This window comes from Candoia aspera, chromosome 2 (genome assembly GCF_035149785.1).
Source record: "Candoia aspera isolate rCanAsp1 chromosome 2, rCanAsp1.hap2, whole genome shotgun sequence".
NCBI classification, from domain to species: domain Eukaryota; kingdom Metazoa; phylum Chordata; class Lepidosauria; order Squamata; family Boidae; genus Candoia; species Candoia aspera.
This window is the reverse complement of record NC_086154.1, coordinates 25787821-25931999: the sequence shown is the minus strand read 5'-3', so window position 1 is coordinate 25931999 and position 144179 is coordinate 25787821.

Sequence of the window (144179 nt, the reverse complement as noted above, 5' to 3'; positions counted from 1 at the left end):
GAGTAGCTAATTCTTCTGTAAGATTTGATGGGTGGGTAGGTGAAGGTAACTTTTAATGAAAATGGCATACATCTTTCCCTAGGTCAATAACTTGAAACATTTTATTCCAATAGGCTTTAGCTTGGGGAGCCATGACTGATAAAAATAATTATTTGTTTACAATTTTATTTATTTTAGTAATTCTATGCCAATTATTTGATCAACTCTAGGTGGTGTACAATTTTAAAATATCAATATAATCCCTAAATAATATCCCGCAATTTCCCAGAAAACTCAGCCTAATCAACTCCTAAATAAAAACAATATATAGCCTACAATGGCCACCCAGTTGCCATTACTTTCTGTGCCAAATGTGCACTTAGAAAGAAATGTCTTCATTGCACCAGGAGCAAAGGGGCTAAGTAGACCTCCATGTGCATCATGTTCCATAATGTTGGGGCAGCCACCAAAAAGTCCTGCCTCTGGACTACTCTCTTTCCACCCCTGGTGGAAGAGGAGCTTAACAGGCTTTGTTTTTCAAGTTTTAGTTCAGTTCATTTTGTATCAAAATCACAGAAGCCATATATTCTGTCTTGATAAGCTAAATAGATTATTAATCTTTCTGCGCAGTTAATAAGTGACCAAGCAATTAAATTAGTAGGAGAAGGCTACACAGGCAGGACCCGTTCATGGCATTTAGCTGTCTGAATCAAAGGTCAAGATCTTAACTCCATTTCATTTCCATCTACCTAAGCCAACTGCTGAATTTTACTTCACTGCTGGCAATGAGGTAAGATCTTTTCCCAAGCTGCAGAGAACAGGCTAGCTTAGCATGACAGGTAAGCTAAGTGGTACACTCTGCTCTACTCTCCAAGGCAAGGAATACCTGGAGGGGTCCAAAAGAACTAGCAAGGAAATATATTGTCACTACTTTTCACTACACATGTAGACAATATTTTAAAGTAACCCTAATTGGAATTTTCCTACTCATTTACTGGCTTCCTTATTTAGCAAAGTATGTATTTGTGAGTACAAGTAAGCCAATTAGAGACAGATGCTTATGGTCTAAAATAACAATGCTTGTTTTAAAAAGTTATATGCTTCAATAAAAAAATCTGTAGTGAATTGGGTTATTTTTTTTATTGTTGACTGATTAAGCATGCCTGTGATCTTGTATTGTTGCCCAGTTGTTTTGGCCTCCTGTATATGTTGTAATTCTTGCAGAATCATTGGAGTTAAGGAATTTCAGAAAAACAAGCAGGAGAAAAACCTACTCCAAACTCTACTGTCTTTTGTTGATCAGTCAAAAATGCCCAATGCTACTTCTCTGAGTTTTATGTCCTCTGGGGGGTGGGGTGGGGGGAGAAAGATGTAGTCTATTTTTTCCTGTAAGAAGCAAGCTGAAAGGAAAAGCTTAAGAGTATCAGTCTTCCAATCAGGTGAAAGTTGAGCAGAAACCAAGAGATGGTCTCTTGCTTGGTAACTCTTCTCTTAATGCCCCCAGTGGTCAATAGGATAAAACTGTTGGAGATGTTAACAAATCAGCATGCCTCAATTGGCATGTAAATTGAGTTTGTCCCATGATGCAACTCTCCATTCTTGTTAGAGGAAGCTGTTTGTTGCCACTCCTACTTCCTCTCTCTCTCTTCCTCCTTCACCATCTGAGAAGCATGTTTTGCTTCTCTCTCCATCTTGGGCCTAAAGCCATGTACTTGTCCCTTTCTTCTGTGCAGCTCTTAGTAGCTATAGGGCTAAGAGTTCATTAAGTTTAGGAAAGAACAAGGAGTCTTCATTTTCCCCCCAAAGATAGATGTAACTGAACCAAGAATAAAGTTAATAAGACTCTTTTTACTTATCTTAAACCTACTTTGTCTAAGCGTGCAATTCTTTCTGCTTGGGAGGGCTAAGTGTGTAAGATCAATAACCTATGGTTCTCTAAGGTGCTCATTAAAGCGATTTAAGATAATATTCTTTTTCTGTGTGCAGCTTCTCTGCTGTGTTAAGCTCTGCTCCACTCAGTGGTCCCAGCTGTCCACTAATGGCTTCAAAAACACGATGCAATGGTTCTGAGGTTATGTATTGCTTTACTCTGCCTAGAAGCAGGATTAACTTCCCACATACTGTAGATAAGTCCCACCCATCATCAGAACTACTTGCCACCTTCCTCCTCTTGTCCAACATGCATTCTTGTGAATGAGTTCTCTGCATGATTGTCAAGGAGCTTCTACAATAGTATGCACAGGATTCATTCCTGCAAATGTTCAGCAGGCATTCATCCAGCAATGATGGCTTGGCATGTAGGTTCATGAGCGACCATGGCAAACCAACACAGCGCCTTCATTGCATGGATGTTTTTTGTGTGTTTCTCCACCACCACCTAGTTCATTTAGAACAGGCTTTTATGGGCAAGATATTTTCATGTTCGCTGCACATTCTTCTCTTGAGCCAAAATAAAAATGCCAGAATTTGTCCTTCTATAGTTAAGCTGATTTTAACAATGCTACTTCAGCAGTGGACTTAAAAGCTTGTTCTCACCTCATCAGTCACTTACTGATGAAGAGGATCAAATGTTTGGAGGAACCATTACAAAAATGTTTTGCTCCTATAAGGAATATGCCATTCCTCTGATAGTTACCACAACACATTCATGTGAAAATATGTAAAAGAAGCTACTGTTTGGGGTAGGAGGAATGGAACTGTTTCTATAGTAAAACTCAACAAGGTTGTGCGTGCATACCTGTATCTTAGCAACAGGTATATGGAATGTCTATTTGGCATAATATGCAACTGTTTGACTAACGTTTGAACTCAGTTTCATACTGATGTATCACATAGGACCCATGCACATTTATATTTTTGCCCCTTTCCATTTCTCCTTTTTGTAACTGAGTTTTTAATAAAGAGGGTGTGTGTGTGTGTGTGTGTGTGTGTGATAGGAGAGAGAAAGAGAGAAACAACATTTAAAAATCCAGAATCTTACTATAAATATATGTTACACAGATGTACACCTACTTCTGAAAATGAGAAAATTCAGGGACTGCTCTCTGTTTCCTTTTCAGTCTTGATTCCAGCACAGACTAGAACTCACTGCATTGTTGAACTGCTGCCATGTGACTTCTCACACATATCTAGTACTGGGCATTTAGTAAGGTTATTCCCTGAAACTACAAATGGTTTGCTATGAAAGATGACCCCAAGGAACCTAGAGTTGAGAATATGCAGTAGTCTTCAATAAACCAAAGCTGGGAATGAGGAGCTAAAGAATCATCCATATGGAGCAAAACTGATAATGGAGTCAATACTTGGGACTAAGAAGAAGGCAAGAAGTCAGAGGCACGGCACAAGATCAGAAGCCAGGAGATCAGTGTGAAGGACAAGCCAAAGGAATGCATTAGAGCCAGGAAGTCTTTGTTGCTTAGGCAACAAAGGAGCAATATAATCATTTATAGTGCTTCTTCTGCATGATAAACTAGAGTCTTCAATCGTTCAACTTCATCACAGGTAAGTGGTTGAAGAAACTGAATATATAACAGAGAGCGAGTCTGTAGTCAAACTATACCTCTGTTGGAAAAATTTCCCAAGTGTTGTTGTAATCTAAGGGTACTTGGATTGTACGCTATCTGGACAAGGGTAGCGTAATTAATATCTGCTTCTAAAAACACATTTAAGTTGTTTGTTTTTTAAAAAGAGTGTGTGCACTCTCAAGTGTCTTTTGCTTCCTCATTTTCACTCCCTCATTTGCCACATCACCATCTTCTTTACTAGGAAGCTACTGTATAACTGGGTTAAAAAAATCAGCTGTTGGTTTTATGGTTGGAGAAGGGTGTGGGGATTCATACTTTAAATTCACCACATAAAAAGACATTTATTTGGCTGTTCTTTAAACATATTTTTGTTATTTTGGAAGCAAGGCGACAGAAGGTTTTTGTCTTCTCAAGCATTTTGAAGTAGGCATATTATAGGGACAATTTATTTGTCTGGTTGGCCCATAAAGTCTGTGGAGAGAGAGAGAGAGCTAACATCATTGTGTTATGACTCATTTCTTTATAAATAGCCCTTTGTCCAATTGCAGCTGTGGGCTCCATTGTCTCTCCTTCCCTCCTTCTCCCAAAATCCATAACAGGCAAGTGATTCCCCTTTTCTATGCCCTGAAAAATGACCTGGAAAGAAATGCACATCAACCATAGGGTTGGGGTGGTTGTTGTTGTTGTTGTTGTTGTTGTTGTTGTTGTTGTTGTTTTTGGCCTAGGATTAAATCTGATTCACAGTTTCCCAATGTGGGTGACAAATACACCAGAAGCACAAAGGTCAAAGACTCTTAAGGGGAGAATAAGGCCACAGATGCATAAGAATGGGTGGAAATTTACATTTACACTTTGTAGGAATATGTTTGCTGAAATGTCAGTCACCTTTTGAAGTTTGTAGTTTTCTGAATGTTGATATACAGTTCTCCAGTCAAAAATGCAAGCAAAACTATGTAAATTATGGGAAAATATGTGCAAAAAATATTAGTGATTAGGATAGGATAGGATAGGATAGGATAGGATAGGATAGGATAGGATACTTTATTGGCCAAGTATGATTAGACATACAAGGAATTTGACTTCGGTGCAGGAGCTCTCAATATATTTACATAACATCAAAAATAAACAATAGTAAAGTAATAATGTTATTTACTAAAACTATACAATCAAGAAAGAAAAAAAAATTGAAGGAAAATAATACTACTTTGGCTATTAACTAACAGCACTCATATTTAAAGGGAGAATTAAGGGACAGTATACTGCATCTGTTGTCTAACGTATGTTCACATTTAACAGAGCATTACCGGTCACATCTTAGCAGTCTGTCTTACCATACATTGTCAATCATTATATCATGCTGCATTAATTAGGAGTTCAACAGAGCAATGGCACGAGGGAAAAAACTGTTTCGATGTCTAGATGTTTTGACATACGGTACTCTGTAGCACCGTCCTGATGGTAGAATATACAAGTTGCCTGATATTATGGAAAACAAATGTGTATATTTGACAAAATGGTATCAAAAGCTTATGCATTTCCATCTGAAAGACTGGAAAAATAAGAAACTAGAAGGAATCCAAGCTGACACTTTCCTCTCTCAGCTGAAGACTAAGTTTCTTCTAGCTCTAATTGGATAGGCTTGGAAACATGCCAAATGATTTCCTCAGAAATTGGGAAAGAGCTCCATTTATTTTTGAATTGAATTCAGACTTCTAAATCTCTGTGCTGTTTTTCCTGCTCCCACTTCTACACACTTCCTTCCTTTCTCCCATGCCTCTGAATCCAGGAATCAGGAGGCAGAAGCAAGAGAAATTTCTTCCCTTTTCTGACTCTGGTACATGTCAAGATGCTTCATAGCAGCAAGGTCTTGTGTTTTTTTCAAAGACATCAAAAGCAGAGCAGAGCATAACATTTCTTAGGGTGTTTCCAGTATTCTAAATATGGGAGTGTGAAGAGAGAAACCTGCCTTTTTTCATGATTCCCTCTGAAAAATAGAAGCAATGGGTTGGTATTAAGAGCTGGGAGGAGGTGAAGGTAAAGGATTTTATTTGCATTAGCAGTAGGAAGTGAGAAGTTGGAACAGTTCCTCAGACCAAAATATGAGCTAAAAAATATTTTAAGGCTCATAATGTTCAACTCATATTTGAAGAACACGGTCATCAAATAAATCTATGAACCTCAAGTAGGTGCATAAGATGTGGCATTCCAAGGCAAGAAATGGCTTAGTTTCAGGATTGATGTTCAGCATCAGGTATCTATGTTGTAATATGGGAAGGAATAAGATATCTGTACAGTTGACAGAATGTATAATTACTGGAAAACCAGAATGACAAATGGGTTAGAGTTAGAATACAGTAAAGACAACCTGTAACCATCTGCAGGTTAGGGCAAGGGGTTGGTGGTGGGGCAAATAAATAAGCATAGGTCATGATGCAAACTCTTCCCCTTATATCTTGCAAATGATGTCATGACACAAGTATGAAAGGGTGGAGCTTGAGTTGGTTAGGAACAAATGCCTATGAGATACCCCTCCCTCAAGTTGAGCGCTACTTCTGATGATTACATGGATATAATACATAGCTTTCTGGCAACTATATGGAAGTGGTCTGCCACTGCTTTCTTTCAAGTTATTTTTTTAACACCTCAGTCCAGCCGACAGCCTGGGATTTCCTGGTTGTCTCCCATCAAAGTACTATCCAAGTCTGACCCTGCTTAGCTTTTTTGAAAACAGCCAAAGTCAGCTAGGTACATTGTTGTTGTTAGTTGCCGTTGAGTCATTTACGACTCATGGAGACCCTATGTATAACAGAATGAAATGCTGTTTGGTCTTGTGCCATATGCCTGACTGTTCCAATGTTACAATAAATTCTTTAAAAATGACATTCAAATCTGTTCTTTGGAGGGTCACAGATTCCTAGACTTTTGATATTAGCTGAGAAAACAGCACTTTGGACACATCTTGTGTTCAGTATGGATGTTTTCACTATAGTTTTCAAGTTTTTTTTTAATTGGATTCTGTTTTCTGCCATCATCTTTTCCATCCCATTCCAGCTTCAAGTTTTAAATACTATGCTCATTTAAAGCAGATTGAAATATTCAATTATTATCTTCTGTTTTAGTGGGGTAGTAGTGGAGCATGAATTTCCAAAATTTCATTCACATTGAGGAGGAAAATCCATAAAATATATGAAAAACTCACTCGGGAAATTGCGAGTCATATTAAGACCTTTCCAATACTATATTTTTACCTCAGTATATTGCCTGAAGTGGTAAATTTGACAATAACAACTAATCTGAGTTCTGTATCTAGTAATATTAAATGGCTCTAGAAGAGCTAGTGGAAGCATCTGTGCTAGACATAATTACATATGGTCTCAAGGGAAGTAAACTAACTAATTAAACTATGAGAATTATTTGCAATGCAGAGAGTAAAGTCAAACTCCTGAATACAGCATCTCAGTAAGTTGCCTCCCTCCCCCAAATCGATACGGTGCAGAAAATGTAAAAACAAAGTTTGAAAGAGCTTACAGTATATTGATTAAAATAAATCTATTCACCATAATGCACATAAAGCATAAAAAAGTATTTTATATCCTGCTAAGAATTATGCCAAGACCCTCTTTATGGGAGACCTTTAGTTATTCATTTAGAATTCCTTGTATAAACTTATCCTATAACTTGAGCTTCTCTGAGTTTTGAAAAGAAATTCTCCAGAAGGTACTACCAATTCATCTTCCACCATTACTGCTACTACCCACCCTACCATCACATGTCACAGGGCTTGTTCTCTGTGCATTGTGGTTTTCCTATAATGATAAGGCTTGTGATGATTGTCCATACTTTCCTGGCCCTGTGTAATCTCTCAGCAGTGTTTGGTATCAATCATGGCATCTTTCAAGACTAACTCTAGAGCTTGGGAATTGGACACTGTGTACATCGGTTCTCCTCCTTTCTCTGGGGTCAGTTTCTGTCAGTGTAGGTGGTAGGGAGAGACTGAGCCCAAGGCCCTTGTTTTGAAGGGTCCTCCAGGGCTCACAACTCTCCCCACTCTTATTTAATACCTACATGTGGCCATCAGGTGAGATCATTGTTAGCACAGGATCTGTCATGAGTAAGGATGGCGAGCAGGGGGCACCCATCCAGGCTGTAAAGCGCATGCGTAGCATTGAGGAATTAGGTAGCCATTCCAAGAGACACCGATTGGGCCCGCCTTAACCTTTGGGGTTTATATGTCTGGGTTTTTCCCACGCTTCTTCAGTTTGTTAGGATTTCCCTGTTATGTAGCAACAATAAAACACTAGAGACCTGTTCCTTGTCTCAGCATGGTTCCTGGCTGTTAGGACAGGATCAACTATAATGAGCATGTAGGTGTTTCCTATTCCAAAACATACAATCAAGAAACCTCCGCCATAAAATCCCTGTAATTCACCTATCTAGAGGTAACACGCTACAAGGGGTAGTAACAAATGCACCACAAATAATACAAAGGACCTTAGTTTCAGTCAAACCAAATCTACACAAAACTGCCTTTGAGGCTGAGGAAAACACCTGGCAACCATATTCCAACAAAGGCCTAAGAAAAACAGGATACATATCATTAAAAGAGACTCCCAATCTGCCGCCATTGATGAAATGCAGTAATTGAAGATTTGCATGATTTACACCTATCCTCAACATATTGAACATGGGGAATCCAAGTCAATTTATTATCAGAAATTACACTCAAGCATTTAAAAGAAGAAACCAATCAAACTGGAGAACTATACAAAAACAATTCAGGAGCTTTCAAAATCTTCCCCCACATAAAGACCATCCCTATAGTCTTATTTTGAGAAAACCTAAAACCTCAAGCATTCCCCCATTGTTTCAAATTACAAAGAGTGTTATCCAATAATCCTACCACTTCCCTCAAATTCCTATTCCTAATCCAAATTGCACAATCATTTGTAACCATACTACAATTTATCCTTTGAGGCAAAACCTGAGGTAAATCACCATTGTATTAAATAAAGAAGGACTTAACCCAACCTGAGGAATACCATTAGTCACATCCTGAAGGTTAAAAAAGGAATTTCACACCCTAACCCGAATCCAGCTTCCACTAAGGAAGGATCACCATAAAAATCTCCCCTGAATTTCCCACTGATATTTGCGTAGCACACCCTCATGCCACACCATGTCATACACCTCTCCCAAATCCAGGAATACCACGTTCACAAAATGTTGATACAGAGGGCTCTCCAAATACCTGTTTCCAAACTAACCACATGATGCAGTGTTCTATGACCCCTTCTGAAAACCACATTGAAAATCCATAAGCAAACAATGCTTATCAAGGAATGCCATTAACTGTTTGTTCAACATACATTCCATAACTTGCCATAAACAAGAAGTCAAGGCAATTGGTTGATAGGCTTCTGGAACTGACTAATTCTTGCCACGCTTACCCACTGGAATAACAATAGCCATCCTCCCAGAATTAGGCAAAATGCCCCTCTCCCACACCATATTATAACACCTCACCAAAATTTTCAAAGATTCCTCAGGCAAATGCCCCAGAATCTCATAACTAAGGTCATTTTCCCCAGGAGAAGACTTTGAACCTAAACCCAAAGCACTCTGATCCTCCCAAAGGGAGAAAAAAAAATCTCCAGATCTAGGATCAGTCCTCCAAAAAACATCTTTATGCAGGTAAAAAAAAACTCTTCTGATATTCTATAAAACTAGCTGACCAGTTCTCCACACACGTTGAAAAATAATTGCCAGTGAACATCCCCCAACTTCATCTTTTCATTCATTGCCCAAACAATCACCATAGAGTTACCCTCCTCCCACCTTCCCACAGCATCCAACTGCAGCTCTACCAAACCACCATGCATCTTAGATCACCTTTGGCCAACTGAGAGTCTCTCCCCATTTCCCCAACTGGATACTGTCTCTTCCCCTCATCATCCCTGAACCTCCCCTATTATCACCCTCTGCCTCAATTTCTTCTTCTATCCCCCTTCCCCTTCAACTTTCTGTCTGGCCCTCTTTTAAGTTCAAATCCCTGTCTATCTGCTACATATGACCCAACTGTACTCTATCTCCACCCCTCTCATTTCCTCAGAAGTTTGGGGAGCCTGATGCTCTTTCCCTTAAGTTCTTAACATAAATATACAAAATAAGATGGAGGGATGATAGTACAATGAAAAATAGGATGCTTAAAGGACACCTTTACCTAGACAAGTCTCTAGAAGTCTCTGTTGGATTAGAATGAAAACAGGTAGAAGTGAGTGTAACGTAATTTCTTCTACCTCTGGTTAAGAAGCTCAGGAGGACATTTGGCTTGAAATTAAATAACCAGGAAGGAGCCTGATAAAGGTTTTTTGTCTCTGAGTCTTCCAGGGAAAAAGCAACAAGAAGAAATAAAATAAAAAACCCATTGCATGTCAGGGGAGTGAATTTTCCAGGATTTTAAGAAGCAGTTGATTGTGTCCAGAATTATAGGCTCAGAAATTAATCTGGTAGACTTCTGTTAGAATTTGAGTCTCAGAAAACCTTCTTTAAGTATCCCTTAATAATCAGCAAAACTGTTTTTATGATCTAAACAGAAACTATAAAGAAAGCTCTCTTAGTATCTGTTTGCTCAAACCGTGATACATGTATGCATACACATTTGTAATATGCAATATAATGCCGTACCTTAATTTTAGGTATTTCCTGTTTTAGTCTGCTGTATATGCTTTTTTCTGTTTACTTTTTAAAGTTTGTATTGTTTGTATATTATTCTTTGTACAGATTTATTATAAACATTTTGAACACTCATGAAGAGTAGGGACAATTTATGAACACATAGAATGAAATAAGCACATGCATACTGTTGTGTGCATGAAAAGGGATGCAATTTGTTCAGTTTCCCTTCTAGTATACATTTACTGAATTTGCTCCCCCACCCCCAAAGACAAAACCTGAAATGCTGTTACCGTTCAGTGTTTCTATTCCTCAGAATCATGATTACAGTTTACCAAATAAGAATAAAAAAGCTTTTTAAAAAATCTGTTCAGTTGTGTCCGATTCTCGGAGACTACCTGGACAAGTCACTGAAGTTTTCTTGGCAAGGTTTTTCAGAAGTGGTTTGCCCTTGCCTCCTTCCTAGGGCTGAGAGAGAGTGACTGGCCGAAGGTCACCCAGCTGGCTTCGTGCCTAAGTGGGGACTAGAACTCACGGTCTCCCGGTTTCTAGCCTGGTGCCTTAATCACTACACCAGACTGGTTCTCAAATATATATACAAGTGAGTAAATTTGAAGAAAGAGTAGATAAATGTATATAAAATGCATTATATTATGTGGAATAAGTCTTATTGTCTTATCCCACATAACTCCTTCTTGAAAGATGGTCCACAATTTTGTAAGTTTGCCCTAATAAAAGACTGCCTGCCTTATTGTGGATTTTGGCACTTCTCTCATAATTTATGAATCAGATAGTAAGCTGTCCTTCCTTCTTTCTTACCTTTACCTCTGTTCTTCTTCCTTCTCTCTATAATTTTTCTGAAATAATTTATTAAGCATGGATTTTCCTGTGCACTTGTTAACATAATGAACAAACTATGAGTTCTAGTACAGGGTGATGACTCAATCTGGGAAAGCAGTAAACAGACAATTCTAAGAATATGGTAGATAACAAAGTAACTGCTTTGTATAACAGGTTGCGTGGAAGACCAGGTCATAAAAACTTTTTTTTTGTCCCAGTATTTCCAAATAAAGCCTGTTCTGAGAACTTTATTAAACACTCAGAAGGTTTTTTAGATGATTTTTCTGTTTCTGAAAAAAAGTGTAGTTTGAGACTTTGGAAGAGCCTTAGACTGTCATTTTAAACTTGTTCACTAAGAAGCAAGCCCCTTTAAACACATGTTTATCTCCAAGTAATAAGAATATGGTTGGGGTCTACCCTGCCCAGATATGCTATATATTGCTTGAACAAGTTTTGTGAGCAGAAGCTATTTTTGAAAAAGGGGAAGGTCACTTGCTTCTGAGGGGATGTTAAGCACTAGAATCAATGCATAAATCAAAACAAATATTGTTTAAAAAGTAATATAAATTCCACTTAACTCTGTGCAGGCTAAAATGTCTTTACTGGGGCTGGACAAGCTTTGAAAATTGTTCCGAAGTGTTTTGGTTCTTCCACAAGTACATTTGCTGTCTGCTATTTTTAAAGCAGATAGACTTTTTCCACACTAGTCTGAAAAAGTTGCCACTTCTATAAGGAATCCATTCACGTGACTCTTGAGGATACATCTGCAGACATCCTTAGGATATGCCGAAAGGAATCTAGGTTAAGTTGCTCCAAGTTTTTATTATTAATCTTTTAACTCTATTAAGTATTCCACCTTTTTAAGTGAAAAGGGGAAGATTTGTCACTGTTGATGCAACAGTCCTACAGGAGGTGGAACTAGACCTCCATGTCCTGCAAACCTGGCATTCACACATGACAAAAACTGGTGAGAAGGTGATTTGTTTTGCTGCTTCCCATTCATACTTTCTTGGTTAAATCCATTACTGAAACTTCAGAGGTGTTCTTAATAGAAGGAGAATCATGGACACCACATTTTAGTTAAATCACTATTTATATAACTTCCATTAGTTGCCATTAATAACAAAGAAAAGGAAAATACTAAAATATGACATTAACAATTGCCTACTTGTTCCCAGTCACATATCAGGATTCATTCTGTAGGAAGCAATCCCTGGAATGTGTAGAAAGCTGCTAGAGTTGGGAAAGTGGATATTTGCACACCTAGACAGGTAGATGTTGTGGACGGGTTGTTACCATCTTTTCTCTCTGAGGTGAGAGCTTTTTCTAAGACTCTTATTTACTTGTTTCTAAAAAATTCAAGAAGGAGCATCACCTGTTAAATCCATAATGTTTCCATTATGTGCGTGCAGATTCATTTTTCCAGATTGGCTCTCATTTGGTTTATGCATCAGCTTGAAATCAGCCCATGTGCAGAAATTCCCTGTTCTTTCTAACTTCTTCCTGAGTTCTGTTTGCCCGTTGACACACCCATGTAGGAGAAACTGGGAGTTCCTGAGGCAATCTCTTCATTATTATACTATTAGCATAGTTAATGACTCAAATGTTATTTAGAACCAAATCAGATCTCCTATCAAAAGTTGCTTAGTACTCCAGATCCTGAAAAATTGTAGTTAAGTGCTCCTCAAACAACATACATATTTTAAAATTTCTTCCTAGTGTTTTTCTGTGGGTGCAGGAGCTGCTTTTTTGGTGGGGGGATCAACCAAATGTTGATCCATTGGTGTGACAGGAGTTGATCGACCAGCTTGTCACCTGAGCCTGACATCGTGGACTGAGAGAGAGTGACTGGCCCAAAGTCACCCAGCCGGCTTTCATGCCTAAGGTGGGACTAGAACTCACAGTCTCCTGGTTTCTAGCCTGGAACCTTAATCACTAGACCCAACTGGCTCCCTGCTCCTCAAACTATATGCTTTTTCAGAATTTTAAAATTTAACTTAGAGTCTCTGCACCTCTGAAAAACATGCAATTTCTCTGACTTTTGGCTATGATCACAGTTTAAATACAGAATTAGATTTAATTATTCTACCTGCTTTGCTAAATCATGCTGCCTACTATGAATAAATTTATCCCAAACCTTCTAGCTTAAATAGTTATGCTCTCCCAGTCTTCAATGTCAAACTATTCTAGGTCACTGAAATTATTGGTATTATGTTCTGAAGGGAGTGCATAACTTGATAATGCTTTGAAGCTCAGTTTTGGGTATAGTTTCTGCTTTTGGATAGAAATTCTAGAAATAGGCTAGTATTGACTTCAATACAGAAAAAAATAGGTTCAGCTGTTACTGCAGAGTGAATGGACCTCAAACTAAATGAGTCCATAAGCATATTATAAGTCAAGGAATTTATTTCCAACTAGAGTTTGGCATGTAAGAAAGGCTTTCTCTGGTTTTTCTTCTTTTTTCCTGATGTCAAAGCATTGTTCTGGGAGGCAAGAGGGAACAATGAAAGATCAAAAGTGGGAAATACATAACATGTTTCTTAAATCAAGTATGATTAATAGCCTCTTGAAAACCTTTAAATGTAACACTGTACTGCTAAAGATGGGGGGGGGGGTGCCTACCCCTTATTCCTTTTAAGTCTGAACTTTAAAAACCAGCATTTTTCCATATTTGAATACTTACTCCTTTATTTCTATCCAGTTCACATCAGAACGTAACAATATGTTTAGCACATAATAAGTCTATAAATATATTTCTTCCTCCACCCTGCTGCCTTGGATGTCTGTGGCATTTTTTCACTGTAGATAAATATGTGGTTTGTTAAACCAACTTTTTCTGCCTGTGTAAGATCACCAAATGGAGTCCTTATAGTATTCAGTTCTAATAATATTTCTGAATCAATTTAGCCAAACATTTGAGACCTGATGCTAGTGTTCATTTTTTTTTTCTCTATACATCTTTGTGGTGGGTCCCAAAGCTAGCTCATTTGGATCCTTATAAAGTTTACAGATGAAAACAGGAAAGACAAAAAGGAAATACTTTTTCACACAGCACTAACTTCAGAAATCAGTGTCATAAATTATGGTAATTGCCTTGGGGTAGAGGATATAAAATGGGATTAAATAATTTATTAGACTGGGGTCATTAAGTTTACCCCATGATGGCTTTATGCAACAGGCTAAACAATGGGGTATCTTCTCCATCCTGGTCTCTTGTCATAATTTCCAACCAATGAGTAGGGTAGAGGATTGTAGACTCTGAAGTATAACACAATGGGAGAGAAACAGGTTGGAAAAAACAGCAACTGGTAGTTGTCACGTGACTGTTTCTGTCACAAATTGATGGCCTCTTTGTGTGACTACAGCATACTTTATTATACAGATTAATTCCTCCTTGAAAGTTTGACAAGTGCTGATGCCAACATTGGAAATATTATTTTTCCTGTTAACACATAATAAATAGGTGAAAAGATTCTAATAAAATAAAATAGAGTTAAGCACCGTAAAAGTATATAATTAGTTGTATTAAGGGATAACCTTGATTATTGGCATACCTAATAGCAAAGCATTAAGTGAATGTACCAAAATATTGGATTTAAAGATGTAATGAATTATAGTACTGCTGAAGCAAATATAACCTGTACAACATGGGACATTTGATATGTGTTATACCTTTTCTTTTTTTCTTCCTTGTCTATGATGAAAAGTTTTTTGGGGGGGGAATTCTAGGGTTGGTGGTCTAGGGTGGTCTAGGGTTGGTGGTCTAGGTTTTATTGATTATAACAGTAATGTAAGCTTTGACTCCTTGTCCTACTTTTGAATCAGTAATTATCTTTTTATTTCAATCCCACCATATTTTATTCCCAGAAAAAATGTGTATAAATCCCTCTCTTTTTCAAAGCAGTGTTTGTCCTCACTTAATTCATGACTTGTCTACCAAACCATCAACATTTTAGCTAAAATGTTTGCAGATTGTGTGCTTTTTACTTAGAATCAAAGAATAAATCTTAACCAGTGATAAATAGCCCTATTCTATATATTTGTGTGTGGGTGTGTAATAACAAGGAAGAGGCTGCTAGCAAGGCTTTGTGTAACTAGGTCAGATACACATGCTGTATTTCCTCTAGATAATTTAAAGGAAAAAAAATGTTCCCTTAACATTTGTGCCACATTTGTATCTGATCAACAGCTGTTGTAAAGCCTAATCCTTTGGTTTAGCAAACAAAGTGCGGGGGGGAGGGGTATGTGTGTCTTCCAATAAGCATTACACTAATGCAAATGTATTGAATGAATTAGAATTGTAGGAACAGTTGACCTGTTCAGAAAGATAGAACTTCAGCAAAGGTATCACTGGACAGGAAGAAGGAGAATTACTTCAATGAAGTTGTATTACACTACTGGGAATGGCTTTATAATATGGGTGTTGGGTTTCACATGCTGATCTTGTCAGTCTGTTTAGACTAGCAGCATTCAGCAGATCTGTGTAAGATTCAGTATGCTTCCAGTGAGTTAGCCCTCTTTTTGAAACCTCCTATGAGATGGATAGATTAACATCCATGGTCAGAAATTATCCAAGGCTCATCTCCATGCTCTGCTTGCCTGGGCTAGGACAGTCTGCTTACTAATTCTGGAGGACATGAATGTATTATGTCATCCTTAGCCTTCCCCCAGCTAGTGGGAAGGCAACTTTAGCTTATATTTTCTTGTTTTGCATCAAAAGTTGTGTTTTCTAACTTCTGCCAGCAAAACTGGTACTGATAGACCATCTTTATTTCATAACTGACAATGCCTCTGCTTCAATTGGCTAGTGTGTGCATGCCACCTCATATCCAGTCCTGGTCACTGCACTCCACTGCCATTCTGTCCTGGGCTGCTGAGCTGTTGAAACAATGAACCTGCCAGGTCTCCTGGACTAGAGTCCAACCACATTTTTAGCTTGCTGAAATTCTTTTAAGGGCTTGCCAAGCCAAATACTGGAAGATGCATCTGTTTGGAATGTGTGCATGGGCTGAGATGAATCTGACAGAAGTTTCCCCTTCTAACTCAAAGGGCAGCAAGAATAGTGAACAATGAAACAGTGCTGTTTGGCCACAATCCCTGGTCCACCTGCGGACCAATGGAAAGCTCATCATGAGCGAGACCTGCATTAAGCAGGGAGTTGGAATAGATGTTCTCTAAGTTCCCTTCCAGCTGTATAATTCTATGTTCCTATGACTGTCTAATATTGTTTGCTCATGCAAATGAAACCTGCATGACCTCAGAGATCTGCCCATGAAAGGGAAAGTGATTGGCTTTCTTTTCATAACGTAGGTGGGAATGGTAAAGAAGCAAGGGAAACCATTAATTGAGGGGCCATGGTAAGCCTCATCTAGACAGAATATGCAGCCAGCTTGTTGCCAAAAGTGGGGCTGTGATTTTTAAAGCCAGATTCAATTCCAGCTGGTATCAGCAAGGGAGATAAGGAGCTTAAGGCTGCCATGCAGAAGAGCCCACAATGGTAAATGTTCCACTTGAAATACTACCCAGGTGCAATTATCGTGGTGCAAGTCTGTCCACCTGACATAAACTTTCTGGAATTGTAGCTTAATAATAGATGGGACAAGAGCACGATAACTCCAGATTTGCCTCATGTTAGACAGGATCTATGGAGCCTGGAGACACATCCATTCTGTTACATCTAACCTGTAAGTTATATAGGCTGCCAGCACATGGTATATTTCTTTCCTATCTTTTACCGCCACAGCAAAGATGCCTTTGTGGAGCTCTTCTTGACAGCCATGCTAGGATGAACCCTTCTAGGTACCCTTCCCATGGAGAGCACCCTTGCATTCTGCCTACATGGTCTGCTTCTTAGTCAGTCTCCTCCTGGTTGTAGAGCCAGGCGTTGTTGATAATGGGAGAGATGAATTGTGACTTTTTATATACATAAAATTGAAGTCACAAGGTCGCAAAGGATAGGGTAACCCTAAGAATGCCATTTATTTAATTTGTATTAATTAAATATTTAATTGCCTGACTCTCTGCCCTATGCAAGTCCAGGTCATCTGCTAAGAACCACACCACTGCAGGGTGCCCTCTGCTATTCTCTGAAGTTCTGGGTGTTTTTGTTCCTTTTCTGGGCTCTGCTGCCCTCTTCAGACATGCAAGAAACAATAAGATCTGAGGCAATGGAGCATCCTTTTCTAGCCCTCCACCTCAGTGCTCACCTTTTGGGTACTTTTGAGCTGAAAGTGAGAAAAAACAGTGAGTGGGCAATAGTATCTTAGAGCAGTGTTTCTCAACCTTGGCAGTTTGAAGATGTGTGGACTTCTTCTAGAAGTTTAAAAGAAATTATTATTCATTTAGAAGAAGCTGTTATTATTATTTAGAAGAAGTTATTATTCTAGAAGTCCACACATCTTCAAGCTGCCAAGGTTGAGAAACACTAATCTGAGAGAGAAGAGGGTCCCATTAAGGCCCTTTTGGCCCAGGACTTCCTATGGCCAGAAGTTAGCAAAATGTGTAAGGAGACAGGGTATTCATAAGTGTTTGTGATCAATTAAGACAAGCTGTACATATACAAATAGGAAGAAGTTCTTTTAAATACAGATTGCAGACTCCCTACTTCCTTTCTTTCTAAGAGCTGTATGGAAAATGGTATCCCACCCTTCAGATCTACTCAGCAAGTTAGATATGAATGTTGATGGTTGAGGCAGTAATGTTTTCTGCAGCAGGGGTTAATGTATATGCTAAAGCACATTTCCTGGGCTGAATAGGAGAGTGGAATATGTTTTCCTGTTTAACTGAAATAATGCATGGAGGCAACATCACTGAATCCATTTCTCTTACATTTACTTTTAAAAATTGACAGGATCAGGGGTTGAGAGTGAGGGGGAAAAAAGCTTGATTCTAACCTTTTTCCAGAAATGGTATTATTTTAAAATAATAATCATTATGAAGTGGAAGCCTTAGCTAGTTGGTACTATCAGATCCATTACAAGGGCATTTTTTAAAGAACGGTGAGGAGAATAAGTCATCTCCTCAGGGTATACGATACGGGGAATTCCATTACTGGCAGGGAAATGATTTGAGCTTCCTCTGAGCAAGAAGGCAGAATGTTAACAATGGACTTCTATGCGTCTAGACCCTCAATGTGCTGAATCACTTTATTTGAGCTTTTACTGCAATTAGAGTATTGTGTTACTCTGGGAAACGGTCTTCTTTTGTCTGGAATGGAAAGTACTGAAAGGCAAGTCCTCTTCCCATTAAGGATTCTGAATTCTTCTACATCCTGGTAATTTATGTTGGTTTGAGTGATACGTTGCATCCAGAATTACTCTCCCAAGGCCAGATCCTGGAAGAAGCAGATCTGTATGTTTCACAGCACCACCTGTCTTTGAATTTGGGGGTCACTTCCACACATTTTTGTTTGAATCATTGTTTCTTCCCAGTTTCAGGGATTCCTGTGCTCCTGCAGGATGTGCTGATGAATTAAACACAGGAAACTAACTACCAAAAACTGAATTACCAATGTATTGAAAAGACAAGCTACCCATGCATTAACTAAACAATACTTTGAAGCTGACAAGGGGAATCTGTTTGTGATCCAGTTGGTGAGTATAACCAGATTGTGGTGAAAGTTCTCTCCAACAGCCCCAGCTAGGAAATCCCCTTCCTGCAGAGCTATGGCTATTTTGAAGTTATTAACTTTTAAATGGCAACTGAAAATGTATTTTTTCACCTAATAACGTGGCCCTTGGTCTTTACTGTCAGGTCTAGGGCTGTATTCTTAGAATTCTGGCTGGCCTCACTTGATTATGTTATATAAATAATATAGGTTTGCTTTGTTACAATGTACACTGCTCTGGACCCCTTTGTGAGACCAATAATAATGACTACTACTACTTCAACAATAAGTTATAAATTATATACAACTGCCCTGCTTTCTTTGATAGTGCCACATTCAAAGAGAAAGACTGAGAGAGAAAGAATAAAGTTTTGGACAACTAAAGAGCCACCAATATAAACGAAATCATACATGATGAGCAGTTATTCAAGGAAGGGCAACATTGTGGATAAGCAGCTTAGCAATCCTCTGGAAGAGTTTCCAGGCTATTGAATTTTCCATTTTTTAGAACTGAGTCATCCAGAGTGGAAATTGTGCTACCTCAAAATATTCACAGAAGCAGGTAGAATAGGATCTGCCAATCAAGTGTCTTCCCTTGAGCAGACATGGCAAATATGAAAATCACATAAAAGAGGGATCAATCATTCCAGTCCCAGAAGGGCTTTAATTTTAATTGTTCTTTCAGTTTTTTCCATTTGAAATATCCAAATTAGTATGGGCAGCTCAATGACAATCCTATAGGGTTTCCTCAGTACAGCCTAAATGGTTTCACAAGGTTGTGTGGTTCTCAAGTAATGTTGATTTCTTTAGAAAAATCAGGTCCAAAGAATGGAGTTGTCCAATCTAATCAAAACTGTGGGATAAATGAACTATATTTCTTAAGAAGTATATCTTCTAAGAAAGTGGTTCCCAACCTTTTTTGCACCAGGTACCGGTTTCGTGGAAGACAATTTTTCCATGGGTGGGGGTGGGGGGATGGTTTCAGGATGATTCAAGCACTTCCTCTTTTCCCCGACCTTTTATGCTTTTTTCTTCACGCCATTTGAATATAGCAGCCAATGGGCTTGCTTTCTCTGACAGGCAGGGCTCAGATGGTAATGCGAACGATGGGGAGCGGCTGTAAATACTCCGGCTGTAAATTTGCTCGCTTGCCCCCACTCACCTCCTGCTATGCAGCCCAGTTCCTAACAGGCCACAGACTGGTACTGGTCCATGACCCGGGGGTTGGGGACCCCTGTTCTAAGAAATACATTGCTAAAACAAACAAACAAAAAAACCCCACTCCCCTAGTGATTTGAGGAACCAGCAGAGGATCTGAATTAAAGTCTGCCATAATCTTTGATCTTTATGTTATCAGAGGGGGTTAGAGGTCTGCATTTGCTGACTACTGAACATCCCATTCTTGCCATCATCTAGTATAAATATCCCATCCATTCAATAAAAAGATCTATCTTAGCTTCACCTTTAGCTTAAACCATTCTCAGGCTTTTTGCACTCTTTCTGTGGGTGTTAGACAATGCTGCCATAGGAATATTTATTTCCAAGAAAAGAAAATAATAGATAATGAAGGCACTTTTCAACAGCAGTGCTGAGTCAGCAGGAATAAAGTGATCTAAATAGCACTTTTTAGCCAACACAGCAAAAAAAAAAAAATCAAATAAAAGAAGAAGAAAAAGAGGATAAACCCACACTGAGCTATAAATTAAATACAAATGTAGTCTTGTGATTTCTGTTTATTGGTCACAGACCTCTTAAAACATTTTAGTTATCTACATTTCTTTGCAAATTAGACAACTATGATAAACAAGGCTGTAGCTGGAAAACATCTCAGATTTAATGATCGGGGTGCTATTCAATATGAAATATCATATGGATTAGAAGAAATGCCACTTTTTAATGCTCCTTGTGAAGTTGCTGGGGGGTATTTTGAAATTAATTAAACCCACAACTTTTCTAGAAAAATAGTGTTGATCTCCTTCCCCTTCATCTTTCCTTCAGAATAAATTAAACAATAATCTAGGGTCAGGACTGGGGAACCTATTGCCTCTCCAGATGTGGTTGGATACCAGCTCTCAGAATACCAGGGCAGCAGGACCAATGGCTAGGGATTATAGGAGTGTTCTTGCTTGTATTCTTAAGGAAAGCTTGGAAAAACATCCCTTTCTCTCCAAATTTCCTAGGAGGCCTTCCTGTACAGTGCCTCACCTTTAAATTGGAAGAGGCAATAAACAGGAACAAGAGCTCAGTGGGGAAAAAGAGACTATGCTAGTCCCTCATTAATTGAAATGGCACTGTCAGATATATTCTAGACCAGCTTGCTTTCTGGGAGTAATTTGATCTGTAGTTAATGTTTTTTTCCATCTGAATTGAAATGGGAGGCAGAAAAAATTGCAATCTGTATACCCAGATAGTAATTCCTGAAGTATTCCCTTGCAGGAATGCTAGCATTATATTGCTCGTAATCCAATAGGCATTATTTCATAGTGTGGTCTCATAGCATCGGGCACATGTCAGAAACCTGCTTTGTATATTACAAAAGTTACAAAGTCTGCATAAAATTAAATAGGGACTCTTTAATTGAGTACTACAGATAGTCCTTGCTTAACAATGGTAATTGGGACTGGAATTTCCATTGCTAAGCAATGTGGTTGTAAAGCGTGACATCACAGGATTGTGCTGCTTAGTAACAGCAGTTCCAGCAGTTCCCAGTTACCATCATTAAGTGAGGACCACACGAGTTGTTAAGTGAGGACTTCATGTGATCATGACTTCTGATTTCCTGGCAGCTTTCCCATTGTCTTTGCTTGTGGGAAGCTGGCAGGGAAGATCACAAATCATGATCACATGACCGTGGGATGCTGCAACAGTCAGAAATATGGGCTGGTTGCTGTACAGCTGGATCGCGATCATGTGACCGCAGGGGCACTGCACTGCTGGAACTTCAAGGACTGGTTGTAAGTACCACTTGTTCAAGTGCAAGTTGGAATGGTCACTGAATGAGTGGTTGTTAAATGAGGACCGCCTGTATACAAAAGCCATGAGAAATAATTGATGATTATATGATTATGTGCCATCAAGTCAGTGTCAATTTTTAGTGATCACACAGATAGACCTACTCCAAGATGAGAAAGAATTAGGAATCCACGTTTTATGTACACAGATATATAGTTGTTCCATGTTTGCATGATAAGATGTTCAGAGCTTGCTAACTAATTATATTGCTTTAAGGCCACCAAAGCCACCAAATCTTTGGCTTAAATATGAAGGGGAACTCATAACAGAAATCAGACTGAACTGGAATCTAGTCCAAAAATCAGGGATATTTTACTGAAACCAGAATTATGAAACGTACCACTTTTATTAAATAGTGAATTATGAACATAATGAAGTTTCATTATTACATCTGAGACCTAAGAGGACATGGCTCTGTCTTAAATTGAAACAAAGAGACATTATTCCAAATTTGTTGTTTATTTGTTTAGTCGCTTCCGACTCTTCGTGACTTCATGGACCAGCCCACGCCAGAGCTTCCTGTCAGTCGTCAACACCCCCAGCTCCCCCAGGGACGAGTCCATCACCTCTAGAATATCATCCATCCACCTTGCCCTTGGTCGGCCCCTCTTCCTTTTGCCTTCCACTCTCCCCAGCATCAGCATCTTCTCCAGGGTGTCCTGTCTTCTCATTATGTGGCCAAAGTATTTCAGTTTTGCCTTGAATATCATTCCCCCAAGTGAGCAGTCTGGCATTATTTCCTGGAGTACGGACTGGTTTGATCTTCTTGCAGTCCAAGGCACTCTCAGAATTTTCCTCCAGCACCACAGTTCAAAAGCATCGATCTTCCTTCTCTCAGCCTTCCTTATGGTCCAGCTCTCGCAGCCATAAGTTACTATGGGGAACAAGCCAGCTTTTGCACTTTCTTCCATCACCTTCATCGTAAGGCTCCTCAGTTCCTCTTCGCTTTCAGCCATCAAAGTGGTATCATCTGCATATCTCAGATTGTTAATGTTTCTTCCAGAGATTTTAACTCCAGCCTTGGATTCCTCAAGCCCAGCTTGTCGCATGATGTGTTCTGCATACAAGTTGAATAGGAAGGGTGAGAGTATACAGCCCTGCCGTACTCCTTTCCCAATCTTAAACCAGTCCATTGTTCCGTGGTCTGTTCTTACTGTTGCTACTTGGTCGTTATACAGATTCTTCAGGAGGCATACAAGATGACTTGGTATCCCCATACCACTAAGAACTTGCCACAATTTGTTATGGTCCACACAGTCAAAGGCTTTAGAATAGTCAATGAAACAGAAATAGATGTTTTTCTGAAACTCCCTGGCTTTTTCCATTATCCATCAGATATTGGCAATTTGGTCCCTAGTTCCTCTGCCTTTTCTAAACCCAGCTTGTGCATCTGTCAATTCTCGTTCCATGAATTGCTGAAGTCTACCTTGCAGGATCTTGAGCATTACCTTACTGGCATGTGAAATGAGTGCCACTGTTCGATAGTTTGAACATTCTTTAGTGTTTCCCTTTTTTGGTATGGGGATATAAGTTGATTTTTTCCAATCTGATGGCCATTCTTGTGTTTTCCAAATTTGCTGGCATATAGCATGCATTACCTTGACAGCATCATCTCGCAAGATTTTGAACAGTTCAGCTGGGATGCCATCGTCTCCTACTGCCTTGTTATTAGCAATGCTTCTTAAGGCCCACTCAACCTCACTCTTCAGGATGTCTGGCTCTAGCTCACTGACCACACCGTCAAAGCTATTCCTGATATTGTTATCCTTCTTATACAGGTCTTCTGTATATTCTTGCCACCTTTTCTTGATCTCTTCTTCTTCTGTTAGGTCCTTGCCATCTTTGTTCTTGATCATACCCATTTTGGCCTGGAATTTACCTCCAATGTTTCTAATTTTCTGGAAGAGGTCTCTTGTCCTTCCTATTCTATTGTCTTCTTCCACTTCCGCGCATTGCTTGTTTAAAAATAATTCCTTATCTCTTCTGGCTAACCTCTGGAATTTTGCATTTAATTGGGCATATCTCCCCCTATCACTGTTGCCTTTTGCTTTCCTTCTTTCTTGGGCTACTTCTAGTGTCTCAGCAGACAGCCATTTTGCCTTCTTGGTTTTCTCTTTCTTTGGGATGTATTTTGTTGCCGCCTCCTGAACAATGTTGGGAACTGCTGTCCAGAGTTCTTCCGGGACCCTATCTACTAAGTCTAGTCCCTTAAATCTATTTTTCACCTCCACTGCATGTTCCTTAGGAATATTAGTGAGCTCATATCTAGCGTATCTGTGGGTCTTCCCTAATCTCTTTAGTCTGATCCTAAATTGTGCAAGAAGAAGTTCGTGATCTGAACTACAGTCAGCTCCAGGTCTTGTTTTTACCGACTGTACAGATGTCCGCCACCTTTGGCTGCAAAGGATGTAGTCGATCTGGTTTTGGTGTTGTCCATCTGGGGAAGTCCATGTATAAAGCCATCTCTTAGGTTGCTGGAAGAGAGTGTTTGTTATGCACATTGAGTTGTCTTGGCAAAATTCTATCAGCCTATGTCCTGCTTCGTTTTGTTCACCCAGGCCATGCTTACCTGTAATTCCAGGTGTCATTTGACTCCTCACCTTAGCATTCCAGTCTCCCATGATGAAAATAACATCTCTTTTAGGCATGTTGTCCAGTAGGTGCTGCAGATCCTCATAGAACTGCTCTACTTCAGCTTCTTCAGCATCTGTGGTTGGGGCGTATATTTGGATCACTGTGATGTTAGATGTCTTGCCCTGAATTCAAATTGAGATCATTCTATCATTTTTTGGATTGTATCCGAGCACTGCTTTAGCCACTTTACTATTAATTATGAAGGCTACTCCATTTCTTCTGTGGTCCTCTTGTCCACAGTAGTAGGTCTGGTGGTCATTTGATGTGAAGTGGCCCATTCCAGTCCATTTCAGTTCACTGACACCCAGAATGTCTATCTTTAATCTTGACATCTCACCAATAACCACATCCCATTTGCCCTGGCTCATAGATCTTACATTCCAGTTTCCAATGGTGTGTTGATCCTTAGAACATCGGATTCGCCGTTCACCACCAGCACCGTCGGCTGCTAGCCGTCCTTTCGACTTTGAGCTAGCTGTGTCATCACGTCTGGGGCTAGTTGAACTCATCCTCTGTTCCTCCCCAGTAGCATTTTGACCATCTTCTGACCTGGGGGTCTCATCTTCCGATGGTATACCGACATATCTCTGGTTGTACTGATCCATTTAGTTTTCACGGCAAGAATACTGGGGTGGGTTGCCATTACCTTCCCCAGGGATCGCATTTAGTTTGACCTCTCTGTCATGACCTTCCCGTCTTGGGTGGCCCTTCACGGTTTAGCTCATGGCATCATTGAGGTGCTCAAGCTCCAGCACCACGGCAAGGTAACGATCCTTTGCTGAAGATTATTCCAAATGCACATTGGAAATGAAGTGATTTTTCTATTCTGTTAGAATGCAGAATTTGTTTTTCCTAGACAAATGGTTTATTAAGTCTGGGTTTAATTTCTCAGCATTACGTGATCAGTGATGTTTGAAGGATAGAAAAACGAATGCCTCCCAACACTGAAACACATTTTGGGTCAGAAATGTTTGTTTTTAACTTGTTTTCAATAGCAGTCATGAGAACATAAATAGTGCCCTGCTGGATAGGACCCCTGGTCCATCTTGCCTAGCAGTCTGTTTTCACAGTGCCCAACTAACTGCAGAAGGAAGTTCATTAGTGTCCTAGCAGATGGCCTTCAAAGGCAGTCACACTGATCTCCATGACTTGCATGAATCAGTCCAGTCCTTTTTTTGAAGTTAGCCAAGCTGGTACCCATTTTCCAAAGTTTAATTACCTGTTGTATAGAAAAATTTCCTTTTCTCTGTCCTGATTCTTCCAGTATTCAATTTCATTTGATGACCTCTGGCTCTAGTATTTTGGGAAAGGGAAAATAAGTTTTCTACTTTATCCGCACCATGCATAATTTTGTACACTTCAGTCCTGTCCCCTCTTGTTCACCTCTTTTCTAGTCTAAGAAGCCCCAAAAGCTGCTCCAGCACCTTGATTATCTTAATTACCATTCTCTGAACCTTGTCTAGCTGTAATATATCCTTTTTGAGGTGCAATGACCAGAACCACACTATTCCAGATGCGGTCATACCATTGATTTATACAAGGGCATTATTATATTGGCATCTCTATTTTCAATACCATTTCTTATTATTCCTTGGTCATATAATATATCATATGGTCATACAATAATGGAACAAGTCATATGGAAAACCTCTCCTGAAATGGACCATATTGCTCAAAGCTGAAGTTCTAGCTAATTCTCTACTCTAGGAGTGTATCTTTGTGTTTCTAACAACCATCCTCCCCATTAGAGCTATGTAAAGCTAGAAACAAGATGCTAATCAGTGGAAAGGCATAAAAGGAAGTAAAAAAGGAGATGGTTGGAAATAGCTTGGAGAGCTTGTGGAAGGATAGTTATTAGAAAAGGGAAAATGAATAGTGGGTTTGTATTGCTAAAACTGAACTTTTGAGTCCAGAATGAAAAACAAGAGAGAAGGAAGAAAAGCTTTCCACCATCAGACAATGCCTATATGATGATGGGAGGTATCATCCAACATATCTGAATGACACTAAATTGAGAAAGTTGGCATAGAAGACCAATTGCCACAGAGTCCAAGTATGTGATAGAACTGCTCTTAAATCATCTTACAGTGACAAAAGACAATGCTATGCGAGTGGAAAGCAATCTTAGATTCTGAAAGTCATCTTCTGGTGCGAGAGGCTGTTGCAGGTTCTGCTTGTGCTGATGAGGAATGACCAAGGAAAGCGTTGGGTGGAGGATTCAACTGTTAAACTGCAATGGAAAATCTCAGGTGATTGCCAACGGCTTCCTTTTGTCTCCCGCTGGCAATTAAAAGCTTTCTTTATTGCTATTTGCATTTATTTCAATTGATGCAGCATCTGGTTGATTATGGTTTTACCTTTGTTGGGAATGGTGATCTACTGAATATTGATTTGTCTGTGTAGCCACCCATCTCACAACAAAACAGAATGCAAAATAGAAACCTAAATCAATAATAATCATCATTCACCTTTTGTTTTAAGGCAGAATCCTAGATTTGAAAGGGCCTGTCAGGGTGTTGAGTTGAGTGGCCATTATTCATATTTGGAATAGCAGGGCAGAAAAGGTTTATCATAAAAATAAATCTAAGAAGCACGAGAATTTTCAGTTCAAAGATGTGTAGTAGAGCTGAGGGATATGGAATGAGGAAATAGCAATATGATAGCACTATCCAAATTTTAAATAGTTGAGAATCTTAGTTTAAATGCCAAATTTCTAGCCTGTTGGAGGTGAAAATGCATATGAATGATATGAAGGAATTAATCCAGCTGATATTCACAGATGATTCCAGTATCCAGACCTTGAAGCTTCTATGCCTTGGATAGTTACATGCCTACACTGCCCCCAAAACTCTCAATTCATGTTCTCCCAATGAAGTCTCTATCACTCCTTTTGGTTTAAACTGAAAAGTATGTTGAATCTTCTATATCCATGCTCCTATTCTCCCATTATTCTGACTCTTTCCTTTTGCAGTCAACAACTATAAATTTTCAAACTGTAACCAACTTTGCTGAATCAACAGAGATGAAAAGGAGCAGAAAAATAATTCATCAGTGAGGTTGATAATGTGCAGATAGCAGTGGGAGAATGATGTTTAAAAAAGTATTTGGACAGATATATGGCCAAGTCAATATAATTTATGTTCACAAATCACATAGGAAAGAATAATATCATGGAAAATAAGACTTGCAATTGGAAAGCAGAATATTATTCATGGCTGAGACATGCTTTAGCAAGCAGAGGTGTTGTAGAAAGGTTGAACCCAAGCAACCAGCAAAGAAAAAAATTCTTCCTTTTTAAGAGGGAAAAACCATTTACAAAAGCTAAGAAAAGAAGTGTATACAGTACCATGTTTTCTCCAATGTAGCATCCATTCAGGCAGTGGATGTACAGAATTCTGCTCCATCAATGGATGATACAAAGTATTGAGCCATTTCAACTGCTAAATCACTTGTAGAAGATGACTTCAACATCCACAATATGTGGAAACAGAATTGGCTAGAAAATTGTCCTCCACAATGTCAAAGCTTACCGTCCATCTCAGAGAAACCATCTGGATTTGATCAGCCCCATGCGATACGGACAACACTGAACAGAATCCGCACAGGCCATGGTAGATGTGCTGATGTCCTTTATAAGTGGGGCAAAATGACATCACCAAATTGTGACTGTGGGGCTGAAAAACAAACTATCCAACATATAGTGACAGAGTGCCGAAACAGAGCCTATAAAGGAGATCTCGCCAATTTCCTGGCTGTGACAAATGAAGCAAAAAATTGTATTTGTAATCTAGACATATGTCTATAATTTTATACTCTATATTTTATATCTTGTATTTTATCTCCTGTGTTTTTATTCTGTTGAACTGTGATGTGTGCCATACGATAAATAAATAAATATGAAGTATTGAAATATGGTGGGAGAGGATGGCCATTTGGTATAGTTTTGTTCCTACACATTGTATTTTTAAATGTGATATCCACCAGTTTCTCAAAAAAAAAAAAATGCTGGAAAAATCACGCAGAACCGTTGTCTGCCATTAGAACATAGACACACAGTTTGCTTCCCAAGGCCTACACAGGTCCAACAAATGCTTTTTGTGTGGCCTCTACCTGTCTTCTGAACCACTTCTAATTTTAAGTTAAAATTAAACATATCAGAGAAAGTGTTTGGAGAGCATCACCCAATTAAGGGAAATGGATGGGGTTGAAGAATCATGGTGTCTGGGAATGCTTATATGGTCACACTTATTGTCTCTCTTCTTTCACCCATTTGTGCCTCCCAGACATTCTATAAAATACATAGAAAAATAGTGTCCACTTGTGCACTAAAGCAAATATAAAAGAGGTATGTAGACTGGGCCATATAAAGAGACCCAGCTGTGATTGCTCCAGATTGTAGCACTGTGACTTATTAAGGGCAAACCTATTTTGTGCATTAGGACTGGCTAGTAAAATGCAGGCAGTAAGGATTCTAGAATGAATGGCCATATTGGGAGTAATACCAGATTCCACTCTACTTTCATTCTGAAATTTGTATTTGGGAGAAAATTCCAGTTTACTCAATCAGAACATTTTTTAATAAACGTGTACAGAATTTTACTTATAACAGCAGCTTTGAGGTCATATGAAAGGTCACTGTAAGAGGTTTCACTCAGAAGCTTTGTGTTTAGGGAATTTTGTTCACTATACTGTAGGGTGAGTTGGTTCTTTCAGCCCTACCTCAAGGAATGCGTGTTTCTCTTTGAGATCCTTTCATGAATCAGGCTCTGGCCTATTAGATTAACAAGGGATTTACTCTGTGTTTTGCCAGTAGCTTGGAAACGTAGTGCCTTTCTTTGGGGGGGGGGGGGAAACCCATTGCTTCCAGATGCAGAAAGCCAAAGCATGATGTATAGTACAAAATGTGAACTTGGGTTTTTATGATCAATTATATTTTCCTCCGTAGAGAAATGGTCATGGTGAATGGCATTGTTTAAAAAGTGGTGGCATGGAAGAGGAAGAAGGAAATTGTTCATTACAGTGTTACTGGGATTCTCAGTAACTTATTTACATAGTTACTTCTGGAAGAACAAGAAATAACGTAGAAGCTAGAACACATATACGCATTCATGCATATAGTGCATTATAATGTGGTGAACTCAGCCATTTATGCTTCAGAATGTTATGTGAACAGAACCATTATAGCTTATTGAATAAACCATGATTCAAACAAACTGTGTTATAACGCAATATGTGAAACCAGCTATAATATGGTGTCACAGGTTCTTTTTTAAACTGTACCCAATTAGATTGATCCAGCCTCAAAAGAGCTACAAACGCACCAGACCCTGAACAGGTGGTTTTTATAGCTAGCTAGCTAGCTCCCTATAAAGGTTGGGGAGACGTTTTATTTTTAAAAACCCAAGGTACAAAAGTGAAATTTACAGACATATATGTGTGAGTGCTTTCTATTGCTATTATCTTATATTCTATTTCTATTACTACTATACAATTACTATGACAATTACAATTTTCTCTATACTATATTCTGTTACTATTATTTCTATTCTTATACTCTTACTCTGATAGAGCAATGTTTTCCTCTTATAGACACTGTCCTGCCTTTAATTCCTCTCTCTGGGATTAATTCTACTTTTTTTCTTCTCTATTAATAGCCAGCACATAAAGCACTTGCACCTTCTCACATTGTGCTTTGCTTTGCCTCTTTTCTTTTTCCTCTGGACCATCCAGTCTCTGTGAAGGGAAAAAAAAGACTTTCTTTTATTTGGCTGCTTTTCTGTTTGCTGCTGGCTGCAGAGCTTCCAAAACACACATAACCCTTCCATTTACCTCCCCCACCTGTTTCAAGGTTCCAGTTTTATCAGCAACTCTGCCATGCTGATGCTGGGGGGAAGGCTCAGATAGACTGGGAAGAAGGCAGCACAGGTGCCTGCAATTTTGCTAAGCAGCCTGCTCTTCCACATATGGGTTCCAAGAGCATCAGCCAACACACACACCCCATCCAACTTTAATTTCCTGTATGTAAGACTTTTAGGCAACTGTAACAATATGTGGTAAACACTAAATTCACCCAATCTTTCAAGGATCTATAAGAAATAACATAGGATATTGCCTTTTTGGTATTAAATGGCAACATTCTACAGCTGATCAAGAACATATTAGGCTTTGATCATCAGGGAAGGTCTAAGACATTTTGATGCTTGAGGGAGAGGTTGTATGAAGCCCTTCCCATTGCACGTATAGGCTCAGAAATTTACAGGAATGATGACTGAACAAGGAAAAATTGAGGCCTTTGGATTGTGGTGACAGAGAAAATTGGTGAGAATACATTGGATTATGAAAACATATTAGATCATCAGTATTAGGTGAAGTAAAACCATTTAGTTCAATGCAAGATAATAAAGCAAAAGCTTAAACATTTAGGATATATAATGCAAAGACAAGAAGAGAAGCCCATCGGAGAAACCCTGAGGTTTTGAAAAATGGAAGGTAATCAAAAAAGGGGGTGACACAAGACAAGGTGGCTAGATGCTATCACTAATGATGACAGCATGGGCTCATGCCCAGAGAAGCAGTTGCTAATAGACAACTCTGGAGAAATGATGGCCATCAGGTCACAAAGATTCAGGAATAAGTGAACAACTTTACAAGAATAACATGGCACACTCAGCTGATTGGCAATTGGGTCTTACTTCAGGTCTGGCAACAGGAGAGATCCTGAGTAACAACTGAGGTTAATAGACCAGTTACAAGGCAGGAAGGCTATGTTGCATGTACAACCTGCCCAAGAAAGCGGAATGACTTGTGCGGGGGAGCTTCCTTAGGAGCAAAAGTTGGAGGTATTTGTGGTTGCAGCTTGAGATACACAAAATGTGGAGCAAATGTAAAGAATGAACATGAGTTGTTTTAGGAAAGTGATGAAGATTAAAGTTCTTTTGTAACCAAAGAAAGCCTGTGCTGTTTCCCTCCTCCCCTTCACCATTCAAACCAGGAAGGAAGAAATATCAGCTGCAGCCATGATAATCAGCATAAATATTCCATAGCTGGCAAAAAGAGCATTAGTAATAGAAAAGGAGGAAAAATGTACTTTAATTAGTCATCTCTGCATGGTACAAAGGGATTAAAGAATTAATGTACAGTCAATCAGAGATAAGTATGTTACTGGAGCTCATCAATTTCCCCCCCATTTCTGTATCTCTTAGCAATACATGCCCAGTCATCCTAAATAAATTTGACTAATCTAATCATATTCTACTGCAAGTATAGAACTAAAATAATTATTGAAAACCAAGTTTGGGCCCCAGTTCAGAACACTGGAATGTGCCAAAAGCTGCTTGGTCCTCATTATGAGAAATGGATTAATATTCTGCCATGCATCCAAGCAGTGGACAGACTTCCCTGACTGATATGAAAGGGCCAAGTCAGGCAGTTATGAATGCCTTATCAGGCTTCTGGAAGCTGGTATTTTCTCTCCCATTCTGAATAGGTTTTGAGAATCCAGTGCTTTATATCCCTGCATGGAAATCTGAATCCACACTTAGATTGCATTTGATAGAACGTGTGTATGAATATTCTAGCATATGCAGGTTTGTGTGAAAATGGCTTTTTGACAGCTCTACTTTCTTCCAATATTCAGATATACGTTCAGTCAAGGTAAAGATGGGAGAGCAAAGGATGGAATAGTAATCTGTAAGATGAGATGATAATGAGGAACCAGATGGTTGAAAAACAGGTGCAGGGACTGAGACATGGATCTTGAGGACCGAGATTGTGGGTAGAAAGATCAATGGTGAAGCACATATTTTCCCTGCAAATGCCCTGGGAATCTTAATCAGAGGGATACAGTAGCAGATTAGGATTAGGTAGAAGGCAACATTAAAGTCACTTCTGATGGGATGTCATCCTATTGCCCCAAGAATCAGGGAGAAGTAACACATGAGGAACCTAGCACAGAGTTATCTTGTGCTGGAATGGAAAGTGGGGGCAGAATGACCCTTCTCTCTGCAAAATCTAAAATGCTCTCAGCTTCTGGTCCCCTCCTTCCAAAGCAGCTGAACTTTTGCTTAAGCATTTGCACCTACGAAACTTCTCATTGCTCGGAAAATCAGATATGCCCATTGTAGCAGTATGTTCATACATGGAAGAATGGAAATGATGTTTTGAGAAAGGAAGATAGTATCAAATTCCAGACTGCCTTTCCTATCTGGAACTTTTCCATTGATTCCATCAGGCTCCACTTTTTAAAGTTTTAATATTTTGTTTTTGGGAAGGGAGTGTGCTTAAAATCCATCATAAGAAAGATTTTTGCTGACTGAAGGCACTTGCTTTTGGTGTTTAATTTTGTCCTAATCATGGCCTTCTATGGTTTCTTCCCATCATATATGTAAACTCTTCTGTAGTTTTTCAGAATTTCACTGATGTAGTAAATGGAAGCAACATTAAGAAATGATAGTTTACTGGACATTTAATCACAAAAAAATGGAGGAACATTTGCCAAATTTCATCAAAGCTTTAATATATTTTTAAAGGGCAACTCTGCCTAAATTCCATTCCAGCTAGTTTCATCCTAGCATTCTACAAATTTCCCCTTTGTCCCCATTAGAATTGGTGAGAGAATTTTGTTTGTATAGTATTCAATGAATACCATATTCGTGAATACCGTTATATCACACTTTTGCTACTGGTGCTTCCTTCTGGGGTGGGGGTGGGGGTGGGTAGAAAGAGAAGGTTCTGTTTATTCCTCAGAAATGATAATGCATACAAATATTTATGATTTAAGCTCATAGAAAACATGGGAATGTTGGAATGTGTGTCAAGTTCAGTTGTAGTTTGGGAAGAAAAACTAGCTAGACTGATCATAAGAAATGTGAAAAGCAGACCATTTCAGCTTCCACCTCCTTCTGAGGTTCTGAAGTCAGGTTCAATACTCACTATAGCAGTTACAGAAATTTAACAGCTACAGAGTATTTCACTATGTAGCATTTGTTAAATATGAAGGAGGTCATAAATTTTTAAAGTCATCTGTTAATAGACTGGAAACTGAAATGCTGGATCAACTGGGGTAGAGTCCAGGTAACTGCAACAATGAGGAATATTCTCTATTTATCTCTGTATTGGATGGTACTTGGATTCTACACCTAATAAAATACAGGTAGTTTTCATTTAGTGACTGCCTCATTTAGTGACCATTCACAATTATGACGGTCATGAAAAAGTAACTTTATGACCTATCCTTGCATTTATGACCTTTGCAGGTCTGTAAAGCAAAAGAAAGCTGAAGGAAGATCATAAGCCCAGTAGTGGTTTCACTTAACAACTGCTTCACTTAACGACCAAGATACCAGTCCCAATTGGGGTTGTTAATGAGGACTACCTTTATACCTTCTCCCTTTTATAGGCAGAGTGTAGTGTTTTGAGAGTCAGCAAACCTAGGTTACACTTTTGCAGTATTCCTCCCCAATGAACATGTGAAAACCACTGAAATCCTTGGTCCTCATTTTATTATGATTATATCCTTAGCTTAAAAAGTAGCTGGTGTATTTGTAGAGATGGAGGCCATTTTTAATTTAATAAAATAGAGTGTGCTGCCAAAGATTACTATTTCTTCCTGCAACAAATAATGTAAGCTTTTTGGCTCTGATCTGATCTGTGAGGGTGACCTTTTTTCGAACCATGAAATCAAAGCCTTATGTCTCCTTGAAGCCTCCACCATGTGTTTGATCAAAATTATTCAGTACAAAGATTCAAACTTCAAGTTGCTAGCAAACTCTAGCTAGTAATAATACGAATACTTTGCTGTATGGTTCTGAGGTTATCAAGATGTTGTTTTTTCACCTACTACCTCTGGGATGGGAATTCTTCACCTTTGTCGTGTTAGAACTCTGTGAATAAGCTTTTTTTCCCCCCCCCATGAAGAGGGAAGGCTGAACATGGTCGAAATTCATTGAATTTCCTTCAATGTGCTTTTCATTTCCAGATGACTGACTATAGGTGTATCTCTCAATTTTATCCTTGCTTTTATTTGTGCATATACAGAATATTGTTTTGAATTTAATTATTATTGTGGGATTTCTTTTTCTTTGATGTTGTACATCATCCAGAAACCTTCTGAAATTGGGGCAGGTTTTATGTATAATTAGGTAATTAATTAAAAAAAACTTGATTGATCACCTGTACTTAAGTTCTTTAAGAACTTCTTAAAGTTGCCAAGGTTGAGAAACTGACTTAAGCATTTCTCACTTCTATCACATTCAAGTTCCAATTCAGCAGCAATGTTTTCAAGGGAAATTGGGAGCATTTTGCAGCCCTGGGCCTTAGGATGTACAGCCCACCCTACATATGAATTGTAACTGAGGTTTACCTGATTGCTGTTGTATTTGCCTTATCAGCATTTTAAAGTACCTTTATATCCAAATCTTGGCTGTCCATGATATTCTCAGGAGTCTTCTCCAATTGTATCCAAATATTTGCTTTTATAAATAAAAAGGACTTGGCTTCTGTATGTGCATGTCTGTATGTACATGCATGCATATATGAAGCTGTGCTTACTGGACAGATGGAAAGAAAGTGCAATGCAGCAAGAATGTATATTATGGTTCTGCAGGAGTCAAGTAGATATCTGTTTTAAGCCTTCAACCGTTTGCTTGAGGGCCTTTTTGCAGATATTGAATCAGTGTTTCTCAGCCTCAGCAACTTTAAGATGTGTGGACTTCAACTCCCAGAATTCCCCAGCCAGCATGGCTTGGCTGGCTGGGGAATTCTGGGAGTCGAAGTCCACACATCTTAAAGTTGCTGAGGCTGACAAACACTGCACTGAACACTTGGTCTTGGACTACAACTCCGGTAGGAAGAGGGAATGGGAGAGCAGTCAGAAGAATCCTTCTTCTGAAGCTGGCAAAGCACCAATATTCTTCAAGATGAGAATCTGGACTTCCTCTTTAGAGCTTATATGGACAGTAATTTCATTCCTTCCTTCCTTGGAATCTAGTGGGTAAGAGTTGTTGTGTAGGGGTACCTGCAGGAGGGGCCAAAAAAGTCACGATGTGGCAGCAATTCATGCAATTGAAACCCTGCCCCTTTTTAATGTTACTTTTTTTTCCCCACCTGCCTTGCAGATATCCCTGTTGTTGTGTTTGAATCTCTAAAATATAGTTTGTCCTAGGAGTTGCTTAGCAAATTCTCTTATGGCTTTATGAACCCACAAAAGTTATGTAGTATATTTCTACAAAATCCATCAGAGTAACGTACAATAAAATAAAAAAGAAAGTTAAAACAGCCTAAAACTTGAAAAACAGTTTAAAAGTTCTTGCAAGAGAAACGCTGCTCAGTGACGATTGGCAGCAAGGGCCACACTGCAAAGGAGGAGATTGCAACTATTTCATTATTTAATATTCACACGACACAGACACACTCACATGTATATACCCCATTTCATGTCATGCATTGGCTGGAATTAGCTGATGCAAAGCATATGAAATACAATGATAAAGCATGTGTATTGTAATAATGGCCATAAGTAATTCAGCTGGATTGTCATGAACTCTCAGGTGCCTAAGATATATAGAATAATAGATAAATACAATAAATAAGCAATATCTATAGATAATAATAGGTAAACAGAAACATTTTCAGCTCCTTACAAACAATGGCTTTAATGAACAGGAGAGTTTATTGTGTTGGATAGTTTAGGTATGGGAGTATCAAACAGAACTGGCACACTGCTGAACCAGAAAGCTCTCCACATGCCTCCGCATGCTACCATATTTCTAGGAAATACCCATCTCCCTCCTCCTTTCCCACTTGATGGCTGGAAGTAATCCTTCCTCACTATCTGGCACTGGGTAGCTCTTTGCTCTCTGAAAGTTCCATCATTGTAACATGCTCATCAACCTTGTTTTCTTAAACCTATTGGCTTGCTGTACTCCTGCACTTGCTGTAAAATATAGAAGATCTTAGGATGATGATTGAAACTGAAACCTAATCTGCATGAAGAAATGTCCTTTTAAAAATAAGAAAAAGTATTTTGTGATGAATAACATGTTGCTTCAAGGATCATAGTAGATGATGGTAACCAAAGTGCAAACCAGTGACCCATTGGTGCCTTTCACAGTGAAATGGTATCAAATAATTGATCAAAAAACAGAAATCTGAGTTAAACGGAGTCACTCTGTTTCTGCCCAGATTCCAAGTTCAGAGTGGACTGACACGTTTTGGGTTTCCTAAATAAAACTATGTCATCTCATGGGAACTTCTTGGTTGCTGTACCTGCCATTTGGAATAGCATCTGCCCCTAGACCCTTAGAAGTCCCTTGAAGACTGGGCTCTTCCCACAGGTACTGGGGCCAGGATGATGAGTAAACCTGCCAAACTGTGTGTACTTGGAATTTGTCTTCCCCCAGTGAAGCATTTTTGTTGCTATGATTACTTGTTTTCCCTATGTTGATGTTTGTAATCCTTTTGTAAGCCGCCAGAGTCACTTGGCGAGTGAGCAGCCTTAGAATTTGAAGAAATAAATTAACACAGAGCTTTCTAGGCAGTCTCTCCATGTTTTTAACATGGAGAGTGAGCCTTATCCCCCTTGACACCCTCTCTTTCCCCATCTGCATCCCTCCAGGACCTGATTTCTGAAGAGGGGAGCCCTCTGGAGGCTGCTTCTGGGATTTTATACCCTGTTTATCCTCAAGGGAGAGAATGTGTAAAAAACCCTTTAAAAAAATGAGATGTGACTTCTGACAAAAAGTATTTTACATCCGCAAAACATTTTGGCATGTCCTGATTAATTACTATCCAATAGAATACTGCATGTTTCTGTTCAAATTGGTTTGGCACTGCTCATTGTAAAAAAGTTTGGATACAGGACTCAAAATATCTGCCACACCCTTCTTTTGAACTGCAGTCTCAGTTAAGAAAAACCCCAGCAATATGCCAGCTGTGAGGCTACGGATTTAGGTTCTAAAGTAATCTGCTTATGTGAAAAACAACAGGTTGACTTATATTCAGCTTTCTCATATTAGCACAGAAGAATTAAAAGCCATTGGAAAAATATGGAAAACAACTTGCATTTGCTTGGCCGATTATGCACAGCTGTTGTTGGATTGAGGGGAAAAATGCTTGGAACATTCCAAAAAATAGGCGATGAATAAGATGAAGGAAAGAGAACTTATTGGCATTGAATATGTTCCTTCAAGCCACTTGAGAAGACCAGTGAAGTTCTTTGTAGGAGAGGGACTGATTTGTATTATTTTATTAACTACAATTGGACTATAAGCATTTATGTTTAAAAATATTATGTGTTTTCAGTTGGTTTCAGGAGTAGGCTATGCTGATTACTGCTTATTCAACATCTGCTTTATTCACTTTTTGAAGTTATTAATTCTGTGCAATTCTTGGCTGATCTATAAATCTAAGCAGCCTTGGCCCTAGTTAGTCCAGGGCCATAGGCTAGACTTGTTGCTTTTCGAACAAACAAACAAATCATCCTGGAAGAAGGCAATGACATGCCACTTCTGTATCTTGGCAAAAAATGACATAGAAGGCACTAGAAGCCAAACTTTTGAAAACTTTTTCATCATCATCATCATCATCATCATTTCCGATGAGATTTCGGCATTGCTATGTAATTGGGCTAGAGCAATCTGCTCTGGAAATCTGCCATTCTGTCATTGCGTATGCAACATTAAAAAATGTCTACTAGAATTTCCCATGAGAAAAAGCCTCAATCTTCCCAAATATACACACATAAGTAATAAATCATATATCCAAGATTGTTTCATGGTTTAACTCTGATAAATCACCTCAGGAGTTCAGTGATAAATGTCCTTGAACTTACTGTTAAAACAGAGCATAAACAACTGTGTTCCCTTCAAGCTGCTAATGGACCTACAGTTTTTAAACTGCTAGGGAGCGCCATGGGGTATTATCCTATTGGGACTGTTGATGAGAACATCCAGACTGCTTCCACATTTCCTTAGAAAATAATTTATCAAACACTGGCAAAATGCAGTCCTAGAAAATAATGGAACTCTTGGAGGCGCATATGTGCAAGGACTGTAGCTCAGTGGTAGACTATCTTCATTTCATGTCTAAAATCCCAGGTCCAATTTCTGCCATTCCAGAGGGAGTAGAAAATGTCATCCCTGACATCCTGCAGAGTCGCTGTCAGTAACTGTTTGTTGATCGTTGTGTCACAGAAATGCTACGAGTAGAAATTCTGTGGGAGAGTTCAGAGTTGCCTTGGTAGATACGTTAATGTGGATTAGAAACAAGGCATTTGGAACCCACCACACTAATGAACAGCTAGAAGACTACATGGAGGAGGGATATACAACTAAAGGCTCTTAAAATCACAGGAAAAGGCTGCACAAAATCAATTAAGCATATGTAACATAGCGTTCCCCCATAATTTTAGCTTTTTAATTATGCTAAAATCAATTTTAGATTTCATCCTGGGCTCATTCTTTTCGTTCTTGCAGCCCTGGAACAGCCTCAAAGATTGGGTGTAGTCCTTGGCCCCCACCACTCTGCACATTCAAAGCTCAAGTGTAAATAATTAGTTTTCCTGGCAAAGAATCATAGCAGGGGGATGGAACGCTTCTCTGAGGGCAGAAAGCTCCTGAATCAATCCCCAACCATCTTGAGATAGGGCTGGGAGAGTCTCCTAGCCCTTTGGTGCTCAGAACTGTAATTCACTTGATGAGGAATGGCACTGATCTTTGCTTCTTCAGTGTTATGAGACAGTTTGGGGGGAAAAGAAAGAGAGTGATCTTTTTGACCTCAGTCTGCAGAGTTCAGGTCTGAGCAAGGCAAAACCTTTCAAACTTGACTAACTTCTAGCCAAGTTTCAAGATGTGAAACTCCCTAAAAGGGGGAAAAATGAAAATAGATATTCAATTCAGATGTGTTTTAAAAGAGAAACTTGGAACACTTCAAAGAAAGGGTTCTTACATTTTCATTCTACCTTATGGAGAAACACCTTTCCAAGTGACTTGGGCTGTAAATCTGACAGCCACGGTTTCTCCCATTATGCCCAGCTTTCAGAAGAGGTGGGAGAAACATCTCTTCATAAATCTAAAGAAATCCAACACTTTACCTGCTTAGGGTCATGTTGCTCATTGAACTCAGATTGAATTTATCTGGCTCAAAAGAGAAAGAGGCCAAGAACAAAAAAAGAAATGAAGGCTGAATATTCTGGCTCAGTCCCATACGGGCTTGAGCTTCTCCATTTCACTACTGTCAGCTCCTCGTTCCCCTTCCCTTCCCTCCATCCCACACGTGAGATAAAGTATCCAGCTAGCAAAGGCATCCTGATTAATTTCACCACCTCACTGATTTCCTAACAATGTGTTTTGTCAGGGGAGCTGAGCTGAATTTCACATCAGATTGGTCTGGAATTTGCTGCTCTGTCTGCTACAGGACAGATGATTATATACTGCACTAATGAATTTCTGGCTCTGCATCACCTCGGGAGCCTCTTAGAAGAACCATTTTGCCTTCATCTGGTATCTGTAACTTTCCAAATGTGATGTATCACAACCCTGGGGCTCAATCCAGCCCTGAGCACATGCTGCTGTGGCTGGAGCTAGATGTGGAAAATTCTGTTGGATGAGCAGCAATTGTGCTAATCAGCTGTTTGGTGAGGCCAAGATGTTCATGAAGACCAGAGGACTGACTCCAGATCATTGATCCCCCTTTCAAGCCAGAATGATATCCAACAAGGGCTGCACACATTTATTTATTTATTAATGTATGGTAATGGTTCATGGCAAGGCCAAGCTGCTAAATGGTGACGGTGAGATGTTAGCTTCAGCAGTCTGATTTAGTGGCTCTGAATCAAACACTTTGAGACTTTGTGGCCCATGAAGTGGGGAGGAACACATGTTAGGACAAAGGCTTTCAAACAGTGGGGGTTCATGAACAAGTTAGAGGGGGGGCATAATTTTTTTTTTTAAAAAAAACACCCTTCAGGCACGAGCTTGAACATTTGTCAAAATTCACTCCTGGCTTCATTCCTGGGCAAGCCCACAAAGTCTGAGAGCTGTTGTGATTTATAGACTAAGGTTATTAAAAATAAGTCATATTTACAGTATTTTTTGCACACCCCTTACCCTAATGTAATCCTTACTTTACACTAATCCATCAAGGGAGGAGGGGGTCAGCACAAAGTCTGAGAAGCTCTGCATTAGGTCCAAGATGGATTTTTGTGAGGGTCTATACTGAATGGATAAAACATGGTCTATCTTCTTGGCTGATCAGTAAGTCAAGAAAAAGCAGCATTTTAGGATGAACTAAATGTTAAAGCAGAGGTATGCCAAAAGAAAGAAGTAAGATATATCAGCCCATGTTTTCCCAGGTCCTTGTAACAGAGTTCCAACAAATCAGGATATAGTTCACAGAGGTGCTTCTTAATGTGCTGATATGTCCCCTGAGAATAAATTTTCAATAAGTTACCCATGATAAATGAAAGCCCTGGAGGCAATTTGGGCTGCTGAGATATCATTGCTCTTTTCTTGGTGGTTGTGTGCATATGCTGCTGATTCAGAAATTTCAGGTCATGTGTGGGAATGTTTAGGCTAGGAACCAATTTGCTGGATCACATTCCTCATTAGGCTGCAGGATTGGCTTCCTAAATGAGAAGCAGAAGGACTCCTTCTCTCCCTTTCCACCTCTGTATGTCTGCACTATTCCTTTATAGAAATAATGCCAAAACAATTGTTATTTCTTGGCTTTCTTCCTATATACAACATTGTGCAAAAGTTTTAGGCAGGTGTGAAAAAATGCTGTAAAGGAAGAATGCTTTCAAAAATACAGTATATATTGTAATTGTTTATCAATTTACAAAATGCAAAGTGAGAGAACAGAAGAGAAATCCACATCAAATCAATATTTGGTGTGACCACCCTTTGCCTTCAAAACAGCATCAATTCTTCCAGGTACACTTGCACACAGTTTTTGAAGGAACTCGGCAGGTAGGTTGTTCCAAACATCTTAGAGAACCAACCACAGATCTTCTGTGGATGTAGGCTGCCTCAGATCCTTCTGTCTCTTCCTGTAATCCTAGACAGACTCGATGAGGTTGAGATCAGGGCTCTGTGGGGGCCAAACCATCGCTTCCAGGACTCCTTGTTCTTCTTTATGCTGAAGATAGTTCTTCATGACATTGGCTGTATGTTTGGGGTCATTGTCCTGCTGCAGAATAAATTCGGGGCCAATCACATGCCTCCCTGATGGTATGGCATGATGGATAAGTATCTGCCTGTATTTCTCAGCATTGAGGACACCATTGATCCTGACCAAATCTCCAACTCCATTTGCAGAAATGCAGCTCCAAACTTGCAAGGAACCTACACCATGCTTCACTGCTGCCTGCAGACATTCCTTATTCTACTGCTGTCCAGCCCTTTGGCGAACAGACTGCCTCCTGCGACAGCCAAATATTTCAAATTTTGACTCATCAGTCCAGAGCACCTGCTGCCATTTTTTGGCACCCCAGTTCCTATGTTTTCATGCATAGTTGAGTTGCTTAGCCTTGTTTCCATGTCGGAGGTATGGCTTTTTGGCTGCAATTCTCCCATGAAGACCACTTCTGGCCAGACGTCTCTGGACAGTAGATGGTATACCTGGGTCCCACTGGTTTCTGCCAGTTCTGTGCTGATGGTACTGCTGGACATCTTCTGATGTCAAAGGGAAGTAAGCATGATGTGTCTTTCATCTGCTGCATCAAGTTTCCTTGGCCAACCACTGCATCTACGGTCCTCAACGTTGCTCATTTCTTTGTGCTTCTTCAAAAGAGCTTGAACAGCACATCCTGAAACCCCAGTCTGCTTTGAAATTTTTGCCTGGGAGAGATTTGCTGATGCAATATAACTACCTTGTACTTATAGCCAATGGTTTATGGAGGAGCTGAGGGTTCTGAAGAGGATTAAGAGACATCTAGAGCGCTGTTGGAGGAAGACAAAGACCAAATCTGACTGAACACAAGCTAGAACCGCTATTAAGGCCTACCTTGTGGCAGTAAGAGCGGTGAAACGTCAGTATTTCTCCACACTTATTGCATCCGCAGAATGCTGCCTGGCAGCCTTGTTTAAGATCACCCAATCCCTTTTGGGGAAAGGGGACTCAGAAATCCATCTACAGGGCCATGCTGAGGAGTTTTCTGGGCATCTGCAAGACAAAATCGCTCGGATCCACTCCACGTTGGACTCTGAGAGTGGAACAGGGCCTGTGGCGATGTCCGGGGAACGTACTTACCCAGTTATCTGGGAACAGTTCAATCCTGTTGGGCCTGAGGAAGTGGACAGAATCCTCCAGACTGTGAATGCCACCACTTGCCAATTAGATCCATGTCCCTCCTGGCTAGTGAAGGCAGCCTGGGCGGTGACGTGTGGTTGGGTCCAGATGATGGTAAATATATCCTGGAGAGAGGGGGCATTTCTGGCAGTCTTTAAGAAGGCACTGGTGTGACCCCTCCTCAAGAAGCTGGATTCTACTGTACTGGACAACTTTCGTCCAGTCTCCCACCTCTCCTTTTTGGCTAAGGTGGTTGAGTTGGTGGTGGTGTTGCAGCTCCAGAGGATCAGAAAACAGACCATCTAGACCCCTTTCAGTCAGTTTTCAGGCCTGGTTATGTGACAGAAATGGCACTGGTCATACTTATGGATGATCTTTGTTGGGAGCGGGATGGCGGGATGGTGGGATGGTGCAGCACATCCATCCTGGCTCTTCTTGACCTCTCAGCGGCTTTTGATACCATCAACCATGGTATCCTTTTGGGGCAGCTCAAGGGAATGGGCAGCGTGGTTCTGTGCTGGTTCACCTCCTTCCTCCAGGGCTAGTCCCAACTGGTGTTCATAGGGAGCGAGAGATCCAGCCCACGGCCCCTCCTTTGTTGGGTGCTGCAGGGCTTGGTACTCTCTCCACTCCTTTTTAACATCTACATGAAACTGCTGGGCAAGATCATCTGTCACGATGGGATGAGGTATCACCAGTATGCTGATGATACCCAATTATACATTTCCATCCCAGGTGAAGTAAGTGATACTGTGACCACCCTCTCCAGGTGCCTGGGGTCTGTGGGGGCCTGGATGGGGAACAACAGGCTTCAGCTAAACTCTGGTTAGACAGGGTAGCTGTGGATTAATGGCTCCTCAGGTTCTGGGAAATTGTCATCTTTAGTTCTAGATTGGATGGCACTGCCCCAGACAGAGCCGGTGCATAATTTGGGGGTCCCCTGGACTCACAATTCCTGCTCAAAGAGCAGGTGGCAGTCGTGGCCAGAAGGGCCTTTGCTCAACTTCATGTAGTATGCCAGGTACGCCCTTTCCTAGATTGAGAGGCCCTTTGAACAGTCACTCATGACCTGGTCATCTCTCATATAGACTACTGTAATGCGAGCTACATGGGGCTACCCTTGAAGAATATCTGGAAGCTACAACTGGTCCAGAGAGCAGCCGCTCGGACAATTTTAGGTGCCCCAAGATCAGCACATGTAACACCTTTGCTGCATGAGCTGCACTGGCTCCCAGTTTGCTTCCAGGTTCAATTCAAGGTGTTGGTTATCACCTTTAAAGCTCTACATGGCATGGGGCCAGGTTACCTGAGGGACCGTCTCATCCCCATCACATTGACCCGTCCCACCTGGTCATTCAGAGAAGGCATGTTACGGACCCCGTCTGTAAAAGAATTCCATCTAGTGGGGTCCAGGAAGTGAGCCTTCTCTGAAATAGCTCCTGCCCTCTGGAACCCTCTTCCCCCAGAGGTAAGACAGGCCCCCTCGCTCCTGGTCTTCTGCAAAAAAACTAAAAACCTGGTTGTGTCAACATGCCTGGGACAGGAAGGGGAACAGTCTTCCTTGGGGATGGCTAGCGCCTTAGAAGGGCCCTTTGTACTCATGGCCATCTGGATTTTATTACATTTTATTACATTTTACTGTTTATTACATTTATATTTATTGTATTTAACAGTACTGAATTTTAAACTTGTTGTAAACTGCCCAGAGTCCCCCTTTTGGGGGGAATTGGGCAGTGATAAAATTTGATAAATAAATAAATATACACAGACATGGAATATATACAAATATACATGCCTGCAGAGTGACTATTCTTTTTAATTTCATATACAATATCTGGAGTGTTGAGTTCATAATACATGATAATGACTCCCAGTTTTAAAAAAAATGGAACCTTTCTTCTATGGATCCATTTCTTCAAACATCCTTCCTTATTGTCAGCCATTTGTTTTGGGAATAAGGTCCCTTCTATATTTTTGTGCTAGTGCTTTTACTCAGAAATAAAAGCTGCTCCGCTGAAGGGATGGCCTCTTACATTATTCCCAAACTATGGAATGCTCTCCCCCAGGAATTGCTTTGGGCCACCATTTTTTCCACTTTCAGGGAAGGAATTAAGAGTTTCTTCAGCCAGGCCTTTTTCATTATGCTAAGAAGAATTTTAACTGTTCTTACTGATTTTAAACATGTTTATATTTTATCTTAAGCTCCTGAATCCCCTCAGGCAGAAATGTGGGCTATGAATTGAATTAATCAAACAATCAACCTCCAGCCTCCCTAAATTAAGTAATTTATTCAATTTCAGTCTTGCCTTTTTACTCAGCTGAAGGCTCAAGAATGTCTTTGCACGAAACGCAGAGACACAAGAGCTTTAATGTGAATCTTTCGACAACATTTAGTCTGCATTTGAGAAACAGCTCCAAATGCATCTGGCAGCTTGTGACCTACTAAACAGCTGACTGGAGAATTGCATTTTGTTTTATCCTTTGATTTTCTGTGGCTGCTGAAACAGCTCTTCTTCTTGCCTTTTTTTTAAAAAAACTGACCTTTTTTTTAGTAGAGGAAAACATCATTTTGATGACACCATCTGCCCCGGTTTCTCAAGACTCATTGCAATAACTTCAGTGAGGCCACACTAAAGGAAGTGGCCGAAGGCTGGGAATTTCTCCATTATATGATCCAGGGCTTTATCCTGACACTCCCTCTTCTCATAGGTAAGAATGTACCTATGTGGGACCGGTATACAAAGAAACGCCACTGAGTTGTGGCACTTTTGTACAAGAGCATTACCATACCAAGAACTTCTCACTGGATTCCTTAGGAAGGATACAACATGGAAAATGTGAAAAGACACATTCTCAGGGAAAATGGGAACAGACGTAATTCTACCACTTCCCCCCACTAACCCACTTTTTAAACTGGTCAAGTGATACAGTTGTTTTTTAAATGAACCTTGTCCTCCTTTTAAAATTGGTTCTTGGATTTGTTATCTCCCACTCAATCAAACATTTGAGACTTCAGATTCATAAAAATATATTGATTATCCATGTAGTACTTTTCTCAATAAAGGCAAAACTGAAATACTTTGGCCACATAATGAGAAGACAGGACACCCTGGAGAAGATGCTGATGCTAGGGAGAGTGGAAGGCAAAAGGAAGAGGGGCCGACCAAGGGCAAGGTGGATGGATGATATTCTAGAGGTGACGGACTCGTCCCTGGGGGAGCTGGGGGAGTTGACGACCGACAGGAAGCTCTGGTGTGGGCTGGTCCATGAAGTCACGAAGAGTCAGAAGCGACTAAACGAATAAACAACAACTTTTCTCAAGGCGTTAGCTACCCGATGAAGATGCACAAATTATTATTATTTTACTTACTTTATTCTCAAAACAAAACAGGGGGATCAAGACTGTCTGGGGTATTGTTGAGAGGGGGGTGTTGATGCAGTCCAAATATTGGACCAATGTCAAATATAATGCACATGATTTTGTGATTGAGACAGAAAATTGTTTACTGTAACTGATTACTTAGCAGAAGTATAATACTAATTCATGACTGATGCTATGTTCCCTACTTACATACATGCACCCAAGATGGCTTCCAAGGGGAAGAGGGAGGCAAGGAATCTTGCTGTTGCTCAGCTGCCTGAAGGTAAGTTCTCAGGTGTTTGAGTACGACCTTCTGGTCTGGAAAGATGTCACTACATTCCAGCCTGCTGACAAATTGTGTTCATCCATTCTTGCCTTGTGACTTGAAATGATTTAATTGCCTTGTGACTTTTCTGATTTAATTAGAAATAAGTGCAGCTTATCAAACTGGGGGTGCCTGAGTAGGTGACTGGTGTGCCTGCTGAGTCTGCAATCCATAGTCTAGCTTTGGATGGATGTTACGAGATTCTGCTCTACCTTCTTAGAGCTTTTGAAATCTCTTGAAGCCACACAACCAAAGATGCCTTCCATTAAAGAACTTTCTTCTATAAAGGAAAGCCTCTCTAATCCACCTTCAAATTATTTAGGACAAATCTTAAATTGGGCTCAAAAGTGAGTTGAAAAAGTAATGCTGAACATATGGGACCCTGATTCACCTGATTTAAATTTCAGATTCACTGCCCTTGGCCACCTAAAACAGTTTCCAGATACTTGTTCAGAAGTTCATAGCCCACTCATTCTACTGAATTAATAAGTAAAATGGAAAGGAAGAGTAGTATGTCATCTACTATATATATGGATGAAATGTTAATTCAGACCTATCGATGACTGAAGAATGGGGAGAACTATCTTCTTATTCAGTGCATATTTCCTGAATTAGTACAAAATTTTAATCCCAGATCCATAATTGCCTGAATTACAAGATGAAGCTGGATAACAAAAATGTCTTAATATTGTTATGTTGGGTAAAAAAATTCCCCAAGACAATTGCTTGTAGAATGCACATAGGAGGAAGCATGCACACAGAAATACATACAGTGAGGAAAAGTACATTTAAAAATATGCACATTGAGAGAAATGGGCAGGAATATGCATTCAGATGTTTGTGTCAACATTTTTTAAAAAAAATCACCACTACATGCAATTGCATTGAGAAGTTGAATTTCAGGAAAATGATTAAACCCCAGCTTGTTGTGATAACATCTTTAGAACTACTGTAACATGAGCAGTGAGCCCGCTTCATGACTTTGTGTTATAATGTCTAAGTGTTCCTTGGGTGCCAAAACTTTTTGCAGTTTTAGTTTTAGGTGTTAAATGTTATCTTGTTATGCTGTTTTCATTTTAACTTTCTCATTGAAAGACGGGAATATAAACTGTTCAGAATACTTTTGGACTAGAGTAGCATATAAAGGCCCTAGCGGATGGATGGATGGATGGATGGATGGATGGATGGATGGATGGATGATAGATAGATACAGACAGATAGAATTGCACAAGTGAGAAACTGGCTGAAATGGAATGTCTTCACTGTTTGTTTTCTGTAGATTTCACAAGTTGGGGAAGAATGTTTTGTGGAATCCCCAAACCAAAGGCAGTAAAATGGAGCTGAAAATCCAGTTCAGTTAGTCCTGCTGAAAAAAATTAGAGCTGTGGAAATATATGTCCTTAACCTGTGTCAAAATCTCTCCTCTCAAACATTTTCTTCTCTTCTGAGCACAGCTTCTGTTTTCCTATTACATTCTCAGCAAACTTTAGAATTTCTCCAGAATTTCTTTTGATGATGTTTTTCAATATATAATGAGCATTCATCCCCCCCCCCCCCCAGGGACAGTAAGATTGGTTAGTAGAGAAGATGACAAATCCTACATCCTGCAATATGCTTAGAGGTGCAGACTATTAAAGAAAGGATTACCATACCTCTTTTTCTCTACCTAGTTCCACATTTTGCTTGTTACACTCTCACCCTTCTCAGAAACAAGGGTGGGGACTTAAAGGGATAACTCTGTATGCTTCATCAATCAGCAATTTCTTTGCTCTCAATTTAAAAGAGAATATGAATTCTTCAAGCATCCCTCAGGACGTAATAAAAATGAATAACTGCTATTATTAGTGAATTTTGTGGAAAGCTAGGCACATTCACCCTTCACCAAGTCTTGAGTATTAAATCTTGTAAGTTCTATTAATGAATTTTTCCTTTCCTTTCCTTTCCTTGAGGTGGGGGAGAAGTTGTGTGCCAGGAAAGTCTACTTACTTACTTACTTACTTACTTATTTATTTATTTATTTTCAAATTTTGCCACCACCCATCTCCCCCCCCACAAGAGGAACTCTGGGTGGTTTACAATAAAAACAATCAAATAAAACAATAACCATAAAATATACATACAAATACATAAAATATAAATACAATTATCAAATATAAATATAAATATAAAAACAAGAATAAAATCCAAGTGGCAAAAAGATGTAACTCAGTCCATGTGTGTGAGGAGCACTCTAAAGCGCCAGCCATCCCCAGGAGTAACTCCTCCCCTCCCTGCCCCAAGCAAAGTGGCAGAGCCAAGTCTTCAGGTTCTTCCGGAAGGTCAGGAGTGACGGGACTTGCCTTACCTCTGGGGGAAGAATGTTCCAGAGGGCGGGAGCCACAGCAGAGAAGGCCCACCTCCTGGACCCCGCCAAATGGAATTCTCTTACAGACGGGGTCTGCAACATGCCCCCTCTGTGTGATCGGGTGGGATGGATTGATGTAATGGGGATGAGGTGGTCCCTCAGGTAACCTTACTTCCTTTAAGATTTCTTCATTTTGGATTCAGAATCATTTCCCATATAAGAACCATGCAGGGTTGGATATAATTGGAGATAATTTCCAACTTTTACGTATGAATACATACATTGGTATATATTAATAAATGAGTATGTTTGGTGATCTGCTTATATGTACATTTCTTAAGTTCTTTTCTATTTTCCTTTTAAATCAGAAGGTTAAAATGAAACATCTGCCAAGAGAAATTGTCCCAATTTTCTTAGAAATCAACACTTTAAAAAAAAAATGTGAAAGCAAACCAGGAGAGGCAATAAACTGGAGCATGATACAAGAGATGCATATTACTAGTAGCGATCGTAGCAATATTTGAAGTTGGGATGATTTAAAACAACCTTCCGCAGATCAGGGGAATACCACAAGATTAAGAACCCAAACAACTTCTCTGAAGCTCAATGCCCAGTTGTAATGAATTTATTCAACCATAAACCTTCCTTCATAGCAGCAGGCCAGACCTGAAACCAAAACCCCCTTCCAAAATTTTTCTTGCAAAGAAAACAGAGAAATCATGGTAACTGAGAAAGCCTGGTTGATTGAAGAGTGATGAAGTTCTCTTCTTCAAGAATTCTTACGATGATATTCATATGGTGGAATGTTCTACACATTATTTCACCGTAACTTGGGATCAATGGGAAACTTGTTTTTCCTGTGCTTCCTATGTGAAATAAGTCTCCCATGTATTTTCTGGAGGGCCCATGCTTTGAATGTGAGGCAGAGCTTCTGGACAGGCATCTCTGTTTACTGCTGGAACTATGCAATACATCTGAGCTATGCATAGAATGAAATGGGAGGAAAGCACAGCTGTGAGGATTACAATGTACCCCATGACAGGTTTTAATATGGCAAAGAAAATGTGGCAACTGAGAATACAGATTTGGAGAAAGCAGCTGGAAAGCTATTTCCTGTTGCTAATCCTGAAACACACAGAGCCTTCTTTCAGAGTGGAGGGTGCTGTGTCTCACCCTATCATTAATTGGCTTTCCATTAAGACACTTATGACAGCATCAAGAATGCTAAATAATGGACAGTAAATGAAAACAAGGGGTTCCAAATAAAGAGTGCTGACCTGTCAACTAAATACCTTGAATTCTTTCCCGGATGTACAAATGTTCGGGGGGAAACAACCATTTATACTTGCAGATAATAGGACTGGTTTAACTGGATATAGGTTGCCTGAACAACTTCCACGGAGGCACATCCCAGCATTTGTGAATCCCCACAGCTATGTATGCTAAACTTAGTGGCCACATATGTCTCATTTCTGTCTTATCGCTGCAAGAGCAATCTCTAATGTTCTTGCTTAACCCACAACTTCCCATATTTGCTTATTTAATAAAAAGGAGAATCTTCTTTCAAAGTCAAAGACAACTCTCATGTTTCCTGTTCCTTTAGTGATGAGAAACAGCCCAGAATGGGAACACCAAGCTTTAATGGCAACCCACCTGTATCTTTTTACCATATTCATATGATCCTGATATCCATCCTCTAAAGGTAAAGGTAAAGGTTTCCCTTGACGTAAAGTCCAGTCGTGTCCGACTCTAGGGGGCGGTGCTCATCTCCGTTTCAAAGCCTTGGAGCCGGCGTTGTCCATAGGACACTTCCGGGTCATGTGGCCAGCATGACTCACGGAACGCCGTTACCTTCCCGCCGAAGCGCTACCTATTGATCTACTCACATTTGCATGTTTTCGAACTGCTTGGTGTGCAGGAGCTGGGACGAGCAACGGGAGCTCACCCCGCCGCGCGGTTTCGAACCGCCGACCTTCCGATCGACAGCTCAGCGGTTTAACCCGCAGCGCCACCGCGTCCCTTATCCATCCTCTAATTTCACCAAAATTGTTTCTTCCCTCAGCAGGAGAATTCAAGACAGAAGTTGTGCATACGTCCTCTCTGCGGACTTCCCCTAGGCCTTTTATTAGCCACTGTCAGAAGAGAGAGCTGGACTAAGAACAACTTTGTTCTGATCCTACAAGTTCTCTCAGACATTAGTGGGAAGAGATTGATAGAAGGTGAATACCTCACTGCTCATTTCCTTGATAGTCTGAGGAACTGAGGTTGATAGGAACTTTCCATGAATAGGAATGTTTTCAAAGAACGTATTTTACCCAGATTTTCAGCCACATCTCTCAGCAACCTACCCTCAAGGAAGACTGTTTAGAAGACTATCAAGGAGGAAAAGAGCAAAAATGTCATACTGCACAAAGTCTTTTTGGCCAGTGCTTCTCTGCATACAAGCTAAAACAAATTTTCTAGGCATATATTTATTTCTCCATCAACTTTAGTAAAACAAAAAAGTCTATATTTAACTTTTAGGCAAAGCCATTGCCCACACTGAATTGTCCACAGTTTATCTTCATTTGCAGTAAAACAGACATTCAGCAACCAGTTTCTTTCTTGCTGGTCAAAAACATACACTAAATGTTTCCTAAGCCTGGTCCCTTCAGACAAATGAAGTTTCAATACTGTGGTTAAAGTAATGATTTACAACAGTGTTTCTCAACCTCAGCAACTTTAAGAAGTGTGGACTTCAACTCCCAGAATTCAACTCCCACAATTTTGAAAATTGCAGCCCACACATCTTAAAGTTGCTGAGGTTGAGAAACACTGATTTACAATATACCTATTTATCAGAGGTGAAATCTCATGTCCCAGTATCTTACCATATATCTAAATGTTCCTTCACAACATTTAGCCTACTACTCTGCAAAACAGGTGAGGTATTTCTGCTTTCAAACATCCCATATGTACACTAACATCCCTTTTCTTCCAGCAGAAGGAAAATTATCAAAACAATTTTGTAGCAATATGACTCCACAAGCCAAATTTCTCCTTATCCAGAGGCTCCTTGGGCAGATTCCATTTTTGAACTTGATTTCAACTGCCAGTTAAATTATCTTAGCCAAGTGATTTTTTTCATGGTCTCCCACCTTGCTTGCTTTGCATATCTCAGTATGACAGGCTCAGAACATGGTTGAATCCAATTCCTCTTTCTTTCCAAATTGGCTTCTGGGCTGCTCTGGTACCATGAATCAAACAACTAATCTAGGTCTTTTCTATCTGTATCTAGCTTTAGAGCACATACTTTGCAAACAGGAAGCTCCACCATCAATTGTTAGCACTTCCAGTGAAAAGGATAAGCTAGGATGGGAAAGTCCTCTGCCTGAGAATATAGAAAGCAGCTGCCAGTCAGAGCAGACAGTAATGTGTTACATAGGCAAATATTTTTTCCTGAAACAAGATAAGGCAACTTCCTGTGCTGCATGACTGGTCCATCAAGATGAGGCTACTAACTCCTACCATTCTCTCTCTTTTTCCCTATCTCTTATTCTACTAATGGTGGAATGAAAATTTGGTTCATATCTGCATGCAGAGGTATCTACTTTCAGATTTTCAAAACACAGAGGATATACAGTATATAGGAGATAATTGCAAAGAAAAAAAGATAGATACATGAAAATGTTTAGAATACTCCCATTGCAGGCATTTCTCTCTACTCCAACAGTAGAGCCTTCTCAAATACTTTATAGGTGCACACAGTGTAAAAAAAAAAAAAAAAACCTACCAAGGCCTATTTCCTCATTTCTGTGTAGACTGCCATTCCCTTGTGTCCTGTTTCACTTTCTATTTCCAAGGAATTTTCAGCTCCTGGGAATGTTTTCTTTTTTTTTTTCACCTCTGTCAGGTTCATGAATAGGTGAAGCCTGAGATTCTCTGGTACTGCTTGCAGTATTTCACTATGGAAATCCATCAGCTGTTCACCTGAATCCTGCACCTCTTCAACCAGTCCCAAAGGGATGCTTTTCATTGATGCCTGAATCAGCTTCGATCTCATATAGCAACAGCTTGAGCAATGTTATCAAGCCAATATTGATTCAAGTATGAATCTTCTGTTTTAATTGTCCCTTCAGGATTATTTTGAAGTCCTTTATGTGTTGTTTGCATACTTTGCATTTTGCCAAGGATATTGCTCCTATTTCTAAATTCTGATTCCATCACAGCAGTTCACAATGTCTCTCAATGGGAAAAAAAAAAACACTACTAACACCACCATTACACACGCCTCTGATATGGGTTTACGTTTCATTAGAGAAGATACTACTCAGTTTATGTTTAGGACTGGGCCAATCCAAGAAGTGAACAGGAAGCATATATATATAGTTCCCATGACTAGATACGTGTTATTTTTTTTCTTTATGAACAAGATAGCAATCTTTCTCAACAAGAGTCTTTATGTTGCCTAAATGAAATGTTTACTTTGTCCATATCATTAGTCTGTGAATAAGCAGATTTGTTTTTTAAGTGCATTCTGAAAGAAAGGAATATCGCTCAGAGTAGATTTTTGTTTTTATTAACATTACCACACATTACCACTCAATTTCTACTTTTGCTACATCTACCAAACAGATAAAGTTATGGCAAAGAAAATCATCTTCACACATGATCATATACAGCTCATCCCCTACTGACATGGAAGCCTTTGTAGGAAAAATGCATAGGCTGATAATTTGGGGTATCTGCTTGTTGTTGTTGTTTATTCGTTTAGTTGCTTCCGACTCTTCGTGACTTCATGGACCAGCCCACGCCAGAGCTTCCTGTCGGTCGTCAACACCCCCAGCTCCCCCAGGGACAAGTCCGTCACCTCTAGAATATCATCCATCCATCTTGCCCTTGGTCGGCCCCTCTTCCTTTTGCCTTCCACTCTCCCTAGCATCAGCATCTTCTCCAGGGTGTCCTGTCTTCTCATTATGTGGCCAAAGTATTTCAGTTTTGCCTTGAATATCATTCCCTCAAGTGAGCAGTCTGGCTTTATTTCCTGGAGGATGGACTGGTTGGATCTTCTTGCAGTCCAAGGCACTCTCAGAATTTTCCTCCAACACCACAGTTCAAAAGCATTGATCTTCCTTCTCTCAGCCTTCCTTATGGCCCAGCTCTCGCAGCCATATGTTACTACGGGGAACACCATTGCTTTAACATCAGTGCGATGTCTCTGCTCTTAACTATTTTATCGAGATTTGTCATTGCTCTTCTCCCAAGGATTAAGCGTCTTCTGACTTCCTGACTGCAGTCAGCATCTGCAGTAATCTTCGCACCTAGAAATACAAAGTCTTTCACTGCTTCTACATTTTCTCCCTCTATTTGCCAGTTATCAATCAAGCTGGTGGCCATAATCTTGGTTTTTTTGAGGTTTAGCTGCGAGCCAGCTTTTGCACTTTCTTCTTTCACCTTCATCATAAGGCTCCTCAGTTCCTCTTCACTTTTAGCCATCAAAGTGGTATCATCTGCATATCTGAGATTGTTAATGTTTCTTCCAGAGATTTTAACTCCAGCCTTGGATTCCTCAAGCCCAGCTTGTCGCATGATGTGTTCTGCATACAAGTTGAATAGGTAGGGTGAGAGTATACAGCCCTGCCGTACTCCTTTCCCAATCTTAAACCAGTCCGTTGTTCCGTGGTCTGTTCTTACCGTTGCTACTTGGTCACTATACAGATTCTTCAGGAGGCATACAAGATGACTTGGTATCCCCATACCACTAAGAACTTGCCACAATTTGTTATGGTCCACACAGTCAAAGGCTTTAGAACAGTCAATAAAACAGAAATAGATGTTTTTCTGAAACTCCCTGGCTTTTAACATTATCCAGCGGATATTGGCAATTTGGTTTCTAGTTCCTCTGCCTTTTCTAAACCCAGCTTGTACATCTGGCAATTCTCGCTCCATGAACTGCTGAAGTCTACCTTGCAGGATCTTGAGCATTACCTTCTGGCATGTGAAATGAGTGCCACTGTTCGATAGTTTGAACATTCTTTAGTGTTCCCCTTTTTTGGTATGGGGATATAAGTTGATTTTTTCCAATCTGATGGCCATTCTTGTGTTTTCCAAATTTGCTGGCATATAGCATGCATTACCTTGACAGCATCATCTTGCAAGATTTTGAACAGTTCAGCTGGGATGCCGTCGTCTCCTGCTGCCTTGTTATTAGCAATGCTTCTTAAGGCCCATTCAACCTCACTCTTCAGGATGTCTGGCTCTAGCTCACTGACCACACCGTCAAAGCTATCCCTGATATTGTTATCCTTCCTATACAGGTCTTCTGTATATTCTTGCCACCTTTTCTTGATCTCTTCTTCTTCTGTTAGGTCCTTGCTATCTTTGTTTTTGATCATACCCATTTTGGCCTGGAATTTACCTCCAATGTTTCTAATTTTCTGGAAGAGGTCTCTTGTCCTTCCTATTCTATTGTCTTCTTCCACTTCCGCGCATTGCTTGTTTAAAAATAATTCCTTATCTCTTCTGGCTAACCTCTGGAATTTTGCATTTAATTGGGCATATCTCCCACTATCACTGTTGCCTTTTGCTTTCCTTCTTTCTTGGGCTACTTCTAGTGTCTCAGCAGACAGCCATTTTGCCTTCTTGGTTTTCTCTTTCTTTGGGATGTATTTTGTTGCCGCCTCCTGAACAATGCTGCGAACGTCTGTCCATAGTTCTTCCGGGACCCTATCTCCTAAGTCCAGTCCCTTAAATCGATTCTTCACCTCCACTGCATATTCCTTAGGAATATTAGTGAGCTCATATCTAGCTCATCTGTGGGTCTTCCCTAATCTCTTTAGTCTGATCCTAAATTGTGCAAGAAGAAGTTCGTGATCTGAACTACAGTCAGCTCCAGGTCTTGTTTTTACCGACTGTACAGATGTCCGCCACCTTTGGCTGCAAAGGACGTAGTCAAATCTGATTTTGGCGTTGTCCATCTGGTGAAGTCCATGTATAAAGCCGTCTCTTAGGTTGTTGGAAGAGAGTGTTTGTTATGCAGAGTGAATTGTCTTGGCAAAATTCTATCAGCCTATGTCCTGCTTCGTTTTGTTCTCCCAGGCCATACTTACCTGTAATTCCAGGTGTCATTTGACTGCCCACCTTAGCATTCCAGTCTCCTGTGATGAAAATTACATCTCTTTTAGGCGTGTTTTCCAGTAGGTGCTGCAGATCCTCATAGAACTGCTCTACTTCAGCTTCTTCAGCATCTGTGGTTGGGGCGTATATTTGGATCACTGTGATGTTAGATGTCTTGCCCTGAATTCAAATTGAGATCATTCTATCATTTTTTGGATTATATCCAAGCACTGCTTTAGCCACTTTACTATTAATTATGAAGGCTACTCCATTTCTTCTGTGGTCCTCTTGTCCACAGTAGTAGATCTGGTGGTCATTTGATGTGAAGTGGCCCATTCCAGTCCATTTCAGTTCACTGATGCCCAAAATGTCTATCTTTAATCTTGGCATCTCACCAATAACCACATCCAATTTGCCCTGGCTCATAGATCTTACATTCCAGGTTCCAATGGCGTGTTGATCCTTAGAACATTGGATTCGCCGTTCACCACCAGCACCGTCGGCCGCTAGCCGTCCTTTCGGCTTTGAGCTAGCTGCGTCATCACATCTGGGGCTAGTTGAACTCATCCTCTGTTCCTCCCCAGTAGCATTTTGACCATCTTCCGACCTGGGGGTCTCATCTTCCGATGGTATACCGACATATCTCTGGTTGTACTGATCCATTTAGTTTTCACGGCAAGAATACTGGGGTGGGTTGCCATTACCTTCCCCAGGGATCGCATTTAGTCTGACCTCTCTGTCATGACCTTCCCGTCTTGGGTGGCCCTTCACGGTTTAGTTCATGGCATCACTGAGGTGCTCAAGCTCCAGCACCACGACAAGGTAACGATCCTTTGCTGAAGGGGGTATCTGCTAGAGACAGACAAATCATTGTATTTACCATCTCTGTCAGCATCACATACCTTCATTTATAGGTTCATTCCATTCAGTTCCCATATGAATTTCTAATTTTAAAAAAATTCTTACAAAAATTGTATTTGAATATGTATTCTGAATGTAGTTTCTTATGCTTGTGCTTAAAGCCAAGACTCACACATTTGAATGATATTTTCAGACATCCCTAGTCCCCAATAGAGACAAATTAGATTACTTTTGGCTTTGACTGGGATGAATCCCCCAGTTAACTGACTAATATCATCTACTTTAGACTTTCTGATTTAACAGCTCAGTAAAAACGTGTCATTTTCTTATTGAAAAACAGCTCCCGATACACCCCTTCAGCACAATAAACTGAGATCTGTGTTCCTGAACACAACTTTGCTCCTCCCCCACCTCTTCATGTAAGTCAAAACTACACTTATCTGCAGTTTTCATTTATGCAATAGCAGAGAAGTCTGCTCAGAAGCTTCCAAACAAGTAACACAATTTAACAATGATTTCATTCGCTCGCCTATTTTAAAAAATCCAAATATAGATCCCCATTTCAGCCATAATAGGAAATGATCCTTGACGGAAGACTTTTTGTTGGCTTACTCACTACTGCAACAGAATTAAAGGAGGGGAGGGGAGGGGAAGGGAAGGGAGGGGAGGGAAGGGGAGGCACAACTGTATGCAAGTTCCCAAGATTTTTTTACATTTTGTCTTATTCAGCTGAGATGTGACTACAGGTAATCTTCACTTAACTACCACAATTGAGCCCAGATTTTCAGTTGTAAGTCATAATGGTTGTTAAGTGAGTCCAGACTCATTTTTATGACCCTTTTTACAGTGGTTGTTAAGTGAGTTACAGCTATCATTAAGTGATTCAAGATCAAGGCTTGTGGTTTCCTTCAGTTGTTAAGTGAACGGCACAGTTGTTAGGTGAACCAGGAGTTACTTTGCAGTACTGTGGGAGGCAGAGTGTGATGGTCATATGTTTTCCACCAAAATATGACTATGGAAATGCTTCTGGGGCTACAGTAGCATTATTTTCAGTTAATATTACTGTTATTTTCAACTAACATTACTGGTTGATTATTAAAAACTTTTACTGTAAGGTCTTCATTGGAATCTTTGTTCTATAGTACAATACTAAACAGGTTTAAAGGTACTGGACAGTTCTGTAACTTTTTTTCTTGCTGTAGTAAACTCTGAAGCTTTTGTTACTGTACAGTACCGTATATACATCTGATTTTTATTTAAAAAAACTGTTTTAAAAACAGTAAACCAGCATTCAGTACTGTTTAATATAATCAAAAATCAGACAGGCAGAGGATGGAACAAGCATGGCACCATACAAATCTCTACTTAAGTTAAACAAAAACTGGGAAGAAAATTAAAGGCATGCATTAGTACAGTACTGCATGGAAAAAATACTTACCTTGCCTGTACAGTAAGGCACACACAAGGCTCCCTCTGCTGGCTGCTAAATCTCAGGTAGTAGTGCGACCACGTGACCGGACCTGCCACCTCAGAAATCCAGCATTGTAAGCCTGGAGGACTTTCTGATACCAAAGGGTAGTCATGTGACTCAAAATGGCCGCCGTTCCCGGTATGGCCGAATCCAGGTCACGTGATCGCGGAGGACTTGTGAGGGTTGTGATTTTGGGCCCCAGTTGGAAATCTACTTTTGAGGTACCATTGTATCTTTGAACGGCCTTAAGCAGCCAGTTGGTAAGTGAAGACCACCCATATTTAAACACAACTCATGGGTTTATAACTCACTTGTGACAAGAGGCTTTGTTGAGGGTTTTGTTAACTTCTAATTGTGTCTCTGCCGTACTTTCAAGGGACCAGGTAATGTGACATGACTGTTTGTATAGCTGGACATTTCCAGCAGTTAAACTGCAAAGGTTATAAAGTTTTGTGCCATTTTATTAGGGCCTCAGTCATATATGCTTGAACTGGGTAATATGCCACTTGATTTATATATAAATAAGTATGCATAGAATTAGGATCTGCCATGGTTCTTACGTTCTGCACCTTGTATAAATTACAAAGAGGCACCAAGTAAAATGCCACCACTTTCTAGTCAAAATGAAATGTAAATAATGTGGAGGGAAAAAAAGAAATCAGATAATCACATCTAATCACCTTAGTTTTCTTGGATAAATTCTGTTTTTTCATAATTTTCTACATGCTTTGGGAAGTATTTGCAAAGTTTATAGCAGACGAGTATATAAATAACCATGAACTGCATACACAGAGCCACTGCCTCGACAGGAATGCCAGATGACCTGGAATAGGCCCATGGCCACCATGGTGGCCATAAACTCCTGAGCCACCTCAGACCCCACTCCTAGAGAAGGCAGATTGAAGTCCCCCAGAACTATAATTTCTGGGCTGGCAGTGAAGGAGCTTAGGCAGGGAGGTTGCTATGCGGCAGGGCGGCTGGTACAACAGCAACAATCCCAACTGATTCCTAGAATCCAACTTAATGAACAGGGTCTCACATCTGGTGACCTGTGGTGCAGTGCCCCTGAAAGCCATAAGGGATTTCTGGATGACAATTGCCACACCCACACCCCTCCCCCAGAGTCTTGGCTGATGCACACCTGGAACCCAGCTTTCTGCTTTCCTGGGCTAAGTTCCTATTTTCCTAACAGTTACAAAATATTTTCTTCAAGGCCATCTGTGAAGTCCTCGACAATTTTGGGCACTAGTTTAGCACTCTAAACCCGTGTTTAGAAATAGTCTGACTGATAAGTAATAGCTGAAGAACACCTCTATACGTGCAACCTGTTGTGTGGGAAACTTGATAGGTGGCTTAACCCATGATTCAAAGCACCCACCTACATTTCCCTTTCCCCCAGGAATCAACATTGATTCAAAGGTTCACACACATACTATGTCCATTTTTCAGCATTTTTTCCAGCACACAAAATGCCATAGAGAGACAAATAGAAGATAGGAACCAAAATAAAACAGAGCTATTGAAAAGCTTCTTTACTCCATCCAGAAGGCCAATAAATATGACATTGCAGACTGGAGGGAAGGGTACATTCAGGGCAATTAATATGATGAACCTGTATTTCACCCCGACAGATCTTTTTCTTATATAAAATTGCAATTTGGATTAGGGCCTAAGATCAAAGCTTGTGCAAGGGAATAATATAAAAGATGTACTTCTTGAGAAATATGAGGCCAAGTCAGTGACACATTTATATTGATAAAACCACCTCTTGCATTGAACCCAGAAGTGTATTTATTCCAGTAACCCAGTCCAGAGTTCACGTTTTATATCCATAATCTATATTAGGGGTTCATATTGGACCTGGCTGAATTCCAAATTGAATCAGAGGGCTTCAGGGAGATTCTTTGGTTCCAGAGTTAAAACATTGTTCCCTCAGAAGTGATTAGAATCAAATTTAAGACTGTTTTTAAACTTTATATGTGCTTAACATATCAGAAAGTTTCAGAAAGAGCAAAAGCAGATCTGCAGACTCTTTCTGCTCAGGTATCTTTGTTAGTTTAACTGTTAACTCATTCAGCTGACCAGAAACAGTTTGAAGAGCTTGGACAGAGAAAGAGAATCCTATAAATTTGTGTACAGTCTTAATTCTAATCTTATTCTAACATTCCAATCTTTTTCTGAAACCCCTCCTTTACCTTTCCACACTACTCCATTAATTTACTGCTGCAATCCTGCCTCTAAAAAATAGCTTTCATTATTTTTCCTGCTGGGTATCAGTATGTCTCCAATATTGTTACAAACAGACTAACTCCTGTGTTGCCCCAAATCTGGGAAGAATTCAGTTTGCAGCCACACAATCGCAGGACTGGGTATGTGAATCCTGCAAACCCCCCCTCCCACCCCAAAATAAATTTTGATGGCTCCTAATGATCTCAGAAAGGGGACGCGGTGGCGCTGCAGGTTAAACCACTGAGCTGCTGAGCTTGCCGATTGGAAGGTCGGCGGTTTGAATCCACGTAACGGGGTGAGCTCCCGTTGCTAGTCCCAGCTCCTGCCAACCTAGCAGTTCGAAAACATGCAAATGTGAGTAGATTAATAGGTACTGCTTCGGCAGGCAGGTAACAGTGTTCCGTGTAGTCATGCCGGCCACATGACCACAGAAGTGTCTATGGACAAACATCGGCTCTTCGGCTTTGAAACGGAGATGAGCACCGCCCCCTAGAGTCGGACACGACTGGACTTAATGTCAAGGGAAACCTTTACCTTTACCTTATGATTGCAGAAAGGCTAAGTGGGATTGAAACATATTAGTACTTGCTTGAGAAACCAACAAGACTGTATGACAAATTGGGAAGTTGAGAAAAAAAATCCTCAAGCAAAATATTTCCATGTTATTTCAAAGAAAACTCTGTGACCTTACTGTCATCCCCGGTTGAGATCAACTCAAGGGAATCTTTACCTTTCCCCCTTTAACTAAAGTGTTTCTGTAATTTGCCAAGTATTTTTTAACAAGTAGCATTTCAAGAATGATTTCATAGAAATTGCCAATCGAAGAATAAAGGAGATGAATCAAGGTTTTTTTTAGCCTCAATTGTAGAAATTCCCCTTGCACAAAAGTTCAGTGGTCTGTATAAACCTTTGTTGAAATTTGAAATGGAAGAACAGGTGAATGTATGATAAAGTGGGCCAAGAATTTTGGTTATAATATACAGAGGGATCAATGGAAAAATATGTGGTCAAAAGGGTTGAAATCTACATTATGGTATGATCTTAAAGGGAATTTTTATAAAATGATGTGTTGGTACATGGTGCCAGAGAAATGATCTAGAATGTATAAAGGCATTCCAAATGTATGTTGGAAATGTGAACAATATGAAGGGACATTTTATCATGCTTGGTGGTCATGTAAAAAAGCTTTAAAAAATTGGATTCAAATACAAACATTGATACAGAGAATTTTAAAGATTAATATTCAACTGAAGCCAGAATTTTTCCTTTTACTGATGGACAAACAGTTAGAAAAGAGTCATGGAAGTTTAGTTCAATATATGATTACTGTGCCAAGATTACTATAGGCACAAAGAGGGAAAGATTCAGCGTTACTTACTGTGGAGGAATAGTTGGTGAAATTGACAGGACTTGCTGAGATGGATAAACTGACATAATGATTAGAGAATGGTCATTAGTGACATTCATCAATGACTGAAAACCCTTTATGGACTTTTTATGTAAAAAACAAATTTATTTTGTGACTTAAGGTTTTGGTGATTAGAAAGAACAGGTTATAGATAAAAGGGAATTATGATGTAATCTCAGTGAGAGAGGTTTGATTAGAATTGTAGGTATAATTGCTGAGAGGAAGAGCAGAAGCCACTTCTGTCTCTCTCTCTTTCTCTCCCTAAGTGTATACTATATATAGAATAGAATAGAATAGAATAGAATAGAATAGAATAGAATAGAATAGAATAGAATAGAATAGAATAGAATAGAATAGAAATGTTTTCTGTTCTTTCATTTTCTTTTTCCTGTCTCTTTTTTCTTTGTCTCTTCTTTCTCTTTCTTTTCTTTTTCACATTTACTTTACTATATTTCTTTAAATGTATTTCTTATTATATATGTAAAATCTTGTAATAAACACTATTTAAAAAAACAAATTATATATACTCCTTACTGCCTACTTATTTCTCTATAAAAATAGATTATAATCATATCATTTACATGATGGGAAAACTAATCATATAATTTATTTATTTTATTTATTTATCTATCAAATTTGTCACCACCCATCTCCTCCCACCAGAGGGACTCTGGACAGTTTACAACAAAATAATCAATAAAACAATAGGCGTACAATATAAATACAATATATAAAAATACAATTATATATTATTGTGATATACATTATTGTATAAAAATACAATAAAACAGTTTATTCCATTTGTTACTTAGGTGTTTGGATTCAATTATCCATACAGTGAAATGAATGTTATGATTTTGTTAGCCAAAAGAGATTCTTTATCCATTTGTTCCCTGCTGTGAAGGATTTCACAACACAAAAGTATTAGATGGTGGTGACTGCAACTGTCCCAGATTGATTGATTGATTGATTGATTGATTGAATGATGTATAAGGCCACCCAAAGCATAATTTATGACTCTGGGTGGAGTACAGCAATAATACCCTCATCCCGCCCCCACAAGAAAATTAAAACTCAACAAGTATGAAACTAATATAAAAAGCCACAACTATGCATACTATGATATTGCTATCTTACAAATTGGAAACATAGCACAGTTGTTTTTAATTCCTGATGACAATGACATTGACATTTTCTAAGTACCTTTTCACCCTCAAGGAACTGCGTACTGCTCAGTGTCTCCTCTGGACTGAAAGCAGGAGATATAATGTTATACCTTTTTGAGATTCCTTTAAATCTATGCCCCCTTTTCTAGCTCAGAATACAAAATCCACCTTGACAGCTAATGAATCAAGTTCAAAGATTGGCTTCAGATTAAGTAAGTCTTTGAATTCTGAAGAAGTAAAGCTATAAACAAATGCTCCACATGGGATTAGATTTATGGCTCATTTTTGGTTATCAGTTCTTAGCTGAGTTAAAGGCATTTTCCATATATTTTGGCTTGGCATGCAAACAGAATATTTGGATACTACTGCAATAGAAGGAACTCAAACGACAGACTACAAGGTATTAGACAAGTTAGCAATTGCATTTTTTTTTTTACTCAAAAGTAAGTGTGGGCAGCTTGATTCAGCTTAGTGTTGGTGGCTGGATGAAGGGTCCTACTCCACTGACCTCCGTTACAAATTGAGTTTCTTTTATTTTCTCTTTAGAGTGGTAAAATCTAAATTGTTTGGCAACGCTCAGGTCCATTTAGAAGTATAAACAGATCTAGCGCAGAGTAAAAAGAAAAGAAAAAGGAAGGCATAGTTGCTAGTTTAACTATGAAATCCAGTGTCCTCAAATGTACTGATACTGATGGCCACCAATTTGGGTGGCTTTAAAAGGAGACAAGACAAATGCATCGAAGACAAGGCTGTCAATGATTGCTTACTTAATTACAATGTTACTCCATCAGTTCAAGATAACATGCTTTAAATACCATTTGAAAACAAAAGTGGATGAGAATGATCCCCCGCAATGGCACTCATTGTGTGAATTTATAACGGTATATGGGAAAGACCTTGGAAAACAGGCAAAGAGATGCTGCTCAGGGAACGGTCAGATAAGAGACAGCATAGCCTGTAGCTGTAAAGTGGATGGGGCAAGAGGCTCAGAAGGGACCCTCCCTAGTTTCTCGGGCTGTAAAGGAGATGGCAGGAGAACTGTACTTTCAGACTTGCAAGATTCTGTTAATGTAACTTTATAATAAAGTAGAATTAGCTTATCTGGCCATGTTTCCTGTCTGGCCCACCTGGTAAGGCTGGCAGAATTTCAGGATGCATTTTATTAGCCACCGAGTGATACAGAAGGCTAACTAAATGGGCCATTGACTTTTCTTATATTTTTATATTTTTCTGCTAATGCCCATATTTAAAACAACATGTCCTAACACTGAGCTTTACCAGGAATGTTGTTAACAGTACAAGCCGAAAAAGATAACTTCAGTAAAAAAAAATACAGAATCAAATTTGTTCATTTTTTCCTAAGCGTATCCTCAGGGAGCAGTGAGATGAGCCATAGCAGCATGAATACTTTACATGCCTAAAAAACCTAGGTTTAATCAACTTTTAGTTCCAGTTTAAATGTTCAGGAGCAAGTACTCTAAGAATTTCTGCCTGAGTTCCTGAAGGATTTTAATCATTTATCCATTCATTTATTATTAAACAAATTTATATAGCTGCTCATGTACCAAAAGGAACTGTGGGTGGCAAACAAAATAAAACACAATACAATAAAACAACCATTTAAAACAATGAAGTGCATTGGGGCCCTGATAAAAATTCATAGTCATCCACCAACCACACTGTGCTAGCTCTATCAACACCCTGGCCCCAGTACCTGGGGGAAAAGCCAGATCTTCCATGCATTCCTGAAAGCCAACAGGGTTAGGGCCATCCGTATCTCTGGGGGGAGGCTATTCCATAAGCCAGGCACCATGACAGAAAAGGCATGCCTCTGAGACCCCACCAGGCAACACTGCTTCTCCAAGGGGAACCCGGAGCATACCCACCCTTCCAGATCCAGTAGGACAGGCAGAAATCATTGGGGATAGGCAGTCCCTCAAGTAACCTGCCCCATGTCATATAAGACTTAAAAGATGACAACCAGCCCCTTCAACTGTACCTGGAAGTCTACTGGAAGCCAGTGCAACTCATATAGCAGTGGTGTTACATGGGCATACTGAGGTGCACTCCCTAGAGTCCATGCCGCTGTATTCTTGACCAGAATGCTCTTCAAGGGCAGTCCCACATAGAGCATACTGCCATTGAGAGGTGACTAAGCATGAGTTACCTCATGAGCAGTACCCCTTAATCAAGGTAAGGGCACAACTGGTGCACAAGATGTATTTGTACAAAGGACCTCTTGGCCACAGCTGCTACCTGCTCTTTGAGGAGAACCCTCAGATTGCATGCCAGTTCTGACTAGGGGGAGTGTCACATCACCAGATACCAGGGACCCTAAAACTAGTGGTGTGCTAATAAATGTATAATAACCAGCTTGATGGCTCCCTTAACACTGCTGTGCCACTCCATGAACCATCAAACAGCTGATTGGCACCCTAGGCATTGCACCTCAGCTTTGCTTTCAACGGGCTCACAAAATTCCAGAAATGTTAACGATCAGCTCTCGTTGATTGTTCCAGCACCCCACTGCCTAAAACCCACAGCCACTTGGTCTTGTCAGGGTTGATCTCATGCCGATTCTTTCCTGTCCAGGCTAATACAGCCTCCAGGCACTGGGAAAACACCTTGACAGCATCACTTGAGTGACTATGGGCAGAGATGTACATACATCTCTGCCCATATATCATCAGCATGCTGATGGTATTTAACCCCATGCTGATGGATGACCTCAGCCAGTAGTTTCATGTAGATGTTAAATAGGAGCAGGGAGAGAGTTGAGCCCTGTGGCACCCCACAAAGCAGGGGCCTAGGGCTAGACTTCTCCTCCCGCTAACAACTCTGATTGGAACCAACCTTGGAGGAAGGAGGAGAATTACTAAAGGACAGTGCTTCCCACTCCTAACCCACTCAGCCAGCTCAGACGGATACCATGATTGATGGTATTGAAAGCCACTGAGAGATCAAGTAGGACCAGGGTGGATAAACCACCCCCATCCTGAACTTGCCAGAGGTCATCCACAAGCAAGATCCATACCATCTCAGTACTGTATCCCAGCCTGAAACCTGATTGTAGTGGGTCCAGTGCTATTCAGTGCTGTACAGGCCCACAGTCTGATTGATAAGGTTGCCTCATGTGATCAGCACTGAATCTTGGTTCATTTGATCAAGTCCAACCCTCAAAAATTGGCTAAGACATCTAATGTCATTGATGATCCTGATGACAAAAATTACAGCAAGAGATGTTTTGAAGGGCCTTTCACCGCCAATTACATTTAGAAGAATAATTGTAAAACTGTTACCCACTTGTGACATTAAATCTAGATGTCTTTTCCTTTGTTTCTGTCTTGGACACAGCAAAATAGTATCATTCTAGTAATATTTTGCCTTAGGAAAGTGTGCTATGTTTTTAAATGCCAGGGTGTAATGGTTGCCTACCACAAACACTCAGACTCACAAGAGGTTACTTAAATGAAATCTGATTTATTAGGGAAATTATGGCAAATACAGAGAAAGCTGAGAATGAGCAAAAGCGCGCAAAAATACAAACTAAATCCCCTTGCTTGAGGAGAACCCCTCCCTCGCCCGGCCATATCAACCGCTCCTTCCCAGGTGCTGGAAACTGTTAGCCTCAGCCTGGGAAAGCCACCTTGAATCCCTGACCTAACCCAAACACATTCCAATACAGCAGCCAAGAGATAATACCTCAGCAGAGTGGAATTATCCACCCGCTCCTGAGAGTAAGCCCCCTCCAAGGAAATGGCATGCGAGGCGTTATGATGTACCAGGCACATTGAAACAGTGAACATGACACAGGGTCTGTTAACTAAAATATAGTTTTCAAACAAAAAACAAAATCTTTAAGTTATTTGGCTATGCTAAGCATGTGCATATCAATTCATTGCTACTTATAAATCTTTTTTATTTCTTAAATTTTTGCAAAATTCTTCCACATTTATCTGGTTGTGTGATAATGCCATCATTCTGAGTAACCAGTTGTTTAGGGTTGGACTAGATGTGGCCATGGCCACATGCAGTCCACAATATTTGGGGGGCCTCTGGAACTCTGCAGGCTTGCACAGCAAAGTACTGAATCATGGTGGAACAGTATTTAGCTTTCTCCAAAAGAAATAACAAATATACTGCATGTGTCTTAAGCTTAATTTACTCATTTTTTTTCTAAAAGCCATTCTCCATCAAATAAAAAGAGTCCCAGTTTCACCTCCCACTCTGACGGAATCACTGCATCCATATCTTCCCCTGTGGCTCCTGGAAGACTCTCAAATGTATGGTTTCTAGCCAGAAAAGTTGTCGGTGCCACTGCAATAAATATCCAATAACCATATACATATACAACAACAAACTGAAATCAGTATTTGCCTTTTTCTGAGTTTTGTTCTTGGTTCAGATGGCACTACACCTCAGATCTGCAAAACAGGTTTGAACAGAGTCTAGAGGCCAGGGGGGTGGGGGGGGACACATGTATATCCATAGTGTGGCGAGTAATGATGCTCAATTGTTCTTTAAAATGGTTCTTTCCCTTTTCAATCAAATGCATGTATGCTGGAAAAATTATTGTTAATAATGCCAATCACATCACTCATAACTGAACATAAGTTCATCTCTCCCTTGCTGGCTCCAAGTTCTAAGGTATTTTTAGGTTTTAATTTTTATAGGTTGATTGCTCCACTGCTCTGGTATTGGTTAAGATTTATGAACGTTTAGATTAATTCAGGTCATATTTTAATGTGAATTTATCCAATTTTACGCTTCCAAACTAACACATGAACCAAAACTTGGTTATTTTTTCAAATGTAAATGCCTTCCAATATTACTATTTCAAATGTGTGCAGAAAAGGTGATTGTTTAGGGAAAGGGTATACAGAAAAGTACACCGTTGTTGTTATGTGAGAGCAGACTACTTGCAGAACTGTATATTTATTTTATTTATTTTATAAATTTATTCACCGCCCATCTCTCCCCTATAGGGGGACTCTGGGCGGCTTACAATAAAAATGTATATTTATTTTTATAAAAGTATATAAAGTATATATTTGATGAAGGAGGAGAACAGCTCATCTTGTGGTGGCCTGGATTTTTGCAGCCCAAATCTGGTAGTCATAGTTCATCTTCACCCTAAATTATTCTATGGGGACAAGATAGGAAAAAAACTAATGAGTCTCATAATCATATGGAAAATAGCTCTTCTCTAAACATTGTCGGAATGAGGTGAAGTCCAGTTCAGTCTGATAATAGCTAGGGAAGTGCTTTGCAGAGCAAACAGATCTGTTAAACAACCCACAACAATTGCATTTTTTTTCGTTGCTTTTTGCTGTTCAACTACAAGTTTTACCATTGGAAAAAGCAATTATTACATTTTAACTCCTCTGGTCTTTTATTTCTTTGCTTTCCTGGAACTTTCATTTGTATTTCTGAATTAAAACCATACTAATTAGGCACTCCACATCCAATAAAAATGAAGCAACAGAAGGAGGAGGAGGGGAAAAATGAGGAAAAGAAATTCCTCTGTTCTCTTTTTAGTTTACCTACTTTAGCCAAATTCAGAAATAATTCCCAACAGCTGAGGTCCACCTAGGTCATCTAATCCCTCAAAAGCTCAGTCTGTATTTCAGAACAGGAATGTAATGTTGATTCTTATATACTGCAAATAAAATCTGATTCATACATCAAAGATATTTCAACATTTCAAGGAAAAAAAGCTAAGAAACTATGTTGTAAATAGACTTTTTTTAGCCTCTCGTATAGCACTTGTTGAAATCAAGAAAAAGCTGGTTGGACAACCAATCCCAGCTCCTGAGAAGATATTCAATTAGTATGGCAGGAAGGTTTGTTTATGTACTCTGATCCAATATTTCTGTATGCTTAAGGTTTACACATTGTTCAGGATGCATAGCAGCCAATGACTGTATAGTGCAATGCTTCAACCTTAAAGAAAATCCATAGATCACACATTCAGAGCAAGTTGCATGCAAGACGTAAGTACATTGTATTTATTTACTTATGTCTTTGAAATATTTATAGCCTGATCACTATCATCAGATACTCTAGATCAGCCTTTCTCAACCTTTTGGCCCTGGAGGAACCCTTGAAATATTTTTCAGGCCTTGGGAACCCCTGCACATTCAGGCTCAAGTATAGGCCAGAAGTTACAAAATTATTCTATTTGTTTCATGGGCTGGCCTGTATATGCAGGCATTAACTGTGTTCTTAGATGAAAAATGAAGAACAAAACTTGCCTCTTTAATGTGAAGTTGCCTGAAGTTGAAACAATTTTTTTAATAAGTTGTGATCTCCCAGGGAACCCCTAGTTACCTCTTGTGGAACCCTAGGGTTCCACGGAACCCTGGTTGAGAAATCCTGTTCTAGATGCATAAAAACAACGCATTAAAGCAAGATAAATGATAAAAACTAAGTAAAATAATTAATACATTACATTAAAACCAACAGTAATGAACAAGCAAACTGACAGAGGAACTTAGAGGCAAAAGGCATAGTCAGGCTGTAGACACTAAGCCCCCAATGCAGGAATAAAAATAAGTCTTCACTGGGTGCCAGAAGACAGATAAAGCAGCACCAGTGTGTCCTTCAAGGGAAAGTCATTTCAAAGCCAGGGGCCACAATAGAGAAGTGCCTCTCTCATGTCATGTCATGTCATGATGTGTTTATTTTATTTATTTTATTTTATTATTTACTTGTCAAATTTATATGGCTGCCCATCTCAAACAAAGTAACTCTGGTCGGCATACAGTAAAACCTATAATTAAAACATTCTACAAAACCAATTAGAAACAATTAAAAACAACAAAGATGGATAAAACAAGACCACGAGAGGGAACATGGTCATGCAGAGAGGGCATGCTGCGAATTCCGCCGGTTAGGGAATTCCACCTGGCGGGGTCCAGGAGGCAGGCCTTCTCTGCAGTGGCACCCACCCTCTGGAATATTCTGCCCCCGGAGGTAAGGCAGGCCCCTGCACTCCCGGCCTTCCGGAAGAACTTGAAAACCTGGTTCTGCCACCTCGCTTGGGGTGGGAGAGGTAATAGCTCGTCTTGGGGGTGGCTAGCACCATAGATCCTTCCTACTGAATAAGAATGTTGCCCCTTGGGTTTGGTATTTATCTTATTCTTATTTATTGGTGTATTTATTGTAATTTATATTTTATGATTTTAATTCTGGTTTTATTGTAAACTGCCCAGAGTCCTCCTTTTTTGGGGGAGATGGGTGGTAATCGAAGTTTGAAAAATAAATAAACAAACATATACTGTATAATGCAGCCAACATGCGGGCTCCCTATTACCAAGGGATGCCCAGGCTTGCTGAAAAAAAAAATGTTTTGAGGGCTTTCCAGAAGGCCATAAGGGATGGGGCCCACCACAGGAGGGATGAAGTTCCAGAGGGTGGGTGCCATGGCAGAAAAGGCTCACCTCCTAGGTCCTGTCAGATGGAACTCTTTCACAGACAGGACCTTCAGCATGCCTCTCTTGCCGGACCTAATGGGATGGGTAGATGTAATCAGGAAGAGGCAGGCCCTCGGGCAACCAGGCCCCATGCCTTGTGGGGCTTTAAAGATCAAAAACAGCACCTTGAATTGGACCCAGAACCAAACTGGTAACCAATACAACTCACAGAGCAGAGCTGTAATGCAGCGGTTCCCAACCTTTTTGGCACCAGGACCGGTTTTGTGGAAGACAATTTTTCCATGGACTGGGGGGGGGGGGCAGGCCCACAACTAGGGTCTGTGTCACCCAGGGCAAACATGGATTCCACATACATTTTGGTGCCCCCAGCGCTTATTTTGGCACCCCCCCAGCACTCATTTTGGCACTCCCCCAGGGTGGCGCCTTGTTTGCCCCCCCTAGTTGCAGTCCTGCTCGGCACCATCAGAAGGCAGGACCACCCACTTCAGCCTTCTTTTCTGGCCCCGGGCAGGGAGGTCTGCCACAATGAGGAAGAAGTGAAGCAGGAGGCGGCCAGGAGCGGGTCTCCCCCAGGATCCCTCAAGGGCCTGGTGGAGAAGGCGGGCTGCTGCTGCTGCATACAGACTGAGAGCCAAGTCCGGGCTCAGAAGTGAAAAGCAGGCTCCAAGCAGCGGCTGGACTCCCCTCTTTGCACCAAGCATGGCAGCTTCTCCAAGCGGGCCCCCCATGCAAGTTGTCCTCCGCTCTGCCAAGTTCCCCCAGGCAGAGAAATCCCCCTGTGCACTCATGATCCTGCAAGCCCACCCCTTCCTGCTTTTAAGGCACCTTCCTGAAGCCTGCAACGCCCTGCATTGACGTCACCTGCCGACCACCCACCGAGGCTGTGGCGGATCTGCCCACTGGCATGCCCCAGGCAAGGCTTCGCAATGTGCGCCCACATTCGGGCATTGCTTTCAGGGGAGAAGGGGAGGGGGACACCCCGCCACCCCTGCCCCTCCAAGCAGTGCCCTGGCTTTGCTGTGCTGCTCGGCAGGGAAAACTTTATGGCATGCTCAGATCCATCTCGGCAGTGAGCAAAAGGGGAAGGGGATGAGGAGACTGCTCCCCACCCCCATGTAAGATTCGATCCAGGGAGGAAAAAGGGGCGAGAGACTCACTCGTCCACCACTCACCTCCTGCTGTGTAGCCTGGTTCCTTACAGGCCATGGACCAGTACCGGTCCATGGCCCGGGGGTTGGGGATCCCTGCTGTAATGTGTGTCCTTCTAGGAGCATACATAATTCCCTGTGCCACTGCATTTTGCACCCAGCTGAAGCTTCTGGATACTCCTCAGGGGCAGCCCCATGTAGAGCACATTACAGTAGTCTGTTTGGGAGGTGACCAGGGCATGAGCAACTGAGCAGAGCCGCCCAATCCAGGAAGAGATGCAACTGGTGCACAACATGAAGTTACGCATAGGCCCTCCTGGCCATGACTGCCACCTGCTCTTGACATGCATAATGCATCTCTCCCAGCTGTAAGATGCTGAGGAGGTCCTTCAGGGCAGATCTTAACAGTCAGAAAGAGATACTTCCTTGAGTATTGGAAACCTAAACTGTTAAGATTAGAACCTAATTTAAGGGTTATCATTCCTGAAACCTTGTGGGAACCATTAGAAACATCTGACCATCTCTGACTGTTAAGGCTAATTCCTAACTTCTAAATTCCTTGGCTTTAAACTGAATACTTCATCTTGCCATTCTTCCCTCTGAATAATGGTAAGCTGATCTTTCTTTTCCCGTACTCACTTGTATGTGGTCATTGCCTGCTTATGTTCTCTGCACTTCTGCCCTGGGAATCTCTAGCTATCTCTGCTGGAACTGGCAAAGCTGGCTGAATGCACTCCAGGCCTCCAGTGCTCTCTGGTCCTCAAGATGAATCTAGACATACACCAAGGTTGCTCACTTGGAAAAAAATATAAAAGAACTCATGGGATTTTTATTTTAATGGATGGAAGCAGATAACTTTGAAGTGCATAGCTCCTTATTAAAAGTATCTTAGCAAAATCACATGTTGCCCATATTTGATCAGAGTAAAGAATGTTAGTCAAAGAAGATATGCAGATATTTCTATATTTAGTGAAATAGAGAGAGATCAAATCTGTAAACAAACAAACAAAGGAAATATAGTGTACACCTGTGAATCTATAATATAAATCTGTTGTAGAAAAATCTTATGCTTAACATATTAACATTACAGAAGAAACCATAATATATTTGGCAACACATTCTACTTGCTTTCTTGGACATGATTTCCTCAAAATTAACTTTCTTCCAAGTTCCACTAATTTCAATGTAAGAGTTAGGTTCATGTTTCAGCCTTAAAAATCCATAGAGCTATAATTAATTCACATATTGCTCTGAGCTTAGATTGCTTAGATTTTCTCCTTCTGGACACCTATATGCATCTCTTTCTGGGATCTCTCAAGCTGAGCATGTTAAGCAACATACAATCTGAGATGGTTGACCATATATATAATTTGCTCAACTGTGCAGTATGCTCACTGCCTATCTGTTCTGTGCCATAGAAGCCAGGAAGTACAAATTTATACAAAGAGACTTTACGATAGCAGTGACAGTTCTTCTAAGAATGTTGTAGAGCCATCTGTTGCACAGCCATGCCAGCTTGCCTCGGATTTTCTCAGTTCTCTGCTAAGACAACATATTTCCATAGCTTAGCCTCTAGACTGAGAGCTATCTATAGTTCTCACCACTACTTCAAAAAAGCCTAGCTTTACTTTGACAACCTATAAAGACTGCTTGACTTTTTCCACATTTTCTAAGGGTTTGCCTTAGATGATTATGCAGGATGGACATAGTAACAGCCAATAACCAGGGATTGTCACTTTAAAGCATTAAAAAAATAACTGATCCAATGTTCAAACTAAAAGTCAACTGAAGGATGCCCAAATGATGGTGGCAGGTGTCATTCCCAAATCTCCCACTATATCATAGTGGTTGAATTTTCTAGACCAAATTATAAAAATAAAAAAATAAATAAGGGTCCAGGAAAAGGTATGTGTTCTGACCCAGATCCAGCTAGAGATAGACACTTCAGTCCACTTAAAAATACTGCAATCTATTGGCTTGAAAATTAATATTGGTTAACTTCCAACAGGGCATTGCCTATTTATTCATGATCCAATGGTTACATTTATTTTAATTAGGGACTAAAGCAAATCCACTCAGAATCCCCAAAGGGGAAAATTTAGATGTTTTGCTCATATAGAATTATGGGTGTGAGGGATGCTAACAAGAACAAATCCCACTGGACATTCCATCCGACTCTCAACGTGATAGTTCGGTAAACCCAATTTATTTGGGGGTTTTGCTGCACCAACCAGGGTACCCCCAACACCACCAAGGGCCCCCCCACAGGAGCCACGACAAAAGACAACCCTTCCTGGTGGCTGCCCAGTTGCAAGGCTACCCGCCCTGTAAAATGGGTGACCGGTTTACCCCCTGCCATGGACCCATCCAATTGAGTAAAAGCGATGGGTCGTTGTAAAGGGAAAATGGGCAGCTCCAAAGCCGCTACCACGTCGGGGTGCATAAGACACCGGGAACACCCCGAATCAATCATGGCCCATACTTCTACAGTCTTGGATTGGGAGCCCAATTTCAATTTCACCGTGAGAATGCGGTAACTGCCACTCACCGACGGAGGCTCGCGCCCTTCTTCTACCACCTGCCCAGCGGCGCCCTTTAGAGCAGGTGGCTGGCGTTTCCCGCCGGCTGCATGATTTCGGTCTCCCCTTCAATGTTGTAGAACATCACATCGTCTCCCTCGGCTTCAGCCACCGCGGCTTTCTGCTTCTTCGGCAATGCAGGGGACTTCGCCGACGGTTTGCCGGGCCGTTCCTCCCCCTTTGCCTTCGGGCATGCTGCCACTCGATGCCCCTCCTTACCACATCTCAAACACAAGCCTTTTGCGTACCGCTTCTCCCGCTCCTCGTCCCAGGGTCGTTGTCCCGGTTTCCCCCCGGTGCTCACTGGGCGGCTGGGTTTCACCTCCCGCCCCGACTTGGCGGTCTTCCGCTGGGCAAAGATCTCCTGGGCATGTTCAGCCCTCCCCGCCAGCAGGATCCATTCGTACAGCGTATATGGGTCGTCTCTCCCCAGGGACCAGCGCAGCACCTCTGTATTCAAGCCATCCTTGAAGAGCTCGATAATGGTTGCTTGGGACCAGTCATCCACCTTCCCAGCTAGCGCTTTAAACTCCAAAGCATAATCTGCGACCGATCTGAACCCCTGCTTGAGTTCCTTCAGAGCTCGCTTTGCTCTCTCTTTTGCTAAGGGGTCCTCGAAGTGTTGTTTCAACGCCCAGAGGAACTCATCGAAACTTTCCAGTTCAGGCGCTTCCGACTGGCACATCTGGACATACCAGTCTGCCGCCCTCCCCTTCAGTTTGGTGGCAATGGTGATGATTCTCGCCTTCTCCGATTGGAAAAACGCCCCCCCATTCTTCCATGTAAGTTTTTGCATTCGTCAGGAAGAACGAGAGTTTGGTCGGGTCCCCATCAAACTTGACAGGGAAGTCTCGCATGCCGCCTCCCGCCGGGCTGCGCCCCACCACTGGTGCTGCTGCGGCTGGTGCTTCCCTGGCTCGGGGCGGCACGGGGCCCCGGGGCGATCGCCCTGGCGATGCTGCGATTTCCATCTGGACCGACTGGTCCCCTTCGCGCCTCCGCACCACCCGTCGCCGTTCCGGGGACTGCCCCTGGGAAGAAGGGGTTGAATGCCTCGGGCTTGATTCCTCCCGGACCTCTCGCAACGAGGTCACATCCAAGCTCAGCTTTTTCAGTATAGCCTCCAACGAATCCATTTTGGACTCCAGTACTCGGATTCGATCCGGAGTGGGTGAGCCCTCCGTTGGCTGCACCTGCACCACGTTGGGGGATAGTGGGTATCTCTGCCTCCAGGATGGGCCCCCCGCTACGGTGGCACCTCCTTGGGTCTCATCCCAGGTGAGCAGCTCGCCCGGTGAATTCACGGTGGTCTCCGGGGCCGTTTTCAGCCCCCCGGCTTCACTCTCCGACGCGGAGCTCGCCTCTTCCCGGATGGCTGACAGCTCCCCACCTTGGGACGGTCGGCCGGACTGCCTCACGGTCGAGTCCGGTTCCCCTTCTTCCATCATCATGATGTCGGGTTCGGTCATCGCGGGCTCTCTCCCTCACAGGGTTAGACACTTGTCTTTCCTGGACAGGGGCCAGCGGGGTTAGGATCTTAGATTCTCAGCTTTATGTAATGATTTCCCTAGCCCAAATACTCAGACTCACAAGAGGCTGCTAAATGAGATCTGATTTATTAGAGAACTAAAGACAAGTACAAAGAAAGCTGAGAATGAGCAAAAGCGCGCCAAATACAAACTTAAACCCTTGGTACAAACGTATCCCGCCTCCCTCGTAGCAGCCCCGCCCGGCACAGGTGCTAGCAATCGTCAGAGTTGCTAGCCTGGGAAAGTAACCTTGAGCTCAGTAGATAAGACAAATACATTCCAAAGCAAAGCGAAAAGATAACGGTTCCCATCCTCCCCACAGAGATGAAACACGCATCCAATTAATGACATGCGAAACGTTACGATGTATCAAAGACATTGAAACGGCGAACATGACACTGAGTCTGTCAGAATAGGCAACCATTACATAGAACCACAACTCTCAGTACTTCTCACCATCCGCCATGCTGGCTGACATTTCTGGGACCTGAAACACCCAGTTTCAACACCCAGTGGAGGGTGCCATGTTCCTCACTCTGAATGTACAGATGTATAGTATTGTAGGGCCATGCAGCACCTGTCTGTCTGTTCATGAAGGAGCAGAACCTATTGCTGAGTTTGTGAAGCTGCCCTCCAGAGCTGCCATATAATCCTGGGAAAAGATATTTGGCTCAAGCCATTCCAGATGTTTGCTACATTTGTGCCCTTGCATGTTTTGAAGAATCTTTTTGTCTTCAAATCTGAAGCAGCACACAGACCTATTCTGTACAGCACCTGGTTCACTGCAATTTCTTCAATCCAGGGATTTCTAATAGATATTTATCACAACTCAGTTCATCTGGAGTTAAGACCATAGGAAATGGTTGTGATGGCTGATGTTCAAAACACTAGTCATGTCTTGGATCAAGTTTACTTACTTATTTATTTATTTATTCTTGTAATGGCCACTATAAAAAACTATTCTCTGTAATGTGGTATTATTTATCTAGTCAGTATCATGAACTACCTTCCTCCCTTGTATGACTTGAGTACTAGTAACATAATCAGTTTGTGGAACCATGTGTATATTCAGTTCTTTAGAGACTGGGTCACTGTGTAAAGAATTCTAAGATAATTTTAGTATAGGCCAAGTTTGGTTTACACCTTCAGAACCATGGAGCATCAAATTAATGAGGAACATCTATAAATGTTTCTTTTTTTAATGGAAAGAATGAGAGTAAAACATGTTCTAATAATGCTCTTTATTTCCCCCTTCATTTTATACAAAGATTATAAATCTTAATAGGCTGCATGGACATGCATATGTTCGGAGTGAGATTTATTAAAGAAAATTTTAAAGTAGGGATGACATTTGGCCTATTTTAGTATTTGATCTTGGGTGTAATAAGTGCTGAAAATCCATTTTCACAAAGCTATGCTGAAAGTAAAGAAGTAGAACCTTTGCTGCCAATTTCACTTAAAAGCTCTTCTTCTCTGTGAACTCCATCCAAAACTTTTTAAGTGATTTTTTTTCAGTTGTTTCAATGTGAGAAGACATCTGCCAATAGCTCCCTTTTAGTCATTTGGAAGGGACTTTGTTTAGCTAGTGAAGTAGAACGGATGCAAAGCTTAGAAGAAATGTGTTAGTGATTCTTGTGACTAGCTGCTTGGGACAGAGGCGTGTTACAAAAATGTACTTTTAAAACACTGATTTATGTAACAAACATCTTTAAAATTAACAACCAATGGTGAAAAAAGACATTTAAGAAAAGGATTAATACACTGAAGAATAAACAAACAATACAAAGACAGCTAAGCAGTACATAAAACAGGCTTTAAAGGAAATTGCATCCATATACATATATATTTAATAATCTTTTGCAATTGGGGAAAACTGCATATACATCCTAGAGGGGAGAAATACCTTTTCCTCTAGAGTAAGCAAACCAGCTTTGCCACAGAACACTATCAATCTAATTATACCTTCCTAAAATACCTGTACATTTCATTAAAATGTTGTCTCAGTTCCTTCAGCTCAAGGGAATGAAAATTGTTTTCGTCAAAGTAAATAATATGCAGCTGCATTGCTGAAGATATTAGGAGCTGGTGGTATTCAGGGGAAGCTGATAAAGAAGCTGGGCCGAGGACAGTTCCACTTTTCTGTGAAAGCAACTTCAGGTTCATGCTGGCTGGCAGATTGTTCTCAACAAGAAATAATATAAAAGGATGAGCTTTTCTGTTTGCTAAAGTAACTTCCTTGATACCCCTTTTCCCCAGTTATTTAGTTCTTATTTGGTTTGCTCCTTAAGCCTAAGTTGTCTCTGTTCTTCATTAACTCTTCAGACCAGATCATGACTCCTTATTGTTCATTCCTGACTTGCATTGTAATCTTGAGCATTGGATGTCTCCTGGTTCCTGGCTTCCTTCTGACTCTTCCCCTAGGCCCAGTCCCAACCAGGCAACAGGTAGGCAAGGTCAATATACAGTAGCAGCAGGGATTCCAGGAATGTTCTTTATTTTTGTAGAATAAAGCCTGCCAGAGTTCCTCTCTGCCCCATTTTATACCAAACAAAATCAAGGCGAGGTTATTTTGAGTCTCTTCCTCACACTTTCTACATTCTCAGGACTGAGTTGTCATTCTTCCTCCCTTAACAGCTCATTACTCTCTTCCCAAGGCCAGCCCTACATTCTTTCACACCAACTAACTTTCCTCTTTTATTGTGCTGCATAAATTCTAATTTGTTATTGCTCCCCCCTTAGGAAAGGGCTAGTTTCTAACTGATATGAGAATGATAAAAAAATGGAATTAGGGAACTGCAATATATTTTAACCACAACATAGCTGGCTTGAGAGTTAAATTTTGAGAGTTTTGTTTCAAGGCCAGATCAAGATGAGTTGATTATTCCAAGCATGGAACAAATCTAGAGTTCTGGAAAGCTCTGAAAACCTGGTTCGGTCCAAGTCCTGGGGTTAATATTTATTATTTGTTCAAGGGTCCCTGTTCTGTTTTGTCGATTTTGTTGTCTATTGGATTATTTTAGTCTGGGCTGTCTATATAATTTAGTGTTTTTAGCTGTTTCTATGCTTTCTCTAGTTTTGTATGTTGTCTAGAGTCCACTGGAGTTGGGCAGCTAATAAATAATAAATAATAATAATAAAAATGTGGTTTTCCAAGTCAGAATACTTCAAGTGTCTCCTATTATACCCAGTGTGGTGATGGGGGTATGGTTTTCTGGCTTGTGATAGGTCTGGGCATTTTTTCAACTCTTTCCAGTCTAGCTGGTGCCCTGTGGGGACCAACAATGTCTTTGGTGCTGGTGGCTTAGACTAGATAGGGTGTCATGGGAAAGAAAAGAAACAGTTTTCAAGAAAAAACTGGGCAGCCATTTGTCCAGAATGGTATGAAGATTCCTGCACTCGGCAGGGGGTTGGACTAGAAGACCTCCAAGGTCCCATCCAACCCTATGATTCTACAATTGTGTGCGTTAAGCGCATGGCCTAAGAGAAGAGCAGTGCTCACAGCTGCATGCTTGCCAGCGTGCCTGGTAACTTACTGCTGTTGGTTTTGATCACTAGGGGATGGTTGGGCTTTGTGTCCCTCGGGCTTTGCTTGATTTTGCAGGCATAAACAAATGCATCAGAGAGAGATATAGGGCAGAGATAGGCACCCTCAGGTTCCAGAGCTAGAGGTGGCCTACAGATGTCTCTTTTGTGATCTTGGGATTATGCTTCTTCCACAATTGCCAAAAATCATGGTTCGGATTCCTGACATATTAAGGTGGGAAACATACGACATTGTAAACCCGGAAATCATATGCATGTAGTTAAATTAAAAGAGAGGGAAAACTTCAAAGGTCGCCACAAAATTCAGGAAGAAGCAAACAAACAAAGCCCTAGCCTTGCCCACTGTGTATTCTCTTTCTGCTCCCAGTAGCTCTATGGACAAGAAAATGGGCTAAGTGTGACCCCTGGCTACCAGAACATAGCCTACCTTTAATTTGAAGTTCATCCTGTCCGTATATAACTGTTTATTGTATGAACCTTCATATAAATAATCCCATACAGGTAGTCCTCGACTTCCAACCATTTGTTTAACAACTGTTCAAAGTTACATTGGTGCTGAAGAAAGTGACTTGTAACCCGTCCTCACATTTATGACCATCGCAGCATCCCCATGGTCACATGATCAAAATTCGGGCCTTTGGCAACCAGGATGTATTTACAACAGTTGCAGCGTCCCAGGGTCACATGATTGCCATTTGTGACCTTCCCAGGGGGCTTCCAACTAGGAAAGTCAATGGGGGAAGCCACATTCACTTAACGACCACATGATTTGCTTAACAACCAGAGTGATCTGCTTAACAACCGTGGCAAAAAAGCTTGTGAAATTGGGTGTGACTTGCTTAATGACCACATTGCTTAGCAGTGGATGTTCTAGTCCCAACTGTGGTCGTAAATTGAGGATTACCTCTATTTGCTTCCCAAACCTGTAAGCAAGGTTCAGGTGTTGGTTTTATAATCTAACCTGCCTCTGATATTTGTGTAGAGTGATTTCATGGAAACATTAATCTTAGTTGTCAGAGGTGTGCTAATGGCATTATGTGTAAAAGCAATCACACAGCAGCTGTGGTTTGTTAGGGGGAAGGCAGTTATATCCTGTTGCATAAACTTATTCATGACTTGGTTCATAGGTTGATTCTACAAGTTTTTGATGAGCAGATGTTGTGAGTCTCTTGCTGTTGGTCGACCATGCAGTGTCTTGTTATAGAACAGTGCAATCTGAGCAGATCTGTGACAGAAATAAGAAAGAACTTGTACTGTGACTTGTGCTGAAGAAAAAGGAGATTTTCCCTTTTTGCAAACCTATTACTGTACTCAATTTTGTAACATTAGGAAGACCCAGTGAAAGGCAGTGACAGCTGTATTGCAGAAGCTGCCAAAGGCTCCTCTTCTTGGCAAATTTCCATCAGTCCTGTTACTACACGTTCTATCCTGAGCAGCAATATTGGCAAACCTCAAAACTTGCACAAAGTTCAGATTAGTTCATTGCAGCGGCAGTTGGCTCTCCTACTTCTCCAACTGACTTGAAATGAGCTTTGAAACGACATGCTTAACTTCTAGAAAAGGTACAACAGTCAAGGTGAGCTCTCATTTCCCGCTGAACTCGGAACACAAATGTGGCAAATGGGAATTATTCCCAGAAGAAAAAAAAAAGGGCCTTGGAAATAGACATGCTCAATATTGTCTATCTCACTACCCTACCTCAAACCCCGCAAATTCTTCATTCTGTGCAAAAGTTTAAAAGAGCTGGATTGCATTGACATTCATCTGGGCCGATGGCAGCTACTTCCTTCTCCTTTTAATGTTCTGCAGATTCCATAGGAAACTGGTTTAATAGGAAGCCTCTAAATGTTGTTGGAATGCAAATAGATAAGAAAATGGGCTAATTTTATGAGGCAGGAAGCTCTTCATACCAGGTGCTGACATGGGGCATTCTTTACACTTTGCGCTAACTATGCCTCAGAAAGCAGTGGAGGGAGCAGGAAAGCCATGGGGCTAGTCTTAAAACAGAAATAGGCAAGATTTATCGAATGGAAGGCTGCAGCAAGTGGGACCATGTCAGAATAGAAGGCAAGCCTTAGGGGTGTGCATAAAGGAAGGGAAAAATTGTTCCAAGCTTGGGATAAAATAGCCTGGAGTATATAGTGTTCTGAGCTTAGAGTGTATCTCAAGATTATGGGGTGCTTTGTTCCAATCTCAGAACATTTAAAAAGAGTTGTTTTGAATAGAGACTGTTTTGAGTGTAGAAAAAGTTTTGCACATCTCCTAGCAAGCCCTATCCAGTGCAACTGAAACTCTCCCCACGACCCGAGTTCGATCCCAGCAGAAGCTGGATTCTCGGGTAGCCAGCTCAGGTCGACTCAGCCTTCCATCCTTCTCAGGTGGGTAAAATGAGTACCCGGCTTGCTGGGGAAGGTGACGACTGGGGAAGGCAATGGCAAACCACCCCACTCTAGTCTGCCAGGGAAAGGTCGCGAAAGCGGCATCCCCCAAAGGGTCAGACAGGACTCGGTGCTTGCACAGGGGACCTTTCACCTTTCACCCCCAAAGTTAAACTCCTATAGTCCTTGATGCCTTGTACACAATTTTTCAAACTTTCATTGAAGTACAAATAATTAAAATTCAGCTTGCTGTCCCAATTATTGGCTTTGTTGCAAATGTATCTTCCATTTCTTTGCCTGTGAAGATGGTGAGCAGATCTAAAGAGCTTTCTAATTCCTGCTCAAAATGCTTTGAAATTATTTCTGATCCTGCATTCATACATGTATCTTTTTTATTATTATTGTTTTGTCTGAAGCATACAGGAAAACTAATCCATTCATATTTACTCAGGACTTACTTTGAGGCGTATGTGCATAGGCCTGCAGTTTCTGGATTGCTAGGTGTGCATAGAAGAAAATGGAACAAATCATTTTACATCTTCCCAGACCTAGCTACCATTTTAAAAAACTATTTATGGAACCCTACATTCCATTTTGTCCTAAATAGGTAAATTCCAGGCAATTTGCCCATTTGGCCATCCAGATGTGTGGGAAGGGATGAACTTTGGAAACTACTTTTTTACTTTCTGTACTATTCCTTTCTATTGCTTCCTGGCAAAAAGGATTATCAGCAAAATTTGAACTTGGTCATTTTATTGTACTTTATTTCAATGTACAGCAATATTTTGCTGGGAGACAAAGAAAAAAGAAAAGACAAATCATGGGAGAAGCTGTACAGAATGAAGAGAAATTTAAAATATGCAACTGGTGGGAAGGAGGAAGCCATCTTCCTGTTCTTTGTGCACATAACGGTATTAGGATAAATGTAGGCAGTGCATTCAGTTTTGCATCTAACTTGGTAAGTAATCAACCCATTCCTGCCCTTTTTACTTACGAATGAACTGTGGCCCTAAAAAAAAAGGTCTGCCTTTTTACTTTTACTGCCCCACAGGCCTGGCACTTCCTTTTAATCTGCCTATGGAAACCCTTTCCTCTCTCTTCATTGAAAAATGAAGATTTTTCTCAAAGTGCATTGATTTGCTTAACTTCCATGGGGAAAGCAAACATTATATTAAATGTTCATTTCATATGGCTAGCTTTTGAGATCAGGGGATGGGGAACCTATGATCCTGCAGGAGTTACTGATCCAAAATTCCCAGAATGCCTCATAACTGGTCATAATGGCAGGGGGAATTCTGGGAATTCTAAATCAGCAAGATCCAGGGGACTACAAGTTCCCTATTCCTGTTTTTTAAAAATTAGCATCTGCCAGAGCACGTGGGGGTAGAGAGAAGATCAGGATCAAAAAAGGAGGCTCAACCTTTCTCTTCCCTGCTATGAAAATGCAGTTGTAAATTATCTCTATGATGTTGTCAGGATAATAATATAGTCAAGTGTTCCCACTAACATCCCATGGAAATCCTTTCCCATGTTCATTTGCATTCTGCTATAATACTAGTTGTGGAATCAAGTAAATCAAGGTGCTTTCCAGAGTTTTCTTACAACAGCAGCTACAGGGGTATTTCTGGAGCTCCCTCCATGTGCTTTGAATACTGCTGTCTGGGGATGGGATACCTCATTAGAAAGGGGAGAAATATATTGGAACAAATTAAAAAGCACTGACTTCTCTCTCACTCCTTGGGCGTGTGTGTGTTTGTGTGTATGTCTGTCTACCTATCTATGGGGAAAACTACCCTCTCCCTAACTTACTTCAACATAGGATAAATTCTTGGCAGCAAACAACAGGAATAACAAAATAAGGCACGTGAATATATCACGCACCATTTTTACATTTCCTTGAGGGAAATGTTAGCAAAAAACAATTCAAGCAGTTTAAAATCAGACTCAGCTGCGCAGCCAGGCAATTCATTCATGGTTAGTTTGGTTGTGAGAAAAACTCATTTAAAGAAAACCAAATGTAAAGCGATAATTTGAGTTTGACAACCAACAATAGTCTCTCCTGCAACTATACCACAAAGAATATTTAATGTTTCATTGTTTGATTTCATGTGATAGTACATCCGATTTCCATAGAATGAGAAATATTTGTTTGCGTAATGAAGTAAGCCAGTGCAAGGCCAACCACCAAATAGCTCTGAGATAGGAGCAGACATTCCCCCTCCCCCTAAAAAATCCAAATGGTTTTTAGTGCTCTGGCATGTTCACTCTGGTGTATATGCTTTAAATGATTGAGTCCCCTTGAAACGAGGTAAAATATTGTCCATAAATTGAGTCGATGTCGGTTGCCCTCTGAACTCCCTGTCCCACAGTATATACAACCTGACTGAACAAAATCCTTTCACATGAATGCAACTTTAGAACTGCATGGGAGACTGTTTATACAGGGTAGTAATTAATGTCATGGGCTAGCAATTTATTCTTTTAGGTATTATTTCGGTTTTGCTTCTTCTTGGCATAGAATGAGAGAAGCAAAATTATTTCCCCTTCCCATTATTTATAAGGCTGACCTTCTAGTTATTACAGAAGCAACATTCTCACTGGATTCAATCAGTGTTTTCTTTTAGGTCACAATTCTTCACTTTAATTCATTCTCCCCTTTACATTAAATTAGAGGTGCAGTTTTCCCTACAACTGTACACATCCCCTTCAGAAATCTTGAATGCAGCCCCTAGTTTCCCTCCAAATATTACCACTGTACAAGAATTTTTCAATTTGACAGAAATGGTATATTATTATATCAATGGGAGAGAATCATATTAATTGCATTTAACTGATTGAACTTATTTTAATCACACTTACATTAAACTGAATCAAATCTAGGTTTTGTCTGCTTGAAAAACAAGTCTAATTCTCAGCATGAAACTGTTGGCCTTTATTGCAAGAGCAATTCAGCTGAAACTAAATCAGTTGCCTTAGATGCAGGGTGGCTTAGAACTTCATGGCACTATGGCTTCAAGTAATGATTATTACAGGGAAGTAAATTTCACTTGGGTAGATAGGATTTGCATGCAAATGTCTTTTATAAGCAAAGCTTATAGCTCAATTCCATTTTTAAATATCTGTGTTGAATGAGACTTCAGCCGTAACTAGGGGTGCTTCTAGAAAAGGGGCTTCTCATGAAATCAAGCTTGAGTTGTTCACATTTTACCTAGTGGAGATCCAGATTATATATTCCATTAGTAATCCTGCCACTTCAGCAAAGGATCGTTACCTTGTCGTGGTGCTGGAGCTTGAGCACATCAATGATGCCATGAGCTAAACCATGAAGGGCCACCCAAGACGGGAAGGTCATGACAGAGAGGTCAGACTAAATGTGATCCCTGGGGAAGGTAATGGCAACCCACCCCAGTATTCTTGCCGTGAAAACTAAATGGATCAGTACAGAGATATGTCGGTATACCATCGGAAGATGAGACTCCCAGGTCGGAAGATGGTCAAAATGCTACTGGGGAGGAACAGAGGATGAGTTCAACTAGCCCCAGATGTGATGACACAGCTAGCTCACAGCCGAAAGGACGGCTAGCGGCCGACGGTGCTGGTGGTGAATGGCGAATCTGATGTTCTAAGGATCAACACACCATTGGAACCTGGAATGTAGGATCTATGAGCCAGGGCAAATGGGATGTGGTTATTGGTGAGATGTCCAGATTAAAGATTGACATTTTGGGCATCAGTGAACTGAAATGGACTGGAATGGGCCACTTCACATCAAATGACCAGCAGATCTACTACTGTGGACAAGAGGACCACAGAAGAAATGGAGTAGCCTTCATAATTAATAGTAAAGTGGCTAAAGCAGTGCTTGGATACAATCGAAAAAACGATAGAATGATCTCAATTCGAATTCAGGGCAAGCCATCTAGCATCACAGTGATCCAAATATACGCCCCAACCACAGATGCTGAAGAAGCTGAAGTAGAGCAGTTCTATGAGGATCTGCAGCACCTACTGGACAACACGCCTAAAAGAGATGTTATTTTAATCATAGGAGACTGGAATGCTAAGGTGGGCAGTCAAATGACACCTGGAATTACAGGTAAGTATGGCCTGGGAGAACAAAACGAAGGAGGACATAGGCTGATAGAATTTTGCCAAGACAATTCACTCTGCATAACAAACACTCTCTTCCAACAACCTAAGAGACGGCTTTATACATGGACTTCACCAGATGGACAACACTGAAATCAGATTGACTACATCCTTTGCAGCCAAAGCTGGTGGACATCTATACAGTAGGTAAAAACAAGACCTGGAGCTGACTGTAGTTCCGATCACGAACTTCTTCTTGCACAATTTAGGATCAGACTAAAGAGATTAGGGAAGACCCACAGATGAGCTAGATATGAGCTCACTAATATTCCTAAGGAATATGCAGTGGAGGTGAAGAATCGATTTAAGGGACTGGACTTAGGAGATAGGGTCCCAGAAGAACTATGGACAGAAGTTCGCAGCATTGTTCAGGAGGCGGCAACAAAATACATCCCAAAGAAAGAGAAAACCAAGAAGGCAAAATGGCTGTCTGCTGAGACACTAGAAGTAGCCCAAGAAAGAAGGAAAGCAAAAGGCAACAGTGATAGGGGGAGATATGCCCAATTAAATGCAAAATTCCAGAGGTTAGCGAGAAGAGATAAGGAATTATTTTTAAACAAGCAATGCGCAGAAGTGGAAGAAGACAATAGAATAGGAAGGACAAGAGACCTCTTCCAGAAAATTAGAAACATTGGAGGTAAATGCCAGGCCAAAATGGGTATGATCAAAAACAAAGATGGCAAGGACCTAACAGAAGAAGAGATCAAGAAAAGGTGGCAAGAATATACAGAAGACCTGTATAGGAAGGATAACAATATCGGGGATAGCTTTGACGGTGTGGTCAGTGAGCTAGAGCCAGACATCCTGAAGAGTGAGGTTGAATGGGCCTTAAGAAGCATTGCTAATAACAAGGCAGCAGGAGACGACAGCATCCCAGCTGTTCAAAATCTTGCAAGATGATGCTGTCAAGGTAATGCATGCTATATGCCAGCAAATTTGGAAAACACAAGAATGGCCATCAGATTGGAAAAAATCAACTTATATCCCCATACCAAAAAAGGGAAACACTAAAGAATGTTCAAACTATCGAACAGTGGCACTCATTTCACATGCCAGTAAGGTAATGCTCAAGATCCTGCAAGGTAGACTTCAGCAATTCATGGAGCGAGAATTGCCAGATGTACAAGCTGGGTTTAGAAAAGGCAGAGGAACTAGGGACCAAATTGCCAATATCCGCTGGATAATGGAAAAAGCCAGGGAGTTTCAGAAAAACATCTATTTCTGTTTTATTGACTATTCTAAAGCCTTTGACTGTGCGGACCATAACAAATTGTGGCAAGTTCTTAGCGGTATGGGGATACCAAGTCGTCTTGTATGCCTCCTGAAGAATCTGTTTAACAACCAAGTAGCAACAGTAAGAACAGACCACGGAACAACGGACTGGTTTAAGATTGGGAAAGGAGTACGGCAGGGCTGTATACTCTCACCCTACCTATTCAACTTGTACACTGAACACATCATGTGACATGCTGGTCTTGAGGAATCCAAGGCTGGAGTTAAAATCGCTGGAGGAAACATTAACAATCTCACATATGCAGATGATACCACTTTGATTGCTGAAAGTGAAGAGGAACTGAGGAGCCTTATGATGAAGGTGAAAGAAGAAAGTGCAAAAGCTGGCTCGCAGCTAAACCTCAAAAAAACCAAGATTATGGCAACCAGCTTGATTGATAACTGGCAAATAGAGGGAGAAAATGTAGAAGCGGTGAAAGACTTTGTATTTCTAGGTGCAAAGATTACTGCAGATGCTGACTGCAGTCAGGAAGTCAGAAGATGCTTAATCCTTGGGAGAAGAGCAATGACAGATCTCGATAAAATAGTTAAGAGCAGAGACATCACACTGACAACAAAAGTCCGCATAGTTAAAGCAATGGTGTTCCCCGTAGTAACATATGGCTGTGAGAGCTGGACCATAAGGAAGGCTGAGAGAAGGAAGATAGATGCTTTTGAACTGTGGTGTTGGAGGAAAATTCTGAGAGTGCCTTGGACTGCAAGAAGATCCAACCAGTCCATCCTCCAGGAAATCAAGCCAGACTGCTCACTTGAGGGAATGATATTAAAGGCAAAACTGAAATACTTTGGCCACATAATGAGAAGACAGGACACCCTGGAGAAGATGCTGATGCTGGGGAGAATGGAGGGCAAAAAGAAGAGGGGCCGACCAAGGGCAAGATGGATGGATGATATACTAGAGGTGACGGACTCGTCCCTGGGGGAGCTGGGGGTGTTGATGACCGACAGGAAGCTCTGGCGTGGGCTGGTCCATGAAGTCACGAAGAGTCGGAAGCGACTAAACGAATAAACAACAAACAATCCTGCCATGTTTTTACACTGCTTTTTTCTAACTTTTTGCTCATCCACAAGATTCAGGTTTAGGGAATTAAAAAAATAAACTGTCCAATACAATACAGTTAGGAGATTGATGGCTCCTAAGGTTTTCAATTATTAATTTCAATTAGCATGAAGAACTGTCTGGTGAGGAACACATCTATTAAAAGATGAAGATTCCCCAGAGTGTGATTTCTGGAAAACAGAATTTTTCAGGTCAAAGGGAGTGCAAGAGAGTTAGGAACATCTCAGAAATAAGGTGCTAGAAGTACAATTGCACTCCATTCCAATGAGAAGAAAAAATGGAATCCAGCTTAGGAAACTAATATGAAATCATAGAGAGGTTTTGGTTAAGAGTTGAAAGGGACATGTATAGAACCAGGAGGATATTTACAATCACCAAGAAAGAGTCCCAGCAAGTAGCTAATATCTGCATGAAGTAAGTCAGAAAAGCGAAAATGCAAGAGGAACTTCGGCTTGCAAGGGAAGCTAAAAGCAACAAAGGGGCTTTGGGACTATGTCAGTAGTAAGCGGAAGAAGGGGCGGGCTGCTCTGAGAAAATGATGGGCAAATGATTAGCAAGTGACAGGGAGATGGCAGAGCTCCTCCACTCTTCGTTCCTTTGATCTTATCCCCAAAGAGGAAATGGGTCCAAATGGACCTAAGCAGAACAACTGACACAAGGAAGGACTAGTCAAGCATAGTGGTGGTTAGGGAGCACTTCTTACCTTCTGCCTGTCCCTAGTCCATTCAGGAAGGCAACCTCTCTCCTGCTTTCCCTGATAGGCATCAAAAATTGTGCTTTCTAACGCTGTTGGAAGCAGTGCTGTCCAGATGCTATGCTTCATTTTATTGTAGGCAAAACCCTCCGATCCAACTGGCTACAGTGTGCTCCAGGAACATCCCCAATTGTGTGATCACCAGTCATTGCCTTCCACTGCCATGTTTTTTTAACAGGTTTATTAGTGGAATAGTGAAAGGCTGGATTTATTACTATTACTATTATTATTATTATTTAACAAGTTCACTGATGGAACAGTGAAAAGATGGACCTCTTTAAAAAAAAACGGGTGAAATTGGCTAGAATTCTGCCACTTTCCCTTCTAGTCCAAGTGACAGGAAGAATATAGGTCAGGTAAAATTGTTGTTTCTTCTTTACAAACCCATTGATGCAACTGTGAAATGTTTCTTTCCTTTTTGACAGGTGAAACAGACAAGAGCCATTTTCCCTTTCTAGCTCAAGTGGCTGAAAGAAGGTAAAACTGTAGTCCTTTCCTTTTTGCAAGCTCCCTAGTGAAAGAGTTAAAAGGCAGGTTTTTCTTCTTTTAACCAGGTGAACTTGGCAACATTTCTGCCACTTTCTCCCTTCAGCCCAAGAGACAGGAAAAAAATGGTAAAATGTGCTTTCTTTTTCTCCCATCCACCAGTGGATACACCAGATGACAAGATGTTGAGTATGAAGGGGAGTTTAAGTGGGGAAGAGGAAAATTCACAAATCAGGGGCCTGGTAAATGTGTTCCAGACAGAGCATCAGGTCAGCACTGTCATCAAAGTGGTAGAAGAGGTTGAGATTTAGAAAGGGATTTCTTAATCTGTCTTAATTTGCAGTCAGTTTATGAACAGGAGTCAATCAGCTTAAGGAGGTGATGTGGCAAAGCCCTAAGTCTCCAGGATCCAATTGTTTACACCTGACAGTCTTGAAGGAGCTTGTGGATGTCATCATGGAGCAGAGCCCTTTCTGTGATTCTTGAGAAAGCATGGAGAACAGGCATAAGGCCAGAGGAAGAGCGAGGAACAGATTTTATCCTAACTTCAAAAAGGGGAAAAAGAAGATCTGGGGAACTATAGACTAATCAGTTTGCCTCAGTACTGGACAAAACTCTGGAAAATATTATTAAGCATTTGGTTTGTGAACATTTAGAAAAGAATGCATTGCTTAGCAAGAGTCAGCACTTTATCAAGGACAACTCATGACAAACCAACCCGATTTCCTTTTTAAATAGTGTGACCAGTTCAGTTGCTCACAGAATGAAATGAACATAGTGTACCTTAACTTCAGCAAAGCATTTGACAAAGTCTCCCATGAAATTCTAGTACAGAAGATGGCAAAATGTGGGCTGTATTACTTTACCATTAGAGAGAGAGGCCACTGGTTGAACAATCATACCAGACAAATATATGTCAAGGATTTGAAATCAGGCTGGAAGGAGAAGTGAGTAGCATACCACAAGACTCCATTCTAGGCTCTGTACTATTCAAGTTATTTATAAATTACTTATTTAAGAAAATGTGATTCTCAAATTTGTGGACAACACAAAGATAAAGAGAAGAGGAAACACCATAGAGGAGAGTATCAACATTCAGGAGAATCTTGACAAACTGGAACAATGGATAGAAACCTATTAGATTAATTTTAAATGAGAGAAATATAAAATCTTTCATTTGGGTAAGAAATATCAAAGTGCTGAATATAAGATGGGGGAGACTTTCTTGGGCAGCGGTACTTGTGAAACTGATTTGGGAACATGAGCCAAAAGTGTGTTGATGCTAGTACAAAAAAAGGAAATAGAACCCTAGATTGCATTCATGGAGTCCATGAATCATTGTTTCTCTCTATTCTGCATTGGTCATGTCACACCTAGAATATTGCATCCCAGTTCTGGGCAGTTGTATTTTAGGACTGGAATGTGTTCAGAGAAAAGCAGCCAAGATGGGAGGGAGACATGTAGAAATGGGATAGTCTTGTCCAGTCAGGTTCCAGAAGACAAAATAAGAAACAATGTGTTAAAATTACACAGAAGAAGATTTTGACTAGACATCAGGAAGAATTTCTCAACAATTTAGGTTGTCCAACAACGGTACAGACTTTCTCTGAACTGAAAGTATTTAAACAGAGGCTGGATGGCAATTTGATAGGGATGATGCTGTTACAGATTCCTGCACTGGTCACAGAGTTGGATGAAATGGTATCTTTCTCTTTCTCTTTTTATTATGTTATAAATCTCAGTACATTCTGTTATTTCAGTACAATGACATTTATATGGTATAGTTGCAAATTCTTGACATTCTATTATTTAGATAATTTACAGTATTAGAAGTAAAGAAAAGAAGTAGATATTCTATCAATATTAGCTACAATTTAGGATATTAATGTTACAAGCATTAAAATTATCTGACTTTTTCATTCAAATTATAACACTGGAAAGGAAAGAATAAAAAAAGAACATACTGTGACTTGTATCAATATATTTGTTATATAATAGAAGTTTTGGTCTTGACCTAAATTACAGATGAAATGATATCCAAGGCGTCTTGTAATCATGAAAGAAAGAAAGAACGAACGAACGAACAACCAGGAAGATGTCTGCAGGCAAATTGGTGCTCAGGAAAATCACATTGTCTAGCCCTGTTCATAGAACAAAAACATGAACTATAGTGATACGAAATTTCCATGGCTGTTTTTTTTTTAACGTAGTGAAATTGGGCAAAATTTAAACCTCTTCAAATTTAACTGAAATCTTCACTACACTTGAATTTCGGCTGTTTTTGAATAGGACATTTTTTTACCACTGCGAACATTGCCAGACTTGAGTATATATAGCTCATGAAACTCACCATGTCTGCATTTGGTAGCAGTGTTGAGCAGAAGAGACAGTGAAAATGGTAGGAGCAAGGCAGAAAGGGAGCATATATCATTAACAAGAGGGGCTGACCCTTGCTTCAGGAATATGTTTTGCTTTACTCTGTGGCAATTTTCTTACTTCAGAAATCAAAGCCAGAGTTAGTTCAGCTGTCAGACTAACACCAGGAAGACCCAGGATCTAGTTCACCCTCCACCATGGAAGATCACTGGGTGACTGGGGCCAGTGCTATCACTCAGCCTAACTACTGCACAGGGATTTTGTGGAGTAAAATTGGAGGAGGAGGTGCTGTGTTTGACATCACAAGCTCCAGGAGCAAAATCAGGATATAAAGTTATCACAATCATTCAGTCAATCACTACTTGTAATTACTTAAAACTGTCCCAGCTGAGGGGAAGAATTTGCATAAGTGGTAATGGAGTCTTGCTTCTTATCCTCAGCAATTCAGAGCAAGAGGAATTACAAGCTAAAGGCCTGGAGGTGAATTCCAGGATTCAGGATCCAGGAGAGATTCCCTGGCTTTCCACTGTGAACAGTGGGGGTATATTTTGTGTTGCCTATATGTCTGAGGACAATCTGGATATTAGGAGGAGAGCATGGAGTGGATAATGTCTTGGGGAGCTGGTAAACCGTAGTGGGAATGGATCATGCTTCATAGCAGCACTGTTTGCAGGGGGAAAGTATTCAAATTCAATTTCACCTTATATCAGAAAACAAAACAAGTTTTGGGTTAGCATACAAAAGCTTTTTGAAAGACTTCACTCCTTTCTCCATTCGCTAACTGAATACAAAATGTTAAATTGTTGGTCCTTCGTGTCACTCATCAGTTATGCAGAACTGGAGGAAGAAGAAAAGAGAAAATTAGAGGACTAGTCATTTGTGGTTAGAACAATCAAGCTCAAATGGTGATTTGCCCCATTTTAAGCCTCAACTATATGTTATTCTAACAGTTACAACCTTGCCAAGCCAATTTTCTTGTGAACCATTAATCAACATGTTATTCTCACTGATATCAGACTTTTTGAAAAGGACAAGTGGCTAAGATCTTCAACATGTGTGATACAAATTGGTGCACCCTCCAAACCATAACTTAATTTGAGATGGTCCTGCTGCTTTGCAACAAAGGCAGAGCAGAGAAATCAGTGAATCAATCAACCAATTATCTGTCTGTCCTTGGGCTCTGCAACACAATCACATGTGAATAATATTCATACATAGGATGTACTCTTTTGCTGTCACATCTCCACACTTACCTTTGAGTCATTAGACTTCTTTGGGCTGTCAAATCTCAACTGAAAAAATCCAGATAAGCATTAGATAGCAACAAAGCATTAGGGTTTGCTGTATTTCTTTGCTGGTGGACTTTTACAGAATTTGGTAGTACTGAGATTTCCTACACAGTTGGCCTTAATCTCTGAACACCAAACATGCTAATTGGAGTTAGAGGCCATAGGGAAATTCTGTCCAGTTCATACATGATAATAAGAAATGAATGTGTGTTGATCTGTGCGAGGGTGAATGTGGCCTGGTTGCACTGGTGAGAACTCTCCGGTGTGCTTTGTGACAAACAAATACCAACCCTTCTTAAATCTAAGATCTATAAGACAATCGTTCGCCCTGTGGCATTGTATGGAACCCAGTGTTAGGCAGCAACAAAGGGTATAGAGAGCCACCTCCATGTTATGGAAATGTGTAAGCTCTGTTGGATATCGGGCATCTCCCTGCTTGATCATGTCACAAATGATGCCATCTGACAACAACTAGGCGTGTCATTAATAGAATGAAGATCTGTAGAAGATGAGAGAAAACTGGCTTCGTTGGTATGGACATGTCCTTAGAGCAGAACCTTCCACTGTCTCCAAATAGTTTACCATCTTAAAATCGATGGCCAGCAGCCATGTGGGGAACCAAAACAGAGATGGCAAGACACCATCAATAAGGACATGCAAATTGAGGATCTGTGCCCTGAGGATGCGGACGATCGGGCAAAGTGGCGTTTCAGGATCCGAAAAGCAGACCCCGCAATAGCAGGGAAATGCTAGGAAGAATAATAATTTGTGTGTGGTGAGAAGAGGCAAATGTGCTACTAAAATGTTGGGATGTATGAAACACATTGTGATTAGCCTATAGTTGTAATATTTTGTGTAAACTACAAACTTGAGTAGACACTCAGTTTGGTGTAGTGGTTAAGGCACCCAGCTAGAAACCAGGTGGTCATGAGTTCTAGTCCTGCTTTAGGCACAAAGCCAGCTGGGTGACCTTGGGCCAGTCCCTCTCTCACAGCCCTAGGAAGAAGCAGGCAATGGCAAACCACTTCTGAAAAACCTTGCCAAGAAAACTGCAGGGACTTGTCCAGGCAGTTGCCAGGAGTCAAAAAACTGACCTGAAGGCACCAAAAAACAAACAAACACCCAGATTTGAGCAATCTGTGGCCTAAGTGTTCTATGGACCTCTGAACATTCATTCATTCATCCATTCATGCAACTCTGGGCAGTTAAACATTTGAAAATACATCAACTATTAAAAAGCCACATCTAAACACATACAACACTGGGAGGAAGAAACTCTACCATATAATGATGGTCATATAACATCCTGGCCCAGTATTTGAGGAAAGAGCCTGGTCTTCAGAGGCTTTCTAAAGGAATGGGGCCATCTGAATCTTGGGAAGAGAAGGTGTTCTACAGAACAAATACAGTGAAAGAAAAGACAGAGTTCCTGGGTCTGACAAGATGGCAGTTCTCTTACTGCTTCTAAGGCCCACTCTGATGACACCACTGGTTTTCACTGATCTCATTGCTTTCTTCAAAAAGTGGTAATTGTTTCTGACCATTTTGAACAAGGAAACACACAAGAATGATAGTTTAAGCCCTAAAACAATTTTTAACCCATAAAGTGGTTAAAAAAAAGGGACAGGGAAAACCTCCTATTTTCCCTCCTCAAATGGAAAAAAGAAAAAGAAAGAAAATCCCAGTCAACTCTGCCTACTTTGCAGACTGTACAATTAAATGTTCAGATTGTTACATGCAGGAGGTATATATGGAACCAATGAGATTTCTATAACTAGTGTCACAAGGTGCATTTTGCCACAGCTGTTAAGCAAAATGGGGTGACTGAAACATGCACAGCCCATCATAGGAGAAATACAAGTATGAGTACACCATCCATCTGATTCTTTGCCAGCCCACATGAGCTAGTCCTAGGAATGAGTAAAAAGGTGAATCTGAGTCTGGACCTTTATGGTTCGAAAGTGGAAGAACCTTGCTTTGTCACTTTACATCCCAACCATCTTAAAATAGAGAGGTTGGCATACCCCTTGCCTCCTGCTCTCTGCCTCTTCAGGGTATCACTCTGATACACCCTCCCTCCCCATTTCCAGTAATCTGGGACACTGCTCAGAACCTGCCTGAAGTTACAACCTGGCGTATCTCAGAATCTGCTTCTTCCTAATAAAACCCTTTGGCTCATTGAATAAGCAGCAGGGTTTCAAGGGTTCCTCAACATCTGGGTGATGGCAAGGAAGTCCCTCATGAGCTACCCCAACCTCCTAGAATCAATTGCCAATTGAGATGGATCTGAGGTATCCACGAACATTTTTAAAGAAAGATTTCCTTTCTTCCTCATCTCACATGTTTTGTTTGTGAGGATTTAAACATTTTCTGGGACTCTTCAGTTTAGTTTTCTTCCTTTGTAGTTTGTTCAGTAGATCAGAGTTGTGGTTTGTTTTACTCTTCTTTTACTAAGTGCATGGATGCTTTTAGGATCATTTTCCTATAACTTTACTGCAAACTATTTAGGGCTTAAGTGGTCAACAAATGTGGTCAGTAAACAAATGAGAGCCATCTGCAGGAGAGGTTAAATTTGTGGTTTGAATGTCTTGCTTTAGCAAGGACATAGCTGTTTTTAAGCTTATTTTGCCAAAATTTTCAACTATTCATGGATTCACAATGGACTGCCAACAGCTTTTGCATACCAGTTCAAAACAATGAGAACATTTGTGGCCCTTTGAGAACAGTCATTGTGTACAATGCCCTGGCACAGCCAAGATTCTCATATGAGGAACAACTTATTGAAGGACTAACTTGTTCCTTTTGCTTGGGATATGAAACACAGAGTCAAATACGTATTTTATTTCTAAGTTGTTGCATACAAAATCCTGCTTCTTTAAAGTCCAATTTTTGTTTCGATAGAGTGTCACAGGGAATACCATGGCTTATATGATTCTGATTGTTGAAGGTATACACACATCACAACAAAATCTTTCCAAGGCCTTCATGGCTGCTCTAGCAAGTGCTAGTCTGCAATGTATTTCTTGACTGCTTGTTCCTTTACTGTTGATAGTTGATCCTAAAAGACAGAAGCTGTCCACCACTTCAGTATCTTCATTGTCAATTCTAAGGCTGGTTATTCCAGCTGTTGTTACTAGTTTGGCCTTCTTTTAACTCAGTTTTTCTAATCCATTTAGATTGACCAGGTAGCTGACTGACTTGATCAGTTGGTTGGACTGTTTGGCTAATTAAGATAATCAGATAATTAAGATAATCATTGTATACTTGATGGCTAGCAATTTGATTCCCTAGGGGTTGAAGAATCTTGAGGTAAGATCTACTTTTGAATTGAAAAACTGCTGGTGGTGAAAATTTCCAGCTTGAATTTTGGGAAGCTGTGAAGGTTTCCCCCAAAAGTACCATTTTCCCCAGAAGTCTCCTAGCAATTATGCTACATGATGATCTAGTGTTGCCAGGGATTCTGTGGGAGAAAATGGTAGCTCCAGCATAGCCTTTGCAACTAAAAGGGCATTCCTACCTATTCACAATTGCCAACCTTAACCTACATTGCTACCTTTGAACGGGGCCAATAAATAGAGGGCGGTATATTTTGTCTCAGTGCTAGCCAGCATACTACAATATTCCTGCTATTCTCTAATGCCTGAGGCAGTACTAAATTGGATCTGTTACAATATATTTTCTCCCAGCTATAAGCAACAATAAATTGACTATGTTATAATATAGATGCCAACTAGAACAGCAGAAAAAGGTCCTGTAGTTTGGTTTCTGTAATGTAATACTTTCAGTGATTTCTATAGCCATTCTCCATTTCAAGTAAGCAGCAGGAGAATAGTTTAGTTCTTACAGACTTGCAACAACAAGATGTTGCAACCACCAGTCAGCTTCATCAATGAATAAAAAAAGGGTGGGGTACAAAGATGATGATGATGATGGAGAAGAGTATTTCCCAGTCTCAGCTTCTGTTCCTGATGATGATGTATCTCCCAAGTACACTTCCTGAATGAAACAGGGAATACAAGCATAGCTCAAGTATCCATTCCAATAGTTAAAACATTCTTAAAAATAATAACTTTTTATTTTTCTAAAAACATTGAAGTAAAGCATGCCTTCTTCTTTTACCCATCATGCATAAGATTGCTTCATAGTGAGAAATTTAGGGTCTTTTTGCCACAAGAGGGTACCCTCTACCTCTACCACAACGCCTATGCCCTTTTCTCTACTATTTACAGGTATGTATTTATGCATAATGTGAGGTGGCTCAAAAGCAGCTCAGCCCTTACTCATTCAAGCCAAGATTCACAACCATAGACACCTGTAGAGTGGGAACAAATGAGGAAAAGCACATTGCAAGGTTGCAATGCAGACCCCACCCCTTTTGTACTTGCATCATGATGTCACACACACGTATGACAAGGGCAGAGCTGGTTTTGTGATATTACAGTGCATATTTCATCACTTAGACCAAGCAGACAGCCATGCTTGCAAAGCCTCTGTCACGACTGCAGGACACTTTAAAGGCCCATTGTGTTATTTTCTGTTTTCTCTCTTGATTTACTACCTTACTGAAATCTGCTTTGCAATTTCTTGAAGATATTTCTTTTCAAAAGAGGCTTCTGTGTTTCTGTTTCATTCTCAGGGTGTGAGATAATGTCTTCTGAATTTCTGTTCTGGTGGTATTGTTTACTGAGGTGAGTGGCAGGGGATTCCCTCTCCTGATGGTGTTATTTTCTGTTACAGCTCCTTCTACCCCTCTGCAGCTCCCTGGGTGGCCTGCACTTCCCATGCTAAGAAAATCCAATAGGAGGCCTATTTGTCCCTTATGAATTCTTCCCTTGGGATTGAAATGTAGGATTGGAAGCTAAGGGGGCTGGAGAGATAACAAAACAATGAAAACAAGAACATTCACCTGCACCCTTAGGCATCTTTGTAACTTGCAAATGAAGTGCAAGAACATCAAACACCCATGAGAATTTCATCACAATTCTCTCCTCTTTTGAGAGAAATTGTGAAGGAAAATTCTCTTTGTTCAAACTGAATGAGTAGGAGAATTTATCTCTATTGCAGTGTTTCTCAACCTTGGCAACTTTAAGATAGGTGGATTTCAACTCCCAGAATTCCCCAGCCAGCCATGTTGAAGTCCACCCATCCTAAAGTTGCCAAGGTTGAGAAACACTGCCCTATTGCATTGAGACTATCACTTGCAATCTATTTGCCACTGATAGACCATATATCTGACTTGTGCCCCGTAGCGCTCTCTCTCTCTCTCTCTCACACACACACACACAAAATTTAAGAATCCCTCAAGGCTGATGTGAGACTAAGGGTCCTTTCCCCACCTGTACTTAAGCATAGCACAAGCATTTAGCAATATATTTTTTTCTGCAATGTCCTCATAAATTCATCCCCAGCTGATGGGTCATCCCAACTAATCCAGTAATATGCCCCCTTACCCAACTTCAATCAGGGGCAACTCCTGTTAAGCTTTGTCACTGTTACCTTGCTGGGAATTCAGCTGATTCAGAATAGTGGCAATAAAGGCAGGACAGAGATTGGCAATCAGGAAAGCAAATTTCATGCCAGTGTAGTTTTCTTCTGACTCAAGGACAGGTAGATAACAACTCATCCATGGGGAAAGGCCCTAAAAGCTCTCCTTTTTCAGTGGAAGGAGTGACACATAAAATGAGTTGGGGTGGATTGAGATAGCACTGTGTTATGTAGGAGGTTCCCCTCTCTTGATAATTATTGCCTATAATTGTGCTTTACTGCAACAGCTGTAATGAATTCGTAGTTAACAGCTTACACATGTAGCAAGGCTATCAAACTTTGTAAGGTGTTATTTCACAATATTCACTCCTACTCTGTCAATAACTAACTGGAGAAGTAAGTGAAAAGTGCAGGCATTCAAATGGTAAACTTAGGCTGTTCCCTGTGCATAACAGATGACCACTAATCAGCAGAGTGTTGTATAATTGGCCTCATGAGATAAGAATTCCAGGGCTGATTCCCATCAAATAATTTGGGTCTAATGGGCAAGATACTGAATCCAGTGATCTTTAAAGCCTAGTTGTAGTGGGATATTATGAATATTTTCATGCACCCTAAATAACCTCTAGGTTGGAAAAACGATAAGCCCATAGACTCAAATGTAAAATACGGAAGGCAAAATATGGACTCTATGAGGCTCATGGTCAGAGCAACTCCACATCAATGGATGAATACAAGCAACAAGGTGAACATTTAATGGAAGCACTTGATAAACTGGTAGCAGAAAATGTTAAGCCAAGAGGAATGGATTCCCCCATGTCCCTGATTTTCAGATCCGATATGGATGAACTATAAAATTCCATTGATTTAGTCCCATTAAAGTATATAGTGCATTTCATAACTAAAATTATTAGGAGATTCTGGATGAATATTAAGAAAATTTGACATATAAGAACTGTTAAGTAGGAGAGCATGTTGGCTAAAACCATGATGAATTCCTCTCTCTAAAGATTTTCAGATCAGGACTGATGGCGATGTCACCTGTTGAAGATGATTTAGTAGATTCCTGAACTGAGCAGGGGGTTTGGATTAGATAACCTTTAATATCCCTTCCAGCTCCTACAGAAAATCCTCAATTTTGTAGACCCTGATTCAGCAGACTTTGGAATTTAAGGTAATAAAGCATTTCACCCTGTTGGATGTCCATTGTGTGGTGATAGGGTTTGGATAACGTTTATACATTTTACATAGATTATGTACGTTTTTTATATGTTACATACATTTTATATATTCCATTCACCATGTATCACCATTCAGCTCTAATGAATATCCCCTTCCTTCCTTTTTATCCATTAAATCAAGCATTTGCTTTCTATGATTCTGTTATTTTGCAGCCATTTGTGGATATAATCCAAGAGATGCCCAGAAGGCTTGGGGTGGCCCAAATTGTACCCCCTGCCCTGCCTAAAAGGAGACATAGAGAAAATGGAGACAAAATTAAAATCAATATTGTCCAGACTGATTACCATACCCCTCCATTAAAGAGTGAGTGTTCCAAGACAGAGGCAATCTTTTGGAACAGAAACAATAGCATTGCCCTAGCTCTGAGACTGCTACTAGCAAGAATTCACCACACCCCTAAATTAAATATTGGGTACCAGTGGGAGTAGTGGTTAAATGCATATATTATTGGTGATTTCCAACACTTTCCCTCCCCATTATAAAAGCAATGCCAGAAAAATACCTTTCTGGTGGTAATCACAGGCTGTAAATAATAGAAATTGGCCCTTATTTATGATGAATCCTTTGTACTGATATGACTGGCCTTCACAATGATTCTAGATCCTTTGTGTGATTTGTATCTGGTTTCATGCTGTGTTTAAATGGGTTTAATGGGAAATGGCTCTATCAGCTTGCTCTCTCTTCTCTGAATAGGCCTTCTAATCAGACAGCCAGAGATAAACTAAATAGATTGAGCTTCTAAAGGTTCTGGCAGTTTCTTCCGGAGTTTGAAACATTTCTGTTAACTGCTTTGCTGGAACCTTTCCAGGCTGTTGATTTTCAAACATTTTATTTAAAAGTTCTCTTTGAAGTTTGGATTCAGTGCTCCAGAAGCCAGCCCTCATTAAAGCCATATATACAAAGAAAATATCAGGATCCCTTTTGCTAGAGACAAGATCATAAGAAAATATCAGGATCCCTTTTGCTGGAGACAAGATTTCTCTGGATATAATTGAGGTTAAGGAATTTTTTGAAGTTGTACATGGACATGTAGAGTCACAATATGTGTGCAATAGTTAACAGAGGGTTTTTCCCCCCATTCCTTATGAGTCCTTCATAGAAGTTTGGGAGACCTTGCTATTGGCCTTAGAAAAGGAAAGCAGGAGAAAAATGAAGATAAATTCAAGCAAGGTACTCCTATTAAAGTTCTATCCCTGTGGGTTGCCTTGGGGCAATCGCTCTTAAGACTTGACGAAAGTGGTTGATAGCCTATCATATTCAGGTAAGGTGTTTTGGAGCTAAGATGGCCCAGGAAGCATCACTGAAGGATAGAAAAATTTCGCATACCCCAAAACTTGTCCAGGTAAATGCTAGAGAAGTCTCTTGAAGGCTAACTTTGGAGCAAGTCTAGCTGAAGTCCCGAGGAAAAATATAAATGCAGCCAAGGATGCAAGAAAGGGACTTCTTTAACCAGTGTTCTGCCAAAAACATATTCTGCACTTTGAATCATTCTTGTTTACTTTTTTCCCCGCGATGGAGAAGAAAATTTTGGCAAACTTCTCATAGGTGAGGGATGGCGTTTTCTGCACATAAACTCATCATTAGGTGGCCAATGGATGTGAGTGTATACATATTCTATTTTCCCTCATATCTCTAGCAGTCTGCAATCTGGGGTGTGCAAGTAACATAAACAATTCTGCCAAAAATGGTCCACTGGAATCTTATAAATTGGCTGCTTCTGATAGAACAGAACTCTAAACAATTTGATGTTCTGGCTATAGGAAGCAATGGGAATGTGTAAAAAGCCCTTTGCTGTCTTGTTTTCATCCCAGGGCCAACAAAAGTAGGTAAGTTGTTAGATCACAATGATTGCTACTTGCCATCCATCCTAATAAAAATTGGCCAAAGGGTTTAGAAAAAAGATGGAAAAATATGAGAAACTTCCATGGGTGAAGAAAACGTGGGAAACAGGATGATAGATCTTCACCCACTGTAACTTCAGGCACAAAGTGGGGTAGGAATGATGAAGAACATGTGGCTTCATTACAGTGAATGATGCCACAACATGTAACACAAACAAAACTACATTTCAGAGCATATTTCCAGTTCTAAGGACATGATTAGCTAAGGATAGAATTGCATTTCTGTGGCAATAAACTATTGCAATCTGTGCTTGGAAAAGTGATAGCCCAAAACGTAAGCACTTTTTTGTGGGAGAAAACATCTGGATCTCATGCTATAACTAAGCAATGGCTACATATTTTTCAGGCTATAAACTCTTTCTGGAGTCCAAATGATAATGCTGACAGCTCATTACTTTAGGATGGAAGTGTGTACAAGTGATAAAGAGGCTTTCAAGTGAAGAAATGCAGGTTATTCTGCAGTATTCTTAAAACGATATTGTCCATATCTGGTTCTAAACCCAGTTGGAAGGAGGTCACATTAAAATTCAATTAAAATTAGTTACAAGTGAAGTTAAAGATCTTGTACCTCTTCCAAAATGGGGTCTGGTTTTATTTCCTTTACTTCTGTTTTTACTTATACACTGTGCTATGCTAATAGCTATCTTATGATGCTTTGCTTTGCCAACATCAGGCAGAAAAGTACATGAATGATCTGGAACTTTGCAGTAGTTCTCTATCTTGTTCCTTTATCTGAAATACCTTGATAGGAGAATTAAATTCATTCTGTTGTCTCTAGGACATTATAACTCCATGAAGAGCCACTTGAGAATCTGTTAGCTTCTGAATAGCCACTCCATCTTCCTTGGGTTGGGTCTGAGCCTGTTTCTTCCCATTTAAGCCCTGACAGCCTCCAGGTACTAGGTTAGAGCATTTACCACATCTCTCATTCGACCCAAGATGGAGATGTATGCTGGGTATCATCAGCATAGTGATTTTTTTTTTCTGTTCAATCAAGTCTGATTCTAGGAGATGGCTTGGACAGGTCCCTGCAGTTTCCTTGGCAAGGTTTTTCAGAAGTGGTTTGCCATTGCCTTCTTCCTAGGGCTGAGAGAAAGTGACTGGCCCAAGATCACCCAGCTGGCTTCATGCCTAAACTGGGACTGTGAGTTTCTAGCCTGATGCTTTAACCACACCAATCTTGCTCTCTATATTGATGATAGCTCAACCCTTTTGACAGATGACCTCTCCCATCTGCTTCATATAGATGTTAAACAGGATAGGGAGAGAACCACAACCTGGAGCATACCATTTCAGAGTGTTCCCTGCAACCACCAGTTGGACTTACATACTTAGAAAAGAGTAGAACCACCATAAAATGATGCCTCCTAATCTCAGCCTTACCAATGACTCTGAAGTATACTATAACCTTACTTAGAGTTCTAGCAGGACAAGGACAGTTCCTTGTGTCCAGTGGTGTGGAGTGGAGTTCCAGTGGTGAGAGACCTCACACCACCCATACCTAAGAATGTGTCATCAGTAAGAATGATAATTCAGTTTTCATCCCATATCATGGCTTGAATCCTTACCTTAATCTGCTTCCTCTAGATCAGCCTTTCTCAAACTTTTGACCCTGGAGGAACCCTCGAAATATTTTTCAGGCCTTGGGGAATCTCTGCACAAATATAGGCCACTAATTACAAAATTATTATATTAGTTTCATATGTAGACTTGTATATATGCATTAACAGTGTTCTTAAACTAAAAATAAAGAATGAAACTTACCTTTTTAATGTGAAGTTGCCTAAATTTGAAATATTTTTTTAAATAAATCGTGATCTTCCAGGGAACCCCTAGTGATCTCTCGCAGAACCCTAGGGTTCCATGGAACCCTGGTTGAGAAACCCTGCTCTAGATCTTTCAGTAGTTACTGCTGCTTTTCTTTCTCCACAACCTCCCTCAAGAAGGGGAGGTTGGTTAAGATAGGATAATTTTCCATCTCCATTGGATCCAGGACAGGAGCCCTGAGGAGGAAGCAAACCAATGCCTTTTTTAAGGCCATTGGGATCATCCCATTCTGCAAGAAGGCATCAACTATAACCTGGATCCAATTCCCAGTTCTCTCCCTGGTTGTTTTAACTAAACAGGAATGATGGGTTCACAAATGCAGAGCTCACATCACAGAGGACTCTTTTCAATTCCTTGAGATCCACAAGCAAAAAAACGTCCTCAGTGAATCTTCTCTGTAGACATTACCCAATTCTTCTATAAGTTACAGAATTCCTCTTTTGTTACTTGAGTTGAGTTTGCATCATGCCTTGGTGTAATACCAAGGCATACACTGAAGCACTGCCTTGAAGCACTGTCCTTTCACATGTGCCAAGAAAGGAGATGTGACTTCCAATGGTGAGAGACCAAAGTATTATTAAAAGGCTTTCAAACACACATACACACACACAGAATTTAATTTAATTAATTCTTGGTGTTAGACAGGGATGCACAACTCACGGCCCTGGGCCATATCACATGTGATCCACAGTCCTTCCAAAAGTTAGATGTGGGTTATAATTTTGAACGATTAAACACGGGGGAGGAATTGTATAAACTATATTTCATTTAATTTAAATTACAGCTCAACTTTGACCTGCCCCACCCATGTTTGTACCTAGCACTTCATGCCAAGATCACATGCCCAAACAAAAGTGCCACACTCTTGACATACAGTCAGTTTCTTGGATGGATGTTGAAAGACTGCACAACATCGTTGGAGGATGCCAATCAGTGTGGGCCCACTCTTAACTTGCAATGGGGGCTGAATCTCAGCTATCTGATTTTGCCTCCTAACAATCTACATGGTGTTTGGTATAAAAGGAATTAATTTTTCCTTTTATATGCAGAGATTTTGATTTTTAAAAATGCAAATAAATAATAAAACAGCATCTCTGCATCCTATCTTAGAAATGAACAGATGGATAATTTCTCTCCCCCTCCTTCTCATTTTCTAACTCCTTATAGTAAACTGAACTGTTGACCTATCTATTTAATTTCCACATTTTCCACTAATACTATTTAAAATGATATCTGGTGCTGTGAATTCTCACGCATTTGATGAAACAGGAACTGAAATTTAAAAAAAAAAACATTTTGCTTTTTTGGCTTCAGTGCCTCATTAGGAAGATTTATGATCAGAAGCTGAGCAGAAAAACTTCCTTAAATTATGCTAAAGTTCTAATGATAAAACCTCTGGGAGGTCATGAACATGGAGCTTTAATACTCTTTCAGAACCATCTGGTGTTAGATTACATGCAGGAAAAGAACACATTCTGGCAGGAATATTAATCTCCATTAACCTAAAATGCAGGCCAATATAATTATGGTGAAGAAAAGACTCCTATTAGATTTGAGCTAAATTGCTTTATAAAACTACAAACATCCTATAAGCTGGAATTGCCAACAAAGAATACATATTTATTGTATTTTGATTTGCTAAAATAATTTAATTCTGGTTAAAAGATACAGCCAAATCTATCTATCTAGTTTTATCTAGAAGCCTATTCAGAGTGAGGACAATGCTTACTTTCTTTATTCTAATTTGGTTTTGTGACATCATCATGTAGCCAAATCTGGGCATGACAGATGATGATACCATTTTTGCTTTTTCATAATTAATGGATGATGAGACTCCATGACGATAATTAATTAACAAAAACCAATAATAATCTCTGCAAACCAACTATGAGAAACCTTTTCACTTCTTTTAACTGGGAAAAAGGACTCTCTTCTCCACCATGAAATAATATTGTTAACTGATTAATTATATAGCAGTGGTGCAAGGATACAGCTCCTTTTGACACTCCAAGTAACTAGAAGATTGTCTGATCATAGACCATTTCTTGAAAAGCCTCATTAGAATTTGCATGTAAGAGTTTTATCAAAATCAAAAGGCATCAGTCAATACTGAAATTGGCTAATTTAGCCCAAAATCTATTCCCTGCAATGCAGTCAAATGCAGCATGAAAGTAAACAAATGTAACCTACAGTTTTGATTTATTTTGCACTGCACACTCATTAATCAAGTGGGCCAATACCTAAAACCATTATCTAAGGTTGAATGCCCAGCTCTAAAACTAGCTTATTTCCAAATATTGGAAGAACCCAATTCTCCCAATTATGCAATAATATTCTACATATAATTTTGCAGCAATATTTGTAATCCTGATTGGTCTATAATTAGATGCAAAAATTGCAAATGCACTTCCAAAAATTTAGGAGTAATACTTGCATTCTACTTTGTAGGAAATTAAGCCTATAAATAATTATTATAGTTAAACAACTTCACAAGTTTGGACTTCATTTATCATTACACTTAAATATCTTTCCAGTAATGAAGAATTCTCTTGGGCTTTGCAGCAAGACAAGGTATTAATAAAGGTTTTCACCTCTTTGTATGAGACAGCAGGCCAAGGATCAGTGGCTCCAAGATTTATACCAGATTGAAAACAATCCTAGATAATTTATGTGAAATAAAATTGGTAAAATGTTACTCCAAATCAGACCAGAGAGGACTTGGGATTAAAATATCTCTACAAATAACTCCTTTCCATGTCTGAAACAATGCATGTATTCTTCCAATATACAAAATAGTATCCTTGAATATACTATATTTCAGATATCAGAAAACATCTTGTTCATTCAGAGAAAAGTTTTATTTTAGCCTGGTTCTTCTTGTTCGTGCCCTGAACCAAGAGTAATTTATGACAATTTCAAAAGTATGAATTAATGATTCAGTCGAATCAATCAATCCATAAATCAGGCATGTATCATAATTATTCTGGGCTCTGTGTTCATGGAGATCTAATATGTATTGGCTTTATCTATAGATGTAATATTGGTCATAAAGTTCTATGTGATGGTCCATTGGTTTGGATAATAACTTTATGTATGACCAAATTAGTTATTGGCTTAGGCCACAATTCATCCAGGAAACATTTTCCAAAACTGGTGGTAGCAAACATAACAGTTGGAATGCTCTTTGACTTCAGCTTGCTCGGTGCTAATCCCTAAGGGCCAGAGCTCTATCTCATGCTATTCTTTCAGTGTTCAATGAAGTAGTGGAGCAATGCATAACTCATAGACAACAGTATAGAAGCAGTGGAAAGGAGTTGTCCTGTTTATAGAATGCCTGCATATGTATGCTTTGAACTGGTTTTTTTTGCATGTACAGATGCTCATCTGCATCCAGTACTACAGTAAATGGCTTTGCATCTTAAAAACTCCTTGGGATACTTGAACGAATGAAAGAATGGAAAGGAGGTTCAGTGCAGCTCTTTGCTCAGAATCAGACAATAATATGGATTAAGATGTTTTCAGGGTTCTTTTCCCCTCATTTCCAATGAGCTCAACAGGTGCCCTCTCTAACTTCTGAGACACAAGGAACAGCTGAAATATGTTGTGTTCCATAATGTCCCCTCAAATAGGGTGAAAAATAGTATGGGGATAATATGGATTCCTATCACCTGAGTGAAAGGTATTCTTGAACCTGTGGAGACATCACTATTGTGTGATTCTTTTATGTCTTATGAGCATCAGCATTCATAGAGAGCCAGATTCACCACTTTGTGTGTTTCTGGCCTTAATGTACTGTGCATTCATACTGTGTCTAGTACCATGGGCTGACAGCTCTTTTAACTCACAGTGAAACTCTTCATCCTTCAAAATCCTATTGTATAACGTGAGAGCCAAGCTCACATGGTCTGGAAGGCTGCTAGCATGTATTGTTAACAATGTTTTGGTTTTTCTTCCTTCTCTGTTGTTATCATCATCATCATCGTTAACATTATTATTTAAATGTATATGCCATCTGGCTCCCAGCAACTCTAGTAGTGAAACGTTGATTCTGATTGATTTATCTTTACAGTTAGAACCAGGACAGCCTGTTCCCTAATGCTTTTTCTATAAATATGCACACATCACCCTTTTTATCTGGCTCTTTTCACACACACACACACACAGGTTTTTTTTTTTAATTATCTTTTCTCTAAAGGAATCTTGAAAGGGAGAGAAGTGGAGGCCAGCAACAAAAGGAAGTGCATTAACAGGAACAAGAATGAAAGAGGGCAAAGGGCAGGAAGTTGCTAAGAGACCATGTCAACCCAGAGCAGGGAATTAATGTTAAATATCAAAGTAACTACTGGGAATGGCATGTTTTCTTAGAAGGTTTTTAGATACTAAAATGAGAATCTGCAAATGGAATCTGCTCTGCTGAAAGAACAAAACGGTGCCTTCTAATGTTTAGAATAACTGGTTCTACTTTCTACCTTTTAACAGTGCCCTTATGGAAACAAGCACAGATCAGCCACTCTTTATACAAACCATTTGTGCTCAGAAGCAACATATCTAGAGAGTAGAATGGATATATAAGTAAAGACAAATTTATGTAAAAGAAAGAAATAGGCATAGGAACATAAGGAAGATTATATTGTATTGATCCATCTTAGCCCAGTTTATCTTCTTTCTCTTGTTTACTATCTTCTAGAGGAGGAGGAGGAGGAGGAGGAGGAGGAGGAGGAGGAGGAGGAGGAGGAGGAGGAGGAAGGGGAGGAGGAATCATTTCCAAAGTGAGTTATGCACTTAATTTGGAGGACAGGAGAGCAAAACTCCTTGCCTAAAACCACATGCTTCACAGTTAGAAACATAATGAGAAGACACTCAATGTCTATGAGAAAAAACATGTTGGAGGAATCTCCATCTGCTGTGGATCTTTCAAAATGTTCACCTCTTAGGGGTCAATAAGGTAATCCATTCACATTTGTATGAATGTGTTTCCTTTTGAATCCATACAAGTACCAGTTAAAGCATTTAACATCTGAAACCAAGTGTAGCACTCCCCTTATCTGTTCATACATTTTCTCTGCAGCTGTGAGTATATTGGGTGTCCACTGCCATTTTCATGACATGTGACATAACCCTGCTAGTGAGTATCATAAGACATGATAAAAGTGGGGTTATAATGTGTAAGCATCAGGTTTGATGTCACCATTTTCTCTGCTTCTGTGAAAACTGAACACACTGTTTTGTCTGCTGCCGTGCCCTGCCCACTAATAAAATGTTCAAGTGGTGTAGCATGTTGGCTAAATTTGGCAGGAATCTGTTATAACAACTAATTGTTACAAGAATCATAGCTATGACACATCATGTGAATTTTGAGCATGCACAACTATTTGCATTTTCTCTGCATGCTTGTACAGTCCTCGTGCATTAGTAGTGTGAGTGTGGTGTCATGCTTGCAGAACGTATTTTCCAATCACTTAACACTGAGTTGAGGTTCTGTAGATGCATCTTATCTTCAACAATGTCACCTAAATAGAACTGAATACCTAGACATCCTTGTAGTAATTGGTCCATGGCTCTTTGCCAAACCTCTGGTGCAGATTCCACACCAAAAGAAGTCTTTCATATTGATATAACCCTTTCTGTGTGTTTATGGTGGAAAACATCCTGCAGTCTCCCTCAGGTTCCAACTGAGAATAAGTCTCTTGCAGGTCTATTTGGCTGAAATGTTGTCTCCAGCGATATTAGCAAAAACGTCCTCCATTCTACATATGGGGTATTGCTCATCCTGTGATAGTAAATTAATGGTAACTTTAAAATTACCACAGATTCTGACAGTTCCATTCTTTTTTGCTATAGGTACCCTAGATGTAGACTGGGCTCTAGTCAACTTTTGAAAGAATTCCTTCACTTTCCACCTAATTCAATTTAGTTTCTACCTTTTTGCATATGGTATATGGAAGTGAACATATGTTGCAAAACCTGGATGTGGTGTTCTCCTGGATCACTGTTATACTTTTGAGGGAGTTCAGTTTGCCAATGCCATTGGCACAACATAATTCAATAGTTTTTCAGTTTTCTCTTGATCTCAACAACAGGACACATAGTCACTGTCTGTTGATGGAACTTCAATCCAGCAGCAACTTCCTCTGACAATCACAATCTCAGAGTGCCTCTCCATCTTTTTTCACAACATATAACATACCTTAGGTAAAGGTAAAGGTTTCCCTTGACATTAAGTCCAGTCGTGTCCAACTCTAGAGGGCGGTGCTCATCTCCGTTTCAAAGCCGAAGAGCCGGCGTTTGTCCATAGACACTTCCATGGTCATGTGGCTGGCATGACTAAACAGAATGCCGTTACCTGCCTGCCGAAGCGGTACCTATTAATCTACTCACATTTGCATGTTTTCGAACTGCTAGGTTGGCAGGAGCTGGGACTAGCAACGGGAGCTCACCCCATCATGCGGATTTGAACCACCAACCTTCTGATTGGCAAGCTCAGCAGCTCAGCGGTTTAACCCGCAGCACCACCGCATCCCATAACATACCTTACCACTTGTTATATTTTACCTTTTATGCTATAGATTTCCAGGTTAGCTATTTGTGTTTCACTTTCCTTATCCAATTCTTCATCTCTCTAATGCACCATTGCATTCCTTTTGTTTATTGTTTATCTTTAGCAGATAGTTTGCCTTTCCTTGATCTGCAGGCTGTCTAAAAATGGCCTACTTTATAGCATTTTCTGAAGTTTCTGCTTTAAGTCTGCATTAAAGATGACTGTGAACCTCTGCCACAATGATAGCACAGTCCATGTTGACCTGTTTCTATATTGTAAGCTTATTCACATTTGCTTTTATCCCTAATGAAGCTCTATAGATTCTTTAGCAGCAGTTTCCATGGAGATAGCAATGTCAAATGCTTTCTTAAATCTTAAATCTTCCTCTGTTAAGAGTCTTTTTGAACACTTTCTTCGGAAATTCCACAGCCAATCTCTCAATGAATTGTTTAGCCCTTCACCACATGTGAAATTTTCAGATACCTTTTAAGTTCAGATGGATATACTGCAATGGATTCTTCTTTTTCTTTGCACTTATGTAACCTGAAATGCTCTACAGTCAGTAACTGTTTTGGAACCAAAAGTCCTGCATTAATTTTACTACTTCTGCAAAGCTGAATTTTGAGGGGTTTTGCAGAGCAGTTAAGCTTCTCAATAAACAATATGTTTTATTCTCATAACACTCAGTAAAGCAGTCACCTTTTATTTCAGCAAAATCTTATTTGATTTTAAAAGTTGTTCAGTCTGTTTATTATGCCTACTGGTCTGTGATACAATCAAACACACTACTCTTCCCAGTAAAGCCAGCTATCCCACAGTGTCCTTTTTCTCTTTGTATTTATTCACTACAAGTATTATTGCCCTTTCTCCCCCTCTGGAGATAAAGCAAAGCTTGAGATGTGCTGCTTTTTTTAATGACTGTACTTTCATCACTACTGTTCTGCCTTTTCTACTGATCAAACATAAACAAAAGACACTTAAGTTTTTCTGAGGCTTGCTTACTGATACTTCTGCAAGAACTAAACTCTGGTGAGTCTGCAAGCATTACAACGTATAGAAGGAGCTGATGGTATTCACGCAACAGTACAAGACCACATGCATGTTTAATTCATCAACAACAGTAATAACTCAATACACTGCAGTTACCAGCTTTAGGCTACCCTTGACAGATACCTCATTCCCTGCTAAGAATAAATTTTATTTATTTTTATTTATTTATTATTCAAATTTTGTTACCGCCTATCTCCCCCAAGAGGGACTACATATATACATAAATACATGTTAATGGTCAGTTTTGGCACACATTGGCCAGTAGGCCAGAAATGCAACCAAAACCCAGTTTTACACCAAGCAGGCTTATGCTAATTTATGGAAGCTAGGATCTCTAATCTAAAGACTACCTTGTAAACCAACATACTGTTGCCTGCACCCCAACAGCTAGGAGGTACATGCAGTATACTGCCACACATACACCCTTTTTTTTTTTTTGCCTATGTGTATTTTACATTGCCTTGCTTGAAAGGGGATGACACGATGGATATATCTATATGTAATTTTTTCTCTCTTCCACATTACCCATTGACTTTGCAGTAACTTAGAAAGAACAAGCATTCTAGAAAGCTGATATAGCTAGGAAAGGACAGTAGATCCCATTTTCAGTAATGCTACCTGTAAAGGGACTGAGAACTACATTGGCAGTCTCATTAAAGGGCAGAGGAACACAGATCTTGAAAGAGAATAGGACTCAAGGGGAAAGGGACTTTTTAAAAAAATGGAAGAAGAAACACAGCTTTGTTAGTTTGCCATCTAAAGGAGAGAAGACAAAATCATCTTCTCAATCCCATCAACTTGAGAAAGTTACTGGCTAGAAATTTTGGGACTCATAAATATAGAACATCAGATTGAGGATGACTGTCTTGGCAATTCTTGTTCTTTGTTCCTATTCTCCATAGTGTTAGTTGCCACATTTGTACTTCTGCATGTCTGATTAAGCTCTTCTGCCCTGTCTTAGCATTAAACCAGTCAGTTCTCTGTTGGGAATTCTCCTTTAGCTCCAGTGACTTTGGCAAGAAATAATTTAGCAGTGACAGAAATATGTAACATAAATTACTGTTACTTCATGTGAACCCAAGAAAGTTCACATGCTTTAGTGGAACCTATCTTTCCTTCTTAATTTTCTCTAACAACATTTAGCAATTTAAATAACTTGCTTAGTTTTGCTTCCATAATTTTTTCTTTTCCTTCCTTCCTTCCTTCCTTCCTTTTCCCCAGATTATTTTATTTTCATTAGCAAGCACTATCTTTTATTGAGCAAGAAACTGTTCTTTTTTTATAAGAATTTTATTAAGTTTCAAGCAAAGATAAAAGCTACAGAAAAACAAAAAACTGCAAAGGAAAAAAAACTAAAAAAGTGTAGAAACACAAGAGAATTTTTTTTCAAAATTACAAAAAGAGGTGACTTCTGACTTTTAACAGCAAGGATATACAACAATTTTCCATAATCAATCCCTTACTCTATATTAAACCAAAATCACATTATTTCTATAAACCTTTCCATTGGCACATTATAAAAACCACTAAATACAGTTGCTCCCTCCCCTTATATTAAAAGAAAAGAATATATAAACCTCCTAATCAACTTCCCCCCAAAAGATAACATTTATTTATTTCCTTCCTACTACTATTCTATACATTCCTGTCTACTATAATAAAGATCAAACTAAAAAACATATAAATTGTCTGCCATTGTACTTGATAATACAACAACTTTAATTACCTTAATCATATTAAACCCAAAATCAGACATTTATTATTTTTATTATACCTTAATAATCTTAATCCAAATCATTAAAGATAAATGAAATCAGCCAAACCCTAAAAGCAATCCAGATAAATATTCTTAAGTTCTTATCCCACTTCAAAATAAACCAGAGCATTTACATATCCCCACAATGTGCACCTTCAGCAAAGGATCGTTACCTTGTTGTGGTACTGGAGCTTGAGCACCTCAATGATGTCATGAACTAAACCATGAATGACCACCCAAGATGGGAAGGTCATGACAGAGAGGTCAGACTAAATGCGATCCCTGGGGAAGGTAATGGCAACCCACCACGGTATTCTTGCTGTGAAAACTCAATGGATCAAGATTGGGAAAGGAGTACGGCCGGGTTGTATACTCTCACCCTACCTATTCAACTTGTATGCAGAACACATCATGCGATGTGCAGGGCTTGAGGAATCCAAGGCTGGAGTTAAAATCATTGGAAGAAACATTAACAATCTCAGATATGCAGATGATACCACTTTGATGGCTGAAAGCAAAGAGGAACTGAGGAGCCTTACGATGAAGGTGAAAGAAGAAAGTGCAAAAGCTGGCTTGCAGCTAAACCTGAAAAAAACCAAGATTATGGCAACCAGTTTGATTGATAACTGGCAAATAGAGGGAGAAAACATAGAGTCAGTGAAAGACTTTGTATTTCTAGGTGCAAAGATTACTGCAGATGCTGACTGCAGTCAGGAAATCAGAAGACATTTAAGCCTTGGGAGAAGAGCAATGACAAATCTCAATAAAATAGTTAAGAGCAGAGACATCACACTGACAACAAAGGTCCACATAGTTAAAGCAATGGTATTCCCCGTAGTAACATATGGCTGCAAGAGCTGGACTATAAGGAAGGCTGAGAAAAGGTAGATCGATGCTTTGGAACTGTGGTGTTGGAGGAAAATTCTGAGAGTGCCTTGGACTGCAAGATCAAACCAGTCCATCCTCCAGGAAATCAAGCCAGACTGCTCACTTGAGGGAATGATATTAAAGGCAAAACTGAAATACTTTGGCCACATAATGAGAAGACAGGACACCCTAGAGAAGGTGCTGATGCTAGGGAGAGTGGAGGGCAAAAGGAAGAGGGGCCGACCAAGGGCAAGATGGATGGATGATATTCTAGAGGTGACGGACTCATCCCTGGGTGAGTTGGGGGTGTTGACGACCAACAGGAAGCTCTGGTGTGGGCTGGTCCATGAAGTCACGAAGAGTCGGAAGCGACTGAACGAATAAACAACAAGAAACAATGTGCACAATGCTTTTTTCTTAAACCCAACAGCCAAACTGTCCCCCTCAAAAACTCTGACTTCTCTTCAGGAGATCTCCCATACATAATAACTCCTTCTTTTCCATGGCATTCCATCAAAAGATCAATTTCACTTATGGCCTGCAACTCGATCTTGCCCTTTAATTCCTTCAGCTCTACTATCTGAACTTCATCCAGCATTTCAACAGAAGTCCTGATCTCATTCTTAGAACAGACATTTCTGTTGCTGTTAAATTCCTCAGTTTCATCCATGACATCACCAATCAGACGACACATTTTAGACCTCATGTTTTCCACAATGTCCTGAATGCCTCGCAGAAAAACTTGGTAAGAATCAGAAAGAATCTGTTTACAATCTTGTTGGAAGTCAGAGAAAGTCTGTTTAAAATCCTCCATGTCTCACGCAGTAGATTATGGTGCCCCCTAGGAGCTTAACCAGCAAAAGTCGAAGATATGAAAGAATTCCGAAATGTGTTTACATAAGGGAAAGTGTGATATACAGACAGTTCCCCAGGTAAAGTAAAAGCAGAAAAGTTCAAAACAGCCAATTCAACATGTAGGTAAATGCTAATATATTCAAATTTAGTACAAAAATAATAACAGGGAGACAATTATTTACTCTCAATCCTCAATATTTGGATGGAAAACAAAGTCCAAAACTTAAAAAAAAAGTTTTTAAAAAAAAAAATGATCCCAAAGATAACTATAAGCACCAAGAGAACCTGTTTTTCCTTGCTATAAAAAGCCTCTCTTAGGGTACACGTACTTAAAAGAAATATAAATTGGGTGATTTAGAAATGGGGTGGCTAGTCTTAGTGTCCCTTTATGGCTACAGCACGGCTTGGAAATGGTGACGTCCCAGCCTCCCAGCTGCTCTTACCAGTCAAGCGCAAACACTGTTCATGATCTTCTGTCTGCAAGCAACCGTCCGGAGGACAGATGGGGTGATTCCAGGTGTTTTCCTTTTTCTGGAAAAACACTCCTGGGCTTCAGGAAAAACCTGCCTGAGCCCGAAAAAACTGCCGCGTTGTCAGTTCTGCCCGCTGAGCCTGCGGGCACAGCTCTTCAGTCTGCCATGTCCCCACCGGAATTCCCAGCAAGAAACTGTTCTAATGAAATCAAGCAGTGTGGAGGAACTGCACAGTGATGAACCAAAGCTCTTCAAGGTTATAGTATAAATAGCCTAGTAGATGGGAAATGTTTGCACATCCTAGCCATAAATTAAGTCAGCTGGCAGGGTTGCAGTTAGATTGATTCTGTCATGGAGGGGAAGAATCTATGCACTCAACTCCTGCTTTGATCCCAATGCCTAGGCATTGCTTTTTCTTGATAAAATGCTCTGTCAGGAGGAACCCCAGACCATCAATAAAGTGAATGGAATGACAAGCAAGAGAAATGAAGCCTACCGAAGAAAGGAATTTCAGATTGCAGTGGATAATTATTCTGGGGGAAAGCATAAAACAGACTCTGTAAGCTGGCCTTTCTGTAGGAGATGCAGACAAACCTGACACTGTGGAGCATTTGTAGACAGTGCTTTGAAGATTTGGTTCTCGTTATTTAAGTAATTGCAGTGGTGTAGTTTCATGCACATTTAGATTGGGGAATCCATAAATGTAAGGGTAATGACCAGCATGCTGTGAACACTCCTGCTCTTGCCTCATTTTTCTTCTGCCATTTAACAGAATTTTTTCCAAGCAGTGTATGTGCAATCTAACAGTTTTTAAATGCATCATCTAAACCCTGAGATTTCAATTAAATCTCAAACATTAACACCCCACTTCTGCAGTCTATTTGGATTGCTACTTACTAATGCTGTAATCCAAACATAAGTCATACCTATAAAAAGGTAAATCCTTTAAGACTACATTGCTATTAAAATCTGCCTTTTAATCCCCACCTAGTTACCTGGAAAGGCCCTAAAATAATCTCTTTGTGATAAACAGAAACTGAAAGCAGAAGATGCACCTGCAAATAAATTCCCACATCTCATTCTATCCCAGTTTCTATGGAGTTTCTTTAAGCAGCACACATTTTGTGCGAGAAAAGTGCAAATTCATCCCATCTTTCCTTCTTTTCTTGAAAAAGCTTGAGTAGGCAGGGGTCCTGGAAACAGAAGCCACTGCATGCAGGCCAACTACCAACATCTACACTCTAAATCAGAAGCGGCTATTTATGGTGAACTGCAAGATAATTCAGTAAGTCTCCTAACTTTTCCAGTAGATGATTGTCTTTCATCAAAAACTCCCTCAGCTGATTCACATCTGGCATACCTGGCAGCCATATGAGAGAGACTCTGAGCTATACTGTGTGTCCTGCTAGCTTCCTGCCAGCAGGGCAAAATGAGGGGAGCATGGAACTGCATTCCCCCACCATCCTTCTCTGGCCTTCTACTTTATTATTATTATTATTATTATTATTATTATTATTATTATTATTATTATTGTTGTTGTTGTTAATGCATTTCCTCTCATTGAAACAAAAGGCAGGTCATAAATGAATGCTTGCTCCAGGGCTGGGGTAACTTTGGAACCAGTTTGGCTCAACTGCCAAAAAACCGGGAAGCCTAACAATCTTGATTGGTGTTTCTCAACCTTAGGAACTTTAAGATGCCTGGATCTGGCTGGGAAGTTCTGGGTGTTGTCATCCAGACGTCTTAAGGTTCCTGAGATTGAGAAACACTGATCAAGATGTTATTTCTGCTATCTCCACATCAAACCCAAGGACACGTTCTTTCTGGCAAAGATCCAACCATGGAAACAACAGGATACAAAAGTTTTGAAGAGGTGAGAAAGGGGTTCGGCATTGGATTTCTTTCATCAGAGTTTCTCTCTGCTTTCAGATGGAAATCCTCCTCCTCCTCCTCCTCCTATTCCTGCTAGTAGGATTGCAGCCTCTGTTACTGATACTCTGTTACTGATTCATATCTGGCACTCTGAAGCAACTTGCAAGGTTGTGACATCAGCATTATCTAAAAACATAACACAAAGCTGGTTTCTGCAGCAGCTTGAGGTTACTATTGCCATCAGCAAAACTGGCCTTCCTTTGGACAAGGAAAATAGTTGCCTTTTTTTTACAGAAGGAAGAAAATGCACAGAAGGGTGTGTGTACAAGAACCTAAGCTGTGATCCAAGTCCTGCCTTAAGTAGGGACAAAGCATGTATTTGGCAACAGCTGTGCCTCTGTGTGTTGCACGTAAACTGTGTTCCTACAGGACCACACAAGCTCATGGCAGCTCTTAAAATCCCAGCCTGAAGCAGCTGCAAAGTCATATGACCCAGGAACACCTGGAGCTCTTACTAGGGAGCTAAGATTCACTCCATTTATGTATGGAATCTCTGCATGCTCGGAATTCTGATGCAAAGATTCTTGACAATGCAAAAGCATACATTAAAGCTTCCATCTCATATCTGCTTTCCTCAGATTTAATAGAATTTATATAGAGAATCAACATTTAATAAGCAGGGCTGCCTGCAAGTGCATGTGATAATAGTAAATATTTATCATAAGAAAATGTGGGTCATCAAAGTATGTGAAACCCACTTGGTTTCTCCTCTTGTGAAAAGCAGGCTGCAACAAGGTGAAGAATATTTAATTAATTAGCACTATTGATTCTTCTGTCCTATGTATGGAATTTTATCTGTTCAATTTGCCTATTCAAAAAGAAATGCTCACTTTTCCTTTGCCTGGGAAAGTGACTCATCCTATAAAAAAATTTCAACTCAAGGGATTCTGTTTTTCAATATTAAGTTCCAAATTATCAACAATATAGGAAAATTAATTGTGACTATGGGCATGTAGATGTTGGTAGTTGTGTGGAGGTGTAAAATCTCTGTATCTATATTTTGGAAGAGAAATGTTACAATGAAAAAACAAAGATCTTATTTTATTCCTGCCAGGTGTGTTTTCCAGGACAGGGGGATAGCATCCTATATGAAACTCTTTCTTTACTAATAAATACAATACATACATATATACAGGTAGTCCTCACTTAATTACCACAACTGGGACCAGAATTTCAGTTGCTAAGCAAATCTGACCCAATTTTATGACCTTTTTGCAGAGGCTGCTAAGTGAATCACCATGGGCGTTAAGTGAACCATGTGATCATTAAGTGAATCATGTGGTTTCCCATTGATTTTGCTTGCCAGAAACCAGCTGGGAAGGTCAAAAATGGTGATCGCATGACTGTGGGATGTTGCGACAGTCATAAATGCAAACTGGTTGCCAAGCACCCAAATCGTGATCACGTGACTGCAGGGATACTGCGACAATCATAAGTGTGAGGACCAGTCACAAGTCAGGTTTTTGGCACCATCATAAGTCCAAACCGTCATTAAATGAATGGTTGTTAAGCAAGGACTACCTGTACATACAGTACATACATACAAAGAGCCTTCTGAGATAAGGGGGGCGGGGAAATCTGAAAGGTCTTTTTGCAGCCATGTCAACCAAACGCAAGATAAATGTGCAAACACTTGTGGCCTTAAAAATGCATTCTGAGGTTTGGTTCATATATCCCACTAAGCTAAAATATTATTTGTTCGGTTTTGGATGGACCTGAGCACTGTGATTTTCAAACCACAGTCTATAGCTTATGTTGTGCAAACTCAGGTAGCTCTAATTCTCTCCAAAGACTATGCGAGACAAACTTCTCTGTGTTGCTTTTGCACAGCATCTGGTAAATTGACCTTATGCTGGGAGGCCTGAATAACTAAAACACATCTCCCTGCCACCAACTCCTGGCATCTCCCTTGGAATTCTCTAAATACTATGTGCTGAAAACTAAATGTCACTTTTATCATGCAACCATAGTATCATTAAGACGGGTTTCTGCACCAGAGGACAAAAAAGTCAAGATGGTGTCTACTGCCATATAATCAACGCCCCACCCCTCTTTTACTTTGAGATATAAAAAAGGAGCAAGTCTTTGACGGCATGGTCATCTTGACATTTTAACCCCTCCCCCCTCCTGTAAGGATGCCCCTAGACCAGTGTTTCTCAATCTTGGCAACTTTTAAGATGTGTAAACTTCAACTCCCAGAATTCCTCAGCCAACTTGCCACATCTCTTAAAGTTGCCACGGTTGAGAAACATTGCCCTAGACATTAGGAAAGTGAATTCAACTGCCAGGTTATTTTTTTAATTATTATTATTATCATTTGCTGGTTAGACTTGTCACAGCAGAAATAAAGGGTTTAATTTAATTAGGGAAAGAGCCTTCCTTTCACTTATATTCCACATTCTACAAAACTGGAAGGAAGGAGCGAAAAGAGGAGCTACCTAACAATTTTCAAGCAGGAAGCCCAGATCATATCTCTCAAACCATTGTCACTGCAATAAATTTTGCACATGTTCTGAAATCTAAAATCATATTGAAAGAGGTGATATGTACCTTTTTTTTTTCCTGTTCAATCATGTCTAATTCTCAGCAATTGCCTGGACAAGTCCCTGCAGTTTCCTTGGCAAGGTTTTTCAGAAGTGGTTTGCCATTGCCTCCTTCCAAGGGCTGAGAGAGGGTGACTGGCCCAAGGTCACCCAGCTGGCTTTGTGCCCAAGGTGGGACACAGTCTCTTGGTTTCTAACCTGATGCCACTACCCCAAACTGGCTCTCATATAACTTATTTAGGCTGATATTATTGATTTTATTTGGAATGCTGAGTTTGTGACTGTTGCCTTCCCTTGTTTTTCTGTTATTTCCCCTCCTCTAATAAACTTCTTTGTATATCTAGAAATGTAGTTTCTTTGGTGTAATCAAATGAAATGAAGTCTTTCCTCATGTGGAAGAATGCACAGCTCTCCCTTTTGTTTTAGGATTAGCACACAGTTAAGTTCTTTATTGCTGGATTTTGAGCAGAAATATCCAAAGCATTCTTTTTTTTTTTAATTTATTTCTCCTAGAGCTTGGGCAGAAGGAAGAAGGCCTTGGTGGAAAAACTAAGAATTCTCCAGCAGGGCACACTGAGATATTTCAAAAAGCTCAGCTCATCTGGTGTTAACCCTTAGAAATCTTTTTGTTTTGTTTTATTTTCTCTCCTTGGGGAACCCTTACCAGGAAGGAGCTGACAGTGAAGTTTAACATATATTTCCTTTCATCTCATAACATTACTGCATGTTGAAACAAACCATAACACAACTAAAAATGTGAACTACATTTTAATTAGCACTCTCTTGCTAAGCTTGAGCTAAAAACAGGACCAGCCCTAAAAGGTGACCACCCCCCCAGGTAGAAAACGATGGGTTGTGCTACAGGGACTTAGATCAATATGCCAGGAGGTCTAACCCAAGGCCCCTTCACCAATATTACTGGTATATTCTACTTTTAAGCTGGGGAGAGGGGATGCACCATCTTCATTGCTTCCCTTGGTACCAGAATGACTCAAGCCATCTTTCACAATTTTTCAAGTCATTGATAAGGGACTGCTGTTGTTAGCAGAGAAACCTGGGTTCACGTGCTGCTGTTAGGATCAAACTGCACCTTACAGGTAGTCCTTAACTTACAACCATTCATTTAGCAACCATTAGAAGTTACACCAGCACTGAAAAAAGTGACTTGTGACCAGTTCTTGCACTTATGACTTTCACAGTGTCCCTGTGCTTGGCAGCTGATGGTTGCAGCATCCCAGGGTCACGTGATCACCATTTGCAACCTTCCCAGCCGGCTTCTGACAAGCAAAGTCAATGGGAGAAGCCAGATTTGCTTGACTAACACATGATTCACTTAATAACTGGTGATTTGCTTAACAACTGCAGCAAAAAAGGCTGTAAAATCGGGCATGACTCATTTAACAACCACCTCGCTTAATGACAAGTTCTGGTCCCAATTGTGGTTCTAAGTCGAGGACTACCTGTACTTGGAGGCCAGGCCCCCGCTTAGTCAAACAGCCTCTCTTCTCCGTCTTTGAAAGGCTGTTTTTTGACAAGGTGTCCCACGTACTTTTTCCTCACAAGGTTTCACATGATTAATTCTAGTAGCCTTAGCAGGTGGCTATTCTTGTCTGAGTCAGACCTACTGTAGGTACTACTGGTTGAGAGACTACCAGGGACTGCCAAGGCTGTAGGCTATAATAGGATTTTAAAAGCATCCCGAAAGAATAGCAGATCATTTCTTTATTGTTGCCAAGAAAACTGCATGGAATTGCCGGTGAAGTCATCAGCCTGATTCAGGGAAATCAAGCATAATTCAAAGAAGAATTACTTTTTTTTTTTTCAGTAGTAACAAAATATCATTTGAGTTAACATTAAATATGTTGGCTATGCTCACATTAATTTTTTACTCACTTCTGCATCATGGTTGCCTCAGAGCACTTATTGTCCTGGGCCCACTCAAACCATGGGCATCCCTTGCTCCAATTACTTTTCACCACTCTAATTTTCTCTTTATTCTGCAGCCCTAAAGATGCAGCCCTGCCTAAGCTATGGAAGAACAGGCCTCTGTTTTGGCAATTGCAAGTGATACTGTTCCTTAGAAGTGATATATAAATGGAAGAGCCCATTACTGAAGAATACAGTGTTGTCTAATAGAGGACACATGGTCAATTTAGTGGCTAGGAACAGGGTTTCTAATGTTTTCTCCTCCTTAACCTCAACCAACTCTGGGGTAAGTTCTAGATGAACTGAATTTAGAAAAGCAATTAAAGTTGGCTTTAAAAGCCATTGAAAATATTATTGCGAGAAGGAGCCTTTATTTTTTAAAGAGTGGAGGCTTTCATGTACAATTCTGTCTGCTATTCAAACATTTACCCCCTCTAACTATAAGTGTTAGCCAATTGGTATCCTGCCACTTGGCATGGTTAGGAAATCAACATGTCTAGTTTTGCAAGTTAACACGGTGAGTCATTGTTGAAATCCAAGTTAAATAAAAGAGACACCAAACATATGGTGCCTTTATATAATAATCAGGAGGAAATCATACAGTGCAGGATGTACTGAAAATGTACCTCCGGTGAAAATATAAAGGGACTTCCTTTCTCAGTTCCAACTGCATTTATTCTCATCTCACCTTCTTTAAAGTGGTGGTGTTTATTTATTTATTTTTTTCAGAAAGAGCCAACATGGCTTTTTACAGCAAAGTTACAAAATATTTTTGTGGCACCGCACAGGTGAAGAAATGATGGGATGGCTTAGATACTTATGGACTGGAGTCCCCTTTGTTAAATGCATGACATGTACAGTAATCCTCAATTGGCAGGTAAGTATGTAGTTAACCAAAAAGGGGGAAATACTTAAATCTGAATGAAAAGCAAAAGGTACCAACTTAAATTCTCCCTTTTAATGAGTTGTGAAGTCTTTCTTGCTTAGGTTCATCTTATTTTCATTAATATACATAGCTGTCAGCCCTCCAAGGTAGACCAAACTTGGAAGCCAAAGACATGCAAGCTAATATTACTTTTATTATAAGGTTACAGTAACAGAATCTTGCAAGCCTGAATGCGGTTCCCCACTTCCTCCCTTTTTGTTCATGAGAACTAGGAAGGGTCATGTCTGAGATGCTTTCACAAATTACATTTCTGCCCCGGACTCAGATTGCTTTTATCTGACTGTTGTTTGGGTTGCAGCTCTTCTCACAGGGTGCTAAAATCTTGCTGGATCTGGTGAGTTCAGGATATTTTATTTTAAAATTATTTTCATTTTTAATTAGTTGGATGCCCAGGGCCTATTTAGGGAGTGACAGAAAACCTGGTGCCAAGGACATAGTAAAGATGTATAGACGTAGTCTGTAGTTCAGCAACTGTTCAGCGACCGTTCAAAGTTATGATGGTGCTGAATGCGTGGTACTTACAACTGGTCCTCGAAGATCCGGCTGTCACAGCACCCCCACAGTCACGTGATAGTGATCTGGGCCCTTGGCAACCAGCTCCCACTTATGAGGGCTTGCAGCATCCTGTGGTCATGTGATTGCCATTTGTGCCCTTCCTTGCCGGCTTTCCACAAGCAAAGTCAATGGGGACGCTGGCAGGGAAGGTTGCAAGTCATTCCAGTAAGTCTCCCCCACTAGCAGCAGCCACCCCTGGTCTGGCCGCACTCACGCAGTGCCTTGCTGGCTGCCCACGCACGCTCCCTGACCTGGCAGCAGCCACCCCTGGCCCTGCCACCCTCATACCACGCCGACTACCTGCACACCCTCCCCCACCTGACCGCAGCCACTTACCTGCCTGCCAGCCGGCTTGCACGCTGCCTGGGACTTGCAACTTCCTGCTGGCTTCCCCACTGACTTTGCTTATTGGAAGCCAGCAGGAAGTTGCAAGGAGGTCCTCACTTAACGACCCACTATCCTTGCTTAACAACAGCAACAGGGACTGCTGGGATTGCCATCACTAAGCAACAGGGTGATGTGACATCATGCTTTACCACTGCATCACTTAGTGATGGAAATTCCAATCCCAGTTACTGCTGTTAAGCGAGGACTACCTGTAAGTTTGGAACTCTAACCAGATTAAATTCAAAACAACAGAAAACTATACGAAGAAGTACAAAACACTCCTCCTCTTCCATGAAGAAGCAGTAAGATAAGGAGAATAATTAGTGTGTTTTGAAACACTCAAAACCCTATTTTTCCTGTGAAAAAAATGTCTGAGTGACAAAATTTACCCAGTACAACTAATGTCCTAAATCTGTTCCTTCCACCAGTAATATTTATTGTTCTAAAGTTCCTCCGGCCACACAGGTCCGCCCAGATTGCACCTGGAGACTGATGTGGGAATAGCCTGGCCTGCCTGAAAACGGTATGTCTTCAGCAATTGCTTGCTTTGGGCGAGTTAGTATATGTATTTTACAATTTTTAGAGTATGAAAGATTTCATTCTTAGCATACTTTGCAACTGGCTAACTGGAGCGACTGAAATTTTTATACTGTTTATCAGATCTGAACTCAGATGTAACTATAAAATACTGCAGCTATAAGACCCAGCAAAAGTTAATGGAATGCATTGGTATATAAACAGTATATATAACCTGATGGCCTAGCAGCAGTACAAAATATTTTAAGTGTCAAAAAGTATTTTAAAAATATTGTTTATATCTACAGATAAACGTTTCTTATAAACTATTATGATTAAAAACTTACTACTTTTAATATCTAGAGAGAGAGAGAGGGATAGTGGGTATGTCTGCCTATCTATCCATTTATCTATCTGCAGATAGAGATAGAGATAATAGATAGATTTAAAATCTTCAGTGACAAAGCACTGTTAAAAGAGATAGCAAACTGCATTTTATTAACTGTAATAAAATTACATTCTTAGAACATACAACAAAGGCAGAGTTATTTAAATAATATCATATTTAACAGTTAAACCTATTTTCTGCAGTATTTTTGTAAAAAAGGAAAGCTGCCCAAACTAATGCTTTCTACAAAACTGATCTTAGTGCTGATATTTCCAGTACTTTTATACAAATAGAAAGGGGGAGAAAAGGGATTACTTTTTTTCACCTAATTGTTTCCACTTCTAATAATTAATGCAATTTAGAAAAGGCAGGCAGGCAGATAGGGACTCAGTAGTTATACTTCATCTTTTTTGGTGCAAATGAGATGAATTGAACTGGCATGTTTTTCCCCAAGAAATACTAAAGCATGACTCTACTCAACATTGTTCTCCAGACTTCCTGGAGTCATGGGGGCTCCAACACTGGATGTTTTCAAGCAAGGTTTACACAGCCACTTGTCTGGGTATGATGCTATGAGGTTTCCTGCTTTAGGTGTGGATTGGACTAGAAGACCTCCAAGTACCTTTCAAGACTATGATACTATGATTTTATAACACCTTCTCCTTCCCAATTGTTATTGTAGTTTTTATGAATAGAGTTGTGCAAATCTTTGAAAAGGCACCACTTTGATGAAGGTCCATATAAAGGGCCCCTTTGAAAGTCCCCTGCAAAGTCAAAATATTTCAGTTGTCTAAAATGAAAAACAGAACATCTCAAAATGTGAGTGGTGGTGATCGTGGTGGTGGTGGTGCTGATTAAAGTGGTACAAACTTACTTAGAGACAATGAAAGTAATAAAAGAGTGTTCTCATTGTTCCAATGCTGCTTGTGTGTACCAAAACAGCATGTCTGTACCTTTGACCATCGTTTTACTACTGGGATATTTCATCATGAAGTCAAATGAGCCATCTCTAGCTCTGAAATGTAAAAGAGCAGAATTGTTAAATAAGGTCAAGTTGATCTTTGGCACAGGAAGAAGAATAAAAACAAGAAAGCGGTGCTAAAAATGTTCAGACAAAATCTTAGCAGGGTAGGAAAAAACCAAAATTTTATTGCTCTTTTTACTGCAGTTATTTTTATTTTTTATAAAGTGTTTAATGCTATTAGGAACTATAACATCTTAAAAGAGAAAAAAACATCCTCCACAGAGTTATGGTGCAGGATCTCTTTAGGCATCCCCATGGCCCTCTGGTGGAATTTGAACAATTTAAGAAAAGGGTTTACAACCCACCTTTCACTTTCCTCATATGTTCAGCTGATGGGGAGCTGTACAGTTGGCTTGAGTAGAGTTGTCCACATAATCTCAAATCTTAACAAAGTTGGGCCCTGAATTATGCAACAGCCGTACTCATGTTCAAGCAAACCTAAGTACAGATATCCTAGCAGAAGGTGTGACAGTCAGGAAGAAAAAGGGACAAGATTATCATGTGTAGTCCCCACTCTCTACTCAATTTGAAGTGCTCCATATGTTCAGATTAACACCTAAACAGGACTGTACTGAAGACACATTTAGGAGAAAGGACAATCAGTAAGAAGGAAGGTCCATCAAGATAAGCCATAGAGAATAGATTTAACTTTAGGAAATAAGTGCATGTCAATGTAAAAGGAAAGGAAGTTGGATGTCAGGAGGATAGACATTCCAGTAATAAGAGATGAGGCATACAAGGGGTGACCTCTTAGTTCCCACCAAAGGGTGAAAACAAACAGGCTTAACTTTGGCTGAATTTTAAAACATTGTGCCAATAAAGCAAAGGATTCAAATAATAGCTGTTGAAAAACAAATGTACAGTATACAGAGGAGTAAGGCTATGGAGACAGAGAGAGCAAAGTAAAGAAACATAAAATGAAGACGAGAAAGGAAGCCAATAAAGAGAGTTGGATGTAAGAACACTGTAACTAAAACAAAACGAACAGCAGCCTACAGAACTAAGTAGAGACCTTTAAAATAAGAAGGAAATTCTTTCCAGGGCTATGTCCATCTATCTGTGAAGTGGAAAGCTCTGGTGAAACAGAAAACCTCTCTCAGCTGCCTCCTACCCTATTCCTCCCCAAATCTGTTTCAATTAATTGTTTTATTTGATTTTTCCTCCCCTCCCCTCCCCCTTCCCTTCCTCCTCTTCCTCTTGACAATCTACCCAAACAATAATTGATATTGGGAAGACTAAAAGTGTAGTATGACATGTGGCGCAGAGTGGTAGGCGACAGTATTGCAACCAAAACTCTCCCCACGACCCGCGTTTGATCCCGGCGGAAGCTGGATTCTCGGGTAGCCGGCTCAGGCTGACTCAGCCTTCCATCCTTCCGAGGTCGGTAAAATGAGCACCCAGCTTGGTGGGGAAGGCGACGACTGGGGAAGGCAATGGCAAACCACCCCGCTAGAGTCTGCCAAGAAAACGTTGCGAAAGCGGCATCCCCCAAAGGGTCAGACATGACTCGGTGCTTGCACAGGGACCTTTCCCCCTTTTTCAAAAGTGTAGTAAGTGAGTAACTAAATAATAATAATAATAATAATAATAATAATAATAATAATAATAATAATTTGGGGATGAGCAAATTATTGGTTTCACCGGATGAAGAAGAACACTGGAAGTCATGCTGTGCAAACGGATGTCCTTTCACGTAATAGTGGATATAGATCAGGAAGATCGATAAAGAATAGTGTTGCAAGAGTAAGTGTGGGAAATAATAAGAGAATGAAAGGAAGGAGCAAATTCTAGATAAGACTATCAGTGAAAAACAACAAGTTTTGGCAAGGGCCTGGACACAGAGAGAAAAGGAATGAAAGGAATTTAAAACAGAACCTGGCAACACTATCAAGAACAGATAACAAGTGATGGCTGAAAAATAGGATGGGGGGAAAAAACCCAAGTTTAGCGAATATAATCCACAGTGAAATCCTTTATGGAGTGAAAGCTTGTCAGAGGGGATTCTATTTCTGCACAATATAGTTCCATGGCTCTTCAACCTGTACTTGCACATATGGAGGGTGATTTAGTGCAATACAGAAGTAACATTCCGAGATACCAACATCATGGCAACATGTGAAGTTCCCTCTTCACTTTTCAAGGAATGAATTACAATTTTTTTATGTTAAAACTCTGTGCTGAACTGAGTCCCTTACTCCTGCAGTACTTAATTTTGATTCATGTAAGTTTTTTTAATATTCTTAATGTTTGTATCTTAAAAAAAAAATTGCATCTTAATAATCAGTCTTTAAAAGTTCTTGACTACAAAACATGGTTTAGAAATTTGGCAAGACATCTTTTCAAAGGGAAAATTCTGAAGATATGCTTGTGCTAATGCCCTTCAGCACCTCTTTCAAACATTGTGAACTGTCCAGTCCATGGAGAACATAAACTATGCTCATTCTTTCTTTTGCAGAACTTCCTTTGCTTTTGCAAATCTGACATAGACTGAGAACTTGTAGGCTTTTTAAAAAGAATCAGAACTCAGTGACAATCCTTAGTAATCTGACTAATTAGGAACCAACAAATATTAGACTTAAAAGCTGAACACTTGTATCTTTATTACCTGATGTAAGAGCAATTCAGGACACTCATATGCATGCAGATGTACTCACTCCAGAGTCCATGAAGGAACAGAAGTATTTCAGTTTTATTCTCCATTGGACCACTTTTTTGAAACATAATCCAAAATGACAACTATTCTCAGGAGATAATGGATATGGTTTTGTTTGTTCAACGTTCTCATATGGGATGCAAAAGAACATAAAAGAGCTCTCTGAGAATGCCAAAAGATTGGTGAACTTTACTGATAGCAGGACAGATTTCTCCAAGATGATGCTCTACTTTTGAACTTTACAAATGATCTTTAAAGCAGAGCTGACCCAAAACTCTCTCAGAAGATTTACAGTTCCTTAGATTATACATTTTTGTGATGCTTGCTATCTATGTTGTATGAAAATTTGTAATTTAAAAAACAAGAGGCAAGAGTTTACATCTATGGAACACATTTCCACTGCGGAATGCTAATTTTTATGAGAATTGAATGGGAATGTTGAATCCCTTGCTGTGTGAGCTAATTTTATACATGCCTATATTCCAATACTATAGATTCAGTCTCTGAATGTCTGGATCTTATCAACTTAATGTTGTGATCTTTCTCAACTTATTTAAATGGACAAGAACCACCATTTCCCCGTGGAGGTCATTTCCTTATTTTCACTGAATTTAAATCATTGGATAAGTGTCAATAATGTGCCCTTCTAGAAGCACATAGATATATACAGTGTTTTGGCAGAAATAACAGCTATTGAGTTTCTTAATGGCCTTGTGAAATCCAGCTAAGCAATTAGAGATTATTCTGTGAACAAGTGTTTTTATGTAATAAAGACACAGGCCTGACAAACATTAATGGTTTTCTACATACTGATGTTATGGTCTGTAATAAATAATTATTTAGTGAAGCCATTCTAAATGTTAAATGTAAAAATACATGAACATAGGCTATGTCTCTCAAGATGTCATTTATTTTCTAGAAGTACTACTAAATGCTGCTAAAACTGTGATCCCATACTTACTGAACTCAGTGGGACTTACTGTCAAATGAAGTCCAGAAACCAGCAGCCAAGTGTACAAGAATGACCATGTGGGTTTCATATCTCTGGACAACCACTAGGTGACAGCAAGGAGAAACCCTCATTCCACAATATCTGTTGCCATCTAGTGGTCATGCAGATTTTTGCAGCTTAATCATGGTGGCCTCATGTAAAATATATTTCAAAGATGGTGTTCTGTTTCAGAAAACAAAAACCCAAAACATACTTTTTTTCCTTATGGAAAAACTGTTCTGAAGTATAGCCTATACATAAAGGAAAAATGGAGGGGGGTGTCCTTAATTCTGACAGCTGCAAGAAATTCCTAAGCCATACTCCATGGCAGGGAATAGGGAGGACTAAACGGATTCTTTCAGGACTGTTTTTGTCAGCCATCAAAGCCCCATGGAATACTTTTCAACACAAAGAAGGAAATATAGTGGGGGTGTTAAATAGCTGATAATTGACAAACCAAAACGCTCCTGAGTTGTGGAGAGATTCTTGTCAAAATGTCTCACTGAATCCTTATGGGACTTTCCACCAAACGAAACCTTTCAAGTTAGCTGGATTTTATTTCCTCAGTTCGTTTTTCAACCAGCAGAAATGCGCAGCTCCTAGGTGGCAACCACAAGGCTAATTCTGTGTTTCAGGTGAGCATTTTGGCACTGATGTGTTCCTCATGGCTGACTTGCTTCTTCAATTTTTTTCCACCTGTTTCCTTTTTGAAGGAAGAAATATGAACATTGGATGATGGCAGTGGCTTCAGCGTTAATGTTAAGGGTGACAGGTAGCAAAGTCAGTATCTGTTGAAAAGTGTGTTAAACAATTGCTTTGTTCTGGGACTCTTGTTATATGTAAATCAAAAAGAACAAAAGCCCCAGAAGTTGTTGTTGTTGTTGTTATTGTTATTTTTAAGGGAGGTATTAAAAAAACCAAGATTATGGCAACCAGCTTGATTGATAACTGGCAAACAGAGGGAGAAAATGTAGAAGCAGTGAAAGACTTCGTATTTCTAGGTGCAAAGATTACTGCAGATGCTGACTGCAGTCAGGAAATCAGAAGACGCTTAATCCTTGGGAGAAGAGCAATGACCAATCTTGATAAAATAGTCAAGAGCAGAGACCTCACACTGACAACAAAGGTCTGCATAGTTAAAGCAATGGTATTCCCTGTAGTAACATATGGCTGCGAGAGCTGGACCATAAGGAAGGCTGAGAGAAGGAAGATCGATGCTTTTGAACTGTGGTGTTGGAGGAAAATTCTGAGAGTGCCTTGGACTGCAAGAAGATCAAACCAGTCCATCCAGGAAATCAAGCCAGACTGTTCACTTGAGAGAATGATATTAAAGGCAAAACTGAAATACTTTGGCCACATAATGAGAAGACAGGACACCCTGGAGAAGATGCTGATGCTAGGGAGAGTGGAAGGCAAAAGGAAGAGGGGCCGACCAAGGGTAAGGTGGATGGATGATATTCTAGAGGTGACGGACTCGTCCCTGGGGGAGCTGGGGGTGTTGACGACCGACAGGAAGCTCTGGCGTGGGCTGGTCCATGAAGTCACGAAGAGTCGGAAGCGACTAAACCAATAAACAACAACATTAGGACAAATGTGCAGATAAGGTGGGAAAAGAGTGCTTCTCAATAAGAGCAAGACATTCAGTCAAAAGCAGGCTTTTGTTGAAGCAATCTTTATAAACACTTATATATTCTGTGTTGGGAATAGGCTCAGGTTGCCCTTTGCCAACCACATACGGGCCTTCATATATTCCTCAAGACTTCCATGGGGCTGTCAGTTCTGCCCCCCTCAAAAAAAGAAAGAAAAAGAAAAAAGTATGCACCTATGCTTAGAGAAATATGTTTTCCTCCCTTTGTCATTATATAAGAATCCAGGATCATCCCATGATTCTGGGCTGACAGAAGGACTTACACTCGGTGTTTTATTACATTGTGGAGTTTATCTTTATTGAAGACCACCAACCTGGACAGATTTAAAGGCAAAAAAATTCATAAAGGATGACTGACTATACCTCCATGATTAAAGCTGTTTGCTTCACAGCTTTGGGGGGGGGGGGGCTAGTTGGACATGAGAAGGAGTTATTTTACTTCTGTCTGGTTTTGAGCTTCCCAGATGCATTGGATTATTCACTGTGGGAAGCAGAATGCTTGCCTTTGGTGAGGCCCAGTTATGCTGTTCTTATATCGCCATGTTCTTATAATAAACTACGTTAAGTACTTCACACAATCAAAATGCAACCGAGAATTTTGTGAAGAGTTTTGTTTCATGGTTTCAGGTAAGGACTCCAGAAATCAAAGACTGGCTGCCCTGCAACCAAGATAAAAACATAAGCATAGAAGGAAATAAATATCCTGTGGATGATGGATTGTTATAGTTGTCCCTGGACAGTATAATTTTTGATTTCAATAGCTTTTACAAGGACTAGATTGGCAATCCAACTGAATAAATCCATAGCATATTATGGTATATAAGAATAGGATGCATCTTTGGATGCACTTATGCACTATTGGAAAGTTAGACTTCTCTGCTAGCCCTACCAATGGAGCTGGGAGTTCAACTCCATTCTTAGCACTCTTAATATGGACATAAGGCTGACCACTCCAGTATGCATTCTTGGGTCAAAATATACTACTGTATTAAATTCTGCATAGTTTTACTTTATCCACCACAGTCCAGTTGATTGTTGTAGATAAATTCAATCAGTGACTAAAGTCTCTCAACAATTAGTGTTGCAGGTACAGCTGGAGGAAATTCAGAAGCAAGGATTCACTGCTGGAGCTCCCCTCCTATGGAACTCGCTATATTCAGAAATAAGACAGCATCCTCATCATTAACATTGAGAAAGCTCTTAGAGACCTGGCTGCTTAAGTGGGCATTTGGCGACTGAGGACATGACAATGTACCTAATATGTGGAGTCGGTGGGTGTGCTGATTATGGCTTGTGAGTATTGTAGTTATGGGTTGTTTTTGCTATGATATGTATAAATATTATTTATATTTTCTGTGATTTGTTGGCTGTCGTGGGGAAAATAGGAGGAAGGAGCATTAGGTTTGTTCGCCACCTTGAATTATTTATAAGAATAATGAAGGCAGGATAAAAATTAAATAAATAAATAAACAAATGATATTGTTATTTGCTTTTGTCAACAAGTTACTTTCATTCGACTGAAGCAGCATAAAAGCACTGTGCCAGCCTGTTCCTGCTTCCTTTGATAATTCAGTCACTAAAAAAATCATGCATTTTGATGCCTATTATAGTCCGGGGATGAATCTTTTTTATAATCTGTTCTCAGAGTGCCTCAGATCTGTTTGGCCTTGACTCCTGAATTGCAGTCTTGAACTGAATCATGCCTACAGGGGTGGTGAAGAGTCTGTGAGATCCATACAACTGTATGTCATATACTGAACAGCTGTGTGTTTCAGAATCAGATGGTTCTGAAGTGTTAAGTGAAACTCACATCTTGAATTGAAAACTCCAGTTAAATTATGCCCTTCTTGAATCTTGAGAATCTCCAATACAGATCAAGTTAGACCACATGCTCAAAGGACAACTCCTCAAAAATATGAGTATTCAGTCACCTGACCAACTTCTGCCTTCTGTTTCAGTTTCTCTTAATCTTTCTTAAAGTTTGGTGCCAAGAACTAGACCCAGTATGGGAGTAGCTGGCTGACCAATGGTAATATAGTGAACTATATACTGTATCATCAGCTCCTGTGGAAGCATTCAAAGACTCCTTGCTGCAGACAATCATCCTGTTGTCATAAAGACTGGCTTTTCAGGAGAGAAGTTGCTGAGATTTATTTCAAAATCTATTACCAAAACAAGGCTTATTATTTCCTGTGATCTAGGAACTATACTTTTGTGGAAGCAGCCTAGAATGCATTTGCCTTTTCAGCCAGTCACCCTACTGATCTATATTCTTACTTATCCAAGATCCTTCTCATACACAGGATTAGTAAGTCAGATGTTTCCTATCCTATTCCTGTGCATTTGATTTCTTTTCCCTAAGTGTGCTCTTCTTTCCCCACGTTAGGGTTTGACTACCAACTCTCCCCCTTTGGTTAGGATCCAGTCAAGGATACCCTTGTGACTTTCTCCATCCTTGGAAGGAGAAGCTTATGATCCAGACAGGTAAGGAATTTCCTGGAAAGATCATGCATGGCAGAGTTTATCTCCCTCATCACTATTACTTCATAATTCTTTCTGCAGCTTGCTTCAGGAATGCAACATCTTCTTCATTGGGTGGTCAGCAGTGGGAAAGAACCACCGGACTGCTTTTATCCTTTCCATTCATTTTAACGTAGTTGTTCACAACGTCAGCAAGTTAATTCCCTCGGATTTCTCTGCAGATGTAAATATTTTTAACATGCCGTATAACTCCTTGTCCTTTTCTGTTGCCTCTATTCCTTTCAAAGAAACAGTATTGCAATGATACAGTGAAGCCCAAAGGGATTCAGAAATTAACATGTGCCTTTCAATCTCAGCCCCGTAAGTTAAATAGAAATAAAATCAACTGAAAAATGCAACCAGATCTGAGTGGTTTTTTAAACTATTGACAGATGATAATGCAAGGTATCAGCATACTTTACTCACAAAGTTTATAAATTAACTGTTTTTTTCTCCATTTGTGACAAGTCACCTTCCCTCATTTGCTCCAACAGCATTTTAAAAAACACATCACCAACATTTGTAATATAAGCTTTAGTTGCCACAATGGAGAGAAAACACACCAATTATATGCAAGTCTGAACTTTTGCAGCCCTGCCCTGTCAATAAAAGGAGTTTTCCCCTCTTGAATATATGGGGGAAACTTTAGAAATTGTGTAATAACTTTGAGTAAGATAATGAACTTTCCTGGGAGTGAAAGAAATGTAAGAGTTGACTAGTCTTCCAGCTGTGTTTTCTATAATTCAACATAAACATTGAATACACGGTCCTGTCCTAGTTGGGCACGAGCTAGGGCATGCTCAGTGGAAGCCCTAATAACTGGTTTCTCTCACCGAAGGAGGTAAGTGAATTAGTCATTCTAGTGCTAATTGTTCTTCTATTTCTTAGATTTTTGAGTCAGCAGAAGGAATCAAGAGGAATGCAGGAGAGAAAAATAATTTCTGATCAGCCACTTTTATTCTCCAGCAAATCTGGAGAACAACACAGTGGCCAACAGATTGGAAGAGGTCAGTTTACATTCCAATATCAAAAAAAGAAGACTTAAATGAATGTGCAAACTATCGTACAATATCCTTAATTGCACATGCTAGCAAAATAATGCTTAGGATCATGCAATGCAGATTAGAACCCTACATGGAAAAAGAGATGCCAGATGTTCAAGATGGCTTCAGAAAAGGCCGAGGAACACAAAACATTATTGCTGATGCACACTGGATAATTGAGAAAGTAAAAGAATATCAAAAAGAAGTCACCATGTGCTTCATTGATTATAGAAAGGCCTTTGCGTCGATCACATCAAGCTGTGGAAAGTGCTCAGAAAAATGGGAATCCCAGAACATCTCATTCTCCTTATATACAGGTCAGGAGGCCACAGTACAGACAGAACATGGTGAAACAGACTGGCTCCAAGTTGGCAAAAGAAGAAGACAAGGCTGTATACTCTCCTCTTATTTATTCAACCTATATGCTGAATATATATTAAGAGAAGCTGGATTGGAAGAAGATTAGTGTGGTTTTAAAATTGGAGGAAGAGACATCAATAACCTGTGCTTTGCTGATGACCTGCCTTGATAGCCGAAAATGCAAAGGATCTGCAAGCCCTAGTACTAAAATCAAGGAGCACAGTGAAAAAATGGAACTAAAATTAAATATAAAGAAGATCAAACTAATGACAACAACCAGCCTTAAAATTGACAAAGAAGATATCGAAGTGGTGGATAGCTTCTGTCTTTTAGGATTAACCATCAACAGTAAAGGAACAAGAACTCAAGAAATATGCCACAGACTAGCACTTGGTAAAGCAGCTATGAAAGCCTTGGAAAAGATATTCAAATGCTGTGATGTCTATACCTACAAAGATCAGAATTGTGCAAGCCATGGTATTTCCTGTGACACTCTATGGAAGCAAAAGTTGGACTTTGAACAATATTGATACTTTTGAACTTTGGTGTTGGAGAAGACTCCTGAGAATACTGTGGACAGCCAAGAAAACAAACCAATGGATCATTGAACAAATCAACCCAGAGTTCTTACTCAAGGCACAAATGACCAGGCTCAAATTATCCTACTTTGGACACATTTTGTGAAGACCTAGCTCTCTGGAGAAGGTTCTAATGGTGAGAAAAGTGGAAGGAAAGAGAAGAGGACAATCGGAAGCAAGGTGGACTCAGTTACAGTGGTGATGAGTGTACCATTGGAATAGCTGAAGGACCACTTTAGGGATAGATCATCATGAAGAAAATCTATGTGGTCACTAAGAGTTAACAACAACTTAATGGCATGTAATCACTCACTCAATCAATGATTTTTTTTTTCCTTTTCCTATGCCAGTAGCTATAAGACAAGGGGGAACATTCTGAATGGACCTTACACTAGTAGCTTGGAAGAAATCTACATTATCTAATAGAGGCTTTGCTTGGTATTAGACAGGTCTGATGGCATCTGCAGAAATTCAGTCTATATAAAAACTACTGTGAGAGATCAATCTAATTGGAAGAATGAAATGGTGTCAGAGTCATGACAATGCATTCATAAGGCTGTTTACAGCATACTTTGCTGTAAGACTTGCTTTTGTTAAGACAGTTAAGTGGACTTATTAGACTTGTTGAATGCTCTTTTCAGGAGAAGTTATTTAAGAATTGGGCATTTAGTTAATAGGGTGGCAGCTTTCCTTGCCCTGCTTTATTTAAATAAATAGAATAGAAGCCTTGAAAGCTTCTAAGCCCATTTTTCAAGCAGAAACGAAAACCACCAGGAGCAGTGAAGTAAAAGCAATTTAAACCTGTCTCTGAATTCCAGCAAAGTTTACCAACAGTGCAAATATTTCTGCCATATTAGGTCAATTCTTCTCCAACAAACGTCATTCCAAGCTAATGGGGGTGGCAAAAATATCTTGGGCACCTTAAACATTTAATAATAGAAATAATATATACCATCAATAAATCATATTTAAAATAGCCTTTTCTTTCTCTTCATTGTTCCCTGCCCCCAGAACCTCTATCCTTATTTACTTGCTAGAATATTTTTCTACCCCTCTTCTTTGCAGATGGTAAGTATAGACATATGAAATGTTTACAGATGCTTGCTTGGCTACAGATTAAAACTTGTTTGGACTTAAGGTGAGCCAGGAAATTAGCTTTTTCAAATACACTACTGAGCCCTATTAACAATATGCTCAGTCTAAGGAAAGAAGTGACCTGTAGCATTTCAGATGGAGCACATTAGCTAGAAGAAACCTGAGTATTTGTTAAATATCAGTGAAGTGAGCTCATTTGACACCAAAAATTCACTACTACAAAGATGTATACCTGCCAGATCCAGGAGACAATGGGGATGCCAGGAGAATATTGGGAATATTGTTAGATTAATTGTTAGAGGGGGCAATTAAGTATGCTGATAGCCTGGAACTACTCTGAAATATCTCAGTTCTATAAAATATACACCAGCATATAAATAATCAAGTGACTGAGTTCTACAAAGATGGTTGCAAGGTCATAGATGGAAAGAGAATAGATTTATCTCACTGCCAGTAGACAGAATGGCTTACATTCCTTGTATCCTCTGTGCGTATGTGATGTATATGTATATGTACAGTATATGTGTGTATATATATATAGAGAGAGAGAGAGAGAGAAAACAGTGTTGAAGTTGGATGTGGTTAATTTAGACTCTAATCGACACTAAACTGTAAACTTCACTATATGGCTAAAAGCCAATCACTTCACTTCAAGCCTAGGGCATTTCACACAGATGTGGTGAACTTAAAATATTAACTCAGAATATCTTGGAAATTGGTAGGCTGAGAAATATGGTTGTTTTGATTCAAGTGTGGTCAAAGATACATAAAAAGTATGCTCAAAGTATAGAAAGGGTGCATTGTTTTTATTATATTGGGGTTCAGGGGATCCTTGCATTATAGTTTAATTCCCATAAAGTTTGTCATCAAATTGCTGGAGCAAAGAATGTCTGAGTCTAAAAGACGAGCAGGTTTTATCCCAAGGTAGTTGAGGATATGACAGATTCAAAGAATCAAGGTGAAGGAGACAGACATGACTATATGGATTTGAATGAAGTAGGGAATAGCTAGGGAAAATATACATAGCTCAGAAGAGACTTATTTAGTGATCTATTAAGCTATGAATGTCATGCTTCCTGTGGGGTGTTTTTTTATTTTTTTTGGCTAGGATCAATCTGTTTTATTTCTATATAACAACTGAATTTTTCCCAGTACATTCATTCTATTTTTATCCATCACTTTGAAAATATTTTAAGTTTACACAAAAAATATTGATGCATTTTTGTGGAAATATATTGGTACATACTATCTGCTATTGTATATGTTTTTGCAAGCAATTTGCCTTCCTAAAGAGGTAACTGGAGAGCAAAAGTGAAATGAAAGATAATTATGTTCTCATTCACACATTCATTTTGGAAGTGTGAATTAGCTCAGCAACTATTTAAATGAGTGTCCTGCAGAAATATTCTCTTGCATTTTTCTTGCCAGTTCTAATGTCATTTTAAACCTCCGAGGACCTGAGGGACAATTTATCATACTGTAACCTCACAAAAATAGATATATTAGAGAGAGAGAGAAAAGACTTTACTTCAAAGTGCAAGTAAGAGACAGGATTCATCAATGTCAAATAGGTTGCAAATGGCAGAATCAGTGCAGGTAGGTTGGTGTAATATAGATATATTTTCCTGCATGTCTTTGTTTTTGTTCTCATTCAGAAAGAAAATTTGCTTTCAAAATTCCTCTCAAAAGAAGAAATTCAATGAGCTATAGTGGGACTTGGATAGTGCCACCCCCTTGGTCCTCCTGGCTTTCTCAACAGCCTTTGATACCATCAGTGTTGGTAGCCGTGCAGATCACCACGGGGGGGGGGGGGGTTGTGAGTTAGAGACACTATTTTGCAGTTCCATTCTTTCTGGAGCAGGCACTTCCACTTGGTAGTAGTAAAGGTTGAGCCTTATGGACTTCCTCTCCTTCATGTTGTTTAATGTAACTTGAAAAGGCTGGAGCAATCGCCTGTCAACATGGGATGAGATATTTATTTGTTTTAATTAGATTTCAGGCTGCCTCTCCTCAGTGACTCTGGGCAGCTTACAATTAAAGAAAAAATAGAAAAAAATATCAAAGAACACAGCCGGCTAGAAGACTAATGCAATATCACAAAAACCCCAAACAAAATCATGGGGCTCCATAACCATCTTATCCCAAGTCTTGGGAGAACAACTAGGTTTTTAATTGTTTTCAGAAAGTCACTGAAGTGGAAGCAGTACACATCTCTGGAGTGTTGTCATTTCAGAGGGCAGGTCCACCACTGAAAAGGCAAGTCTCCTGGGTCCTGTCAGGTGATACTATTTTATCAATGGGACCTGAAGTGTGCCTGATTTTACCAGACAGGTGGAAACATTTGGAGACAATATGTATCTGCACCCTAGGCAGAGTAGGAGATGTGGTGGAAAATATGATCTAGATGGGGAAAAACAAGCTAAAGCTGAATCCAGCAAAACAGAGTTGCTGTTGATTCACAAATCATCAGATTTCAGGTTAATTCTACCTTTGGCTTTGGATGGGGCTCTTTGAAGAAGCAGGTCCAGAATCTGGGGTGGTTCCTGCTAGAAGAACAGATGGAAGCCATGGCCAAACAAGATGTTGCTGAACATTGGCTGGTGCATCTGTTGTGACCTCTCTTAGAATGAGAGCCACTAGCAAGTGTCACTCATTAATACTTCAGATTTGATCTACTTTGGGTCAAAGTACATGAGGCTGCCTCTGAAGCGCATTTGTAAGCTACAATTGGTACAAAATGCAGCTGTCTATCTGATCACAGATGACAGCCATTACAGTCATATATGGTTTGGGGCCTGGATATCTTCAAGATCATCTACTCTAAGTAGAATCTGCTTACCCAGTACAACCTAGCAGAGCCCACACCTTTGAAAGGAAAGATATGAAGCTTCTGTGAGAGGTCACCTGTCAATATGGAACTGATTGTTCTGTATTATGGCTGTCATCTTCTTGAAGAGCTTGTCTTCTGAGATGAGGGGTGTTCAGCAAACCAGTTAAAATTATGTTTTTCCATGGAATCTTCATGGCTGAAGAATGGGGTGCACTGATTTATGACAAAGTTTTTATTTATTTATTTGTTTGTTTAATTTTTATCCTGCCTTTATTATTTTTATAAATATCTCAAGGCAGGCAACATACCAAATACTCCTTCCTCCTCTTTTCCCCACAACAGCAACCTTGTGAGGTGAGTTGGGCTGAGAGAGAGGGACTGGCGCAAGGTCACCCAGCCAGCTTTCATGCCTAAAGCAGGACTAGAACTCACAGAGTCCTGGTTTCTAGCCCTGCACCTTAACCATTAGACCAAACTGGCTCTCTCTTTTCCTGGTAACTAAGAGGTGGATGCTGTTATGATGTTGTGTTGTTATTTATTGACTTGGATGAGAATTGTGTTTTGCTATTTTTAAAAAATTTTGGTGTATGATTTAAGTAGCACATAAGCCTGAGAAATGAATTAATAATTAAGTGAAATTCTCATGGGTAGAGTATGACATTCTTACTCTTGAATGTGAGAGAATGACCTGCCTTACATTATACAAATATTTTGATGTATGAACATCACATAGAGTTGTGTTAAATCCCAAGGGAAGACCTCATGGCTGTGCCACCTTGCTTGGGGTAGAAAGGGGGATAGTTCGTCATGGGGATGGCTGGCACCTTGATGCGAGCCAGGGAATTTTATCAAGATTGCAATCTTACCATTTTGGGTTTTAGATTTCATATTTATATTTTAGAGTGTTTAGTATATTTGTATATGTATATTTTATAATGTATTTTTAATCGATATTTATTTTTTACTGTTTTAAATTCGCTTGTAAACCACCCAGAGTCATTGCTGAGATGGGTGGTGGAAAAATGTGATAAGTAAATAAATAAACTTCTCCTGTTAGGCTTTTGCAAATTGGGAATATAGACAGCTAGGGAAATTTGAAAATAATGGAAGGTGCTGTAATAAATGAAAATAGCAGCAACAGCACCTTCTCCCATAAATTAGGTTTGAGGATGTTTTAGCTTTTCTCTTGTAAACTTTTCTGAATTCTTCTGGAAGGAAGATCAGCCTGGAAAGCAAACAAATGTATTTCCAGCAATAAAACCACTGAAAAAACACCACCACAAGAGTCAGTAAATTCTCAGGCACCCTGAGAATTAACTAGAGAAACAGGTGCCGTTTTCTCAATCAAAGAAAGCCTCTGAGAAATCACAAGAAAGATTTTTGCCTTGTTTTAATGTAAATATGAACCAACTAAATTTAACCCAAGAAGGAAATGAATGTGTGGGTGGTCCAGTTGTGTTAACTATCAGCAGTGAAGAACAATGTTATTTTGGATGACCTTCTGCATCAAAATGGTATCTCAGGAGTTCCCCCACCTCTTCAGTATTGCCTCTTTTTATTTTGATCTTTCTTTAGGAACATCTGTAATTTTTTCAGTTCACTTTAACAATATTTTAGAAAGCTTGTAGCTGGATGACCTTCAAGTCCCTTCCAGGTTTATAGGTGAATAAGATTCTGCCTGTGTTAAAGGAAAGGAAGGAGGAAAAAGGCACCCTATATTGTTGGATGTGAGAATGAAAGCTTAATACCTTTTGATCAGCTCTTAAGTGGTATGGTATTTTGTGTAAGAAGGCCTAATGAAGAAATAACAGGAGAAGGAAGTATTAATTGCCCATAACAATTGGAGTATCTCTCTGCTACTCCATTCTTGGTAACTTTGATTGTGTTTTAGTTGCTGAATTGTTTAGTTGTTAGTTTTTTATGGCTACTTTTTATTGTACACTGCCCAGAGTCACAATTCCATGAGATGGGTGGCTATATAAATATGATAGATAGAAAGAGAGATGTTCAGAAGATTTTGTATTTACAGATAAAAAGCATAGCCCAGTTGCTGACTACCCAGTGAGAAATTAGCATGACTACAGAGAGTGGAATGTAGCTTCTCAGTGAGAAAAATGAAAAATGAAGGAGAAATGAAAAACAGGGACAAAAGGTGGAAAGGAGTATGCTGAGGGGAGGCATGGTTAGTCAGAACTCTAAACATTAATTTAACTTAAGTGAGGATAAACTACATTTTGTTGCATTCTCAACTGTACCAACTAAAATGATTAATACTGATACATTTATTAATGATTTTAAGTGGTTTCTTAAATCATGGCGGGGAATGCTTTAGCTGTAAAATGGAACACAACTATTTTAAATAAATAAAACATTACCCTGATACCTTTACTAAAATCTGCCATTCTGGACATATTTATATGGGACTAAAGCCCTGTTTCCTCTACTGCAGACAAGGAAAACACTGAAGAAATGTAGTCACCATCATTGTAAGCAAACGGATGTCATAGTCAATGCATGGATATAATCCCCAAAATGATACAATTCTCTTATTATTATTTTTTAGGCCAAGGTAAGTCAGGTAATACTATGTAGGTCTTAGAAAAGATCCACACTTTTTAATTGGCCCATTGCTAGTATCAACAGCTTACTACTTCCTGAGTGCAAAAGTGGATGATGTCATCCTTTTTCCACTCCCAACCACTGCAAATGCACTCGGACCTGTGCTTTCTAACCTCAATTCAGAACCACTGTTTTCTGATGGGAGCCATCTTAAACGCTTTGGATTGCCCCCACTGCTTTGGTCCAGTCTGCCAACAGCCCCAGCTCCAACTGGCTTCTGTGCCTGGTACTTCCCCTCCCCTTCAGTGGCTAGTTGCTGCCCTGGGCAGCCATTTTGTTCTGGATTGCCAGATGGCTATGTTTTCTGCTGATTGGCAGTTGTTGGTTTTTCTATAACCTTGTGTTGGTTTGCCAGCAAGCTATCTTCCACCCTAGAAACCCATGCTCCATCTTCCAGTGGGCACCCCTTCTGGATGAAGCATACTCCCCTTGCTTTCCCAACACTACTGCAAAGCTTCCCTTCCCTTTATTTTTAAGAGCATCTTTAAGTTGCAGGGTAGGAACCTGCTTTGTTTCTATGAAGCTGAACCTTCCATTCTTTCTCACTACATGGTTTCCATGGACCTACAAAGGAATATAGGAATGAAAGAACAATCTGTTCCCTATTGCTTTGATTATTGTAGCATCAGAGCAATGATGGTACCATAAGAGGAGGAAGGAAGAAAGGGTCTGCATTAGTGCCAAAGGAGGTAATGTGGGAAGCAAGGTGAAGGCATCCCTGTGTGCAAATATCTGAGAAAGCAAAGAACAGGCACAGGGACTAGTGTGAAGGGAACAATCTCTAAAGGAAAATTGGGCATTGGTAGACCTGTCCACGCAGGACCTGGCCATGAAAGCTTGTCTTCCCTGCATGGATGGGAAGAGCAAGAAGCAGGGGAATAACCGATCAGGTCTTGCAATGGCCAACGTATAGACTGAGCACCAGCCCAGTCCTGTTGCCAACCCACTGCAATTCAGACCAGATTTTTTGAAGTTGGCTTAAGAGAAATCCAAAAGTGGTATGGGAGACAAACAGCATATGCGACAGTGTGGAATTGCCCCAAACCTTTGCTCTAACCAGAGGGAGCAGAAGTTGAACAGTTGCATGGCAACTTGCAACATCTTGTTGACACAACCCCAAAAAAGACTCCATACTAATTATAGGAAACTGGAATGTAAAAGTTGGAAGTTAAATAGCCGCTGAATTAACTGGAAAATGCATTTATTGTATTGATTTATATAGCTGACCATCTTGCAATTGTGATTCTGAATGGTGAATCTAGGAATAAAGCTAACAGAACAAAAATAATAAATATAGTAAATAATAAAAATGGAGCCTTTGTATATGAAACAAGAGATAGAATAGTAATGCTCTACCAAGAATATTCAATGTTTATAGCAAATACATTTTTTCCCAACAAGCCAGAAGTTGATTTTACACCCTGGATGGACATCAATGAAATCAAATTGACTACATGCTCTACAAGCAAAGAGTAACGATGGAGATTCTCTGTTCAGTGAGCAGAAATGGGACTTGATGCTGACTGTGGCTCAGAATACAAAGTCTTTCATGCAAAATTGCAACCTAAACTAAAGAAAATAAATACAATTATCAGACCAACAAAATACAATCTCAGCAGTAATCAATAGGGTCACGTGGTAAAGTTAAACAATAGATTTATTGGCTTAGATTTAATAAATACAGTGCCTCAAAAATTATGTGTGGGGGTGGGGTGGAGAAAGAGGGAACAGAGCCCTCATTAGAAACAGGAGAACTAGGAGAAGAATGGTGTGTGAGTGAGAGAGTGAGAGTCAATTGATAAAGAGAAGCTCCAGAGCAAAGGAGAACTGAGAAGAAGAAAAGCATCAGGAAGAAGAAGGCCCCACAGCAGGGCAGTTTCCTGAGTGACCCATCTGAATGGATTCAGAAGCCCCAAAGAATTTGTAAACATTTTCTCTTTGTAAGAGAGGAGAGGTAATAAGTGTGTACATGGGCCAGAAGAGTGTGTATGTGATAGCAACCAAAATTAAGAGGAACGGGCAAGTGCAGAAGCAGCAGCTTCCACAGAAACTTACCATCTTTGTCAGAATGAGTAAAACCACAGCATGGGAGCTTGTGTCATGATGCTGGGATACTGCTGACAGGACCTCCTTTGCCCATGCCCCTTGGATGCTTCTGCAAAGAAGGGGCCTAACTGAGGTGTCGGTGTGTAGACTTCTTAGAAGCTGGAAAGCAATGGGCAGGACTTTAGCAAACTTCAGGCTTAAAAGACCCAGGCAAGAGAACTTGAGAAGGAAGAAAGTGGAAGGGTGGTTGTGGTGGGATTTTGGTTTCTTCTGACCCTTTTTAATGCAGAATCCATTAGGACTGATAATAGTTGCTGGTTCAGAAGGCTTAAGAAGTAGCCAAGAGATGATTGGGTGGTTCTCCAGAAGGTTGAGAGGAGAAAGAAGTTGGCAAGAGAATCATAATTCACCCAGTGACTCAGCTACAAAGAATTTACAGAGCCAAATCCAAGGCAGAGGAGAAGAGATTCCTGGATGGCCTTGGAAGGTGCATGCAGACTAAGAGGAAGGAATGATGTTCTTTTGAAGGGGAGACATTGTAGGAGGAAAGCAGAGTTAGTCTATGGTGGCAAAAAATCAGGAGTCTGTTTTTTTGAAAGCTTGTGCCTTCTGATCAAATTTCTTAGAAAAGGTGCTACTAGGCTCCTGATTTTTTCAAAATGAAGAAGATGAGCAATTGTTTCTTGGAGTAAATACATAAAAAGTCATGAGTAACTTTATAGAGAAGCTGAAATAGTAATCAATGATCAGCCCA